At 37.3% G+C, this 144,179-nt stretch overlaps 1 pseudogene; it reads left to right on the top strand.

Moving 5' to 3' along the window:
• The first annotated feature begins 90,245 nt into the window (after positions 1-90,245).
• Positions 90,246-91,315, top strand: LOC149220338 (armadillo repeat-containing protein LFR pseudogene; annotated as a pseudogene).
• Positions 91,316-144,179: the final 52,864 nt, after the last annotated feature.

The following is a 144,179-nucleotide window of genomic DNA, read 5'->3' as shown; positions in this document are numbered from 1 at the left end:
GCCACAAACTCGATCCATGAGAAGATCAGTTCGAGAAAGAAAAAAACCAGAAAGGTATAGTCCATCTGCTTTCTACTTCAACTTTTCTTTATCTATTACTGATCATGATCCTAGAATTGTCAGGGAGGTAGTAGATTTAGAGGATGGTAAACTCTAGAAATAGGTCGTGGTTGATGAAATGATATCTCTGGACAAAATTTAGACTTAGGATCTAGTGGAGTTGTCGGCTGGAAGGAAACCCATTGGAAGCAGATGGGTGTTTAAGAAGAAGATGAATGCAGAAGGCAAGGTGGATAAATATAAATATTAGTTAGTAGAAAAAGGTTATTCTCGGGTACCAGGAATTGATTTTGGTGATATTTTTCTCTTGTTGCCAAGATAACTTCTATTAGGTTAGTTTTATCTGTTGCTACTACTTTTGATTTTGAGGTAGAACAGATGGATGTGAAGACAACATTTCTTCAAAGGGATCTGGAAGAATAGATCTACATGAAGCAACCCGAAGGATTTGTGGTGAAGGGAAAGAAAGAACTGGTATTTAGGTTAAAACGTCTTTGTATGGGTAAAAACAATCACCAAGGATGTGGTATCAGAAATTTGATACATTTATACAGGGACTGTGTTTCACCAGAAGCATAGAGGATCACGGTGTGTATTTTAAATTAATTGGTGGTTGTGTTATTTATCTAGTCTTGTATGTGGATGATATGTTGTTGATTGTAAATGATAAAGAAATTATCTAGGAATTGAAGGCCCAATTGTCCTACAAATTCGACATGAAAGATCTTGGTGTTGAAAACTATATTTTGGGCATGGAAATTAAACGAGATTGGGCAAAATGGAGACTCTGGTTAAACTATAGGAAGTATGTTGAGACAATGCTATAGAGGTTTAATATGCAGGATAGTAAACCAGTGAAGGTTCCTATTCCTGTAGGTGTAAATTTATCTACTGAATAGTGTCACAAGACACAAGATGAGGAAGAGGACATGTTCTGTGTTCCATACACTAGTGCAGTCCGTAGGCTGACGTATGCAATGGTCTGTACTAGACCAGACATCGCACATGTAGTGGGAGTATTGAGCGGGTTTATGTCAAAGCGAGGGAAGGAGAATTTGAAAAAAATGAAGTGGGTTTTCAAGTATTTGCGTGGCACTAGTTGTTATGGTCCGTGCTACCAAGGAATACTAGGATTGGACAAAGTTTTGGAGATTTGTGGCTTTGTTGATGCAAACTAGGCTGGATATCTGGATCAGAGAAGATCAACAAGTGGGTATGTGTTTAGCCTATTTGGAAGTTTAGTTAGTTGGATGAGTAAGAGACAGTCTATAGTGGCACTTTCAACTACAGAGGCAGAATACATGGCAACCACTCATGCAAGCAATGAAGCAGTTTGGTTGTAGAGATTGTGTTCAAATATGGGGTTAGTACAATGAGTTATAAGGATAGAATGTGACAACCAAAGTGAAATTTTCTTGGCAAAGAACCCTGCTTAGCATTTAAAGACAAAGCACATTGATGTTTAGTATCACTTTATGAGGGATATGGTTGAGGACAAAAAGGTGTTCCTAGTAAAGGTGGACACTTTGAAGAATATTGCATATGCATTGACGAAGTCTGTGAGTACTGAGAAGTTTTCTTGGTGTAGAGAAACAATAGGCATTGCAAGGCTGGACCAATGACTAAGCTCACTTGTGACCCCTTGTGTGGAAAAGAAAACAACAAGTGGGATAATGTTGGGTGTGTTTTATATTATTTCCATGACAAGTGGGTTTTATGTATGGGTTTCGCACATGGTTTTGGGCATGATGGTTTTCTTCCCATGGCATCTTTTAGATCCATTCAAGGAACTACGGTTATGTTATAATCCAGGTTTAATGGATTGGGGTTTATGGATGCTTCAACATGTATATATATTTATTGTAACACTGAAATGAATATAATGAAAAATCAATCTGGTAGTCTTGGTTTTGGGATCCAGGAGAAAATCTCTTTGTATATATGTTTTATGTTTTATGTGTTGGAAATAATACTGGGGGGGGGGGGCGGGGTGAATTAGTATTATCAAGTCAATTATTTTCTTTTTAAACCCAGATCATATACGCTACTTCTGTTAGATAAAACCGCGCATATACGCAACTATAAAGAAGGAAACCCGCGTATACAATGAAGACTTATAATTTAATTTATCTTACAGATGTTGGTCATTAATCTGTGTATCAGAATCAAATAAACAGTAACCAAAAATAGTAAAACAGAGCTGAAGACAATCACACACAACAACACAAGATATAAGGTGGAAACCCCATGTGGGTGAAAACCACCTGCTGTAATTCATCTTTATCTTCTTTTAATTAGAAACTTCTTCTTACAATGTACTGGTGCAGTCCTTTACCAGTACGCAGGCTGCAACCTGCAGAGAGCTACAACCCTCTTTCGTTCTCCAGCTTCTCCTGGAAGGGAGCTACAACCCCCTTTGCTCTTGCACTAACCAAGATACTAGTACGTAGGTGTTGGCCTACTGAAGGCTACAACCTTCTCTTTCTTCTAGGGACCACGTTTCATAAATTTTTAGACTGGATCCATCAACATCAATCAATCATCAAGAATTTCTGCATCAAACAATCTCCTTTTCACCAATTAGAACTGAATCAAGTAGATACTTCTCTGACAGCTGTACCCAGAACACAGTAACAGTAATCACACACCAAATTCTGAACCCAGAACACTGCACCAATCAAACAGAAGTAGCTAGAACACAACTCAAGAGATGTACACTAGTTCAATAACCAGAAACCTGTGTGCATATGCTTCTGTGTTTAGACCAACCTGCGTATACGCTGTTTTTACTCACAGAACCAGCGTGTATACACGCCTTCACTTCACTGAACCTGCGTACAGATCTATAAAGGATAATTTCAAATATTCAGACCTTAATTAACCTAGATTACCATATTTATAGATCAAGCATGCACCACATATAACAGATCAAAATCATACAAAGATACTATTATTCAAGCCTTAAGATTATGACCCATCAATAGAACTTATCCTTCTCTTTGCGCTCAGGTTCCTCCTTTATTCAGATCCAAATCTGCAGCATAACCCAATAACCAATATTCCAGATCTAGCCCTTTATCAAATATTCAATAATTCCAATGATGCTTTGCCAAATGATCTCCTTCCTCTTTTATAGACTTATGCCTTTCACAATACCACGGTCCAAAACCATAACAAAACAATACCATGGACCCAATACTTGGGATCAAGACTCTTGACGAGATACCATGGCCCAAAACCATAGGTTCAATTACCAAGGACTAAATACCACAGACCAAAAGTAAGTTCTCCAACATGTATGTGCTTTTCCTCGCGTGAAAGTGCGTGTATACGCATACGCGCCTTTGCAACGTCTAACCTGCGTGCATACGAGGCTTCGTCTAGATGAACCTGCGTATATGTCTTTTCCTTCATTCTAAAAGCCTAAACTGAGATATGTCACCAGAGAGAGTTGCCATCAAGGACAACACCTGTGCCATAGCTCCAAACCTGTGCCATAATGCCAACAATCTCCCCCTTTGGACTTGATGGCAACCCCAAGATCCTCAAAGTCATTCTCCCCCTTTTTCATCAAGGGCAAAGGGTTGTGCTCCCCCTGAGTACATGCTGAAATATCTGCCTTGCTGTGCTGACCATGCTCCCCCTCACTGTAGGCAAGATCTGCAAAAAGATGTTCTTCAAGAAGAAACATGACTTATACAACATAAAAGACCTTCCTATCACCAAAAGACTCAATACATATATCCATCACCCAACCAAGTGGGGATACAACATAAATTTACATATGATAACCAAGTACATTACATCTTCATCCCAGGCATAGTGGGGAAACCAAAATAGAACGTTACATGACCTTGACACCATTAAAGAGATACATGACATAGAGACGAAATATCTAGAGCAAGACTTATGAAAGTCAGCAATAACTGATATCAGCAGCATCTGTCAATCACCATTCAGATCAGCAACCATGTTTTCCTTTTGTTCTCCCTCTGCATTTGTTTCACCTGAAACCAACAACAGTTGTGAACTTGAACCAAAAGCTTCTAAGATAATGCCGACAATGTATCATTAGAAGTTTATCTGCACCCCCTGAACCTGTGCCAAATGGTCTCTGTCAGACCCATATCAGACTATCTTCAATCAGAGCCTGTCCCTACTGATATCCATCAAGCCTCCATATACGCGACTGTATCTGTATAAACCAGCGTATGTACGCGGATCCTCTTCAGCCAACTCGCGTACAACCACTTTTCTCTGAAACAGACAAGTTTCAACAGCAGGATGAAGCATCAACTACTCCCAGCTTCTGTCTGAGGTATTCAAATGTCTCCCTGGGTAGTGGTTTGGTGAGTATATCAGCAACTTGTTCCTTAGAGGGAACATATTCCAACTTGACCTTTTGTTCAAGCACTTGTTCCCGGAGGAAATGATATTTGATAGGTATGTGCTTGGTCTTTGAATGCATAACTGGGTTCTTTGAAATGCTGATTGCACTTGTATTATCACATAAGATGGAGATAGGTGGTGTACAAGTGATTTGAAAATTCTGTAAGGTTTGCATCATCCAAAGGATTTGAGTGCAACAAGATGCAGCAACCACATATTCTGCTTCAGCTGTAGATAGAGCAATTGAACTTTGTTTCTTGCTGAACCAAGATACTAATCTGGAACCCATAAAGAATGCACCACCACTTGTGCTCTTTCTTTCATCCATGCTTCCGGCCCAATCTGCATCTGTATACGCATGAAGAGTGAGATCTGTATCTCTCAGATACCATAAGCCATAGTTTTGAGTTCCTTGAAGATACATGAAGATTCTCTTCACTACCTGAAGATGAGTTTCCTTTGGATTTGTCTAAAATGTTCCAACCATTCCCACTGCATGCATGATGGTTGGTCGGGTACCTGTCAAATAAAGCAGACTTCCAATCATGGATCTATAGGTTGGTTGATGCACTGCTGCTGATTCATCATTTGCACTGAGGTTGCATCCTGTAACCATATGGATACATACTAGTTTTGAATCTTCCATGCCATATTTCTTCAAGATCTGCTTGAGATACTTGGTTTGAGACAAAAAGATACCGCCTTCATTTTGTTGGATTTGTAGACCAAGAAAATATGTCAGCTCTCCAAGTAATGACATTTCGAATTCTTTCTGCATCACCAAGGAAAAGTTTTGACTCATACCTTCTTCATTTCTGCCAAAGATAATATCATCTACATACACAACAAGTATTAGCAATTTGTCATTTTCAATTTTTATATAAAGATTGCTATCTGCTGATCCTTTTGAAAAACCTTGTTGATGAAAGTATTTGTCCAAATGGTAGTACCAAGCCCTTGGAGCCTATTTAAGACCATAGAGAGCTTTTTTTAGTCTGCATACAAGATTTGGATCATTCCCAAGAATGAAACCATCTGGTTGCTCAATGTACACTTCTTCTTCTAAGTCTCCATTCAGAAATGCTGATTTCACGTCCATTTGAAATACTTTGAACTTCTGAAAGCTAGAGAGAGCAAGGAACATTCTAATGGCCTCAAGTCTAGCAACGGGAGAAAAAGTTTCTTCAAATTCTATTCCTTCTTGTTGAGCATACCCTTTATAGACAAGTCTGGCCTTGTTTCTAATCACTTCCCCATTTTCATTCAACTTGTTTTTGAAGATCCATTTTGTCCCTATGACATTCTTATCTTTTGGTTTAGGAACCAACTCCCAAGTGTTATTCTTTTCGATCTACTCAAGTTCTTCATCCATTGCCTTGACCCAGCATTCATCTTTGCATGCCTCTTTTATATTTTGTGGTTCAGTGGAGGAGAGAAAAGCCAAATAGCTTGAGGCTTCTGCAATTGTTCTTCTTATTTGTATACCTGCCTCTTTCTGCCCCAAAATTTGAGATTCTGGATGATTCTTCTGAACGTACCTGGATGGAGTCTTATCTTCTATTCTTATCTATTCTTTTGGTGCCTCTTGAGCTTCTTCTTCATCATAAGTCTGATTTGATGTTGAAGGATAGTCCTCATCATCTTCGAAATCTTCAAAATTCACTTGCCTAGGAATGTTTCCCTCTTCATCAACCACTACATCAATGTTGTCAACAATTCTTCCAAGTCTTTTTTTGTAACACTTATATGCTTTGCTGTGGGGAGAATAACCAAGGAGAATGCCTTCATCTGCTCTAGTTTCAAACTTACCAAGATTTTCATCATTATTTTTAATATAGCATTTGCTTCCAAAAAATTTGAAATATTTTACCGAAGGAATCTCACCATACCAGAGCTCATGAGGAGTTTGAGTGTTGTTCACCCGGACATTTGTCTTGTTGAGAATAACAACTGCAGTAAATGCGGCTTCACCCCAGAAGGTTGCGGGAGTTCCAAACTCATCAAGCATTGCACGAGCCATTTGTTGAACCGTTATGTTCATCCTTTCCACTACTCCATTTTGCTGAGGAGTCCTAGCTGTAGAGAATTCCCTTCTTATTCCATGTTCTTCACAAAAATCAAAAAATTCATTCAAGGTAAATTCTCCTCCTCGATCAGACCTGAGGCATTTGATTCTGTGATCTGATTCGTTCTCCACCAAGGTTTTGAATGATTTGAACTTTTCAAAGGCTTCGTCTTTGTGCTTCATAAGTCCTATCCAACACATCCTGGAATAGTCATCAATGAATAATATAAAGTATTCTTCTCCTCGAGGTGACCTTTTCCTAGTTGGACCACATACATCAGTATGGACAAGTTCAAGTGGCCTGCTGGCTGATCCTTCCTTCTCAGGGAAGTTAGTTCTGGTTTGCTTACCAAACTGACATGATTTTCATATTGTATTGTCTAGGATTCTGATGTCTGGAAGACCACAAACTACCTGGTATTTGCATGCTTTCCTTATCTGTGAGAAACTAAGATGCCCCAATCTTCTGTGCCATAGCCAGTGTTCATCATTCTTGCTTAGATAGCATTGATGTTTTCCTTCTTTGAATATGTATAAATTATTTGGAGTCCTTACGCCTTTGATCACTGTTTTTCCTGTATCAAGATCACGAACACTACATCCATTTGATCGAAATATTACCTCAGTTCCTTGATCACACATCTGGTTGACACTTAATAGATTATGTTTTAAGCCATCAACATACATGACATTTCCAACTTTGACCCTTTCTTTCAACTGAAGAGAACCTTTACCTTTTATGAGAGCAGGAGTGTCATTTCCAAAACAAACCTTCTTCTCCTTCTCTAAGGCACTATATGACTGAAGTTTTTCTTTATCACCTGTCATATGTTTCGAACATCCACTGTTGATGTACCATTGATTTTCCTGCCCTTCCACATATAAGGCTATACCACATCTTTCTGGTTGGGCTTCTTCTATTCTCCATGATTTGGCACTTGAGGCTTGCTCCTTCTAAGTTGTCTGCCAAAACCTGCTCCTGCATTCAGAATCTTCATGACCGTAATTGTTACAAATAGAACATTCTATTTCATTTTCAAGAGCAGAGAAGTTGTTGTAATTTCTTTTCATGATCCCAGTCATACTCCTTTGTTTATGAGCTTCTCTAGTCATGATTGTCTTATAGGCAACACATTGAGCTGCTTTGTGACCAAAGTTATGACAAGAGAAACATTGGCCATTGAAGAAACTCCTGTGATTATCAAATCTACCAGCCAAATGATTGTAGTTCCTATTGACATCCATTCTTGAGGAAAATTGAGAAGGTTTTACCTGTGGCTGGTTGTTGCTTCTGGTTGTCCTTAAAGTAGATTGCCCCTGATTTACCTCGTGATTTCCATTGGGTCTTTGTTCACTTCTCCTTGCAGCATCAAGATAACTCTTGGAGGTAGATGGTTTCTGCGCTTGAGTTGTTTCTTCATTATATCCCAGACCTGTCTTGATTAGTGGAGAGCGCTGCACTTTGATAATCTCATCTAACATGTCAGATCCTTTAACAAATCTAAGATTAAGAGCTTTTGTTTTCTCAATCTCTTTTCTCAGTCCCACAATTTCACATTCTAACTTTTCATGATGTTTTTCCTTTTCAGCAAGTTGGAATTGTAGAGTATCTATGATCACATTCTTCTCTTCTAAACAAATTTTGAGTCTAGAAATCTCTTCATAAAGACTTTCTTCATCTATAGCATCCACAAAATCATCATCTTCAAAAGCCATTAAAAGTTTATATTTATTACCTTGTTCATCTTCGTCACTATTTGAAAGTCCATCACTATCTTCATTAGTGTAATAGCTTTTCTTATTTACATTCTGTTTCTTGTTCCATCTAGCAGGTTCCTTACCCTTGTCAATCTTATCCTTATGAGGACATTTGGTAGCATAGTGACCGACTCTTCCACAAGGAAAGCATTTGAAAGGTAACTTACCTCTGAATCTTCCAGCACCCTGTTGAAGGTTCTTGAAAAAATTTGATTCTTCCTCTTCTTCTGACACGTTTCCTGACTCATAGTAATCTCCTTTGCCTGAAGCCTTGAAAGCAGCTTCTCTCCTGTCTGATGGTCCTCCTTTCCTCATTTCATAAGTAGTCAAAATTTCGTGCAGCGGTGACATGGTAAGGCTTCGTAGATTCTCGTTTCCTTCTATTGCAGAAACTTTAGATTCAAACTTAGGGGACAAAGATCTTAGAACCTTTTCAACCACAACAGCCTCTTTTATTTCTTCACCCAAGTTTTTCATACAATTAACAATCTCATCTACACGAAGGAAATAGTTAGCCACACTTTCATCATTGTGCATTCTGAGATTTTCATACTGAATTCTGAGGGTTTGAAGTTTTTCTCGTTTTACCTGTTCATCTCCTTCATAGCTCAGAACAATCTTGTCCCATATTTCTTTTGCGGATTTATACTGCATAACCTTGATGAATTCTGATTGAGATAGACATCCTAATAGAGTATTGACAGCCTTTGCATTTGTTTCATATTGCTTCTTACCAGTCGGATCTGTAGGAGTTGCTGAAGGAAAAGTGTACCCTATATCTATGATATCCCAGACTTCTGTACCAAGAGATTGAAGATAGGTTGTAACTCTTACCTTCCAATAGACGAAGTTGGTCCCATCAAAAATTGGTGGCCTGATTGATGCTTCTCTCTCGTAGTTGCTCATGATGATGGATCTTCCTTCAAGCGATCAAGCTTCTTCAGAAGGACCTGCTCTGATACCAATTGTTGGAAATAATACTAAGAGGGGGGGTGAATCAGTATTATCAAGTCAATTATTTTCTTTTTAAAACCAGATCATATACGCTACTTCAGTTAGATAAAACCGTGTATATACGCAACTACAGAGAAGGAAACCCGCGTATACAATGCAAACTTATAATTTAATTTATCTTACAGATGTTGATCATTAATCTGTGTATCAGAATCAAATAAACAGTAACCAGAAACAGTAAAACAGAGCTGAAGACAATCACACACAAGAACACAAGATATAAGGTGGAAACCCAATGTGGGTGAAAACCACTTGCTGCAATTCGTCTCTATCTTCTTTTAATTAGAAACTTCTTCTTACAATGTACTGGTGCAGTCCTTTACCAGTACGCAGGTTGCAACCTGCAGAGAGCTACAAACCTCTTTCGTTCTCCAGCTTCTCCTGGAAGGGAGCTACAACCCCCTTTTCTCTTGCACTAGCCAAGATACTAGTACGTAGGTGCTAACCTACTGAAGGCTACAACCTTCTCTTTCTTCCAGGGACCACGTTTCATAAATTTTCAGACTAGATCCATGAACATCAATCAATCATCAAGAATTTCTACATCAAACAATCTCCTTTTCACCAATTAGAACTGAATCAAGTAGATACTTCTCTGACAGCTATACCCAGAACACAGTAACAGTAATCACACACCAAATTCTGAACCCAGAACACTGCACCAATCAAACAGAAGCAGCTAGAACACAACTCAAGAGATGTACACTAGTTCAATAACCAGAAACCTACGTGCATACGCTTCTATGTTTGGACCAACCTGCGTATACACTGTTTTTACTCACAGAACCATCGTGTATACGCGCCTTCACTTCACTGAACCTGCGTATAGATCTATAAAGGATAATTTCAAATATTCAGACCTTAATTAACCCAGATTACCATATTTATAGATCAAGCATGCACCACATATAACAGATCAAAATCATACAAAGATACTATTATTCAAGCCTTAAGATTATGACCCATCAATAGAACTTATCCTTCTCTTTGCGCTCAGGTTCCTCCTTTATTCAGATCCAGATCTGCAGCATAACCCAATAACCAATATTCCAGATCTAGCCCTTTATCAGATATTCAATAATTCCAATGATGCTTTGCCAAATGATCTCCTTCCTCTTTTATAGACTTAGGCCTTTCACAATACCACGGTCCAAAACCATAACAAAACAATACCATGGACCCAATACTTGGGATCAACACTCTTGACGAGATACCATGGCCCAAAACCATAGGTTCAATTACCAAGGACTAAATACCACGGACCAAAAGTAAGTTCTCCAACATGTATGCACTTTTCCTTGCGTGAAAGTGCGTGTATACGCATACGCGCCTTTGCAACGTCTAACCTGCGTGCATACGCGGCTTCATCTAGATGAACCTGCGTATATGTCTTTTCCTTCATTCTGAAAGCCTGAACTGAGATCTGTCACCAGAGAGAGTTGCCATCAAGGACAACACCTGTGCCATAGCTCCAAACCTGTGCCATAATGCCAACATTATGCTCTCACCATTGTTTATTTTCTGTTTTTAGAATCCGTATGTAGGTAATTTCTGTACAAGGTTAAAAACTATGCATAGAAGGTCCACAAAAACAATGGCTCAAATTTGAGCAAGGAAAAAGTACACATGCTCTGATACCATGTTAAACAACACAAAATAATAGACAAGATATGAAAGATCAAATTTTGAAGGCATTTACTATTCACAATGACATACATTTATACCATGTCTTTGATCCTTGGTTTTCATATACCAAGTAGTCTCTTGGACTCTACTGACTCTTCATATTCCACACCCAAAAAACTTAGCAGATTAGGTGCTTAACAAGGTGGATGATAAGGATTTAACCTCCAAGGAATATTTTAGTAGTTGTCTTTAAAATTGTCTCAACAACAAAAAACACTCTAAAAGACATTAAATGAGGATACAAAAATATCCCCGTACATCAAGTTGAAGGAATGACCTTCCTTAACCTCAGGGGGTATTCCTTGTGAACTTAGATATGCATATATTCTATGATAAGTTCTAGATTTGGTTAGATTATAAATAAGTGTCGATAACAATAAGTGATTAAGCTTTATATTCAAAGAAACTTATATTAAACGTGTGATTGATGAATGAGATGTAAAATTTAAGGATGCAATGATAAAAGATGTGCACATAAACTAATGAATGACATACATTACAATATGGAGAAAGAAGATAAGAATAAGACAATGTCTAATTACATTTCTCATGAAAAAAGTGAAAAAAACATCCAACATCGTGTATTGGTATGTTCAACCTACAACAAATAAATTAAATATCTTGACCCGAACACTTCAGATTATATATATATATATATATATATATATATATATATATATATAAGAAAACAAATCAAATAATATCTCAATGGTTTATAAATTGATTGTGTCAATCACACAAATAATTAACTTAAACTAGAATATGATGAAATAAAATTAAAAAAAAATGAATAAGACAAAAACGCTATATATCAAATTGCATATGATAAATTCAAAAACTCATCATGATCCACTTAACACAACATGTGCATTGAAACTTTTCAAACATAAGCTTCATCTCTCCAAAAATTCTTACCCCCTAAAAATGAATTTGAGGTCCTTTTAAACAAGAAAATATAACTCTCTAAATAGCAATCTTTTAACTATAAAATTACATTGCATAATTGAAAAATAAAAACTTCTCACGAAAATCATTTTTGTTTTTCGAATATTGTTTGAAAATGTTGGTCTTTCCCTTTGACGTGACATCACCAATTGGGACTTGAGGAATTTGGAAACTCTTATTCTTTAGATTCATAAAACCTCCCCTTCATCATCTAATTCTTCAATTTCTTCAATCATGGATTACAAAGGTGGAACTTCCTCAGCACCATATGTAGCAGAAGAAAGGATAGTCTTCTGAGCGAGGTTAATTTTTAACTTTAGAAATTTTCCCCATTTAGCTAAAGATACCCATTATACTTTCTTAAATCTAAGATAGGTCATGATAAGTTCAGATAAGATCTCATAAGAGGAAGAGGGAAATTGTTGAATCATCTTGTCCAAAAGGGACAACACATTAAAATATGTGAAGAGAGAATTTACCAATAATTGTCCCTAAACAAATTTTCATCAATATTAGGAAGACATCCATGGAAATTTTGACCCTTTTTAAGAGCAACTTGAAACTTTTCTTCTACTATTAACTAAGTAGAATTTTCCTAGACGAGTGGGATTTCAAACGTTTGTATATAACCCCACTCTTCCTTAAACTCAAAAATGGTATTCCTGGCTCTAGTGATCTCATTATTCATTTCTTCTATAGATTTCTACTTCTCTTTGACTAATAAGATTGATCATATACACTCATCTCTGCTACGGAGCTAAAGGAGCTTAATATTTTCTCATCTAGTGTATCTAGACAATTGATTACCTTATCAATATTGTCATTTTCCATGTCAACTATCTCAAAATAAAGGAGGAGATTCACATAAGGTCTTATCATGAGGATATTTTCATTTATCATGTCCGAAAAATAGTCTTTATCCTCAATAAGAGTGGCCCTTCCAAATGTGGTTATATATATATATATATATATATATATATATATATATATATATATATATATATATATATATATATCTATATATATATATATAGATAGATAGATAGATATAGATATAGATATCTACATATACATATACATACACACACACACACACACACATATAGGTCGTATTTCACTATCCATTTCTTCTAACACTAATAGCCTCAAGGGTTTAAAGCTCATTTAGTCAAGTTCCCACTCCTAAAGCACCTCATTAATGGGATGTCATAGGTTCAATTATCCTCGACACCCTTGGAGTTAGGCTCTGCTAATAAGTCGATGGGATGTGATCCTTTCAAGTGGATATGCCCATGTATTTCCTAAAAAAGACCCTGATTGTGCACCTTCAATAACTTTATCTTGGTCCTTTATCTCATTTTTCCACTTTTCTCTAATTGATTTCTCTCTTGTTGTTCATTTTCTATTTTTCCCTCAAGTTCAATAATTTTAATCTTAGATAAATTTACTTTGTCCGGATCCAAATTTACCGTTGCATCCTAGTGGAGGGATTCGTCAATGGTGGCCTTATATTCTTCTAGTCTACTCAGATATTTATTTTTTCTTCGAATTTTGGAATCTATTTGGAAATTTGTTCTTTTAATTCCTTTAACTGACCATCTTTCATACTGCATTTTCTTTGAAATTAATGGATCTTCTTTGCTTCTTCCTCTTTGTATTGAAAGTCTCAACTAAATTTGTGACTTCATAATCAAGAGTTTTTAGGGCCAACTTTAAATCTTTGATTTCTCTATCTTTGGTTTCCAACAAATTTTTTGTGACAATTCTATCCTTTAGAAAACTAGACAAATTGGTTATTTTATCTTCTAGATCATTAATATTCTTTTCTTTGGTTTATCTGCCACCTTGGCATTGTTTAGTTGTGATTCAACTCTAATCAAAATGGTTTGTAACTTCTTATTGCTAGTATATGACTCCATCTGTCAATAATATTTTTGCCACTGCCTCCCCTGTCTACTTGTGCCACTCAACTATATCTATATTAGTGACCTAGTTCAAATCAAGACTAATAAAGACAACCTAGAACCCACTCACTCTATTGTATAATTTGTGTACGGTTGGATAACAACTAGAATGAAATTATTCTAAGTAAAATCGGTTGTAGATAGGAATCTAGGACCTGTGTTTGAAGCTATTTCTCCACCTGTAATTCCTTTTTGTAACCTCAACCTTTTTCGGAATTTTCATTATCTCTTTGACTTTGGCCTTTGGAAGTTTCTTTACGTTTACAATAGTAGCAGTTGTTATTGATTGAATTCTAGAGATCTTGGGTCACATTTCCTTCAACACATTTTTCACCTTCTTAGATAACTTTTCACCGACCCTTTGGAAGGTAGTGTCTTCATAATCGTCACTTTTTCCTTTCACGATGTTATCTTCCTGATCAGGATTTGATTCACTTGCTTTTATCTTTAGTGAACTCAACTAAGAGCTTCTACCCATATTATCTATCATATGCCCAATACATTGACCTGCTTCTTTAGTTGCATGAGATGGTTTCTCTTCAACTGAGATAACTTCCATCTTTACTTCCTAAAGAATATATTCTTTGTATGCTTATACATTAATTAGATTTTCATTATTTTGAAGCCAAGTGTTAGTATTAGCTATATTTTCCATTTCAGGGTTTGACACATGTATATAGGTTGACAAACCGACTTCTTTCTTTAAATCAGATATTAAATGCAATGGATCACATTTCAAGGAGTTTCATTTTCTAATCCATATGACATCAAGTCATTTTTAAGGATCTCTAGCACAAACTTATGTATAATCATCAAAGATAATATTTCAAATGGCATTATGATTAGTTCATTTTCTACTTTTTGAAATAAAGTGAAGATCATTTAGATGCAATTTTTTTCTTGTAACTTCTAAGGAAAAGGGCTAGGGTGTAATAAATTTAGGAAGATGATAAGTTCTCCCTTGAAACCATATATCCTAATAACATAGTAGTCTTTATACAGATACCAGTATCCTATGTTGGTATATTTAGTCAGTTGTAAGAACCTTCTAAAATATCCCGATATTCTCTCAGGGTTATTTTTTAACAATTTAACTTGAAGGTAAAATGAAAAATAATATATATATTTAGTATAAACCTTTGAGATTTTTGCTAGGTATAATTTTTTGGTCCACCTATCAATTTCATTTTCATTCCCATTTTTATCCTTTACCCCTTCCAATAAGCTTGCACTGATAAAGTACTTAGGAAAATTGAACAAGATGAAATGTACCAGTTATGTACAATGTCTAAATAAATGGAAAGACAAAGTTGCATTGACGTCTAAATAAATACTTTTATCTAAGTAACCTAGAAAATTAATTCTAAGCTCCCTAGGGATTACCATTATTTTCTTAAGAACATAAATATAACCTCATCCATCTTGGAATCCTTAGGACTTCCAAAAATAACAACCATAAGTGAAATCACAGTAGGAAATATTGGTTTAAGTAACTTAGTTGACACTAGAAACTCTACCTTTGGTATCTGACTGAGTTTTTCAAGAAGACCTCATATGAAATTTAATTTTTTTCTTTGGCCCACACACTGAACTCCTCAGTTAATTCCTTGTCAGTAATATTATTTCCAGGTATGGATAATTTCAACATTGTTTCTATGGCTTCTTCAAATATTTATTAGAAGACTTTCTCATTTGCAGGACAAATAATATTTATGGTATATTTCTCAAATTGTTCAGAAAAAAGAAAGAATGTATTGGGGTCAAATTGTAAATCTCGTAAGAATATAGTTTTCAACAAGTAGGTATGTGGGCTAAAATTCTTAGTGCCAGGTTATAACTTAGTTCTAAGGGTATGTATATCAACATTCTCTATGTGGCTACTGAATTTGAGCTAGTATATTAATAAAAACTTCAATTGAGTCTTTGATGGCTATTTATACTCTGAAATCTTTCTAACACTATTAAAGATAAATATTTGAGTGTAGTAATAAGGATTGGAGAATTAATGTTTTCTTTAGACTTCACTCAATTTGTCTTTACCCTTGTCTTGAAATTGTGTGAGGCGCATGTAAAAATTGTGTTGCAATAATCAACTTTAAAGATGAAAATAAGGGTTTAAACTCATGAATTTCGTTAATAAAGGTTACCGTACTATATATCACTTTTATAGTATGCTAAATCAACCTAAAATTATCAGGTTAGGTGATGAATTAATGTGTAAGACATGCATTTAAATTGCATTAGCTAGTTGGGAATCATTTTTACCGTCAGATGCATCAGACCAATTTCCTCGCTTCGCTGCCACATTGATTAATTTTCGAAAGGATGTAAATAAATTTAATCTCATTGCAGCTTAGCTGCTAGATTATATCGAATCGCAAGAGGCTCGTTAATTCCCCTATATGTTTTCATCTAATATGACATAATGACCATTGGATACAAACATCCTTGACTAGCAGATCTCATCGGATCACAAAAGTTCCTCTAATTGTCATGCAAGTAGAAATCCAACATGTTTTATGATCATTAGATTGGAGAAATGTCAATTTTCCAATCATAACAAATCAAACAACATGGACTAACTTTTGTGCTTTTTGAAATCCAAAGGAAACACTCACTATTGGATTGAAAATGTTTTAACTATTTGATCATATTGGCCTGATGATTCTAAATTATCTGAACTGAAAATCATCATCTAATGCAAGGATTGCATTTCTTTGTTTTGAAACAATAATTTGTTTAAATTTGAAACATAACACAAGGTTTTAACATGGGATTCATAATATTGCTTATTTATTTTTAAATAGATTTCATACAAACTTTGTAAAAACCATGTATACTCAATAAACTTTCAAATAACATTAAGAATATACTTAAGCAAGGATTAATCTCATTTTTCAAAACTGAATACAACATTCAACTCCCATTGGGGATGTTTCTTCATTGTTAAATAACAAAAATAAAGGTCAGGTTACTTTGTTTGAACAATGAAGTCTTGGAGAAATCGGTGGCATTTAATTACATTGGGATGTCCAATCACCAATGTCGATTAAATGTGCCATACTAACCATTAATACAAATATGATTTGAAATGATTATATGAGTTAATCCACTATGATCATTGTGAGGGTGATTAGACTTATAAAATGAATGACCACGTCAATCAAAACTTCATTCACACTTCCTATTTTTAGCGTCAAACGTTATGAGTGGTGGCAAGTTCCCTAAGGTGGATGCAACAATGGAGGAGACTTCAAGAGAAAGGAATTTTTGAGTGAAACTCTTCATGCCAAACTGGACTCGATTCTCGAAGAAAAAGAGGAGCTTAAGATACAATTGACTCGGATCAAAGAGAAGTTGTCAATTCTCTTGGGAATTTTGTAACTTGTACAGAACTTACACCCCTTGACAGGTTTGGGTGATGGTGGTCAAACATATTCTAACAACCCTTCGCAAGTAATTGAAATATTAACTTAGGATGTCGTTAAGGATTAGTAAAGCATTTTGAATCTTGTAATTCTCATACAAGAGGTTTATTATGAGAATTTTTGTACATTCCATAAGCCATATATTTTTTAACTTTCTCTAAAACTCTAGTCCAACTAAGGGAGTTAGTTGAATAAGAGGGTTGAGAACCTTAGTAGAGGGGTTACCCTCTGAGGCAGGAGATGCCAAGGAAGGAAAAGAGGAAGTGAGGATATGTTTAGAGGGATAGGGGTAGTGTTGGAGGAAGGGGCCAAAGTCAAGGGCTCTAGGAGGGAATAGATCAAAGGAGTAGGGTAGGGAGGGGACACCAAAATAAATGTATATTCATAACATGGATTAGAATGATACTTATTATGGGAAGAAGGGGTAGTAAAGGGGAAAAGTAATCTAAATTATGACAATTAGTAGAAAGAGAAGGGGACATAATAGTGGGGAAACTAGTGATGTGCTGACAGTGATGGAAATCCCTCAACCAAGGGGGTCTCCCCAACGAAAATTCCCAATTAGACTTCACACCATTTGGTGTGGGCACCCTCTCGGAAATAAGACCAATAGCCATATGTTCTTACAAATTTTCCTTGGCTTTTCAGCACAAGCAAGTAATGCATAGGTACTTCAGATGAACAAGTGAGTATGCCTTGTAGAATTTCATTTGTTGAATGTATCAAGGTTCTTCTACCGAAAGGGGGGAGAAAAGCGAGCCTTTAAAATACAAGTAATAGTACTAACCTAGTAAAGACACACATGCATATACATATGAATGAATAGTTGAAAAACTACCAAAATAGTTCACATAGCAGCAACACTTGTTAAAACACATACAACACACCTTTAACAAGATAAGTACCAAACATGGAAAATTTTAGGGGCTAATGTTTGCCCAGTGGGCTAATTTTCCATGATTTTTCCAAAAAATGATTCGCCAATTTCCAATTTTTATAAAAGATGATTCACCCAAATTTTAGAATATAAAATTATTTTATCTTAAAAATCGCCAACATTATATAGAGACTATATATAAAATCATTATAAATTTGAATAATTTTGCAAATATATCATTAAAAAATTTATAGTTTGCATATTAGGGATTAGTGAGATTCGCCAATGTTTTTAAACTTCAAGAAAATTTTCCATCCTTAAAATTTTCCTTGGTACCAAATCCACCGAAATAGTTCAATTTCCTTAATACAGATGAAAACAACATGCATCATAAACATTCAAAGAATATTCTTACAATATTTACGACGTATGCATGAAATTTTGTTAGCGCAGCGAGCTTCAAAATTAAGCAAAAGTTCCAAGATACATCTACATAGTGAACACCACTAGCTCCAATATTGGATCATTAGAGCAACCACTTGCTCCTCCAAAATAAATCTCTTCCTAGCTAAAGCCTAGTAGAAGGATCCAAGGTAAAAATTCCTTTACATGAGCAATGAGGGTGTATATATAACAAATGGGGTGATCATTCACCTCCCTTTTGACTCTTGGTCTACCCTCATGCATGTTTGACTTCTCTATGACCTTTCGACTTCCTACATGACTTTTCACATTATATGGATGACTCTTGGAATTCGACTTTACATTACATTTCTCTAATATTGAATATACATAATCCAAAAAATGATGTGGCACATGATGACTCATGACATGACATGACATGATAATGATGACATGGTAATGTTAAGTCACTCTTTGCTACAACTTTATTTTTGTCTTCTTAAGAGATGGAACATGCCCTTCTTCTTCCTCCTCCACATGGCTTGAAGATAAGGAGTCTTTAATGTGATCTTGATATTTAGCTATTGTTGCACTTTGATGTCCCTTTGTCTTTCTTGATTGATTAATTTGTTTTCACAGCTTCAAAGGTGTCTTCTAGAAGGGTCTCCTTCATCATCATCCTGTCATAACATGATAGAATACCTGCAACTAAAATCCACTCATGTCAAGAAGACATCAGTCCGGTAAACCCCCAATCTAACATGATTCATGATAACCACAAACTGAGCTGGAACCGGGTGGCAAGATGGGAGACAAATGCAATGAATTGTGTAGTTGAGAATCTCAAGAGGTCAAGGGCTAGGACTAAGCCTTGAGACTCCGCAATGAGTAGTTCAGGCAAGCCAGGGAAAAATAACTACACAATTGAGGGGTTCAAGGGGTCATGCTTGAGGCTTGAGGCTTGAGGTTTCACATTGTAGAGTTTTGAAATGGCACAGGGCAAGGGATTGCACATTTGCCTAGTTCAATGGCTCAAGGCTGAGACTTGATGCTTGAGATTATGTAGTGCGTAGAGGAGATCGACTAAAGGTAGGGATTGCACAATTCTGGAGCTCAAGGGTTGGTATTGAAAACTAACGCTACGCACTGCGCAGTTATAGAAGGAAGGGACCACACATTTTTTAGTTCCAAGAGGCAAGACTAAAGATTAAGGACTGAGACTACGTAATGCATAGTTTAGGAAGGCTCAATGATGCTAGGTTGCTCGGTCGGGAAGTTTTCCATATTTGGCTGTGTGGGATCAGTGAGGCCAAATTGAACCTTGATAAAACTTGAGCATGATCACACACTTAGAATACTTGTGATCCGAACTTAAATAGGAATGAAAAAAATTACAAATATAATCATAAATACAAATATGCAACATAAATAACACTTCATTTTATTAATATCAAAATATGGAAATATGCTTTCAAACAGAATGAAAATAAACCAAGATTGGGTGATGGTAGCTTATCTATGAGAATATGTGTGGCAGTTACATTCCTTTGAACTATGTTAAAATGAGGCTTAAGGGAATATGTATTATTGAACAACAAGAGAAAACCCTAAACAACCAAAATCCTAACCTCAAGAGATGTAACAACAAGAGTTTGTGGGCACCATTGGGGTTAGTTGGGCAGTCAACTTCCTAGGGTCGTAACTTGGTTATATTATCTTTGTTTGACACGTACAATACCTTATTGGAAAGGTATCTTTGAGTACTACAGGATTTGTGGAAGGCCCTTGCCTATGACTATGGGCCTGTAGTGGACCTCAAAAAAATGTTATGCAACCAGCTCACAAAATAAAAGAAGAGATAAATCAACGAATTCAAAATTAGCCTTTTCAAGGGGGAAACCTACTTTACATTACAAAAATGAACAATTCCCGGATGATTGAAATGACAAAACCCCCTTTCTATAAATAATAGTCTAAGGGGTCATAATATAATTAGAGTTGACATAACAATAATAATGTAAGGGCACAACAATAACAATAGTGGGCTTCTATGGGGCACAACAATAACAATAGGGGGTTACACTGACAATAAAAATGAGATAATACACTAGTATTATAGGGACCTAACATGCCCATCTCCTTAAAAAAGGTGTTGTTCTCAACGCTTGACTAGTTTTGGATGCTTTTGTATAAAATTTCCATCCTCCCATGTGGAATCTTCAACATGTAAGTTCTTCCACATGATGAGATACTCTGAAATTGATTGATTTCGTAGCTATCGAGTTCTTTATTCCGTGATTTCTTCAAGTTCCAATATGATTTTTCCTTCGTCATCAAGTTCTGGCAATATTTTTTGAGCTAGGAGCTTGTCACCTATAACCTTATTTAAGTATGAAACATGGAAAATTGGGAGCACTCAGGAAGATGCAGGAAGCCCAAATTTGTATGCCATAGTACCAATCTTTCCAACCCCTTGTAAGGACCATAATAATTTGGTGATAATTTATTATCCTTATTAGATTTCTTGAGCGACATTTATTTGTATGGTTGTAGCCGTAAAAATACCCAGACACCTACATAAAAAACATCTTTCACTGTGATGTTGATCTGCATGTTGTTTCATTATATTACGTGCCAAAGTGAGGTTAACCTTTCGTAGAACTTGTTGTTTGATGCTTGATGTGATCTTCCACTGCTTGAACCTTAGAATGATTGTCCAAGACGTTTTGGAGATATGGAGAAATAGATGATTTCAATGTTTGAACATCTAGTGAACATAATTGTGTAATTATGGCCTGTTGTTCTTTCTTTAGAAGCTTTGTCATGCCATTAGAGTTGATTATATTTCTTAGTTTCCTTATGATACCCCTTAATTCAAATTCCTTTCCATCCCAAAAAAATTTCAAGAAAAGTTCTTGAAAATTAAAAGTTATCGTACCCAAAGATTGTAACCATTGGACTCATAGTACAACATTAGCACCACCCATTGGAATGGAAATCATTGGACTATTCAATACATATTATCCCATGGATAGCTTGACATTATGGCATTTTCCAGAGAAATGTATGGTTCCTCCATTTCCAATGATCACTTGACACTCTGGTGATAGATATAGGAAGCAATTAAATTCCTTGGCTATCTTACAGTGAATAAAATTATGGGTACTACCTGAATCAATAAACACTATTACCTTTTTCTTCTTGATATGTCCTTCTATCTTGAGAGTTTGAGGAGTGGTAATTCCTTCCAATTCATTACAAGATATGGTTGGATTCATTTCTTCTTTCTCTAGGGTTGGTTCCTGGTGTATATCCTCTTATTTTGATGTTTCTTGTTCCTTTTCTTCCTCCTCTTCACAATCTATGTAAATTAAGTTCTTCTCAACACACTTATGACCTTTCGTGTATTTATTATCAAAACTGTAACAAATCCCTTTTTCTCTTTTTTCTTCCAATTTTTGCGGTGTCAACCTCATAGGTTGTGGAAGGCTAGGAGCAACAACACTTCCATATTTATAGTTGTGAGTGGCAGGATTTCTTGTTTCCATAATTTTCTTTCAAATTTTCTTGCCAACTTGAATGCCTTCTCCAATGAATTAGGTTCCCAAAGGAAAACCTCATGTTGGATGTTATCCTTTAAAGTCCCTATGAAGACATCAATCCTATACTCTTCTAGAATATCATTTACCCTTATATTCAATTTTTGGAAGTCCTCAATGTGCTCCACAATTGAACCCTTTTGTTTGAGATTTAGCAATTGGCTAAAGAAGGTATTACTCTTTGTATCCCCGTAATGTGCTATCATTTCCTCCGTAAAAATTTACCAAGTGAAAATTTGTTTATGAGAGAAAAGCCATCGATCCCATACAAATTGATTGGGTTCTAAATATAAAGTTGAAATGCGTACCTTTTGTGTGTTTTTCACATTATGGAGATCAAAATATTGCTCCATCTGTAGTATCCATGTTACAGGATCCTTTCCATCAAACTTCCTCATATCTGTTTTTGGAATATGGTGGGTCTTCAATCCAACGTTAGAGTCTATGAAATCATGATTAACATTTCTTTTGTTCTCATCATGAGTTTCCTCTACTACCTTTTCGCCATTAGGAAGAATTTATTGTAGCAACTTTGTCAAGTATTTCTTCAAATATTCCATGTTTCCTTTCAATTTTGCTTCTATACTATAGATCTTAGCTTGTGTTACTTTTGTGAGAGCGAAATTTGTTTATTGGTCTCGCAATTTTGATATATCATGTTGCATTTCTTCCTCTTCTGCATGTGTCATAGTAGAGCTTTCAGGTTGCTTACTAGGTGTTTCCATTTTCTTTCTTCAAGGCATCAATTAATTATAATTATGCTTCACTATTCCCTTTGAATCACTTCAAACTATTTTTTCAAACAAAACTTATGCAAATTTTAAAAACTACACACCTTTTTTTTCGCTTTGTAGGAGATTGATATTGAATCTGTTGTAACTTTGTAATTTTGGATCTCCAAGGTATGAGATTCCTTCGTGTGGTAGCCCTCTAAGTCCTCTTTACAATCCCATAGGTCTAATATAGATTGGATTCTTCACGAAATAGTTATTCCCAATCTCCCATGATGCCATGATTATAGATTGGTTCAAGAGAACGAACTTGTATGGCGTTCCACATGTCACCGTTTCGACCTTCAGCCCTTAAAATGATACCCAACAAACTAAATTTCGTCCTCTATCTTTCACATTTTATGAATTTTGAATCTAAAACTCATAGAGAAAGTTATAAAAATGTTCCCACGATCACCTGTTTGAGATGAAATTCTGGATCATGTAGAAACCCCAACTTCATTTGATCATATCTCCGAACATATAGTGAGACAAGGTATGAAATTTTTACATGAATTTAATTAGGATTTTGGCTCCTTGTGATAAAAAATTCAGCATCTGAACCTTCCTAGAAACAAATTTATAGCGAAAAGGCCACGATGACTTGTTTTCAGCAGCGAAACCCTAGAATCCAAAGCTCTGATACCAAATGTTATGCAACTAGCTTACAAAATAGAAGAATAGATAGATGAACGACTTAAAAATTAGCCTCTTTGAGGGGGAAACCTATTTTACATTACACAAATTAAAAATTCTTGTATGATTCAAATGGAAAAACATCCTTTCTATATATAAGAGTCTAAGGGGTCACAATATAATCAGAGCCGACATAACAATAATAATGCAAGGGCACAACAATAACAATAGCGGCCTTCTATGGGGCACATTAATAAAAATATAGGGACTAAATGGGCACAGAAATAACAATAAGGGGGCTACAATGACAATAACATTATGGAATACACTAGTATTATAGGTACATAACAAGAAATCGTTGTTTAGGGGGTCAAAAATGCTCCAACAGTTCAAGACCCGAAAAACTGCTAAAAATAGTAAATGCTAAAATAAACAAGGAAATAGATGAAACCGACTGGACTTCTACGTGGAATAGGTGGGTGACCACCAATATCCACCTAGATCATTCCTCCCCCCTTAGTAAGCAATGGTCCCCATTATGTGCAGAGCCTCCATGAGGTGAGGAAAATTATGTTGAACCTATTCCCTGGGGAAGCACTTGCTCTGGTGAAGGAGTTGCTTGATTTGAAAACTTGATATAGATGGATCCTCTGTTGGCAAGTGTTCTTGACCTCTGTGTCCATGAGCTATTCAATTGTGGATGGCTCCATGTAGGTCGGGTTGAGCTCTGTTTGTGTGACTTTTTCTACAATGTCCAATGTGTCCAACAATGGTGGAAGGCATGGTCGAAGGCGATCTACATTGAACACTGGGTGAAGACCAAGGAACAATGGGATGCTAAGCTTGAAGGCATTGTCATTGAAAGCCTTGGTGATGGTGTATGGCCCATATCAGAGCAGGCAAAGCTTTCGTGGGGTCAAACGAGGTGCTCCTTTTGTAAATGTATCCAAACTTTGTCGCCCACCCAGAACTTGTGCGGCACTCGATGTTGATCATGGCGCTGCTTGTACTCAGCATTGGCTTTGTCCAATATATCATGGATCTACTAACAAATTTGTTCAATTCTCTTAATGAACATGTTATCCCTGTCGGCTTTGGACTGGACATGAGTTGCATCTTCCTAAGTGGATGAAAATGGTATGGCCACATCAATGGGACATAATTGTTGAAATCCCAGCCCTACCTGAAAGAAGTTGTGGTCTGTTGAGCTGTGAAGAGCACTGTTGTAGTTATGTTGGACATAGGGAAGCCTATCATCCCATGTGCATGGATTCTTTGAGTTGTACATGCGCAGAATGTGTACGATCATCGTCTTGACAACCTTTTTTTGGCCATCAGTTTGGGGATGGAAATCCGCAGACTTAGTAATTTTTGTATCCAACATCGACCAGAGACTTCACCAAAATGCACTCAGGAATTTTTTGTCGTGATTTGAGATAGTGGATTGTGGGATCCCAAAGTGTACCCACAATCGCTCAAAGAAGAGCTTAGCAATGGCCTCTACTGTGATACTCTCTTGCAGGCCTCCATGATGGCCATCTTAGAAGATTTGTCGATGACCATGAAAACGCAGTTGTTGTCGTGCTTAGTAGAAGGAAGGCCCGACATGTAATCCACGGAGATAGATTCCCAAGGTCGACTAGGAGTAGGTAGAGGAGTATATAGGCCTTTCTTCTTGGTGGTAGGTTTGGAAATGGCGAAGGCAGTGTAGGATCTAATGTAATTCCCAATGTATTGACGAAGTTTTGACCAATAAAAATACTTATGCAATAGAGCCAATGTTACTTCGAAATTTCTAGCAACCTGACTATAGTGTGCCTCCCAAATCATCTTGGCACACTTGGTTGAAAGAACACAATGTACTAGGTGGCATAAAAGTGCACCCTAAAGGTGGAAAATTGGAACTTTCTTCCCTTCTAGGAGTGTCTAATATGTGTTGCCAAATTCTAGATCGCTTTAGTAAAGATCCGGCCACCCCAAAGTCTCACTCCCACAGATGTAGAGCACAACGATCAACTCCATGATTGGTGGTCGACTGAGGCAGTCTGCAACATTATTGGTGCTTCCCTTCTTGTACTTAATGTTTAAATGGAATTGTTACAAGTAGGTGGACAATTTCTGATGGCGATCATTCTGCAACTTCTCTTGTGTCTATATGAAATGTAGGGATCAGTGGTATGTGTCGATGACTATTTCCTTCCCCAAAATCTAATGCTTCCATTGAAGCAAGGCATGCATAATGGAATACATTTCTTTGTCATAAGTGTCTCACTATGGTAAGCCACTGGATTCCCCTAATGAGTAATAATTGCACCAATAACATAATCAGAGGCGTCAAATGGTTGTTGCAGGTCTGGTAATGTGAGCACTAGTGCAGAGAAAAAGTGATGCTTAAACTCAACAAACGCCTTTTGTTGGGTTTCAGACCAAAAAAAATTCTTTCTCTGGCCCTTGGTGACTTTAATTAAAGGCCAACTGATATGAGAGAACCCCAACATGGACCTGCAGTAGAAATTGGCAAGACCCAAAAAGCTGCGGAGCTCTATTAGAGTGCTTGGGGATGGCCAATCCCAAATGACTTGTATCTTGGCTTGGTCCACATGCACAACCTTCTCATCAATGATGTACCCAAGATATTGAACCTAGGTCATGCCAAAAGTGCATTTCTCTAAATTGGAACACAACTAGTTTTGTCGCAGGGTCCGAAGGACCTATCAAATATGGTGGAGGTGCTCTTCCCAACTCTGGCTGAAGATCAAGATGTCATATAAACACACCACCACAAATTCATTGGTGAACAATCACAAGATGTCGTCCATAAATATCATGAAGGTTGTGGGGGCCTTCGTCAACCCGAAATACATGACCAACCATTCGAAAAGGCCCTCCTTGGATTTAAAGGCAATCTTCCACACATCGGAGGCTTCAATAGGCACTTAGTGGTAACCAGACTTCAAGTCAATCTTGGTGAAATATTTGGCCCCCTTGAGCTGGTCCAGAAGGTCATCAAACCATGGGATTGGGCACCTATTATTATGCAACAAGCTCACAAAATAGAAGAAAGAGATATATCAACGAGAGTCTAAACATGTGTCTGAATTAGAAGCCTTTATCTAGGCCATCAATGACTACATGGCCCAACACTCACTTGTTTTGTGAGTGGAGCTCTTATGGAACTCACACCATTTTTTTGTGTCTTTCTTTGTCCTCGTGGTGTTTTTCTTTTATTGTGGCTTTGGCGGGATGTCCTGGGTCACCCCACCTTTGCTTTGGCCTTTGATCTATGGTTTGGGGGTGTCATTTCGTTGCTTTGAACTCACAGATCCAAAGTCTCGCTTATTATGTTTAAACTTCTCCTCAATCTTGACAGTGTATCAGTATTACATGTCGAGCAAGGAGATGTCTAGGAACTCCATCTCATCCTAGATGTACTTGTGTATATAGCCAGGGTACTTGAGTACCAAATACCACTCATAATCCTTAATACCCAACTTTGTGCGAGGGTATGGAAACAATTTGTGAACTCCAACACATCTTGGTCCCTTCCCTGTCGTACCGTGGTCCAATTTATGTATTTATCTTTATAGTTCCTGATAGGGTAGTATTGTTCCTTGATGGAATATAAGAAAGAATCCCAAGTTGTTGCAACTGAAAAAAGTGAGGATTCCCTCTTTTCCTTTTGTTCACAGTAGGTTTCCCACCAATCCTTGATGTGTGGGGCGACTTTGAGAAGTGGAAAATTGATCTTTTCCCGATAGGAAAAGTCATGAACTAAAAAATATCCTTCCAACATATTCAACCATTTATCTATGGCATCTGCATCTATCTCGCCCTTAAATATGTGAATATCAAAGTTAACTTGTACCTTAAAAGGATTTGCACCTCTAGATTGGTTGTTGGATGAAGATGTGTCACCTATGGGTAGCCATCGGAGAATCTGGGCAAAGTTATCCATCATCGTGTTCCTCTATCACTCGAGAGCTTCCTCGAGAAATATTTTGAAAGAATCTCCTACCCCCTCATCTTTATTTTCTTTTGCCATGGGAGGCTATTAGGGTTTGCGATGTTGGTCTTGCAAAGGTTCAACCAGTTCGAGCCCTAAAGCCTATACCCTGACCTTGTTGGGGACATGCAAATAAAAACAGAGAAACCGCATACTGCTCTGATACCACTGATCTGAACATAAATAGAAACACAAAAAATTATAGATGTAACCATAAATACAGAGATGCAGTAGAAATAACACTTCATTTCATTAATATAAAAATACTGAAATATGCTTACAAATAGAATGGAAATAAACTAGCTCGGGCGATGGCATCTTATCTATGAGAAAAGATGTGGTGGCTACATGCCTCTAAACTATGTTAAAATGAGGCTGTAGGGAATATTTATTATTAAACAACAAGAGAAAACCCTAAACAAGTAAAACCCTAACCCTTGGAGATGTAACTCCAAGCGTTTGTCGGCCCCGTTGGTATTAATTGGGCAGCTAACTTCCTGAGGTCGTAACTTGGTCATATCATCTTCGTTTGACATGTACGATACCTTGTTGGAAAGGCCCCTCTGAGTATTACAATATTTGTAGTAGGTCCATGCCTCTGGCGAGGGCTTACAATGGGCCTAAAAAAATGTCATTTAGGGGGTCAAAACCGCTTCGGAAGTTCAAGACCCGAAAAACTACTAAAAATAGTAAATGTTGAAGTAAGCAAGGAAACTTATGAAACCGATTGGAGTTCTAGGTGGAATAGGTAGGTTGACACCAATATCCACCTGGATCAACTTGAATACACAACATAGATAACCTAGAACACATGAAAAACATACTTTCCTTAATGCAACGACATTGCGACATCTTACCCCAAGTGCGACACTCAAGGCACAATTTGCAATGACAGTGATGACACTTGTGCAACAACGCTTGAAACTTTGGGAATGAGTGTGATACATGTCTAGATGGTAATAATTAATCATTAACACCAAGGTTACCCCTTAAAAAAATCAAAAATACGTATGTGTGATGTGCGACACTTTCCAAGATAAACGATGACATTTTCAATAATAAGAGGAAAGTGCAAACGACACTTGCAAACTTTGAACAAAAATGAAAGTGACACATGTTATAATGAATGTAGCATGAAAATGACACTTATTAAAGTGAAAACAATAAAAAGTGATATTCGTAAACATGAAAGTGACACTTGCGAGAGTGAAGGTGTGCAAAAGTGACAATTGGAAAAACTCATGGAAATAGAAGAACAATCATAACCAAAAGCGAGAGACTATCAATGAAAGTGTGCACTAACTATCGACATAGGTTGAACATTGCACACGCACTGTTTTGATGGACTTGTGCTATGCATTTTTAAGTTTGCATAAAAGAGTGCGTTCATGAACTTACTATGGACAGAGGATGTGTGAGTAGGTGATTTTGACACTTACAATCTGACAAGGACTAGAATACTTAACAAAGAACTGATCGATCAGAAAGTAACTATGGAACAAAAAAATTCAAGATCCATAGTAAGCTCTAAAATTCAAGTGTAGGCCAAATTTTAGCGGGTGTTGTTGCAACAACAACACTTGGTGAGACACTGGTAAAACTCCAGCTTCTCTACCTTGGTCAAATATTTTGTGCAGGGTCTAGTTTCTCAGGAATTATTGATTCATCATTCATATTAATTTGGCTTCCCCACTTAGCCCATGTATAAACATAAACCCCTTCATCCTTTCTTGGTTGGACACAATCATAAATCTCGTTATATCGTAATGTTTCAAATTAGGATAAGGGTAATGTTATTTGTGAGCTTAAGATATTCAGATATAGTTTTTCATCTCTGGTGTTTCTCCACTCCCAGTAGGCCTGGATAGTAACCTAATAGAGTCACTTCAGGAACACAAACATTTGTTTGTTACCCTCAAGCCTGGATAGTACCATGGCGAAGTTTCTTGCTTCACCTCTCTGCACAGGAATCATTTCTCTTCTTTCACCCTTTATTTATTTATTTTATATAGGACTGTGCATCGACTCTTATTCATTTCATGGGGTCGAGGAGGGATCCTAACTTATTGAGAGCATAATAGGTTGTTGCTTCATAGAAGCATATAAATATAACTTATGATATGAGTTTTCTCATTTATATTTTCCCCTTATCCTTCTCTACTTGATTGGATCAGCATGGAAAACATAGAAACATAAAGAACTGACCATAGAAATGAGGCTCCTAAAATAGATGCGGGCATCATGTATTCATACAATGCTCTCCTTACATAAGGATCGTATTTACCATCAAAACATCATCGAACAAAAGGCATGAACCAAGACGAAGAATAAGGACTAAAGGTTAGCCAAATGTTGCAGTGTCACAGACCTATTTTCTATTTTTCCACGTTGTCTTTCGAGCCAAAGGGAACATCCTTCATGCAAATTATTATTAAACAAAACAAAAACAAAGACAAGCCAGAAGAAGGAAACAAAATACAAGAGAAAGCAAATGGAGGATAAACTGAAAATAGGATGTGAGACAAAAAAAACATAAGAAAAACCCGACAGAGAGTGAGTGTAGGATGAGTGTAAAAGGGAATAATAATATGCATCTAGACCGAATCCTAACCTAACCAACTACAAGGTCAAGGTAAAGTGTAACGAAATTTCCAATGTATCCATCATAATTTCTACCTACCTGCATACATAAATATGCACGCAATTAAAATAGATATAAAACAATGCACAACAAAAAAGATAAGCGCTTGAATAAATTGCATAAATAATTGAAGTTCTTTCCTCTCAACCGAAATACATGTCATAGCCACTAATTCTAACCAGCTCACACTCTTAACTTTTCGATGAAAACCATAATTACACAAACCTACAAAGATTCTTTTGAATGTACCTTCATTTCTACTATCTTCCTTAGCAAGCATGGGAAAAAATATTGAAACTTTTTATTTGTGATGGAGCTTGCCCAGTATGATTGCTCTAACCATTCAATGATTGGATTGTAAAATTTGAGACAATCCTCTTGAAAACCCTGAGTTACTGAAAAGATAAATTTTTAATTAAATGTAGGATATGATGATGATAATCTTGTGAGCGAAAATTAAATTGATCGTTTTCAAAGGGCACACCAAGATAGTGAGGGCCTGACATAACCATCAGCGAGAGCTGAAGTGCCTCAACTGCTTGACAAGACTTTGAATAGTGAGATGATAAATCATAGAGATCAAAGGACATAAGACAACTGTCATTGGATAGGCTGGTAAGAAAATGATAAGCTGAATGAAAACCATCAGGATCAAAATTATGATCAAAAAGACCAATCAAAGCATAAGATTCTCAATTATAAGAATATAAGGATAGGTCAGTTTGAACAGTTTTGCAAATGCTGTGAATAGTATAATCATATTCCTCACATGTTGAATGTAACAAACCATTTTGTTGTAACGGGTTACACACTGCACTAGCATTGTAATCATCAAAAGAAGTGAAAAGGAATGCAAATATAGAAAACAAGTGAAACAAGTTAGGATACATTGAATGAATAAGAATTTGACACTAAATAACTTATGCATTCACTAGCACTCACGAGGATTTCAGGTGCGATGAAGAAAAATATTAGAAATATAACATTCACAAGAAAAAATAGGAGCTGATTATTCTAAAATGCATCTGATAGACATGATTCCTTTGATCAAAGATAGTCTTTGAAATGATCAACTTTGCAGTTCCATGCTTTATTGAGATATGCACAATCCAAACCACAGTTAAGTACAAAAGTCTTGCATGGAGATGAATAAACTAAAATAGAATCTTGAATCCGATCAGAAATCGATTTTTTTAAGTTCGAAGGACTATATCCAAAATACCAAACATATTTTAAGAAGGAATTTACATCCACTAAAACCATGCAAAGAAAAGAAATTTGTGAGAAAAACTAGATCTGACATATTTTGGGGATATTACCAGAGTTGAAAAATCTTGACATAACCATCAATGGAAGTTGAAGTGCCTTGAATTCTTGGTAAGTCCTAGAACTTTCGAGGATCATAAAATAACTTTTTGAATATTGAATCAGATCATGAATGGTGTGTAGACAGTTGCTACCAATAATTTCAATAGGACCACTACTAATTGGATATCAACCATCTTTATTGTTGATTTGATTAGATTTTACAACTTCAACAACCAAATTACTCAAGTTGAAAGATTCTTCAAATCATGAATCTATAGATGTATGAATTGGAGAAATTTCACTAGCAAACTGATTTGAAGAGTATTCCTCATGCAAAACTCAAAACGACAAGGATTAGAGTGGATACTCAATTATTTGATTGTTTCCTTTACATCGTGGCTAACCTCACTACCTTGCATCAATTGGTATTTTAACTCATCAGATAGAGAACTTGAAGAGCATGGAGTATCTTCATTGCAAATAGTAGAGCACTAGGGATAGTGAGATGGAGAGGAGGTTTCCATAAGAAAGTCTTCTTTGGCTGGATCAAATTATAGATCTAATTCTTTCAAATCAAAATTTCCTCAATAAACTGAAAGATCAACTAGTGCACTTAGGTATTCATCATCGCATACATCAATATAGTCAACATCATCAAAATGAAAATTTCCTAAGACTACAGATCTGAACAAATTGATTTCATTTGATTCACTACCTATATTAGCATATTGAAAATCATTAAAGAATGGAAGAGAATCATCTTGACATGATGGAATTTGAAAGAGGGAAGAGAGATCAAAAGCCTCTTCACTTTCGTGCTCCTTTACCTATGTAGTGTGACTTCCTTGTACCTGATCATAAGTTGAACCAACAACTTAAAAATCAAGAGAGTGTGAAGAACTAGTTGGTGGAGTAGATTGATTAAGCAGATCATGGTACAAAGATTCATGGCATTTAGATGACAGAGGATGGCATTAAGGTTAAGAGTGCTAATGTCATCTTGAGGAATGAAAGGATTAGTCTTCACCATAGGCTCCATGAACCATTCCAAGGTTTCCTCCATTGGATTTAAATCATGAGAGGTGGATGAAGGTTGAAGAGGTGGATTGGTAATCTGATTTGTGGATTTCCCAACTTCATCATTAACTCATAGAGGTACCCCGATCTATACTAGAAAAGGAGGAGGAAAAGGAATAAAAGGAGTGATAGGTTCCTCCTCTAAAATTAGCGGTGTCTTATGATTTACAAAATTTAGGGGAGAAGAAATATCAGTGGTTTAAGATTCATCATGTAAAGATATATGAACCAAATGCTTAAACTTTTGTTTAAAGAAATCCCAATCTGTGCCTTCTTCAAGAAATTCATAACAAATATGAAGGAATTGATTCCAAAAATACTCAATTTATTCATTAGGCTTCATTCTTAGTTGATTAAATATTTTAAGAACATATTGGTAATCATACCTATCAATTGCTAAATTAATCTCCTTGATGAGGTGTTCAAAACAATGAATGGAAGCGAGTGGTAGGGCATGACACCATCAAATAACTTGACCTTCAATTGTGAGGTAGAAAAGTATATAAGCCACATATTCATAGTCAACTTCATAGTGTTCACAGAACTTAAGAAAAAGAGATGCATGCTCAATAATAGGTGTATTTCCCTCGGTATCAAACTTAAATTTCGACAATTCGTCAAGTTATTTCATGGAGATGAAAAGTTTGACAGGGGATAGGTTAGAGAAAAATACTGGGATTATGATTTGGGGTTGAGCCATTTAAGATAAGATATTCAAAATAGAATCAACGAGAACAACTTGTCATATGGCCCTCCTTCTAATGCCATATTTTATGGTGTTGGAAATTTGTCAACCAAGGGGGTATCCCCAATGAAAATTCCTAAATAGATTTCACATCATTTGGTGTGGGAGGACTTCTAAAAATAAGGCCCGACTTTCATATGTTGTCATAGATTTACCTTGGCTACAATGTTACAAGAGATTAATGCATAGGTACTTCAGATGAACAAGTGAGTGTTCCTTGTTGAATTTTTAGTTGTATAATGTATCAATTTTCTTCTACTGAAAGGGGGGAGAAAAGTGAGCCTTTAAAAGACAAATAATAGCACTAACCTATTAAAGAGACATGAGCATATACATATGAATGAATTGCTGGAAAACTAGCAATTTCACATAGAAGCAATGATTGCTAAAACAAAATCAACACACCTTCAACAAGATAAGCACCAAAGACACCACAATAGTTCAATTTCCTTAGTATAGATGAAAAAAACATACATTGTAAACATTCAAAGAATGGTCTTACAATATTTACGACATACGCATGAAAGCATGCTGGTTCAGCGAGCTTCGAAATTAAGTAAAAGTTCCAAGACACATCAAGACAATGAACACCACCAACTTCAATAGTGGAGCATTAGAGCAACCACTTTCTCCTCCAAAAGAATTATCTTCCTCTCTGATTCCTAGTAGGAGGAGCAAAGGTGAAAATTCCTTTACATGAGCAATGAGGGTGTATATATAACAAATCGGGTGATCATTCACCTCCCTTATGACTCTTGGACTACCCTCATGCCTAATTGACTTCTCTATGACCTTTCAAATTTATACATGACTTTTCACATTACATGGATAACTCTTGGAATTACACTTTACATTACACTTGTCCAATATTGAATGTGCATAATCCATAAAATGATGTGGCACATGATGACTCGTCACATGACATGCCATGACATTGATGACATGGTAATGTCAAGCCACTCTTTGCTACCACTTTCTTTATGTATTCTTTAGAGATGGAACATGCTCTTCTTCTTCCTCATCCACATGGATTGAAGATAACATGTCTTCAATGTGATCTTGATCTTCAATTATTGTCACAATCTAGTGTCGCTTTATCTCTCTTGATTGATCAATTTTTTTTCACATATTCAAAGGTGTCTTCTGGCAAGGTCTCCTTCTCCATCTCCTTCATCATCATCCTGTCATAACATGATAGAATACCTGCAAATGAAATCCACTCATGACAAGATGAATTCATTTTGATAAACCCCCAGTCTAACATTCTTCATGATAACCATTGATTGAGCTGGAACCGAGTGGTAGGCTAGGAGACAGACTCAAGGAATTGCACAATTTGGCAGCTCAGGGGGTCAAGGGCCAATACTGAGCCTTAAGCTTGTGCAATATGTAGTTTAGGAAGAACATGGAAAGATAATTGTGAACTTGAGGGGCTCAAGGGGTCAAGCTTGAGGCTTGAACCTTGAGGTTCCCCACTGTGCAGCTATAGAAGGAAAAAGGCCAAGGGATTACACATTTGCATAGTTTAAAGGTTCAAGGTTGAGGCTTGATGCTTGAGACTTCACAGTGCATAGAGGAGATTGACTAAAGGTAGGGATTTCATAGTTCTGGAGCTTAAGGGTTGGGACTGAGCACTGAGACTATACATTGCATAGTTCTGGAAGTCAGGGATTGCACATTTCAAAGTGCGAAAAGGGAAGGCAGAATCTTGAGGACTGAGACTACACAATCTGTAGTTCAGGAAGGCTGAATGATGTGAGGTTGCTCGGTCGGGAATTTTTCCATATTTTTCTAAGGGTGGGATCAGTGAGGCCAAATTGAACCACGATAAGACTTTAACATGATCACACACTTAGAATACTTGATGACACAACATAAATCACATGGAACACATGAACACCATACTTTCCTTGATGCAATGACTTACCCCAACTGTGACACTAAAGCTACACTTTGTGATGATAGTGACGACACTTGTGTGATAGTGCTTGAAGCTTTGGGAATGATTCTGATACATGTATTCATTGTAAGAATAACTCATTAACACCAATTTTACCCCTTAAAACAAACCAAAACTATGTATGTGCGATGTGCGATATTTGGCATGCTAAAAGACGATGCTTGCGACAACAAGAGGAAACTGAAAATGAAACTTGCAGAATGAGAATGACATTGAAAGTGACACATGCCATAATGAATACATCATGAAAATGACACTTATTAAAGTGATAATAATCAAAGGATACATTTGTAAACATGAAAGCGACACTTGGGATAGCAAAGGTGCAAAAAAGCGACAATTGGAAAAACTCAGAGAAATAGAAGAACAATCACAACCAAAAGTGAGAGACTATTGATGAAAGTGCACACTGACTGTCGATATAGGTTGAAAATGGCATAGGCACTATCTTGATGGAATTGTGTTATGCCTATTCAAGATTTCATAAAATAGTGTGCTCATGAACTAACTGTGGACTGAGAATGCATGAACGGGTGACTTTCTCACTTAAAAATTGAGAAGTAGTGGAATACTTAACAAAGCATCAATCAATCTTAAAGTGAATATGGAAAAAACAATCACAAGATCCACAGTAGGCTCCAAAATTCAAGTGTAGGCTAAATTTTGGAGGGTTTTTGTCCCAACAACAACACGATGGAAGACCCTTTGAATGGATTTATCTAAATTAGAGGATATATTGCTAGGTTGTCACCTCTATGGTTAGTTTCTTGGATATCTTATTCTCTAGAAAATGATGGAGCCAATCTGACTTTTTTCTTCCTTGTTTTGATATCAAATTTCGGCAGCAAACCAAACCTTCGGAATTGATATCTGAGGTGGCCTACAGAGTGACACTTGAAACATCAAAGCAGAAGGTGCCAACAATAAATCCTTCGGGTCTAAGAGAAGGAGTTGAAAATGAGATGTATTTCTCCCCAAAGGTGCTCGCTCATATCAACTTCAAACTACATCCATAACCAATAATGATCTAATCCAATATCCCAATAAACTTCTAGCTACAAAATACTCCATTTTTCCCTGGTGGCTTCCAGTATCTTTTTGAACCAGAAAACAATAAGGATATCTAAGAGAATCACCCATAATTTTTATTGTGAGATATATTCTCTATAGGGATCGAACTCTATGGTCCACTAGTTCAAAAATAGGCTTGATGGCCCTCAATTCCATTTGTGAGACAAAAACTTTCACACTAATCTTCTGCATTAAAGAAAAAATCTATCCATTATTTGACTAGGAGGTGATAAGTGGGGAAGTAGCCAAGGATGTGTTTCCACTGGAGCTCCATCCAACTCACGAGAACCTTTACTGAGGGATCTTTCCCACTAAACCTATAAATAATATTCTTTCCAAAATATTGTAGAATTCCCTCCAAATTTATGTCCTTCTTGACTTCCATGGAGATGTAAGAGGGCCATGATTTGATTTAATTTCTATATGGGTGTGGCTTAGACTAGCATAGAGAGTAAGAAGATGTTGAAATTGCAATATGAGTGAGAGTGCCAAATTATGAAGGGGGAGCTGGTCCTTTGGGCTAAGACTCTACCAGACTGAAAATTGCTTATTCAAAGAAACACACACACACAGCCATCTTTTTTACTTTTAAGCAAATTCTAATGTTTAGGGTACATACCTAAGGTCCTACGTTCGAGAAGACCGTTAGGGTGCAAACCCTTCTTGGAGTTCCCTTCTTCTTTCTTTGACCTGCAAGACAAACAAATCAAAGAACACAACAGTACATGTATAGAAGTTTATATATAAATCATCTTTATGCTATAAAGTTAGTTATAAAAAATCTTTAAGTAACCACTTTCATAAGAATTCAACACAAGAATCTCATAAGCATAAAGAAAGATTATTCGGGAACAAAGACGTGTTTCTTTATATATAAAGGCAAATAAAGTACATATATCGGAAAGATATCACCTGAACACCTTCAGCAGGCTCCAAGCAAGCTTCCTCCCGGATTCGTTCCAGCCTCAAGCCTCCAACAAGAGCTCCTTCCAAGTCTTACTCAATGATGATGTCAAGGATGAATGATCACCAATACACATGGAAACAAGGGTTTCCTATGCAAAATGGGGGAAGTGCAGAATGCACCAAGGACTTCAGACCTGGTCTAAGGGAAAAATCTCAGCATAATAATCTTGCTCTCCTTTCTCTCTCCCCTTGGCCTTCCCTTTGATGTCTTTTTATACCCTCTCCAAAGTAGTTTTTTAGTTAGGAGTTGGTTGGGAACAGTTGGGCCACGGGCACTAACAGGTGATCCAGCAGGTAAACCCACGATCACCGCCCGAAAAAGAGGAAATTATATTTTTTTAAGTGTTTTAATAGATACACGCGGTTTGGGTATGACAGACCCGCGTGTACACGCGCTTAACACAGGGCAAAGTCGCGTATAGGGAATAAAACACTGTTTTTTAAATTTTTGGACCAGGTCTGGAAGGAGGGGTTGCCCTAGGCCATAAGTGCAGCATCACAAACCATAAGAGTGAGATTTGGAGCTATAACAGATGCCCCCTAATGTATGAGGTCAGAAGGGGAACATGATGGCCGAAATATATTAAGTAAGTACAAGGAAAGGAACTCTGCCGAAAAACCGAGGAGGACTTCACCAGAATTCAGCCTGCCAAGCCACCGAAAGGAGATCAGAAAGAAACACTGTCTGAGGCGGGCATACCCATGCTCAGGAAAAGTAAAGCATGTCCGCATATCAAGTACAAGCGGATCCACTAAGTATACAAGTATAAATGACTGTAAAATACATAATGGATCATCTGATCATAATGAGTAAGTACATGTCTGAATATCACATATAAAACTGTCAATGATGCTGAAAGATGCAACGGATCACTGAAATCAAATACTAATCCCATAAGGTACCAACTGAACATGATGGAATAGGATGGTACTACACTGCAAACTCAGGTGCCAGCATATAGAATGTCGCTATGACTGACTGCAACATATAAGGTGGAGTGGTATCAACTAGCAGCAACAGGAGCAACTGTCAAGTGAACCAATGAATGCTGATACAACCTGAGGTCTTCACCGACCGCCGTGGTACATTTCTACACCATGGGAATAAATGATCTGAAGTCGACCATGTGAGAAATCGTTTGATTACCGGTCATTGATGTATACCATTAACAAACGCGAGACTACTCACCGATAATGATAATGAGCGTCAAGGTACCCAGTACAATCTAACAAGTGTGAATAGATGAGCTGAAGTCGAACACCTGTAAGAATCTATCAATCAGGAGACAATGATGGTTTCCCACTGTCGATAGCGAGGAATCTGCCACTAATGACTGCAAACCCCAAGGTACTGCCAAATAGACTCTAGATCTTTGCCCCAGAGCAATGAGTCGGAGTCGATAGGGAAAGATCCGCTAGAAGGAAGGCATTAAGGCATCCTCCATCAATCTAGCGCGAGTGTAACCCGTAGGCCAATAATGTGGAAGGAATCAGACGAAAAAGATGTAGTAACCCAACCGAAGTACGTTTCCGGCGTACACAAGATGTGGCTAGCGCACGACAGAAACCCTCTGAACCAACCAATAATGAAAGCTGACACAGAGGCGAGGTATCCACCAATAGGGTCAAATGGAAACCAAGGTACTGCACGAATCCCAATGTGTGATAATGTATGCTGATGTCGAACACAAGGGAAACCACTCAGTCAAAGACCCATGATACTGATCGATGCTGAGCACAAGGTGACCTATCAATAATGAAAATAGGGCCAGGGTGCGGTCTCTAGGTCTGCCCTCAGAGCAATGTGTCGTCGTCGATAAGGACAAGACCCGCCAGCAAGAAGTCAATGGGGACCTTCTCAAACCGGCACGAGTGAAGGACCAATATAACTGATGTGATAATAGACATGACACTGACAACCAGGGATGGCCAACTGAAAAAATGAGTCAAGAGACACCGCAGAAAGGCCGACTCAGGCTAACTTCCCTTGAACAAAAGCACGACTCAATGTGACTATGTGGTAGCATATAATGAATCTGTATAAGTTCGTCATGCAGGAGGCACGAACGAACCCTCCATATGATTGGAAGAGATAACCAATCGGGGGAGAACTGACTCGATAACAAGGTTATGGCTTACCTAAGTCAAACTAAATCCCACCCATGCGGAGGAGACTTTGTTTTGAGTGCTTTGTTCAAGGGCGACACGACTGACTCTAGCTGCCAACAATAAATGGAAATAATGTCCCTATTCCCGCTCTTTTTGGAATATTTAATTTTTTTGTCTTTTTCTGATAAGCCGGAAAAAGAATAAAAGAATGCTATGGTACAGTGGAAAGAACGAGTGTCGGTGAAACAGATGATCTAGTTCCTGGGAAAGGAACGTTCCTATGCTCAATGCAGGGAGGTGAAAAACTGGTCAGTGACACTCAGAGGTATGTCCCTTCCACGGGTCTGGGTATGTCAAGCTGCAGAGGTCAAGGGTATGCAAGGTTGATTTTTGCAGACGTCATGGTCAAAAGTGGGCTTAACACGAGTCCAAGTGAAGCCGGCTATAGGCCAAAAGGTGCAAATGGTCAACATGCAATGCAGAAGTACAACTCAACACACATAGGAGCCTCTAGGGTATAAGGCCAGAACGAAGCGAAGAAGCAAAAAAGAATGAGTCTTCAACGCATAAGTCATGGCGGGACTACAGAGGACTCCCGAGCCTACTCAAAACGAAGCAGCATGGGCAACAAATGTCAGTGAGGTGCTAACTAGGATGCCCATGTAAAAGGATGGCTCTACCATCATGTCATGATTTAAAGAATCGGCGAGTGAAAATGGCTTGCGAACCATAACATGATGGGGTCGACCCTACGGCAGATGTATCGGTCAAATGGAGGCTAGTATGCATAATGCAACGGAAAAATGGTGTCCCTAACCTATATGCCAGTGAGAACACGATACTTGCCATGACGGGTCAGCAGTCATGGAACCGTCTCGAACCGACGAAAAATGTCCAAAATGTCCTGAAAAACAACTCAATCTCGACATTCCAAGCTCCCAAGTTAAAAGTGACATGAAACCAAACAAAATAAAATTTTGAAAAAATTTTGGATTTTCAAAACTTATAAAAAGAAATTTTGGACTTACCATTTTCACCGTTTGACTTGGAGAGCAAATTGTGGAGCAAAAGGAGCAAACTTTCCCCGTGACTTATTCAACCGTTCAAACTTGCCGAAAACTTCCAGGTAAGCACTAAACTTGTCTTGCAATCAATTGTGATAATTTTTAGGAAGTTTAATTAGTGTTTCACCGTTAGATTTTTGCAAAAAATCGTTCTGCGGCGTACACGCGGGTTGGATGTATATAAATCGCGTATACGACGGCCCTACACGCGACTGTGTATAGGGTAAACCGCGTGTGCGCAGCGAAAAATTTTTATACATAAAACTAATGGATGAAAATGATTTTTTCTTCCAGGATGACTCTCACATGGCGTGAAAGAGAGCACTCAGCTGTAGATAATGAAGTCATGGACAATGATGAGGCATTAGATGCCTTACGGGGATGCGGATTGTTAAAATTCTTCAAGTTGCCGAATATGAAAGCAAATGTGCATCTGCTCGAGAGACTTATTGATTATTGGGATGTCGAGGAAGAGGCTTTTATGATTGATCAGATGCCACTCAGGATAGAAGTGGAAGATATATATTTCATCACGGGCCTTTCCCGAAGGGGAGAGGTAGTACACTCCCGGGGCAGGACCCGGAATAGTCTCAGTGTAGACGACTATGTACAACTTTACTGCCCAGGTCATCGGAAGGTCGGGAGTCAGATCTCGATCCCACACGTGGCGAGTTTGTCACTGCGGATAATCTTGTTCACCATAGCTCGAGTGAACGGATCATCTTCGCTACATCAGGCATCACGGGTAAACATGAGCGTAGCAGTGGACTGTCTCACCACGGTGTTTGACTGGTGTACTCCTCTACTTGCCAACATGAAGGAGCAGCTTGCTTCTATCAGGAGGGGACAGACCAAGAACTTTGGGTACGGAACCATTTTATGCACTTTTTTCTTCGAGAAGGTTCCTGCACTCCGCCCCAGGGTAGCAGTTCCCATCAGTAGTCCACGTGATCCACGTATGGGCCGGTGGGCTGACTTGATGAAACGTCTGGGGGGTGGGGAAGTGCCCAAGAATGCATTCGACGACGACTTTTTTGCTTGGTGGGAGCAATAGATCATCGCCATAGATGACTACCCATATGCTGGACTGGATTTCTGAGGAGATCCTGACCTAGTGTTGCCACCAGATGCAGCATGGGGCGAGATCGGTAAGATTTTTATTTTTTTTTATTTTTATGATTTTTAGGATTTTTCAAGTATAATGATGAACTTTGAAAAATATATATTTTTTTTTGATGAGATTCAAATGACTGATATGATGATCATGTTCCAGACATTGGGCCCGTGCGACCAGATGGATTCCCACGTCATGGACGGCGTGGCCGAGGAGCCGAAGAGGAGGCTGCGAATGCGGAAAGGACCCTCAACAACGTCCAGCGACACTTGGCGAGATTGAGCTACCAAGTACCGATGGCTGAGATAGAGGACCTTCCTCCAGATATGCAGCGTCATGTGGTTGGGATGCCACGTGACTGGGTTCGCGTTTTTCGGCGCGTGGCCAATGCTATAGTTAGTTATTTAGCTGCTCATCCAGAGCCGAGGCATTAGATATGCCTGACATGATTATGGGCATTTGAGTCCCAATTTTGTATATTTTGGACACACATATGTACACTCGAGACGCTTTGCGATATATATATATATATACAGTTTGACTTTTTGATGCATGATTTTATGATGATGAATGATTGATATGCCAGTCTAATGCTTGATTAGCAATAGAATCAGCTAACCAATTTTGAGATCTTGGAATGTGCAAATAATTAATGTAAGTAAATGATCTTTGCAACAACCTCACCCTTAAATATTGGCGATATAATGATGGATCTCTAACCCGATAAATGTTATTTAACTGAGACACTATCAATTGAGAATCAAGATACACTACCAACGAGTCGATCCCATAAGAGATTGCCTCGGATAGTAAATTGATAACAGCTGTATACTCGGCCATATTGTTTGAAGCAGGACCGATACACACGCCTCTCGATGTCATCAACTGACCAGTTGGGTAATAAAGTACCCAAGCTGCGGAAGCAAGATTCCGAGTGTGCCGACTAGCACCATCGGCGAATCCAAAATAAACCAAATCATCCATCAACACCTTCCAAAGCAGACCAAAAAGTACTGATATCAGAAAACGCTCAACAATATATGTATAAATATATACATAAAATACAAAGAAGCCATTGCCTGGCCAAAGCTAAGCAAAGCACTTCCTGAGGTAGAGCCCATCAGGGGGCTCCGCCAACTGACTCCTAGGGATGTTTATAGGTACGACGATCGAACCAATCAATATACTCTCTTCGGCAAATAAATGTGTCGGAGCCAAAGGGACCGTACAAACATCACTAGTCGAACTGGAGGACCGAGATTCTACTTCATGCACAGGGGAATGAAAGTATAACCGACGATGTAAATCTTCCAAAGGTCGATCTACGGCCGTCATTGCTTCGAATATCGCTTCATCCGATGGAAAAACAATATCCGAGCAATCCGATGCAGAGGTGGAATCAAGGGTCCGAAAATGAGCCACATCACCATCTATTTCTTTCCCAGAGGAAATAGTAGAATGGTTATCTACAGAGTTATCGATAGATTCACATCTAGGTTCTACTGTAGATATAAGAGATTCTATTCCACCCACCTTGTCGTCACCTGATGTGGTCGCAGATGAAGCTAAGGTTCCAGGATTTGAAGAATAAAGAGTTTGGACAAACTCTCTCCGTAAAGGATCCCTGGAGGATGAAATTGTATCTATACCAGCTGTAGGAGGGGGAAGGTTAAACGTACCCATCAATGAAGAGTACATCCCGACTCCTAGACTCTCAATAGGCGGACGGGGGTTACCCACTAAAGGAATGGTAGAGTCAGAGTTTGCTTGAGGATCAGCTGGACAATAGTCCAATTGGTCAACCTTAACGATTTTCCCCTCATGAGGAAAGCAAATGACACGAAACAGAGTCGAAACAACGGCATCCATCTCGTATACCCAGTTCCTTCCTAATAGGAGATTATAATCCAGGTTAGCGTCTATGACCTCTACTTCAATATTAACGACCTTTCCTCCAACACATATAGGAAAGGCCGGGATAATCCCGTATGGCCTATGAGAGTGACCATCAAATGTTGTCAATAGGGTAGGTGAAGGAACAACCGACGGTGATCCAATGGCCTTCCAGCATGACATAGACATGACACACGTGGAAGCTCCCTCATCTACAACCGTCCGGAAAATATTCGTTTTCTGGTAGGTAGACTTTATCTGGAAAGCCATGTGATGAGGAAGTCTCTTTTTGACATTACTCATATCAAAAGAGAGAGCTAAGGAATTACTTGGATCTACTGCCCCCATTGCCGATAGCAAGGCACTTCGTTGAGTAGGACATGTCTGGAGAACCTCTAACGCGGACATAGCACATGGACTCTGAGCCAGATCCTCGACAATGGAGTAATTCTGGGCTGCCCTAATATTAGGGTTGATAGTCGCGCGTTTAGCTGAACCTTTCGGCACCCGAGCTATAGTCTCAACAGAAGGTCGCTCAATATGAAGTGGGTTGTTAGTTTCGGGAACTGATTTACCCTTAGAATTTTCACCTTCACTATAATCGCGTGACCGTGTGGCCACATTAGCGTGAGCACCCATCATGAATACATTTGAAGACTTGTCCCCTTCCTGGTTGCCCCCTGCGGAGGTACCAGGGTTCGAACTTGCGCCAGCAAGAAGTTGCTGCCCTTGGGGAAACGAGTTAGTTAACACAGCTTGCGAACTAGAAGTCCCTTGTGTCCTAACAAGCGCTGAGCGTCTTCAATTCTAGGGCAGAGATGAGTTAGATGGTCTCCTTTGCATAACTTGCAAGGAAACTTAACTTTCTTTCTCGACTCATTTCCACCACCACCAGCGTTGTTGCCGGATTTATTTGCATCGGGATTCCCATCCTGATTCTTCTTCTTACCACGTCCTTTCTTTTTTCCATCGGAATTTTGATTTCCTTTGGGGTTATTGGATTGGACGGCATTAATGGAAGAATTTTGGGAAGCTTGAGGATTAGACATTGTGACTTGGTTGTTAGGAGCAGTTTGTAATGACAACTGCTGCAATTGATTCAACAAGTTCACTGTAGTCGAGTCTACTGACCCCACGATACCATCCGCGTGAGGACCTGGCTTTGGCTTAGCTAAATCAACCTTAGATCCAGGAGCATCTGGCAAGTACTTTTGGAGGATCCCAGACTGAGAGTAGATCAGTTCTAATTGCTGGGCCCTGAAAATGGCTTGCTCCTCAGAATAGACCCCAGACATGGAGACATCCTTGGAGATCTCAGGTTGCAAAGACTTCAAAAACCACTCTAGACGGTACTCCGGAGGGATTTCAGCTTTAATGAGCCTTTTTCTCCGTCTCCATTCCTGTATGTGATCAGAAATGTGGGTTGCCTTATCCTGACGAAAGGTAGCCAGAAGTTCAGTTCCGGCATCATAGCCGACAGGCAACTGGAAGTGATTCAAGAAGATATTGGCTAAGTCAGCGAACGATGTAAAGCTGCCCCCTGGCAACTCTATGTACCATTTAGCCGCATTACCAGTCAAGGTGCGCTGAAAAAGTCTCAACCTAACCGAATCTTCGATGAGGGAGTTAGATGAGCACCACAAATGGAATGTGGTTACATGATCGCCCGGATCTTCACCACTCTTCCCTTCGAATTTTGGGATGTCTGAAGGGAGTTTGGTTGGGACCGGAGGCCAGGCCGGATTGTATCTGATAGGGTCGTTCGTTAGCTTAGTGAGATCTGGCAAGTTTAACTTTGCCAGAAATGGAAGCCTAGGAGGACCTAGGGGATTCCACCCAGACTGGGCAGAACTCCCAAAGTTCTGAAAAGATTGTCCTGGGATTTGGGAGGCACCAGGCTGCCCTAAGTGACCAATAGAACCAGCTGAACCAAAAGGCAAGCCTTGTGGTCCAGCAAAATTCGGAGTTTGACCAACTCCTGCCGTATAAGCTCCATAGCCTGCAAAGTTTCCTCCTAAAGAATTGTAAGGAATCGATAACCCCTGATATGGGTTCCAAGCCGAAGCGAGGGGAGGAATACTTTGAAACATGCTAACCGTGGAATACGGCCTACTTCCTTGTTGGCCAATGAATGGATTCGCAGTTCCTGCGTTACTAACCCCAGGGTTATTCCAACCTTGGAAAGGATTGCTGCTTTGTCCTATTGAAGAAAAAGGCATGGATCCTACCGTTGGGTTGGAATGTGGGATATGACCACTTCCAAAAGGAAAACCCTGAAATGAAGCCGATCCGCCCATCATGGACGTAGCGGCCCTGAATGGAACTGACGGAATACCCTATGATTGGGTGCCAAAAAGGAAGGAACCAGTACTAAAAGCATTGGTTTGGGCATTTCCACTCGTGGACGGAATGGAGGTAGACCCAACCAAAGATGTGCTAGCAAACGATCCGAACAAGGAAGCGGAGGGGATGGAAATGGTTCCTCCCCCTTGCACCGATGTTGGGGTTTGCATAGTCGCAGCGCTCGTGGAAGCCATGCTTCCAGTAGTGATTATAAATGGTAAGCGCGTAGCGTAACCTGGACTCGCTAGTCTATATAATGGAGGCCCAACGTATTGCAATACGTCTGGATAACTAGATGGTAGTGGAGAATTTGGAATCACTAATGATTCTGAAAGTTCTTCTACCTCTACGTTATTCTCCGCTTGAAAGCGAACTTGAGAAAAGACTGGAGTGTCCCTCTCTTGTTCAAAAGTACCAGGCCTTGCTTGGCCGCTAATATCCCCGAGAGGAGGATCAATCCCCGATGCGTCAACCGGCGTGGGACGGACCCCACCGGTAGTATTCCCTCTGCGCCTTCTAGGAGAAGGCTCTAAACTAGGTGGCGAGAGACCACGAAGTCTTCGAGACCGTCTTGGAGACCGGTTAGCCACTTTGAATTTTTTGTTAAGATCTAACTAAAGACTCAAAAAATTAAAAGCTAAGCCGACTAGGAGCACAGAGCACACAGTATAAAGTTCCTAAAGATACAGCCAGTCAAACAACTTTCAAGTATTTCCGCTCCGGGTGATTGAGACCGGACACCAAAATACGAGAAAGTGAATCAAAGGGCCTTCCGAGGATAGTCTGGGATGATGAGGGCCCAGTCCTATCAGCGAAGGTATCAGAGGAAGTTACGCTGACCTCCTAACAACAGCCTGCGCCGGTGCAAGCCCCCAAGCTTCGCAAGGGTGCCCTCCGGAAGTACTGTCGAGAGTGATACAACGTCGACCTTAGGTGCCACGGGATTCCCCTCCGCAGCCACCTATGCAGATCCCTAGGAGAGGCAACTATAGGTACCAACTCGTCGCAGAAGCCAGGCGGAACAGTCGTGAGGTAAGTTCGGACAAGTAGGAGAGGGGGTATCTCTCTTCCCTGTCTTCACAGACCCTCGTGCTTAACTCCCAGATCCGGAGCTTTCCTGGTCTTCCTAACGCTATTGGATTTACTCTCTTTAATCAGACTCTTATGTTTGACGTTTTGTGTGGCCTTGGAGAGTTAACTCTCCACTCGCCTAATCCAAGGCCCTAAAATCCTAAACTTGTTGGTGTAATAACTAAAACAAAAAGTTCTAGTGGATTTTAATTAAGCGCTTGATTTTATTAGGCTGTTCTTTAAGTCAAAGGTAATGGAGGTGAAACTTGTGGTGTTTTTATGGACGCAAAAGAAATTAATAAAACTTAGCTACATGCATATGCACTTTTGTTTTCGATGAATAGCAATTTCTATGAGGTTCAGAGACACTTGTAATATAAACAAATTTTTTCCTTTTTCTTTTCAGACTCCACACTCACAAAAACTAACAAAACTAAATATGCCTAAAAAGAGATGCAAATCTTACCCTAATGCAAGAACTAAATGTGGATGCACGATTCAAAGACTACTCTAAAAACAAAGAAGGAAAGTTGCTGCTTTACCAAATTTTGTCTTGCCACTGAAATGCTTAGATAGAAGATGATTTGTTACTAATCATTTCGTCCAAACAATAAAAACAAGTTTTAAGATAAAAACAAAGCACTTTCACTTCGCAAAAAAGGAAATCAAATGAGAAGCAAGTTTAAGAAAGCGAAACTCAAAAGCTTTCAAAAGATTTTCTTTCAATCAAACCAAAAAGTCTTTTTCAAAGGAAAACTCTCAAAAATACTGACACTAATGATTGATAAACAAGCCACCAAACACTTTTGTGAATTGACACCTTTCAAATGATGAAAACTCAACAAAAATAAAATGTGTTCGAAAACGCTTTTGACAATCAAAAGCAGCAATGAAAGTCTAAAATATCAAAAGACAAGTTTCAAGAAACTGGTAACAAACAAATTTCCCGAAACAAAGGAGTAAATGGTCATAAAAATGATTTCGTTAAGCAAACACAAATGTCATGAAAACAAAATGGACACAAAGATTTGAAGACAATCTTCCCACTCTGCCGAAACAGAGCAATCAAGATTCTTAAACAGAAATCTTGTGTGTCAAAAATCAATGACGCTTGCAATCAACGAAAAACGAGACTAGCACTCCTTATAACTAGAGAGAGTTCGAAACAAGATGCCCCCTGTTAAACAGAGAACTGTCATTGGAAATTGACTGTTTTAAACTGACCCAAACCACCAGATAAACATTCAGCAAAAGAAAAATTATAAATCTTGAAAATTATGTGATATACGCGCCTGCAATTATTTGCAGAATGCGTGTATACGCGACTGTAACTAAGGAAACCTGCGTATACGCGGGTTTACTTAGTGCAACTTGCGTATATACACTTCTGTAATCCAGAAAAAGTGCGTATCTGAAGTCTTTCAAGAAAAATAAAAAAACACAAACTGAAAAACTGGAAAAGCTTGGAGTTCAAGAAAATATTAGACAGTCAGAACCAACAAACAGAGGGACTGAGCCTTGATTGGCTTGAGGACTACCCAAACTAGGAACAACAAGAGTGTTGTCCCCAGCGGAGTCGCCAATTCTGGTTGAAGGGAAAGTACCCCTAGGGTCCTTTGGGCTAAGACTCTACCAGACTGAAAATTGCTTATTCAAAGAAACACACACACACAGCCATCTTTTTTACTTTTAAGCAAATTCTAATGTTTAGGGTACATACCTAAGGTCCTACGTTTGAGAAGACCGTTAGGGTGCAAACCCTTCTTGGAGTTCCCTTCTTCTTTCTTTGACCTGCAAGACAAACAAATCAAAGAACACAACAGTACATGTATAGAAGTTTATATATAAATCATCTTTATGCTATAAAGTTAGTTATAAAAAATCTTTAAGTAACCACTTTCATAAGAATTCAACACAAGAATCTCATAAGCATAAAGAAAGATTATTCGGGAACAAAGACGTGTTTCTTTATATATAAAGGCAAATAAAGTACATATATCGGAAAGATATCACCTGAACACCTTCAGCAGGCTCCAAGCAAGCTTCCTCCCGGATTCGTTCCAGCCTCAAGCCTCCAACAAGAGCTCCTTCCAAGTCTTACTCAATGATGATGTCAAGGATGAATGATCACCAATACACATGGAAACAAGGGTTTCCTATGCAAAATGGGGGAAGTGCAGAATGCACCAAGGACTTCAGACCTGGTCTAAGGGAAAAATCTCAGCATAATAATCTTGCTCTCCTTTCTCTCTCCCCTTGGCCTTCCCTTTGATGTCTTTTTATACCCTCTCCAAAGTAGTTTTTTAGTTAGGAGTTGGTTGGGAACAGTTGGGCCACGGGCACTAACAGGTGATCCAGCAGGTAAACCCGCGATCACAGCCCGAAAAAGAGGAAATTATATTTTTTTAAGTGTTTTAATAGATACACGCGGTTTGGGTATGACAGACCCGCGTGTACACGCGTTTAACACAGGGCAAAGTCGCGTATAGGGAATAAAACACTGTTTTTTAAATTTTTGGACCAGGTCTGGAAGGAGGGGTTGCCCTAGGCCATAAGTGCAGCATCACAAACCATAAGAGTGAGATTTGGAGCTATAACAGGAGCATCATATAATGGGAGGTGAATATAAGTTTCAAGATACTCCCTGTGATGTGGGGAAGAAATCAATGAAGTTGAAAAAATACATGTCGGTCAAATTTAGGATCTCGATAAGAGATCCAACCATTAGATAGGAACTTTGTTGAAGGAGATATGCAACAAAGTTTTATAAATAGAAGGGTCTATCGAAATAGATATGTGAGGATGGGCCATATCAGATTCGACCTAAGTAAAAATTATCAGTGGGTGTAGAGGATTGTCATAGAAGTCCATGAGTTTGATATCCACATTAGAGTCAATTAATGTGGGAGGAACATGTCATATTTGTAGGATTTTTGTCGAAGACCGTGACATGAATAGTAGTGGAAAGGGATCTATCAGAGGATTCTGCTGGAAAAAAAGAAAAATCCAGAGCATTATAAAACAATGGTCCTCTCTCTCCCTCTCTCTCTCTGAAAGAAACTGATATAAAACATATGATTGATGAATCAAATGTATAATTTAAAGATGTAATGATAAAAACATGTACATAAATTGACAAATGACATACATTACAATATGGAGAAAGAAAATAAACATAAGACAAATAAAACATCAAAACACATACTATTGATGTATAATTGTATTTCTCATGAAAAGTGTGACAAAACCATCCAACATTGTGTATTGGTATGTTCCGACTACAACAAATCAATTAAATATCCTAACCCAAATACTTTAGATAACATGTATCTAAAATAAAATTAATCAAGTAATATTGCAACATTTTATCAATTGATCATGTCAATCACATAAATAATTGACATAAACCAAAACATGATGAAATAAAATTAACAAAACATGAATAAGACAAAAGAGCCATATATCAAATTGCATATGATAAATTCAAAAAGTCATAATAATTTGGTTAACACAGCGTGTGCATTGCAACTATTCAACCATAAGTTTCACCTCTCCAAAAAGGCCTACCACATGTCCTTATATAAAATAAAATTCAATAACTCTCTCGATAACTATATTTTAACTATAAAATTACATTTCATAATTGAATAATAAAAACTACTTGCAAATTTTTATTTTTTTTAATATTGTTTGAAAACCTTGGTCTTTCCCTTTGACACAACATCAACAAGTGGTACTTAAGGAATTTGGACACTCTTCTTCTCTGGATTAAAAAAAACTATGAAATTTTCCCCTTCATCCTCTAATTCGTCAATTTCTTCAATCACGAATTGTAATGGTGTAACTGCCTCAGTAACTTCTATAGATAGAGCAATGATAGTCTTTTGAGTGACACTCCTTTTTAAATTTAGAAATTTGTCCCATTTAGCGGGAGATACCACTTGTACCTTCTTAAATCTCAAATTGGTCATGCTTAGTTGATATTAGAGCTTGTAAGGGGAAGAGGGCAGCTATTGAATCATCTTGTCGAAGAAGGACAATACATTAAATTCTTTGAAGAGGGAGTTTTCAAACAACTATCCAAAAACAACCTTGTCATCAATAGTAGGAAGACATCCATGTTCTTTTTGAGCCTTTTTTAGAGCATATTGAAACTATTATTATGCTATTAGCCAAGGAGAATTTTCCTAGAGGGATGGGATTTTGAACCTTTGGATATAACCCCACTCTTCCTTAAACTCAAAATGATATTCCTAGCTTTGGAAATATCATTATTCATTTATTCTATAACTTTCTTATTCTCTTTACTAATAAGACGCATAGTATACAATATTCATCTCTATTTGGTAACTGAAGGAGCTTATATTTTCCTCATATAGTGTATTTAAACAATTGATTATCTAATCCACCTCCTTTACTCTTTCCTCCACTAAAGGATTTACGTTCATTGTTTCAATATTGGCATTTTCCATGACCACTATCTCACAATGAAGGAGGAGATTCACATAAAATCTTATCTTAAGGATTTTTCCATTTATCATATCCCAAAAATTGTCTGTAGCCTCAATAAGTGTGGCCCTTACCATTGTGATGTTCTATGTATATATTTCTTTAGAGATTGTATTTCTCTATCCTTTGCTTTTAACAATAATCGCATCGAGGGTTAGATCAATTGGTTAAGTTCCCATCGCTAAAGCCCCTCGCTAATGGGAGGCCATGAGGTCCATTCTCCTCCACACCCTCAAGCTTAGAGTCTATTAATAAGTTGGTTGGTTGTGATCCCTTCAAGTCGATCTCCCTAGATATTTCCTTGGAAAAAACACTGACTTCACACCTTGAATAACTTCATCTTTGTTCTTCATCTCACTATTCCACTTCAACTCGAGTCGATTTTTCTCTTGTTCTTAATTTTCTATTTTTCAGTCAAGTTCAATCATTTTAATCTCAAATAAGTTTAATTTGTCTGAATTAACATTTCATGTTGCATCCTGCTAGAGGGATTTGTCAACAATGGTCTTATATTCTTCTAGTTTTCTCAGATATTTCTTGTATTTTTCTTCAAATTTTGTAACCTAATTGGAAATTTGTTGTTTTAATTCCCTTAACTAAGAATTTTTCATACTTCATGTTCTTTGAAATTCTTAGAGCTTCTTTGTTGCTTCTTTCATGCATTGAAAGGTATCAACTAAATTTATGATTTCATAATGAGGAGTTTTCAAAGCCAACTTGAAATATTTGATTTCCTTATCTTTGGTTTCCAACAATTTTTTGGTGATAATTTCATCCTTTGGAAAACATGACAAAATGATAATTTATCTTCTAGATCCTTAATCTTATTTCCTTTGGTTTTAACTACCACCTTGCCATTGTTTAGTTGTTCTCCAACTCTAGTCAAAATAGTTTGTGACTTCTTATTGCTAGCAATTGAATCCAATAATATCGTTGCCATCACCTCCCCTGTCTTCTTATGCCACTCAACCATATATGTATTAGTGAGCTAGTTCAAATCAAGGCTAATAAAGTGGATCCAGAATCTATTAATTCTTTTGTAGAATTGGTTTCTAGCTCAATAAGAGCTAGATTGAAAGTCTACTAAGTGAAATCAATTATAGATAGAAAACTAGGACCTATGTATGAAGCTATTTCTCCACCTACAATTCCTTCTATAACCTCAACCTCTTCTGGAATTGTTATTATCTCTTTGACTTTGGTCTTTAGAAGTTTCTTTGCATTTGCACTAATAACAATTTTTACAACTTGACTTCCAGAGTTCTTGGGTCACATTTGCTTCAACACATTTTTCACCAACTTAGATTCCTCTTCGTTATCCATTTGGAGGGAAGTTTCTTCATCATCATCACTTTTTCCTTCCACATTGTGATCTACCTCATTAGGATTTACTTCACTTTTTTTCTCTTAAGTGAACTCAACCGAGAGTTGCTACCGATTGTATCTATCATATGCCCAATAAGTTTAAATATTCTTTAGTCGCATGAGAGGGTTTCTCTTCAACTGAGCTAACTTCCATTTGTACTTCCTCGATCATAGCTTCCTTGGATTCCTATATATTAACTAGATTTTCATTATTTTGAACCCAAGTGTCAGTATTATCCATTTTTTCCATTTTAGGGTTTAACACATGTGTATAGGTTAACAATCCTACTTGTTTCTTTAAATCAGATACTAAATGTAATGGATCATATTTCCAAGGAAAGTCTTTTTCTAATCCATATGACTTCAAGTCCTTTTTAATTATCTCCAACACATGCTTACCACTAATTATCAAAGATAATATTCAAAAGGCATACCTCTAATTATCAAAGATAATTATCCAACCAGTTGATCGCAACATAACGACCAATATTATATTTATAAGATGACGACCCTTCGATTTCATCCATTTACTACAAATTTTGTCCCTTTTTTCTCAAATTTTCTATTGGTGTGTTCTGTTTGTTAGTTTTTTCATATCTATTATTAAAATTTGATCCCCTTTAAAAGGAACTGTCTTTTCGATACTCAACCTTTACGAACTATTTGTGCATCTTTTCAATTTAGTCAAAACTGAGCACGTTACTTTCAAGATCTGTCACTCTTACTTACACCAAATTCGTAATGAATGGGTAATATTATTCCAAGAATTTTTGGCCACCACTTTTTGTCAAAATAGTCAGATTATCCGTGTATAACTAGAACATGTAATGATGGACGGTGGAGACTTGCTGAACGGCCTAGGCACCAAGGAAGCCCGCACCAATGCTTATAAATTTCTATCATCAATGAAGCCTGCACCAATATATAAAAAATAAGATCTTATAAAAAAGTGTCGTCTGGATTAGGGGAATTTTGAGGCCTGAAATGGGCCTCCTAAGGAAAACAATAGAATAATAATTAAAATAATAATAAGAACTATGAATTTTTAAAGAAAAAAAAAACTACTTCTTTATTGTATTTTTTTCTTGTCTCCCTTTAAGTTGTAAGTGTAGACACTCATTGTCTGCATTTTTAAATTCTATATCCAACGAGCACCAAATGTGCATACCTTTGAGTATTTACCCACGTCGATAAAAAATGAAAATACATGAAATTTGAAATCAAGTTTTTAGATTAATTTAAATTTTAATAATTATTAGGTGCGTTAAATAATACACAATAATAAACAAGATATGAAAGATAAAACTTTGAATTATTCTTTTTGGTCAAGTAAGAGTGGAGCCTTCAATTAACCTCAAAAATAATATTACATATGGTACATGTCTTTACAAGTGTAAAGACCAGCAAAAGATAGACCCATTGATGAAAACAAGCAACAAGGTCAACAAAACCCGAAACATCACACACAAAACAAATTTAGACGCTTATTCTCGGCTTATCACATTCTTGGCTTATCGCACATCACATTCTCGGCTTATCGCATCCTTGGCTTATCGCATTCTCGACTTATTGCATTCTTGGCTTATCGCACATCGCATTAACTGCAAGCCGCCAACACTTGAAACTACAAAATGCGAGAGTAAATCTCCACCGTTCGACCAACCTATTGATCTAATGGACCAAATTCCATCGCAACCTCGACTTATCACATTGTTATCAGTGTCATTACAGACCCCTGTTGCATTCTCGGCTTATCGCATCCTCGGCTTATCGCATTCTTGGCTTATTGCATTCTCAACTTATCGCACATCGCATTAACTACAAGTTGCCAACACTTGAAACTATGAAATGCAAGAGTAAACCTCTGCCGTTCAATCAACCTATTGATCTAATGGTCAAAATTCCATTGCAACCTCGTAAACCTCGGCCCATCGCAAAGTCGCAAAACTGAGTTTATCACTGGCCAGACTCTTTTACCGAAAGACAAATTGCGATTAAATCTCTGTTGTTGATCTGGTTCTTGATCCGATAGTTGTTGCAACATCGCTTCAGGAACTTGCGCGCCCCTTAACCGCTATCTAGACCCGATAAAGAAAAAGAACCTTTGATCTATAAAAATTCAGGTCCGCTCTTCAACTTAACCACCCACCAACTTCAAGCCCAATATCTATTCGATGACGGGGCACTTAGATCCAACAATCTGCGGTTAGTCAACTAGCACATGGGTTACCAGTGGCGAAACCCCCGTAATGGAATAAGATGTCAGCGTGTGGATATAAGATCGACAGTCAGGATTTACTGTGGCACTTCAACCAAGCTCAAGGACTTCTGCCCGCTCCTACTCCCACTAAACTTATCCACCAAATATTTCCATTGATCCTCCATGGTCTAACGACTCCTGTGCATTGTTACCTCACCTCTTAATCCTTCTCTTGACTTTGGGTTTATGCCATTCCTTCATCTTGTTGTGGGGAAAAGTATCCGACTCGGAATGACCCTATCCCTACTCTAAGGGTGATAGTTCCTTAGCAACAACTGAAAGTAAAGCTTTGATATTTTTCCTTTATGAAAGTACAGAGAAGGAAGAAAAGATTGACCAACCGATGTCTTTCGCTTTTGTCGATCCTGTCTTCTCTCTTTGCCTCTTGTTCCCAGCTCCTTGCTCCCTTTGCCGGCCCAGCTACACGAAGATCCTGCAAAAACAAGAGGGGGAAACTACAAGAAACATGTACTCATAACTGATGCATGGATTAGAATGGATCAAATATACAGATAAAAACAATACATCATTGCAATACAAGTATATAGGAGAACATCAAAAGCTTTATTGATAGAAGAAAAAGGTTCTGAGAAGGTTACAACCATAAATGGCTCCAATCCAGCAGCACCTCCCCAGCAGCAAGAAATCTCCTCTTCTCCTCTATAAAAGCAATCACCCAATAGCTCTAACTGTAAACCAACAGCACTTCCTTGCTTTGCACAAAATTCCAGCCCCCTTAGACCTCATGAGAGAGCTCTATATATAGGGTAGAAGGAGAAAGGATGAGTCAGCTTGAGACTGACATAAAGCTGCCTTGTGTCCTCTCCCTCTTCAGTTAAACTTCAGTTCTTGAGTCCACTTGGAGATCCTTGCTTCCACATGGAGATCAAGTACCTCTTACTCATTACAGGGCGAATTCCTTGAACCAAGTGTCAGTTTGGAAGCTTCCTGGGCAGTTGACACCTTGCAGAATGACTGTGCCACTTGGCCAATCTCGCCCAGCGCAGGTAGCCTTCATTGGTTTTGACTTTCAGCGCAGGTACAAGGAGGAGCAGTTGACATTCAGCGCAGATGCTCAGTGGAGCAGCTGACATGATCCAGAAAAAGCCTGTTTTTGAGTGTTTTCAGGTGGAGAACTGATGGGAATTGCTGTGGTTTGCTGACCTTGTTCTTCTAGGGGTAAGAACAACATGTTTAGGGACTGAGGATCCCTGTAATTATTGACATTTCATGCTCCATGCTGGGAGGCACAAAAATGTCTATAACAGTTGCCCCCTAAAGTATGAGGCCGTTTATCGGGTGAAATGCTTTATCCAGAGGGTCCGAAGTTCATTCAAGTGCTGAGAGGTGCCCTGTAATACAATACAATACAATACATTATTTTTCATTCTGATTTCATGATCTAGCTGAGGCGGGCATTCCCATGCTCAGCTTTATAAATACATTTTGGTACATAGAACAGACGATCGTCTGATGGTAGACTGATAATCCTCTCCTGAAATTATCATCCTTTGAATAGGATGATCCTCTGCTGCAATGATGTACATGACAAATGTTTTTATATTTCCTGAATATATATCGCAGCCCGGATGGATGAAACTAGATCCGGGGTCTTCAAAAACTCGTTCGATCTTCACTCTAAGTACAAGTCGATCCATGTGAGAATTGCGCTGAAGTCGAACATGGAAAGACATCGCTTGATTACCGGTCAATGATGAAAAACCGTTAACAAGCGCGAGAGGAATCACCGATAATGATAATGACCCTCAAGGTACTGCAGTACAATTCACGTGGCGTAAATAAAGGACTTGGCGTCGAACGCCACGCAAAATCTTCTGGTCGAAGGTCATTGATGTATACCTGTCGCCAGAAGTGAGAAACTTGCCATTGAGGCATGCAAGGTTCAAAGTACTGATGGGGTTGTTCCTAGATCAACTTCTTGGATAATGAGCTGAAGTCGACAAGAAGCGATCCGTCAAAGGAGGGCCTTAATGAATCCCACATCAATGACACGGAACGAAGCTAATGATTTTAGTGGAGGTGAAAACAAACTGTGACATATGATTCAGGGTGGCGATCATGAATGGATGAAGGATAATGTATGGCAGTGGATGGGACACGGTTGACACTTTCAGAATGACCTCTCTTGAACATATAACGACACTGATGCGATGGATCGGTAGCATTACCCCAAAATGTGGATGGTTTGGCGAAGACCATGGTGATGAGACCGGTGAATGAAACAACCCAACCCGATGTGGTACGGAAGAAAAGTGTCATGTTCAAGAGCGACTTGCTACCATTAAGCTTTGATGTTCTCCCAATTTTTCCCCAGTCATTTCTAACCAGTACCTCTTTATTTTTGTCAAGCTTGAGGAGGATAACATATTCTTGTTCTATAACCTGCCCTTCGGGCAAGCCCATCGCTATGATTTAACGAGCTTAGCGATAGGGAAACTCGTTCTCGTCTAAAGACAAGTTTGTCGCTATTTAATCATTTTAATGAGTCTAACGACAAGGAAAACTCGGTCCTTTTCATTTTTAGAGAGTCTGAAAAGGTACAGAAAGTTAACTCCAAAATTCCTTTTTCGTCATCTAATCCCTTAAGTCCGAAAAAGTATAAAACAATACAGAAGGGATGGGTGTTCAGTACTTTTAACGAGCCGAACAAAACAAGCGCTCGATCTTTTTGTGTAATAATCCCTCAGGTCCAAAAAGATTAAAGTCTAAATGAGGGATAGCTCTTCCATTCCTTTTAACGAGCTGGAAGGCCAAAACTCGGCAAACTTTTCATATTTTACGAGTCTGAAAAGAGCTCAAAGAGGACTCGTCTTTTGAGGAACGAGTGATAAACAGGGATAGCAACTGATTCCAGGTACAAGTTGGAATTTTCCAATCACGGCAGTGTCACAAGGATGGCTAGGTGAAATCACTCTTCGCAGATGTTCCTCAAAATGGGTAAACACACAAATGGAAGTGAATGATCGGCCAAATGACGGTGGTGGTGACGGTGCACAAACACGACCAAGGCTTTTATGGCTGATGAATTTACGATCTCAGAAGGTTGTTTACCGGGATAGGTTCTTTTTTTAGATAAAAATGAGCTTAAACTCTGGAGGGAACATTTCTCACTGCTTTTATTTATTTTTTAACGAGCATGAAGACCGCGTTAAAACTGCTCGGATCTTGCGTTTATTTTTTAACGAGCATGAACCATGTGCTAAAACTGCTCGATATACCAGTCATAAGATAAGAATGCCTCCTCTAAGGATCCATTTTTTATAGAGCTTGCGCCTTACCACAGCTATGCTCCAACTCATCCTTCCTTTATGTAAGTTCCGAAAACGGTTAATCTTAAAACCAGATAAATAACCGCCCCTAGCTTGCACTCCAAAAGGTTTGCATGCCCCCAGGTATAGGGTAGGATTTCGAGGCTGCCCCTCCTCTCCCCCACCTCTGCTTTTCTTTGGGTGTTCACAGCTACTTGTCATCTTGCCAATCTAATGTTAACGATACTAGTCTTCTCGTTATTTTAAGGGGTCTTACGCGGTACTTGTCTTCCCGTCGGCCCAACTTTTAACGAACAGCTATTCGTGACAAGAGAAGAACACTACTCAAAGACAAAACATTGGTATTATTGAGGGAGGCTTGCCTCTTTCTTATTATCCGAAGACGGTTCTATTTGCTGCCGCAAATCAATCTCTTTCTTCGGCGATGTCTATCATTAGGTTACTCAAAGATGGTTACCCTATGTCACAACAATAGAATCTCTTTCTTTGGAGGCTGCCCCTACTTATCCTTCAAAACATTTGTTTTAATGGGTGAGGCTTGCTTTTCCCCAAAGATGGTTACTGCTTGTTGTAATAAGGGAATTCCTACTTGGGCATTGCCCACTTATTTAGACAAAGGTGAATGACTCTTTTGCCAAACACATAACTTTAACAAAAGAATATTATTCCAGAACAACCCCTCTTCCATCCACGGACGGGGTACGGACTAGTCATATTCTTCTGCGGAAATTCTACCTTATACCCAGGGTTTCTTCTGCCCGAAGCAGACCAGGGTGCATGCCCCCTGGGTTCCAGTCTTTCTTTCCGAATCACTCGCACTCATCGGGAAGGAGGACTGGGGGTGGAGGCATATCTTGAGTGAACAGACCATTTAGGATTGGTATTTAACTATTTGCGATGCGAGATCCCGGAAATGAAAGTTGGTCTACAAGCTTGACCACCCTTCCTTCGTGTGGAAAACACATTACTCTAAAGAGTGAGGAGACTATCGCTCCCATGCAATAAATATAGTCACGTCCAAGGAGTAGGTTATAATCCAAGGGTCCTTGGACAACCATCATGTTCATATTAACGGTCTTCCCTTTCAATGTAACAGCCACATTGGGGAGGATCCCTAATGGTCGACTGGTTCCTTTATCAAAACCTGAGAGATTTCTTAACTCAGGTAAAAGCGCCGGGGAACCCAGTGCTTTCCAAGCAACAGAGGAAAGGATACTCACAGACGCCCCTTCATCAATGATAGTACCAGCCATAATCATTCTATAGATCTGGACAATGATTCTGAACGGTATACTGGCTGGTAACCGGGGTCTGCCTAGTTGATTCCAATCAAAGGATACAACCAGGTTGCTTGGTGGTGGGACCGAATATACGGCCGGATATGACCCTGATGATGTTCCTTCCTGCGATAAAGGAATGGGCGCATTGCCCTGACGCTCATCAGAGTCGGTGCTGATGAAAAGAACCTGGATGGTGTCATCCTTATTCTCTTCAGTGAGGGTGTCGCATGAAGATGACTCTTCGGCGACGGTGTCATTTGAAGATGAAACTTCTGAAGGTAGAACCGGGTCAACTGCCGTATCGACCTTTGGACTTTCGTCCGGTCTGGATTCAGTAGGTTCATTTTCAGTGACTGACGCTTCAGCCGACCACTTAAGCGGGCCAGCTGTATTTTCAACCAACGAAGGACTTGGCACGAGTTTTTTGTATCCAGGAGGAAGTTTTACCGGTGAAACCGGACGATCTTCCAAAACTCTCTTCGCTTCGCCTAAGAAGGGACAACGGTGGATGGCATGACTGCCTTCACACAATTTACAGGGGAATTTTACTCCCCCTTTTTGCCTTGATCCTTCACTTTCGCTGGTTGACGGAAAGCAATCAACCTGACTGTCAGAGGTTGATGCCCCCGAATTGTGCAGACGAGGGGACCAGTCCCTTAGTATCCGGGGAATACAGGGACAATCTCTATGGAAATGGTCTCCTCTACATATGACACATGGCGATTTAGGCCCGGTCTGTGCAGTGTGTGGGTTTTTGTCAGATGCCTTTTGCTTGCCCCCAGTCACCTTAGGCTCCTTCTTCTTCTTCTCTTTCTTCTTCTTCTCCTTCTTCTCCTTGGGAGGCTGACTTTTGCCGGCTCTACCTTGCGAAGATGAAGGATTGGAGGAAGAGTTATCAGAAGTAGAAGGCTGGTGGGCAGCTCTAGACTGATCTAACAGTTGACTCGATTGATCAGGAACCATGGTGGCCTGAACTACATTGGTCGAGAACAGCCAAACTGGCAGGCCTATTGTCAGTCCTGGAAGCGACAATGTGGCCATCTGGGGTGCACCAACTTCTCCCCAAGAGGAGAAAGGACTAGGACTTCCATCTTGTGGACTTCCTTGGTAGGGGCGTTCCATGTTCTCAACTTACAGATCAATGCGGGAATAAGAGGTGATTATGTTCCGTTTAAAATGAATTTTATAACGACGCTTTATTAGACACAACTTTGCTTTTTCATGTTTTAAGAGTCGAGAAAAAGCTAAAGATGACTCTAGTCGCCTTCGATGTATTAACGAGCCCGAAGTGACAAATGCTCGGTTGGACTTTTTCAGTTATAGAGTTTGAAAAAGGCCAAAAGAAACTGCTCTGGAGATCTAGGCAGAGGGTGTGCCAAACCTTTCGCGAAACCACAGAATACGTTTTACGGTACGGGTGGTCGATCTTCGTGAATGTTGTGTTCAATGCATCGCGATCAGTAGGGCGGCCGACACGGCTTCCTAAGGATAAAGGCTTTATTCCTATAGGGGTCTCCCAATATACTCGACGGTACACGGGAGCACAAGTCCGTATTGATACTTATCGCTTCACCGTGGAGGAATCACCCAACCACTCAACGCTAAGATATCACGTTTAACGACGCCGGAACACGTCTCTAGCTTAGACCTCTATGTGTTTGCGTTATGTTTCAATGCGTTGTTATGTAAATTCAATTCATTTTAATGTTGATCTTGCTTAGCAGTTTGCCTTTAAGGATCACCACGAGATGTATATATACAACTTCCTAAATGCAATCTAAGATGAGAAGCAAAACTTTTCAATCTTTCAACTTTGAAAACCTTAATCTACTGAGGGAAAAGAAAGACATCAACTTTTCACACAGATCATATAACACACACTAAATGCATTTTTTCCTAAATCAACATGCAAACTGTCAATAATGCACATGCACAATGTAGATATTTCTTTTCTTTATCCTTAATGTTGATGTAAGACAAAAAGGAAACTGTTGTATAACTTTGAATCTAATTTCAAGCGAAAGTAAACAAGCTTGTCCAAAATCAAAAGACACCTTAAGATCGACTTGTTTAGACACTGGAAATGTATAGATTCAAACCACAAAATGAAAAACAAACAAACTCAAACAGCCATGAACAGTATTAAAACTAGCTCTTAAGATCACAAAGACACTTTTACAGTTTAGGATCTAAGAGGCCACAGCTATACTGGTTTGCTTTTCACAATGGGAAACTGTAACTGAAACAAGAAATACTGAAAGAACAATCACAGTTTCATCACACAACTGAGGCGGAATAATGTCAAGGAAAGTTGGTTTACAGCAAGTACAAATGACAAGCAATCAACAGCAAAACAACAGTGAAAACAGGGCCAAGACTCAGTAGGAAACCTCAGCAAGACACTGGCTAACTGGTCCAGCGCAGGCTCTGGTCTGTCAAACTGACTTTCAGCGCAGTTCCCGAAGGGAGTACCTACGCTGAAATGCAGACTGCCTTTGGGCAGCCTGCACTGAGACACGAGAGTTGCGTTTACAAGGATTTTCGGGTCATAAAAAGCTCAAAAATTCACTGTTTTTGCTTAAATAAAAAGCTATAGGTCAAGTACAAGCTAAGGGATCATCAAGAGGATGAAAAGCTATCACAAAGAGCACAAGAGTCCTTGTGGATCAGCTCTTCAAATCATAAACTTGCTCAGAAACTGAGCCAGAGCAGCTGCCCTCTACTTTGCAATTGAAGGACTCAATTGCAGTTCGATTTGGTGCTCTCCTTGTTTATGAGATGAATAGCAAGAAACACAATAAACCAACAAGATACTAGGTCCCCAGCGGAGTCGCCAGTTTGTTGTGGGGAAAAGTATCCGACTCGGAATGACCCTATCCCTACTCTAAGGGTGATAGTTCCTTAGCAACAACTGAAAGTAAAGCTTTGATATTTTTCCTTTATGAAAGTACAGAGAAGGAAGAAAAGATTGACCAACCGATGTCTTTCGCTTTTGTCGATCCTGTCTTTTCTCTTTGCCTCTTGTTCCCAGCTCCTTGCTCCCTTTGCCGGCCCAGCTACACGAAGATCCTGCAAAAACAAGAGGGGGAAACTACAAGAAACATGTGCTCATAACTGATGCATGGATTAGAATGGATCAAATATACAGATAAAAACAATACATCATTGCAATACAAGTATATAGGAGAACATCAAAAGCTTTATTAATAGAAGAAAAAGGTTCTGAGAAGGTTACAACCATAAATGGCTCCAATCCAGCAGCACCTCCCCAGCAGCAAGAAATCTCCTCTTCTCCTCTATAAAAGCAATCACCCAATAGCTCTAACTGTAAACCAACAGCACTTCCTTGCTTTGCACAAAATTCCAGCCCCCTTAGACCTCATGAGAGAGCTCTATATATAGGGTAGAAGGAGAAAGGATGAGTCAGCTTGAGACTGACATAAAGCTGCCTTGTGTCCTCTCCCTCTTCAGTTAAACTTCAGTTCTTGAGTCCACTTGGAGATCCTTGCTTCCACATGGAGATCAAGTACCTCTTACTCATTACAGGGCGAATTCCTTGAACCAAGTGTCAGTTTGGAAGCTTCCTGGGCAGTTGACACCTTGCAGAATGACTGTGCCACTTGGCCAATCTCGCCCAGCGCAGGTAGCCTTCATTGGTTTTGACTTTCAGCGCAGGTACAAGGAGGAGCAGTTGACATTCAGCGCAGATGCTCAGTGGAGCAGCTGACATGATCCAGAAAAAGCCTGTTTTTGAGTGTTTTCAGGTGGAGAACTGATGGGAATTGCTGTGGTTTGCTGACCTTGTCCTTCTAGGGGTAAGAACAACATGTTTAGGGACTGAGGATCCCTGTAATTATTGACATTTCATGCTCCATGCTGCGAGGCACAAAAATGTCTATAACACATCTCCTATTGGTCTTCCTCCTGCTCCTTCTTCATTGGTCTGGAGATTCACAATGTCTCTGGCTGCCTGTCGTTGACAATCATCACATAGTTTACCAAAGGGTATAGACTCCCAGTCATACCGAATATAGCTTTCCTTACATAGCACCCCTTCATTTGCCAGATGATCAGCTAGCATATTGGCTTTTCTCCGCACATGAACAAAGCTTACGATTCTCAGGGTTCACAAGTGGGAATGAATACGCTAAAAGACCTGCGAGAGCCTCCAGTGTTTCGACACTTTTCCAGGTGTCGTTCCATTACACATCTTCTTGGCCACATTAATGACCAATTTAGAGTCAGCTTCAATAATGGCATTGTGTACATTTGCCTCCATCAGGATTTCCAAACACTGCTCTAAGGTCATAAGATCTACCATGTTGTTTGTGGCAGTCCCCAAATGACTATGGAAGATATTCTTTATGCACCCCTGCTCATCTCTTATGACACCGCCATATCCAGCCATCCCTAGGTTCCCCTTAGAGGCCCCATCTATTTTGATTTTCAAAAAACCAGGAGGAGGAGGTTACCAGATATCTTTACCAGTAATTGTTTTGCTCACACCCTTGCCAGCGCCTTGGGGAACCAGAGAAGGGAGAGCCAACTGCATCAGTATGCGAGCATCCTGGGGTGAATGGGGGTCCTCAGGAATTTTCCACATAAGGGCTCCTACTGTATCTATAAGCTATCGTAAAATTTGGATAATGATATTCTAGGTCGAGCCTATTTTTCTCTTGAAAATCCTACCATTGCGTTCTTTCCATACATCCTAGATAATAAAGCCTGGAACCAAAGTCCAAGCCTTGTTAATGATTTCATTACCTGAGAAGTCTTTCCTCTAATTCTTCAAAGTGTTTGTGATGTTGAGTCTGTCCCTATCTGTTTGCCTGAAGACTGAGGCCACCCAATCCCACACTGTAGAGCTGAAGGGGCATAGGTTTTGTAAATGCTCCATCGTCTCCTCTTGTGAGCCACATAGATGGAATTTAGATGAGCCAACAAATCTCCTTTTCAGAAGATTCTCCCATGTGAGAATTTTCTTTTGGTGAACCAACCACATAAACAATTTGATTTTCAAACATTGCGGGTTCTTCCAAAGGTCATTCCAAACCTGATCAGGGTTTGGATAATCAAAACCTAGGGCCATGCATTTAGCTTCTTTGAGGTTAAAAGTGCCTTCGGTGTTTCGACCCCATCTCAGTTGGTCAGACGATGAAGACAACAAAATCTTCCTCTGCTCCCAGTCAAGAGCAAGGGAATCTGCCTAGGCCCTCAAAGGACTCTCTTCACTGTAGCCAAGATTCTTCCACATTCTCCATTTACCATTGTCCCTTACCTGATCCCAGATGTCACTTACCATAAGTAAACCTTTGTTATCAGTGTCATTTTTTAGAGCAGTTAATTCTTCTCTAAACAAATTTGGTTCCTGATCCTCCCAAAATCGTGCAAGGTTCCCATCTCGAATCTCCCAGAAACTATGGTGCTGGACAATGGCTCTATTTTCCCAAGCAAGGTTCCAAATGTGGGAGCCCTTGATGAGTCTTGACATTCTGATATGATCCCTCTCCTACCAGTTATTTCATATTTCTACTTCCAAAGCTTAGCCCAAGGGGTAGCCGATTTCTTGAGCCACCTCCACCATAGTTTGGCTCCTTGATACTCTGATGAGGATTTCAGGATCATGAAGCCCCAAACCACCATGAGCCTTAGGTTTGTAGAGCTTGTCCCAAGCTTCCAAAGTCCACTTCTTTTTCTCTTCCCCTTTGCCCCAAAGAAAATCTCTTTAAATATTCCTAATCTATTGTATAACTCTTTTAGGAGTAGGAAGAGCTGACAACATGAAAATGGGTATGTCCTGCAGGGCAGCCTTTGTAAGCATAAGATGCCCTGCCAAATTTAAAGACCTGCAAGTCCATTCCCTGATCTTGTCCTGAAGTTTGTTAATTACTGGCTCCCACACTCCCTTGCTTAGAGGTTTGTCCGTAAGAGGCATTCCAAGGTACTTAGAAGGTAACTGATCCCTTTGAAACTCGAGAATTCTAGTGATGTTCCTTTGAATAGCAATGTCAATGTTAAAAAAGAAAACCTTTGATTTGTCAAGGCTTACCTCTATACCAGCAACCATAGCAAAGTTGTTCAAGATTTGTTTGAAAGCTTTGGCGTCCTTAACCGTGGGAATACCTTGCAGCATAGTGTCATCCACAAATTGTTGATGAGTCGAAGTAGCACCATCTACGGTAGGTTTCAGTCCCTGGATTCTTCCTTCAGCATTTTCCATTTTGATCACTCTACCTAGCCCTTCCATCATGAGCACAAAGAGGAAGGGGGAGAGCGGATCTCCTTGTCTGAGACCCCTAGAAGGCATAAAGGTTCTAGAGGGTGAGCCATTAAGCAGGATTGAAAAATTAGCCTTGGATACAAAGGCCATAACCCATCTAATCCAGTTGTGGTCGAAACCATAAGCTTTTAGCATTGCCCTGATGTAAGACCAGCTGAGCTTATCATAAGCTTTCGCTAGGTCAAGCTGTATGATCATACCAACTTGTTTATTGCTCTTGAGAGAGTGTACCACCTCGTGAGCTTGTATGATGTTGTTGAGAATTTATCTTCCTTCCACATAACCAGTTTTCTCCTCTGAGACAAGAGCTAGAAGAAGGGCCTTGAGTCTGTTAGTGATCACTTTGGAATAATTTTGTACACCACATTACATAAAGCTATGGGTCTGAATCTATCCGGTGTCATTGCTTTTTCCTGCTTTGGAATCAAAGCTATGAAAGAAGCATTGAGAGGCTTCAAAACTGTTTTGGATCTTCTTGATTCTTACACAACATCAAGGATGTCTTGTTTGACTGTTTTCCAGCACACTTTGAAGAAGTCTACATTGAACCCATCCAGACCAGGAGCTTTCCCATTTTTCATCTCATTGATAACTTCATTGACCTCAACTTCAGACACTGGCCTGTTATGATTGTGATTGTCTTCCTTGGTTACAAGCTTGGGAATGTACTTTGTGAAATTGTTAATGAACTGTGATCTATCGAAGAGAGGCTCCTCTCCTATGCTAAGCAAGTGTTGAACTAGGATAGATTCCATTTGTTTGTGGGAGATGAGCTCTTTCCCTTGAACATCTCTAAGTTTTGAAATTCTTTTATGTGACCTATGATTCAATGTTGATTTATGAAAAACCTTTGTGTTTCTTTTCCCTTCTCTAATCCACTGCACTTTCAATTTCTGTCTCCTGAAAATCTCCTCTTGCATGCATCTATCTTCCCATTCCTTCTTAAGAGAATAGGCTTGAGTTTTCATTTCCTTGGTAAAACCATCTGTGATGATGCTTTGATTAATCCCCTGGAGTTTATGTTCAACTTCTCTTTTAGCTTTGAAAATATTACCAAACTCTTTTTTGTTCCAATCTCTAAGTCTAGATTTGATGTGTTTAAGTCTTTGTTGCAACATGAACATTTTAGTGCCTTGAACAAAAATATCTTCCATCCACCATTTGTCAATATTGCTGGTGAAGTCAGGATGAGAGAGCTAGACATTTTCAAACCTAAACAGTATGTTCCTTGGTGTACCCATAAAAGTGGCTTCAAGTTGGATAGTCCAGTGGTCCAAGCCTCCAAAGGGAAGGATTAAAGCTGACATGTCAAGGCCTGTGAGAAGGAGGTCCTCTAAGATTATGAATCTATCTAGTTTAGAGGCAACTTGAGAAGCCCCTCCTCTCTTGTTGTTCTAGGTGAAAGTGCCATTTATTGTTTCAGCATCCACTAGTCTCATGTTATTTATGAAGTTCTGGAAGGCAATGAAGTCTCTGCCTAGTGTTCTGGTGCCACCTTTTTTCTCTGTAAGAGATTTGATCATATTGAAATCCCCTGCCAGAATCCAGGGCATATCAGGATATCTCTCTCTCAACTCCTCAAGGGAGGTGTGAAGCTTGAGTTTTTCTTCTAGTTTTTTAGGACCATAGACATTTTTAATCATGTAAATCTCCCTATCACCCAAAGATTGAATCACCAACGATAGATAGTTCCTGGACGCTTCTGCATCCAGGATTCCAAGTTTCTGGGGATCCCAAAGTGTAAGAATCCCCCCTGCTGAGTTATCTGCCTTAACCTCTAGATACTCATACTTTCTTAACCATTTGCTATGTATTTCTCTGATCTTGTCCATCAAACACTTTGTTTCCTGAATAAAAACCATATCTGGTTTTTCTTCTTTTATTCTACTACTAAGATTTCTTTGTTTCCTTTTACTTCCTAGGCCCCTAATGTTCCAGGTTGTAAGCTTCATTAAGAAAGGTTTGTAAAGGAGTAACTGGTGAGATCTCTCATCTTACTTGATTTTATCATGAGTTTTCCACATTCGGTAAGTAGCTTATTCTGTCTTTTCTTTCCTCTTTTCCTACTCGGGTTCTTGGAAGAGTTCCCTAGTGTTTCCTCCATTGTTTTCATCCCCCTATTCTCCTGACTGTCATGGTTTCTTTTGACTCCAGAACCCTTCGATTGGGATCTCCAGAGGAAGAGCTGTTGAACCCTGTCAAACTCCTCTTTTGGTAGGGAGTCAACCCCTTTGGCAATACCCTGCTCCAGAAACTTTTCTAGATCTAAGTTCTCCCTCTCTAGAATCTCCTACAGTTCATGGTCCTCCATTCCTGCCTCACTTGGGGTCATATCATGGTCCCTATTGAGCTCCACAATGCTCAGTAGATCATCCTTTTGCTTGCTGTTCTCTGGTATATCCTCCATGCCAGCATCCCTGTAGAAATTCTCACTGTAGATTAAACTGATTATGCAATGTACTAAAGCAAAATACTTAATTTACTTCTACAATCAAACTTGCAGAAGCTTAATCGATTTTGAGCAAGATCAAATAGAACACATATAACAGAGAAGAAGAAACATTCACACAGGAAACATAGAAGAATACTCTGGAGAAAGCCTCAGCTAAAAACCCCGCTATCTGTATTATCATACAAGTGGAAATATCTCAGGATTACACAAAGCTTTAGCTCTCAAGCTATCCAGCTCTCAGTGCAATCCCTCACTGCTACTCATAGACAGAATAGACAACACATATGCCTTCCTTTAGTCCTCCAAGCCTCTTATTTCCTTGCACAGTTTCTCCTGGGTCCTCCAACTGCAACTTGTGTGATTCTCACCTCACACACAACACTGACCTCTGAAATAACTGCGCAATCCTGAAGGAGATAATTCCTTCTGCATGGATGAGTTTCCTTTATAGGAAAATTTATCCAACTGATAGTACAATGTTCCTGTCTTTAATCTCAACTGGGTCTTTCTCTGAACTGACATGCATGAGTTATTTATGAGAGAATATTCAGTTATCTGGAGAACACTAGTTGCATGCATGCATGCATTAACTTACTGAACTCACAATTAGTTCCTCAAATTGTTTGGAACTAATTTAACTAGACTTAATTCCATTAATTGTGCTAACTAATTATAACTCAATTACATCTCATCCTTATCTCCTTAATTAAGGGATAACTATTGCATGTCTTCACATAGACTTCATGTTTGATTTTCTCCAACTAATTAACTCAAGATGAATTAATTAATTATTTTTCAAACAGCTAATGAGACTAAATTTGAATTTTAATTCTCAATTTTAATTGAGGGACTAATTAAAATTGGAATCTATCTCGAAATTCTATTTATAGCAATTCTATTTTTAGCATTTCTATTTTTTGCTATTTCCAACAGAGTTGGAGTATATCCTAAAATGTTATTTTTAGCATTTCTTGTTGTTATTTCAACATTAGTCTCTGATTCCTAGTTTGCCCCATTGTTTCCAACTTCTTCTTCTAAGATATTGAAACTATTGTGGCTCGGTTTCCCGTCCTCATTGATTTTCTTTTGGTACCGCTTTCCTCCTTTCCATTTACCCTCAACCTTAGTGAAACCCTCGGGATCTTTGCCTGTGGTGGTTTTTGTGTTGCTCTCTAGTTTGTTTGATGGGAAGTCTCTGTATAGGTTCCCGTGTTCATGGCACTTACGACACCTAAATGGGACATGTTCATAGTCCACCGCCTGCACCCATTCTTCATCATACACTTCTAAAATAATCTCATCTGGAAGTTCCCCAGATAAGTCCATTTCCACACAAATCCGAGTGAAGGAAGTGTATTTACCTCTTAGAGTCGCATATGATATCTTTATAAAATGCCCTAGTTTGTTGCTGATAGCCTTTAGAGACTCCAACAACCAATAATCTAAAGGAAGGGTGTATAGTCTTATCCATACTGGTACCGAAGTGAACGTTTCTCATTCTGGGACAAAATTCATCACCCATGGTCGCATATACAGGCCTGTAGTAGCGTAAAAATAGGGTCCTCCCTCGAACACTCTGTCTTTATCTTCTAAGCTCATGAACACCACTGTAAAGAAGCCCTCGAATCCAAGGTGAAGGTTTATTTCCCCCTTTGGCTTCTAGTGGTTCTTATCCATGTGTGCAAGGCGTTCTCTATCAGCCAAATCCCCATAAATTTGCATATAACGGCGTGTTCCGCCATGTGATCTCTGTGTACCTGTAGTGCTGGGTCACTTAAAATGACCCGAGCAATAATGGTCGACTTGGGTTTACAGACCCCTATTGCACTCATAGGTGCAACTTTATGACTGCTACCCTCTTTCCTCTTCTCCCTGCTATCTTCCTCATGATTTTCTTTTTGTCCGTGAGGTTTGATATTTCCTATGTTAATATCCTCAATTATCACCTCCATTGGTTTCTTGAGGCGATGCAGACCAGCTCCCTTGCTTTTGTTCGTGGCTGCTTAACTGTAGGAGGGAGAATAACTTCCTCCTCCACAACCTGCCATGGTTACCAGTAGCCAAACCCTAACTCAAACCCTATTTCATATTGCAGAGCCCACAATTCTAGTATCATCTCGGAGCAAAAATCTAAAATGTTAAATTCATTTACTATTCATAATGACATATGTTTATACAGTGTGTATGACCCTCGATTTTTATATACCAACTAGTCTCTTGGACTCCAATCACTCTTCACATTCCACACCCAAAACCCTTTTTGGATTAGGCATCCAACATTTCCCCCCTTAATCTGAAGGGGTATATATGAGTTAAAGAATAGAGCTATAATACAAATATACAACAATGTATGATAGAAATAGATTGAATGTGCTCTCGGAGATGATGGTATAAGGTGGGAGAACTCGAGGTCTCAACTAGTGGTGGTTCAAGGATGACCACCAACACTGGAATGCTTAGTGCACTTCCTGGAACAATTCCAAATCCAGATAGAAGGGATACCTTTGGGTATCAACCTAGAATGTTTGATGTAGTTCCTCTAACAATTCCAAATTTGGCTAGAAGTTGAAGTCTTCTGCTAGAGGAATGTTCTAAAAAATGGAAACCATTGAGGTATCAACTTAGAACTCTTCCAAATCTAGGTAGAAGCTAAAGTATTCTTCTAGAGGAAGTCTTCTGAAAAGGGAGACCATTGAGGTCTCAACCTATGGTGGTCTAAGTAAGGAAACCACCAAAGGCATGTTCATGGGTTTCTTTGTCTCTAGATACAACCCTAAGTCTAGGTATGGTTGACTCTAGCTCTAGGATTAGGCAATAGGTTTAGGGTGTGGCTCAAACTCGCTTGATTATCTTTGAAGCTTGTAGATGACCATCAATTCCCCCCTTGTCAGATATAAGGTGAGAAGATAAATAAATCTCAGCTACAAGACATGTCCATACTTGAGAACAAATTTTATTGTATGAGAAAAATATATTCTTGGTTGTTGAAACCCATTTCCAAGAAGTGATCAATCCAAGGTGAATCTTGTTCTTGTAGGAGGCTTGTTTCTAAAGCATATTTTTGAATGATGAGTGTGATGACCACAATGCTCACATGGATGAAGATAAAAAAAAAAATTGATCTTTCACATGGCCAAATTTTTCACAATGTTGGCATTTGCCAATCTATTATGAATGTGGATGAGGAGCAAGATCTGGAACAGTTGAAGATGAACCGCCTTTAAGAAACCCAACACTTTGAAATTGAATGGGCTCGGAGTAGTCTAGAATATGAAAGGACACCTCCTTGTCATATCCAATACCAATTTTGTTCCTATTGTTAACAAGCTCTTCCTAAGGCCTGGTGATGAGCTTTGGAAGTGGAACCCAAAATTTTGTATCTTTATGCAAAATTACTCTCGAAATTGGCACTTGAGGGGATCAACCTCAACTTTACTGACTTTATCACTTGTTGGTTGCTGATGGGAGTTTGTTTAAACCTAAAATAGAGGATTTCTCTTAACAAAAACAAGTTCAAAATATTTTGAATTATTTTTTGTTGTATCTCATCTCATTGTAGCTGTGGCTCAAGCTACAAAAAATCAATATTTTCTTCTGCATTTTGCAAACACGTTCTAATGTTAGAAAGTGTTTCCTTATTGACTCTGACTATATTGTCAACAAAATATACTATAATATTATTAAGTAATTCTAATACTCCATCAACCATTTTCCAACGGTTCAAATTATTGAATTCAGATACACTCCCAAAATCAAATGAAAGAGTTCTCTCTTTGCTAAAGGAAGTTGTAATTGAACCAAATGTTACACCTAGGCCAAATGAAGGTGCAATGATGGAACTAGATTGAAGATTGTATGTTTATTGAGGATGTTCTTTCTCTTATAAATTGATGCTCTTAATTAATAGAAGGATTGGACCACTTTTTACATGCAAAGCATTATGATAGAAAGAAGTGCCAAACAATATCTAGATGCCAACAATTCAAGAATGCCAAAGGAATCTTAACAATAGATGTAGTTAGAAGAATACATAGTAGCCATATTCATATATAGGCAATGTTATCAACTATATTGCAACACACAAAGTTCACCGAGATCTCTAATTCCACCAATATTTTCCATGCCTTAAACCAGACTTATTACCAAGATGAGGGCCCGCCAAGTGAGAATACAAAGTTGTTCAAAAATGTTAGGGGATAATTAGAGAACTGAGAAAATCTTCAGAATGCATCCAACACCAAATTTTAAATCCTCCATGGCACTGCAAGGTACCAAAATGTTGGACATTGGATAAACCAACTCTCCCCGTATGTTTAGTGACATGGACTAACTGCCTCTTGTGGATCCTTATATCTAGTGATTCGATCGTTGACTAACACCTGCGAGTTTTGGTCTAACAACAATCGTGATTCACAACAGTAGGTATCAGAGCGTAGTCCATGATTTCGATACACACTGACACGCATTGGGGGGAGATCATTGGACATTGGGTAAACCAATGCTCCCCGTGTGTTTTGTGACATGGACTAACAACCTCTTGTGGATCCTTATCTCTGGTGATGCGATCATTGACTAACACCTGCAAGTTTTGATCTAATGACAATCGTGATTCCCAACACAAAAAACATCGAAATACAATAGGAAACCCATAAACAATGTTGTGGCCTCTTTGCATTTCATTGTAAACCAATTTAAAAAACAAATCCCGCAGTTCGAGGGGATAGAAAAAATGTCCAATTCTTCACAATCATCCCATGATAAAATAAACGAATCAAGGTGAAACTTGAATGGATACTTACAACACATGGAGATTTCTCCAACCAAAACTCATGACATATGTAATTCATTGCGTACAATTCATGACATTCTACACAACATAACTCACATATTACTTTAATCAGTGCACTGAATATATATATATATATATATATATATATATATATATATATATATATATATATATATATATATATATATATATATATAGATATATAGATATGTATATGTGTGTGTGGCCATTACATATCTATATATATATATATATATATATATATGTATATATGTAACGGCCACACACACACACACACATATATATATATATATATACCATGACTCCACCACATATGACAACCATTCAATGCACATACCAGGAGTGTTAATGCATAGAGACTGCACACATAAATGAACAATGAATCAAAGTTATCCTTTGACATGGGTTTTAAATATTCTTCATATAGTTCCAAACTACATGTTTCAATGCAGAGCGACCAATGTACACACTACTTAAATGCAATAGCAGTCAACAGACCAATGAACTAGCGTTTCGATATCCAATATAGTGCACGCATTCAACACAGAGAGAAAATATTAACCAACCCACAATATTTGTAATTCAACATTTCACCAACATATATAAGCCAACACAATGCATGAATCAAAGGGACCGACAAATGCAGAGAATTGCATGGGATTCAATAAAACTCAACACACAGAGATGCAATTCCACAATGAAACAAGAAAGCAATTTGTGGATTGGAATGGAGGTTTGATGACATTCTATGATAAATTGATACAGTGCAAGGTTATATTTCCAGTTAAACGTCGAATTGTGGTATCTAACTGATCCAGTGGATCGACATAGCTTATCAATATTCAAACGGTACATCTTTCTAAAAAATCAAATCTTAAGCTCAAGTGTTACGACAACATACTACCATGGAGACATTATGGTAAGCTCATGCATATACATTATGGTAGGGATTTCAAAGATGGTGTTACATTGACAAATAGGTAAGGCATGCACAGAGAGACCATCAACGTATCAACAGAACATCAACCTTTTAAACAGAGCATATGACAGACCTTGGTAATGTAGGTTGATTGAAAACATTGAATTTACAAACCCAGGACACCAGTTTTTTCTATTTCAATATTATGGGTAGAGTTTTAGGATTGATGTGCATGGAAGGGCCAAAAAATCTAGTGGCTCAAATTTGGGCAAGGCAGGAGTATGCCTACTCTGATACCATGTTAAACATCACAAAATAATAGACAAGATATAAAAGTTAAGATTTGAATGCATTTACTATTCACAATGGTATACATTTATACAATGTGTACGACCCTTGGTTTTCATAGACCTAGTGGTCTCTTGGACTCTAATGACACTTCATATTCCACACCCACAACCCTTAGAGGATTATGTGTCCAACATTCCCCTCCTTAATCTGAAGGGGTATATACGAGTCAAAGAAGAGATTTATAATACAAAAATACAACAATGCATGATAACAATAGGTTGAATGTGCTCTCAAAGATGATGGTATAAGATAGGAGAACTTGAGGTCTCAACCGGAGGTGGTTTAAGGATGACCGCAAACATTGGAATACTTGATGTATTTCCTCAAAAAATTCCAAATATGGTTAGAATCGAAGTCTTCTATTAGAGGAATGTTCTTAAAAACATAGACCATTGAGGTATCAACATGGAACTCTTCCAAATACAGCTAGAAGTTGAAGTATTCTACTAGAGAAAGTTTTTATAAAAAGGGATACCATTGAGGTCTCAACCTGCAGTGGTTTAAGGAATGTCACCCACCAAAGGCATGCTCATGGGCTTCTCTGTCTCTGGATACAACTCTGAGTCTGGGTATGGTTGATTCTATCTCTAGGATTAGGTAATAGGTTCAGGTTGTGGCTCAAACTCACTTGATTATATTTGATCTTGTATATGACCATTAATTCCCCTCCTATAAGATATAAGGAGAGAAGATGAAGAAATATAAACTACAAGACATGTCAAAACTCAAGAACAAATTTTGTGGTATGAGAAAAATATATTCTTGGTTATTGAAGCCCATTTCCAAGAAGTGATCCATCCAAGGTGAATCTTTGTTCTTGTAGGAGGCTTGTTTCTAAAGCATCATTTTAAATGATGAGTATGTTGACCATAATTCTCATAGGGATGAAGATCAAAATAATGATATTTCACATCCTTACCATCCACCCAGATGCCTTCATCAAAACTTCTTTCGCTGCGATGTTGATATGCTTGTTGTTTCATTCGATTATGCATGAGAGTGAAGTTATCCTTTAAGATTTGGAGAACTTGTTGTTGATTCTTGATGTGATCTTCCACTACTTAAACCTTAGAATTTTCTCTTAAAGATGATGTGATGGACAATAGATGATATCCATAGAGTTCCATAAATGGGGTCATTTTTGCTGTAGTACAGAACGAAGTGTTATACCAAGATTCAACATGAGGTAACCACTTAACCCATTCTGTTTGTCTATCATATACAATGAAACGAGATATAATTCCAAACATTTGTTCACTATCTCATTTTTCCAGTCAAATTGAGGATGATAAGATGAGCTATGAGTTAATTGAGAACCAAGACAAGAAAACAATTCCGTCTAAAAATTTCCGGTGAAAATGGGATCTTTGTCACTTACAAAAATCTTTGGGTTTCCATGTCGCTTTCGAATCGCTTACATAAATGCAGTAGCAACTGTGCTGGATTTAAAAGGATGATATAATGCACAAAAGTGTGCATACTTGGTAATTCTATCAACTACCACCATGATGAAACTCTTTCCTTCAGACTTGTGTAAACCTATGATAAAATCAATTGAGACTTCCTCCCAACGCTGACATGGAATGGCTAAAGGTTGTAGCAGACCTCGGGTCTTAATTTTCTCAACTTTGTTTTGCCGACAAACCAAACATTCAACCACTAAATTTTGAATATCATATTTAAGGGCATCCCCAAAAAAATCCTTCTTGACCTTGTGGTAAGTTTTTAAAAATATTGAGTTCCCTCCTAAGGGGAAGGTGTGCAATTCCAAAAGAATATTTTGTTTGAGTTGGGAATTATTACAGAGATATAAGTGATCTTTGTACCATAATGAATCATTTTTCTAGATAAATGTATGAGATGTACTGGGATATTGCTACAACTTTTGAATGAGTCTGCACACCTCTTCATCATTCTTCCATTCATCCCTTGCTTCGGTTATCCAATCAAGTTGGATAATACAAATGGCACAAAGCAATGCTTCCATATCATCATCCTTTCTCGAGAGTCCATCTGTAACAACATTTTTCTTCCCCTTTTTGTATATGATTTCAAAGTCATACCCCGACATATTTGTGACCCATTTTTGTTGCTCTTCTGAAGATAATCTTTGTTGCAAAAAGTATTTAAGACTATCGTGATCCTTTTTTACCTTGAAGTGTCTTCACATTAAGCAAGTTCACCATTTCTTTAGTGCATGTAGTATTTCCAACATTTCCTTCTCATAAATAGGTTTCTGTAAATAATTTCCATTTATTGGATGACTTTCAAAGAAAATGGATCTTCTTTTTTGAATTAAAACAACACCAATTCCATTTGCTGAGGCATCACATTCCACCATAAAGGTTTTTGTGAATTTTGGTGTAGCTAAGACTTGTGCTTGGCACATTGCCTCTTTAAGATGTTCAAAGGCCTTATTTTCTTCTGGAGTCTAAGATCATGCATCTTTCTTCAGTAATGTTGTGAGAGGTGTTATTATTCTCCCATAATTATTAACAAACTTGCGATAATACCCCATCAACCTGAGAAATTCTCGAAGATGCTTTAAGGTTTTGGGGATTTTCCATTCCTTGATGACTTTAATTTTGTCCAGGTTCTACCTTAACACCCCCATGAGATACAATATGACCCAAATATTACACCTCCTATACTCCAAAGAAACATGTGGAGATTTGTTCATATAATTGTTTCTCCTCCAATAGTTTTAGCACCTCGTCCAAGACTCGCTTTAGATTAATATATCATCAAAAAATAATAACAAAAAATTTCCAAGGGTTTGAAAATGGAATTCATCAAACCTTGAAATGTGGAAGGTGCATTAGTAAGGTCAAAAGGCATGACCAAAAATTCATAATGACCTTCATCAGTTCCTGAATGTTATTTTCGAAATGTCTTCAGTCTTCAGTCTAATTTGATGATATCCTGAATGAAGATCCAACTTGGTGAAGTAAATTTCTCCATGTAATTCATCTAACAATTCATCAACGACATGAATGGGAAATTTATCTCTAATAGTGAGTTTTTTGAGCCCAATAATCTAGACACATACGCCATCATCCATCCTTCTTGTGTACCAATACTACTAGAGCAGAGAAAGAACTTTGACTAGGTTGAATAATATGAGCCTCTAACATTTCTGCAACCATGCATTCAATTTCACTCTTTTGGGCATAGGGATATCTGTAGGGCCTAATGTTTGGAGGGACACTTCCTGGAATCAAGTGAATAGTATGATCATAACCTTGAATAGGTGGGAGGCCTTTGGGAGTCTCAAATACCTTATAATTATTGTCCAAGACCTTTTGGAGATTTGGAGAAATAGATGATTTCGATGTTTGAACCTCTAGTGAGCATAATTGTGAAATTACACCATGTTATTCTTTCTTCAAAAAAATTCATGCCATTAGAGCTGATTATTTTCCCTGGTTTCCCTGTAATACCCCTAATTCAGTTTCCTTTCCTTCCCGAAAAAAATTCAAGAAAAACTCTTGAAAATTAAAATATATCGTCCCCAAAGATTGTAACCATTGGACTCCTAGTACAACATCAGTGCCACCCATTGGAATGAAAAGCATTGGCCTATTCAATAATATTCCCACATGGTTAGCTTGATATTATGGAACTTTTCAGAGCAATATATAGTGCCTCCATTTGCAACCATCAATTGACACTCTGGAACTCAAAATAGAAATCAATTCAATTCCTTTGCTATGTTACAATGAATAAAATTATGGGTACTACCCGAATTAATCAAAACTATTACATTTTTATTCTTGATATATCCTTCTATCCTGAGAGTTTGAGTGGTAATTCATTCCAATTCATTACAAGATATGGTTGGATTCATTTCTTCTTTTTCTAGGGTTGGTTCCTAATGTATATCCTCTTCCTTTGATGTTTCTTGTTCTTTTTTTTCCTCCTCTTCACAATCGATATCAAATAATTTCTTCTCAGCACACTTATGACCTTTAGTGTATTTTCTATCACAATTGTAACAAAGCCCTTTTTCTCTTTTTTCCTCCAATTTTTGTGGTGCCAACCTTGTAGGTTTTGGAAGGCTAGGAGCAACAACACTTCCATATTTATAGTTATGATTGGTAGACTTCCTTGTTTCCATAATTTTTATTTCAAATTTTCTTGCCATCTTGAGTGCCTTCTCTAATGAATCAGTTTCCCAAAGGAAAACCTCATGTTGGATGTTATCCTTTAAAGTCCCTATGAATATATCAATATTATGCTCCTTTGGAATATCATTTACCTTGATATTCAATCTTTGGAAGTCCTCAATGTGCTCTTCCATTGAACCCTTTTGTTTGAGATTTATCAATTGGATAAAGAAATTATTTCTCTTTATATCCTCATAATGTGCTACCAATTCTTCCACAAATTTTTTCCAAGTGACAATTAATTTACGAGAACAAATGCATCGATACCACACAAACTAATTTTGTTCTAAATATAAATATGTAATGCGTACTTTTTGTGTGTGAGGCACACCATGTAAATTAAAGAATTGATCCATCTATAATATCCATGTTACCGAATCCTTGCCATAAAATTTCCTCATATCGATCTTTGGAATTTGGTTAGTCTTCAACTCACCATTGGAGTCTCTAAAATCATAATTTGTATTCCTTTTGTCATCATCATGATTTTCATGGAGTACCTTGTCAAACCTTCCTTCAAACCTTCTATCTTGGTATTCATCATTACTTCCATGTCGTATTTTAAACCATCCTTCAAACCATCCATCTTATCTTCCAATACATTTTTGGTTACTCTTTCCGAGAGTGAAATTTGTTGCACTTGGTCTCATAATTTTGATATATCATGTTGTATTTCTTCCTCTTCTTCATGCGTCATCGTAGATATTTCTAGTTTCTTACTAGGTGTGTCCATTTTTTTTGAGCCATTTTGGAATCAAACAATGATATCTATGCTTCACTATGCCCTTTGAATCACTTCAAACTGATTTTTCAAACAAAAGTTATGGAAAATGTTAACAAATACACACATTTTTCTTTCTTTTTAGGAGCTCAATATTGAAATCGCATATATGTAATTTTAGATCTCCAAGGTCTCAAATTTCGTCCTATGGTATCCCTCTGAGTCTTCTTTCCAATGCCATAATTCTAACCAAGATTGGATTCTTCAAGAAAATCTTATGTCCAATATCCCACGTTGACCTAATTATAGACTTGTTCAGTAGAGCGAACTTGTACGGAGTGCCACATATCACTTTTTTGACCTTCAGCCTTCAAAAGGATATATGAAAACCCAAATTTTATGTAATTTGAGCCACATTTTATGAAATTAAAATCCGATGCTCAGCGTAGAAGTTATAATTATTTTCCCTAGGTCATTTTTTTGAGATTGAATTCTGGAGCTTGAAAACACCCTAAATGCTTTGGACAATATCTTAGAAAATATAGTGAACCAAGATCTGAAATTTTTACACAAACTTCACCAATATTTTAGATCCATTCAGTTGAAATTTCAGCCTCTGAGGCCTTGTAGAAAACAATTTATAGCAAAAATACCAAGATGACCGTTTGAAGCAATGAACCCTAAAATCCAAAGCTCTCATACAAATGTTATGCAACCAGCTCACAAAATAGAAGAAAAGATAGATCAATGACTTGAGAAATAGCCTCTTTGAAGGGTAAACCTCCTTCACATCACATAAATGAAAAATTATTGGATGATACAAATGAAAAGACTTCCTTTGTATAAATAGGACTCTAAGGGGTCACAATATAATTAGAGGCTACATAACAATAATAATGTAAGGGCACAACAATAACACTAGTGGGCTTCTATAGGGCACAACAATAAAAATAGGGGGGCTACATGGGCACAATAATAATGATAAGCGAGCTACATTAACAATAAAAATAATGGGATACACTAGTATTATAGGGACCTAACATTGGAAAACCTAAAAAATTGATTCTTTTATCTTCTAGATCCTTAATATTGTTTTCTTTGGTTTATCTGCCACCTTAGAATTGTTTAGTTGTGCTTCAACTCTAGTCAAAATGGTTTTTAACGTCTTATTTCTAGTAGTTGACTCAACCTATCAATAATCTCTTGCCACCACCTCCCACGTGTGCTTCTGCCACTCAACTATATCTATATCAATGACTTAGTTCAAATAAAGGTTAGTAAAGTAGATCTAGAACCAATTAACTCTATTGTAGCATTGGTTTATGGCTGGATAACAACTAGAATGAAAGTCTTCTAAGAATCATTAGTTGTATATAGAAATATAGGAACTATGTATGAAGCTATTTCTCTACCTCCAATTCCTTTTGTAACCTCAGCCTTTTTGGGAATTTTCATTATCTCTTTAACTTTACCCTTTGGAAGTTTCTCTACATTTACACTAGTAGCAATTGTTATTGCTTGACTTCTAGAGTTCTTGGGTCACATTTCCTTCAACACATTTTGCACATGCTTAGATAATTTTTCACTGTCCCTTTGGAAGGTAGTATCTTCATCATCATCCCTTTTTCCTTACACGATGTTATTTTCCTCATCAGGGTTTACTTCACTTGATTTTCTCTTCAGTGAACTCAATTGAGATATTCCACCCATATTATCTGTTATATGCCCAATAAGTTGACATGTTTCTTAAGTTGCATGAGATGGATTCTCTTCAACTAAGCTAACTTCCATTTGTACTTCCTCAAGCATAGCTTCCTTGGATGCCTATACATTAACTGTATTTTCATTATTTTTAAGCCAAGTGTTAATATTAGCCAGTTTTTCCATTTCAGGGTTTAACACATGTGTATAGGTTCACAAACCTATCTGTTTCTTTAAATCATATATTAAATGTAATGGATCATATTTCAAGGATATTCCTTTTCTAATCCATATGACATCAAGTCCCTTTTAATGATATCCAACACAAATTTATGTATAATCATCAAAGATAATATGTCAAAAGGTATTATGATTAGTTCATTTTTTACTTTTTGAAAGAAAGTGAAGAGCATTTAGATGCAACATTTTTCTTGTAACTTCTAAGGAAAAGGGCTAAGGTGTAATAAGTTTAGGAAGATGATAAGTTCTCCCTTGAAACCATATATCCTAATAACAATGTAGTCTTTAAACAGATACCAATCTCCTATGTTGGTCTCTTTAGTCAGCTATAAGAACCTTATAAAATCTCTTGATATTCTCTGAGGGTTATTTTTTAACATTTTAACTTGAAGGTAAAATGAAAAATAATCTATATATTTAGAATAACCCTTTGATATTTTTCCTAGGTATAACGTTTCGGTCCACCTATTAATTTCGTTTTCGTTCCCATTTTTATCCTTTAGCGATTCTAATAATCTTGCACTGATAAAGTAATCAAGATAATTAAACAATACTAAATGTACTAGATATGTACAGTGTCTAAATAAATGGAAATACAAAGTTTCATTGAGTTCTAAGTAAATACTTCGATCTAAGTAACCTAGGAAATTAATTCTAATGTCCTTAGTGCTTACTATTTATTTTTGTAAGCACATAAATATAACCTCATTCATCTTGGAATTGTCACGACATCCAAAAATAACTACCATAAGTGAAATCACAGTCCGAAATAGTGGTTTAAGTTAGTTGACATTAGAAACTATACCTTGGATATATGACTGGGGTTTTCAAACAGACCTCATAGGAAATTTATATTTTTTCTTTGGCGTCCATAATGAACTCCTCATTAAATTTATTATCTGTAATATTCTTTCCAAATAAGGGCAATTTCAACATTTTAGCTATAGCTTCTTTAGATATTTCTTAGAAGACTTTCCATTTGCAAGACAAATAATATTTATGGTATATTGGTCAAATTATTTAGGAAAACGCATGATTGTATTGGGGTCAAATTGTACATCTGGTAAATCTACTCAGAGTAATCTAGTTTTCAACAAGTAGGTGTTTGGGCTAAAATTCCTAGTGTCAGGTCCTAAATTAGTTCTAAGGTTATATATATCAACATTCTCTATGTGGGTCTCCTAAATTTGAGCCAGCATATTAACAAAAACTTCATTTGAGTTTTTGACGACCATTTCTACTTTGAAATCTTTGTAACATTATTAAAGATAACTATTTGAATGTAATAATAAGGCTTGGAGACTTAGTATTTTCTTTACACTTCACTCAATTTATCTTTACCCTTGTCTTGAAATTGTGTGAGGCGCAAGTAAAATTTGTGTTGCAATAATCAAGTTTAAAGATGAAAATAAGGGTTTAAACTCATGAATTTAGTTAATAAAGGTTGGAATACTGTAAATCACTTCTATAGTATGCTAAATCAATCTTTAGCATTGGTGCATGTGTCAACAACTGCTTAGCTTTCTTTAGTTGTTCTTCAACTCTAGTCAAAATGGTTTGTGACTTCTTATTGATAGAAATTGAATCCAATAATATCATTTCCACCACCCCCCTGCCTTCTTGTGCCACTCAACCATATATGTATTAGTGTGCTAGTTCAAATCAAGGTTAATGAAGTAGATCTGAAACCTATTAATTCTTTTGTAGCATTGGATTCTGGCTTGATAAGAGCAAGATTGAGAGTCTTCTAAGTTAAATCAATTGTAGATAGAAATCTAGGACCTATATATGAATCTATTTCTCCACCTACAATTACTTCTATAACCTCAACCTCTTTTGGAATTGTTATTATCTCTTTGACTTTGGCCTTTAGAAGTTTCTCCGCATTTACACTAGTAACAATTGTTACCACTTGACTTCTAGAGTTCTTGGGTCGTATTTCCTTCAACACAATTTTCACCTGCTTAGATAACTCTTCATTATCCATTTGAAAGGAATTTTCTTCATCATCATCACTTTTTCCTTTCACGATGTGATCTACCTCATTAGGGTTTACTTCAATTTTTTTCTCTTCAGTGAACTCAATCGAGAATTGCTACCCATAGTATCTATCATATGCCCAATAAGTTGACATATTTCTTTAGTCATACGAGAGGGTTTCTCTTCACCTGAGCTAACTTCCATTTGTACTTCCTCAATCATAGCTTCCTTCGATTCCCATACATTAACTAGATTTTCATTACTTTGAACCTAAGTGTCAGTGTTAGCCATTTTTTTCATTTCAGGGTTTGACACATTTGTATAGGTTGACAAACCTACTTGCTTCTTTAAATTATATATTACATGCAATGAATCAGTTTTCCAAGGAAATTCATTTTCTAATCCATATGACATCAAGTCCTTTTCAATGATCTCCAACACAACTTACCTCTAATCATCAAAGATAATATTTCAAAAGGAATTATGATTATTTCCTTTTTAACTTTTTGAAAGAAAGTGAGGATCACTTACATGCAACATTTTTCTTGCATCTTCTAAGAAAAAGGGCTATGGTGTAATACTTTTTAGATTTCAAATTTTTAATTAATATTCACAATTATATTTATTAAGAAATGATTACTTAATATTTGATATGTAATGAAATTAGCTATGTATTTTTACAACTAAATGTAAATCATCCATTTAACACAAGAATTATGGTAATATTAAATAAATTTATAACTAAATGTAAATTATCCATTTAACTATTGAATCATCCTTGCACTTCTATCGTCATGAAAGAAATATATTTGGACATCTCCAGCAATACATTTGGTTGAGGAAACCTCACCCCATAGTGGACGCCCGACAGAATTCTTATAAATCCAAATTTGACAGAAAGGATAATAAAATTTGATCTATGTTTTAAGAATTTTAATTTAATTATTAATAATTTTGAAAATATTTAAAATAAGTTAAAATTTGACATAGGGTTTAAGAATTTTAATTTAATTAATAATTATTAAAGGATGATAAAGATTTAATTTCCATGGAGTATTTTAATAGTATTTACAAATTATTGTTAAAATTTACTTTCTTCTTTTTTAATTAAATTGATTAATTTTTAAAAAATGTCATATAAACCAGTTTCCTATAAATGATCGGAATTTTGACTTTTAAAATAGACCTTCTCATGAAAATAATAAAATAAGATATTTTCAATTTTAAAATAAATACAAAGAAAACTAGTTCTTATTGTAAATTTTTTTTTTCGCTTATTTCCATTTATGTTTACTGAAATGTCAAGTTTGGACACGCATTGGATGGGGAATTAAATTTCAGATCCAACGAGTACTCCTAATTAAACCCACATCGGCAAAAAATGAAAATACATGGAAAATACGCGTTGAATTTTGAAATAGTGTTTTGAGAATTTTAATTTAATTATTAATAATTATTAGTTGGATGATAAGGATTTAACCTCAATGCAATATTTTAATAGCATTCACAAATTAATGTTAATATTTATCTTCAAAGAAATAATGCCCTTTTTGCCTTCTAGATAAACCTATTAATTTAAGAAAATGTCTTATAAATAAGTGTCATATGGATTAGGGGAATTTTGATATCTAAGATGGGCCACCTAAGGAAAATAATAAAATAACAACAACAATAATAATAGAAAAGAGTTATGTCCACAGAGTGTAGAGCGGACGGTGATAGGGAGTTCCATTAAGGGACCTGTGGTGTAAAGATCACTGGTTCAAAACTCTGTGGGTAAAAAATCCATCCATGCTAAGGGCTGGTGTCACCCAAGCCAGATGCGATCCCCAAGTGATTTTGTGGCTTAGATGCCCCTAGGTCATGGTTACTCAAGCCACAAGTTAGTTGTGCCTGTCATATGAGGACTCACAAAACCTAGCAAAAAAATTTTTAAAAAATATAAGTGTTATAAATTTTTAAATAAAAACATATACAACTGCTTTTTTAGTGTATTTTTTGGTTATCTCCCTCTAGATTTACTCAAATGTCCAGGACAGAGACTCACTGGATGCAGAAGAGACTCGTTGGATGCAGAATTAAATTCCACATCCAACGAGTATATACTCTGCATATTTCTTGGTATATGAGAATTTTAAATTAATTATTAATAATTATTAGGTGGGTGATAGGGATTTAACCTCCATGGAATATTTTAGTGGCATTCAAAAATCAAGGTTAAGATTTATCTTCAAAGTAGTTGAGCTATTTTTTCATTTTTAATCAAAATCATTAATTTAAAAAAATATGTCTTATAAACAAGTGTCGTATGGATTAGGGGAATCTTGAGGTCCGAAATGGGCCTCCTAAGAAAAACAATGGAATAATAATTAAAATAACAAAATAAGAGCTATGAATTTTTAATGAGAAAAATAAAACTACTTCTTTATTGTATTTTTTTCTTATCTCTCTCCAGTTTTATTCAAATGTCAAGTATAGACACTGATTGTCTGCATAATTAAATTCCACATCCAACGAGCACCCACTATGCATACCTCCGAGTATTTACCCACATCGAGAAAAAATGAAAATACATGAAATCTGAAATAAGGTTTTGAGATTAATTTAATTTTTAATCATTATTACATGTGTTAAACCATACAAAATAATAAACAAGATATGAAAGATAAAAAGTTGAATGCTTTTACTATTCATAATGATATACATTTATACAATGTGCATGACCCTCGATTCTCATATATCAACTGGTCTCTTGGACTCCAATCACTCTTCATATTCCACATCCGAAATCCTTAGTGGATTAGGTGTCCGACATTTCCCCCCTTAATATGAAGTGGTGTATACGAGTAAAAGAAGAGAGATACAATACAAATATACAACAATGCACAATAGCAATACGCTAAATGTCCTCTCTGAGATGATGGTATAAGGTAGCAGAATTCGAGGTCTCAACTAGTGGTGGTTTAAGGATGACCACCAACACTGGAACGCTTAGTGCGGTTCCTGGAACAATTCCAAATCCGTCTAGAAGGAAGACCTCTAGGTATCAACCTAGAACGTTTGATGCAGTTCCTCGAACAATTCCAAATGTGGCTAGAAGTTCAAGTCTTTTGCTAGGGGAATGTTCTAAAAATGGGAAACCATTGAGGTCTCAACGTAGAACTCTTCCAAATCTAGATAGAAGTTGAAGTATTATTCTAAATGGATTCTTCTTAAAAGGGAGACCATTGAGGTCTCAAACTGTGGTGGTTTAAGGAAGGAAACCAACCAAAGGCATGCTCATGGCTTTCTTTGTCTCTAGCTACAACCCTAAATCTAGGTATTGTTGACTCTAGCTCTAGGATCAGACAGCAGGTTTAGGTTGTGGCTCAAACTCACTTGATTATCTTTGATGCTTGTAGATGACCAACAATCCCCCCCATTAGATATAAGCTGAGAAGGTGAATAAATCTCAACTGCAAGACGTGTCAAAACTCGAGAACAAATTTTGTGGTATGAGAAAAATATAATCTTGGTTGTTGAAGCCTATTTCCAAGAAGTGAACCATCCAAAGTGAATATTTGTTCTTGCAAGAGGCTTTTTTCTAAAGCATCTTTTTGAATGATGAGTGTGTTGACCACAATGATCACATGTATGAATATAAAAACAATTATCTTTCACATGGCTAACTCTGTCATAATGCTGGCATTTGGTGTAGAAAGCTAAATCAAATAATACACACTCACACTTATAAAATAAATATCAGACATAGAAAAACCAGACATGGCAGAAAAGGCCTCAGCGTTACAAAATTCCTCACATTCTCATTATTAATCAATCCAATGTACAAAGAATGATAATAGTACAAATAAATACATGAGGGAGTTGGTCTCAAGATAATACGTCTATCTTGGACACTATGGTTAAGAAATTTTCTCAACGAAACACAAATCTAGGAGAACTAGTTGGAGAGAATCTCTCATCCTAACTAAACTCCCTAGTTTAAGGAACTAACTCCTAATTCTCAAGATTTGATTTATTTAATTATAATTTTGGATTTATAATTGTTTTAGTATGAGAGTGATGCTAACATTCGTGCCCCCCCCCCCCCCACAATGATAAATCCAAAATAAGAACAAGGAACCCTCTTCAAAGTTCTCAAGTTGATCCTCAAAAAACATTTTCTTGAAAAGCCGCCAAAGCTAGATGTTGAAAAAATCAAATCTGAAGAGAACATGAATTAGCTGCATGTTTGATTCATCTCTGAATGTCGCTTGACAACTCCATCACGTGCCAAGCTGCAAAAGGATCCAACTATCCTTTTCTTGAAATCAGCATCCTATGTCCACTGACAAAATATTGAGAACGCCAACTAGCTGATGACGTTGAAAAACAACTCACCGTTGCTTTTGCTGTGTTTGAAAACTGCTCACGGCTGACTTTGTTGTCGATCGCCCACTAGAAAATTTGTGAATGCTCACTCGTTGATGAAAATGCCCACTAGCTGCTTCACTGATGTTGTCAAGACTTTCAGTCTCACAACCACTGTCAATTTCATTGACATTTTCCCCCCTTTGCTAGCTAAAAGGAGAGACAACCTTCTTCAAATTATTGTTGAACTCCCCCCCTCCAGGTGTAGGAGTGTTTCACTGGTGTACTCCCCCATTCAACTGCACAAGAGTACCATCTTCATTTTTACTATTGGCTGCAATATGTGTGAGTGAATTCAATTGTAAAACTTATACAATCTTCTAACTGTGGATGACCATCCCTAGGGATCAATCCATGAATAATTGATCTTCAATATGCTTGATTTTTGTTGTTTGCTGCATTGTGCTGATGAATGATTTGACTTGCCACAATGGTGACAAGGATGGAGATAAAAAAACTGATCTTCCAAATGATCGATTCTTTGACAATGAAGGCATTTTGGTTTGACTACAACTTCAGTTTGCGTACATGTCTGTTTGTCTGCAACTTTCTCAGAACTAGTCGATGTGATTTGTGCAAGAAACCCTGCACTGAAAAACTTAATGGGCCTTGAATAATCTGGGATATGCAATTTGGCATCATCTTTGACATATCCTAAGCCTCGTCGATTTCTGTTACTTTGGATTTCTTCCCATGGCTTGATGATTGGTTTGGAAGAAAGTTGAACTAGATCAGGGACCACTTCGACACTTGAAGTTGGTTGGATCAGTGACTTGGAATCATCAGCTGTATTTGTATTGTTCAAATACTTGGAAGCATCACTCTTCTCTAGCAACTTAGTTCTTTGTAGTTACGACTCGAGTTGAAGGAACTCAATCATTTCATGTGCATGTTGAAGATGCACTTGAATATCAACAAGAGTGGTTTTTTCTAATGTTCACCATGTCGCCAGCTGACGATAAAATCAAATTGTTAAGAATTTGGGACAGTTGAATGTGTGTCTCCATGTTAGCTTGGTCACTTTGAATTCAGGCTCGCTTGTACTGTTGCTTTGCTGATTTGTACCATACCTTCATTAGTTGAGAGGATCAAATTGTTAAGAATCTTTAACAATTGAATGCTTGTTGCCATGTGAACTTGTTGGAACTCACGCTAGCTTGCTTTTAATACTTGCAAGATTTTTAAAACTCACTTGCTTAAATCCTTGATCTTGCTTGCTTGAACTCGCGCTCACTTGTTGTAGATATGAACAGGCTTGATGGTTGTTTGAATATCACACTTGCTTTCTTTAGAGTTGAACTCACTCGCTTGATGATTGGTTGATTGTTGCACGCTCGCTTGAACTTGTTGTAACAATTGATTGTTTGAACTCACACTTGTTTGATGATGATTGCTTGCTTGATGGCTTGCTTGAACTTGCTCGATTGAATACTGACACTTTTTGCTTACTTGAATGTACTCACTGAATATGCTGGTTTTTTTTTTTTTAAAGGGTGTCGAACACTGTCAAAAATGCACCCAAGAGACAAATGATAAGTTCAATCTTGATGACTGAGTTGAAGAATTACTTGACTTAATGTATTCACCTTAACAATTAAAATTAGGGTGTCGATTACAACCAAGAATGCACCCGTACAATTCAGTTAAAAAATGTTTATCTACAAGTGATACAAAAAGTGTTGATGATGTTGATGTCGTCTTGACTTGAAATGCTTGATTTTGTAGCATCCTTAACTTGACTGCTTTGATTACATGATGTGAAGTGTGCTTTCTTGGAATATCATCTTATCAAGTTGATGATGTGACGCTTTGTTCTTGTGTACTTAAGCTTGATTAAGCGTTCTTATACTTAAGCTCGCTTATGTGCATGTAGTTGTTTAAGCATAATACAAAGAGAGTGTTTTGATAATCTGAACACAAATCATGCACACTCATTCATTACACACGGTGTACCTAAGATCTCCTTATTCAATTTTAGGCAAATCTAGGACACAAGCACCACAAAAATTATGATTTTATTAATTATTGAAGTACATCATTCTTCAATGTCACAACATTGTCGTGGAAACTTCTCAAAGAGAATGTCACACTTGCAAACTTTGGAAGCAAATTGTCTTCAAAAAACTGCCTGCACTGACTCAATTGCTCTCAAAGTAAAACATTACTTTGGATTACAATAATGACTTTCACTCAAACAAATTCACTTATGACTTCAAATATGACTAAATGAAGTTCATCTTTTCATTCCACAAATCATAAACCTTATTCAAAATTAATCCCAATATTCACCCTTATGACTCCCAAAATAAAAATATTTGATCGACTCCAAAAATCACTCAAAATTTTAAAAAAAGACACCTTACCTTAGCAACGATGCAATTTCCTGTCTTTATAGGCCCGTTTTGCAACTATAACAACAACAACAGAAGAGGCTCTTTATGATGTTATAATAGCTAAATCCTTAAAGAAGAAGGGGCCACTTCATAGCAGGCTATTTTCCACTTCCTGTCTAGAGGGTTTGAGCATCATCATCATCGAATCATTGAATCGGAAATGGATCAGAATAGTAAAAGAATTGTCATGGCACTACATAGTGGGTTAAAAAGTGAGATGACATGGGCCTTAAATGCTCTTACAGTGTTGTCCTTCAAAGAAAAGGAGGATCTTCAAAAAGATTCTACTCCTCTTGCAAAGCTACTTTGAGTTTTGGATGCTCTTTTGTAAGTTGTTGATGATTGGCGTGATATCGCACACTCAAGGGAGTCTGCAAAACTGGCCAGGCCAAGGGTTTTGGGAGAAAATTGTGTCTTCACAGGTTTTGGATCTGAATATGAAATAACAAGCCCAAATGATCCACTTTCACGCATCAGGTCAGTATCTGATGCTTTAACTTCAGAGGAGAAAGGAGATGGTACTAAAAATAGGGGTTCTGATTGGTGGTATGATGAAGAGGGATTGTTCGAGGGCCAAGCAGAAAGATAGCAATGTGTTGTCACTGCTTCAAATGTTATATGCAATTTTTCCTTTATGTTAGATAATGAGTCAGTAATGGCTCAACATCGGCATTGCCTTGAGACAATTGTTCAGTGCATGGAAGACCATGATACTGAGGACGAGTAACTTGTTACAAATGCAATTGAGACAATTGTCAACCTGGTACCCTTTCTGAATTTGCGAATCTTCAGTTCGTCAAATGCATCACATGCTCCCACAACTCAAAAGATGGAAGTTGAAGCAATCGTGGGTATGCTAGGGTCACCTGTTAAAGCTTGGCACTGTGTTCATGCAGAGTTGGTTGGACGACTGATTGTCAATCCAGATAATGAACCATTTGTTCTTCCTTTTGCACCTCAGGTGTATAAGTGCTTAGTTGATCTACTGAGTTTTCCTAGGGTAGATGCGCAGGCATCAGCTGTAGCCGCCCTTTACAATCTTGCAGAGGTCAATATGGACTACCGATTGAGGCTCCTAATGAACGCTGGGCAACAGGAATACTTCTAAAGATAATTCGATCATCTCATCCTCTATCATCGCCTCGCTCAGCATGGGCTACACATCTTTCTGCATTCAAAAACAATTCGGCCCAGAGAAAATGTCTTCACTGCAATCGCGAGATCCATTAGCAGTGCCTCAATTCGTATAGTCCTTGAGAGTGGATATTATGCTAAGGCAAGTTTTCATAAGCCATAGGGGACCTGACGCCAAGCTCACTCATGCCAGCCTGATCTACCATAATCTCAAGTAGTGTGGTTTGCACGTCTTTATTGATCTGAAGGAACTTCGCATGGGAGATGGCCTCGAAGGAGCCATTCGCAGTGCCTCTGTTAACGTCATCATTTTTCTAAGAAATATGTTGAATCACCTTGGTGCTTGAATGAGCTGAATTGGATTTTGAAAGCAGTTCATGATGAGTGCTCTGCTACCATTCTACCCATTTTTTATGACGTTGAGCCTTTTCACCTTCATGACATTATGAGGGGACCTTATGCTGAAGGCTTTAAAAAACACAAACTGAAGCGCAAAGACACCACGGAATGGGAGAAATCACTGAAAGAAGCCGCAGATATTTCTAGCGTGATGGTAAAAAATGATCAAAGTGACTATGGGATATATTTAGAACATATAGTGAGAACTGTATTCAAAGACGTAAAACAATGGGAGCCGTTGGAGGTGGCTACACACCAGGTTGGGCTGCCAAGAAGTGGCCAAGGATTTCGAAAATATAACTGGGGATCTAAAGATTCTAAATGACACAAAGATAGTGGGAATTGCGGGAATGAGCGGTATCCAAGGAGTGTTTCATTTCTTAGAAAAGATGTCGTGGTTCCCTACGTCCATGCTCTGATAATTGTCTTCATTCATATGCTACGATTGATAACACTAAAGCAGCAGAAGAAACTTTTCGGTCAACCATAGAGCTCCATACTCGTCACACGCAAAAAAATCTTCTTCACGACTTCTCGCGATTTCTCTGATACCACATGTAGAAAACTAAATCAACTAATACACACTCACACTTATAAAATAAATATCAAACATATAGAAAAACCAAACATAGTGGAAAAAGCCTCAGCCTTACAGCATTCCTCACATTCTCATTATTAATCAATCCAATGTACAAAGAATGATAATAGTACAAATAAATACATGAGGAAGTTGGTCTCAAGATAGTACGTCTATCTTGGACACTATGGTTGAGAATTTTTCTCAACAAAACACTAATCTAGGAGAACTAATTAGAGAGAATCTCTTATCCTAACTAAACTCCCTAGTTTGAGGAACTAACTCCTAATTCTCAAGATTTGATTTATTTAATTATAATTTTTGATTTATAATTGTTTTATTATGGCAGTGAGGCTAAAATTTGGCAATCCATTGTGAATGTGGATGAGGAGCCAGATCCAGAATAGTTGAAGATGAACCACCTTTAAGAAATCCAACACTTTGAAACTGACAAGTGTGTTTTGTGCATGGGTTTTGCACATGGTTTTGGGCATGATGGTTTTGTGCCCATGGTACCTTGTAGATCTGGTTAATGGAACTACGGTTATGTTCTAATCAAGGGTTAATGGATTGGGGATTATGGATGCTTTGACATGTATATATATATATATATATATATATATATATATATATATATATATATATATATATATATATATATATATATATATATATATATATATATATATAGTAACATTGAAAGGAATATAATGAAAAATCAATCTGGTAGTCCTTGTTTTGGAATCCAGGAGAAAATCTCTCTATATATATATTTTTTGTTTTATGCTCTCGCCATTGTTTATTTTCTATTTTTAGAATTCGTATGTAAGTAATTTATGTACATAATTAAAACCTATATTTGGTATGAAAGTTATTTCGGCTTCAAGGGGACACCATTGTTGCTGAGGGGTTTTTCTCGGGCCTGTGGTAGACCCGGTTCATTGGGAGATCTGCGGGATCGATTCTTGTAGTGAAAGAAGATGGCAAGCAGTGGAAAGATAGAGATCAAGAAATTTAATGGTCAAAGTTTTGAGTTGTGGAAACTCGAGATAGTGGATCTACTGGTGGATAACAATTAGTGGATTGCGATAGATCTAGGTACTAAACCAACAGAAATGTAAGATGAAGACTGGGGGAAGTTGGATCGGAAATCAAAGACCACAATATGGTTGTGTATCTCAGATTCAGTATTGTTGAATGTATCAGGGGAAGCTATGACGAAGGCTTTGTTGGACAGGTTAGGGACTTTGTATCAATCTAAGTCTCTGGTGAACAGACTGTTCCTATGTAAAAAGTTGTATAACCTGAGGATTTAGGATCGAGACTTGGTGACAGAGAATTTGAACACCTTTAATACTATGGTAAGTAAGTTGTTACTTGTTGATATTAAAATTTAAGATGAAGATAAGTGCATAAGTTTGTAGTGTTCTCTACCACATTCATGGGATAGTCTAGTCATTGCAATAGGTAGCAATACAACTACCTTGAAGTTTGATGAAATAGTCTCATCCTTGTTGTCAGAGGAGATGAGACAGAAAAATATGGAGGGACATAATGGATATGCCTTGTCTATATGAAGATGGTCCTAGAACAGAAATAAAAATAAGTCGTCGAGTGAGAGATCTAAATCTAGAGGGAGATCTAAATCTCCAGGAAAACCTATAAAGGTGTGCTAGAAATGTGGAAAGGAAGGGCACTTCAAAGAGGATTGTAGATCTAAGGCTCTGGAGAAAGTAAAGGGATCTAATGATGCTCCTTTTGCAAAGGTGCAAACCACCTTAGATGAAGGTGGGGATGTGTACTTGGCTTCTTCTTCAAGTACATAGGTAGATCATGAGGTATGGTTGATATACTCAGGTGCATCCTTTCAATTCACTCCCCATAGGGAGTGGTTCTGTGAGTATGAGAAATATGATGGTGGTGATGTCTTCTTAAGGGATGAAAGGAAGGATAGAATCTTCAGATGCAGAAAAGTCAAGCTGAAGTTGCAAGGTGGAAGGATTAAAACACTTCCGGGTGTTCTGCATATTCTTGCATTGGCCAGAAATCTGATTTTTGTAAGCAAGATGGATGATGCGGGTGTAAACATAGTGTTCAAGAAAGATACTTGCAATATGGTTCGGGGAGCATTGATATTGATGCGGGGAGTTTGGATTGGAACTTTGTACAAGCTTCTGGGTAGCATTATTATTGATGGGTGCAACAGTTTTGTGGTTCTCTGAAGTGGAGCAGAAAACCTTGTGGTCTTTGGAGAAAAGACAATATTATGGCATCAAAGGCTTGGACATATTGGAGAGAAGGGCCTTCGAATACTTCATGGTAATGGTATGGTAGAAGGTATATCTAATTTCTCTCTGGATTTCGATTTCTGTGAACATTGTGTATGTGGGAAGCAGAATCGAGTGAGTTTCCCCTCTGGTGCTAAGAGGGCGAAAGGGATATTAGAGCTTATGCACAGTGATGTGTTTAGACCTATTTCGATTCCATCATTGGGTATGTTTGTGTACTATGTATCATTTATAGATGAATTCTCAAGGAATACATGGATATATTTCCTCAAGAAGAAATATGAAGTCTTTGATAGGTTTAAAGAATTTAAGGCTCTGGCAGAAAACGAGACAGAGAAGAAGATAAAGTCATTGAGGATACATAATGGTGGAGAGTTCTGCAAGAAGGAATATGAAGAGTTCTGTAAGAAGTGCAGTATAGCACAGAAAAAGACTACTCCATACACACCTCAGCAAAATGAAGTTGTAGAAATAATGAATAGGATGTTGATGGAAAAGGAAAGAAGCATGCTCAGTGGTGCAACATTGGGACAGGAATTCTAGGTAGAGGTGGTGGAGACTGCATGTTACATGGTCAATAGATCACCTTCATCAGCGTTGGAGGATAAGTCTCCACATGAGGTTTGGACTGGTAAAAAACCCTCTCTTTTGCATCTGAGGGTATTTAGCTGTGATGCATGTGTACATGTTCCAAAAGAGAAAATAACCAAGTTGGATAGTAAATTTGAAAAGTGCATCTTTATTGGGTATAATGGTGGTTTAAAAAGTTATAAGCTTTAGAAGCTAGATACAAGGAAGGTTGTGTACAACCAAGATGTGGTGTTTAGAGAGGTGAAATATGTTATTAAACATGAATTCATACCAAAGGACTTGAGAAGATAGAGTTTGAGCTAAAGGAGGAAGAATCAAACTCTACAATAGAAGAGGAATCAAAAGATGAAGAGACACAAACTACAGCCATGAGAAGACCAATTCGAGAAAGAAGGTAGCCAGAAAGTTATAGTCCATCTTCTTTCTATTCAAATTTTTCTTTATCTATTATTGATAATGATCTTAGAAATGTCTGGGAGGCAGTAGATTCAGAGGATGGAAAACTCTAGAAAGAGGCCATGGTTGATGAAATGGAATATTTGGAAAAAAATGAGGCTTAGGATCTATTGGAGTTATTGGCTGGAAGGAAACCCGTTGGAAGAAAATGGATGTTTAAAAAGAAGATGAATGTAGAAGGCAAGGTGGAGAAATATAAAGACGGTTTTTAGCAAAAAGTTATTCCCAAGTGACGGGAATTGATTTTGGTGATATTTTTTCTTTTTAGAGAGAGAATCTTCGGCGAAAATCACATGGAAAATCATTTGTCGATGCGTTTCGAACCAACAAGTGTGGTTCATCATCAGGACAGGTTGAAGAAACAGATCCAGCTGAGCAAGTTAAATAGGCAGAGCAGAGACTCCTGACTAACGGCTAGTTTGACTCAAGGATCGGGGTCAAAAATATTTTATTAGTTTGGTTAGCAGAATTAGGACTAAAATATAAATTGAAGGGTAATTTAGTTTACAAATAAAAATTAGTTAAATAATGGACCCTAAAAGCAATATATATAACATAATATTATTTAAAATATTAAAATTATAAATTAATAAAAGATCTAACAAAGGTCAAAAGGGGGCCATAAATAATTAAATAAAAATAAAATAATCAAATCAGAAGTAAAAACCTATAAATATTATTAAATAAATAAATATCAAATAAATAAATTTAGAATAAATATTTATTATTTTTATGTTAAAACCTATAAATATTATTAAATAAATAAATATTAAATAAATAAATAAAATAATCAAATCAGAAGTAAAAACCTATAAATATTATTAAATAAAAAATAAATTTAGAATAAATATTTATTATTTTTATGTTAAAACCTATAAATATTATTAAATAAATAAATAAATTCAGAATAAAATTAGTTAAAAGATAAAAATAATAATAGTAAATAAAATAATAAAGATAAAATAAAATAAAATAAACAAATCAAAATTAAAAAAAAAATTAAAAAATTATGGAAAAATTAATGGAAGAAAATCACAGAGGATAGAAAAATAAGTAACGAAGAAATAAGAATAAAATAAATAGGTTAGTTAGAAAAACTGGTTAAAAAGTATGAATAAATAAATAAAATAAAGACAAATAAAATATAGGAGGGTAGGTTAGTTAAATAAATAAATAAATTCAGAATAAAATTAGTTAAAAGGACAAAAATCAGTTAAAATAATATTAATAATAATAATAATAATAGTAAATAAAATAAAAAATATTTTTGATGATTTTGGTGATATTTTTTCTCCTATTGTGAAGGTAGGTTCTATTAGATTACTTTTATCTATTGTTGTTGCTTTTGATTTTGAGGTCGAATAGATCGATCTGAAGACAACATTTCTTCACAGGGATTTGGAAGAAGATATTTACATGAGGCAACCTGAAAGCTTTGCGGTGAAGGAAAAAAAAGAACTGGTATGCAGGTTAAAAAAGTCTCTCTATGGGTTAAAACAATCACCAAGGATGTGGTATCAGAAATTCTATACATTTATACGGGGACTTGGCTTCACCAAAAGTAAAGTGGATCACTGTTTGTATTTTAAATTAATTAGCGACCATTTTATTTATATGGTCTCATATGTGGATGATATGTTGCTGATTGGAAATGACAAATAAATTATCCAGGAATTGAAGGCCCAATTGTCCTCCAAATTCGACATGAAAGATCTTGGTGCTACAAACTATATTTGGGGACGGAAATTAAATGATATCGAGAAAAGAGGAAACTTGGTTAAACCAAAGGAAGTATGTCGAGATAATATTGCAGAGGTTTAATACGCAAGATAGTAAACCGGTGAAGGTTCTGTTGGCCCTCAATTTTGACCATTTTTCACCATGCATAATCCATCTATCTATCATCCCTTACCATCATACCATGGTCATATTTTCCATATATTTTCCTCTTTTTTCACATTAAGGTAAAATAATTACGTCTTTTAATTTTTAGAATTGCTAGTAAAAATTGGGTATTAAAAATTATTTTTGACTAGAACAAAATTTCCCGTAATGGTTCCATTGAAGTCGTATGTGCAGGACACCTAGGTGGAAATTGAAGATATATTCAAGAAGTATGGGAACTAAGTATCGACATACTCCTATTGGCACAACCCAAATGAGTCGGAACATGCCCGGTCAAAGCTGGTCAAACTTGACCAGTCACCCAGAAAATCCCCTAATTTAAGGGGCAGTTTTGTGATTTTGTGGAATCCTACCATATTTTTTGTAGAAAAATGGATGATTTCAACCTGATTAGATGGATTGGGGCTCTTATAGGTTGTTACAGATATTTTATTTAAGTTTGTTATACTTTTGGCTTATTTAAGCATAATTATTCAGCAACTATGAACATGTATTATGACTATTGAGACTTCTCTATTTCTGAATATAATTTGAAGAAATTGTCTTCTATTTTCTTGTTGTTCTTATTGTGGAATGTGATTTCTGATCTACTGTAGCTGATAGTTTCAAGTGTACCAAGCAAGGGTGGAGGGCCCCCATTTTGAGCTAAGTACACTGCAGTGTAATTTTGTGTATAATTGTGAATATTTTAGATTGTTGTTTCCTTTATAGATTCTTGTGAATATTTTATGAATAGATTCATTATATGCCATGTTCATTTATGTCTTTTGAATGATTTCCTTTCAGTAATTGGTTTAAGCAGGGAAGGTCAACCAAGGCATCTAATTTAGATTCTCTTCCTTCTAGATTAGGCACTGAAATGGAAAATTTGCATTTAATTTTTACTGCTTTCTTGAATTAGTTATCATTTATGCTTTTGGAATGATTTATTTTTAGTAATTGGTTTAAGGAGGGAAGGTCAACCAAGGCATCTAAGTTAGATCCACCTCTTCCTTCTCGATTAAGAACTGAACTAAAAATTGTGTTTATGAATTTAATCTTTACTAATTTCTTGATTTGGTTATGTTATTCTTTATGGTGGAACTAATCTTGTTGGAATAAGGATAATGAGGAAGGACAACCAAGACCTCTAACTTAGAGCCTCTTCCTCATTGGCTATGCTCCACAAAGACTCATTTCACTCTTGGTTCTAGATTAAAATTTCAATGCTTTCTTTTTAGTTTTATATTTGTAATATGCATTTCCATTATTTTCATCTAAACAACTACTTCCTACACTAGTTTAATCTAATATTCCATGTACTTTGGTTTTCTTTTAAGATTACCAACCTAGATTTATAATTAAAATAGATGCTCTAATTCAACTCCATAAATTAGACTGACATTTTTGGTGTCATTGTCGGGGAAGCACACTTAGATAGAGTTGGTTAGGAAGATTGTTTAGAAAATATAAAAAAAAGCAAAAACAACAATAAAACATAAAAACAAAAAAACTTTTCTTTATGGTTATTCATGCTTAGACATAGAAATTAGAAAGGTAGATCCTCAAAACAAAACCCCCAACCATTAAAAAAAACTCATTAACTACAAAATTCATTTTCAAAACAAAAATATACAAAACATGATGTTAAATAAGTCATTTAGAGAAGGAGGGTATGCCACCACAAGGATCTTCTCAAATCTTTGTCCACAATTTAAAATGGTCACTAGGGATGAATCTTCATTTCAAAAGATAGAAGAGGAACAAAGAATCCATGAAGAGGATCCATAAGAAGAGAATCTAGAAGCTTCTTCTAGTTATCTTTGTAAGGAGATCAATGAATTATGGATCACATGTAATGAAATTCAAACAATAGAGCTATAAATTGAAGGAAATATAGAATATGTATCACAAGATCCCTTGTGAATTCATGATTTTGAACAAGTTCCACAAGAAGAACTTTGTGTTATGACAGTTGAAGAGAATCAAAGACTTAAAGATCAAACTCAAACTTGCTTTCAACTAGTTACTAGGACACAACACCACTCCATTTTTCAACCTTATTTAGCATCAAATCTTTATGATCAAGTAACTTTTTATGTCTAAGCATTCATTAAGGTATATTTCTCAAACTTGGATATGAGTCTACTTATGATATTATTACACAAATGGATGCATTGGAAATTCTCTTATACTTAAGAGAATGATTTGTTTTTCTACAATAGAGTAGGATAGAATAAATAAATAAATAAATATGTAAAATCAATTCACAATAAGAATTTTGGTTCAAGCTCCCATGAATAATTCTTCAAATCATTGTTCAATACTCATTTGGAAGGATTTTATGGAAAAATGCAGCAAGGACAATCCTATTTTGGGTGACCATATAGGATCATTTTCAAAGCATGTTTTTAAACATGGTATCTCTTGAAATCTAGTTTTTAAATCCATTTTGAAATTTTCAATTTGGATCACAAATAAATAATATGATCAAAATAAATACTAGGTCTCAAGTGAAATTTTGAGAATAGAGTTAGTACAACATTGATTAAAAGGGTCCAATGGAAACATTTTTACACGATATGCATAGGAAAAATAGCCCTTCAAATCTATTTTCCAAATCAATTTGACTCACCTCAATCCGGCATCATATGAAAATGTTATGCTCAAAATACTATCTGCTTGTCGAAAAATCTGCATGGTGACAATTTTAGGTCTTGACTGTTCATTGGAAAATTTCACATATCAAATTATCTTCCTTTCAAAACCTATTTATATGGGAGATATATATTCAATTATATTTCATGACACAATTTGAATAATTCCATTTCAAGGCTAGGTGAAAACGTTATGCTACATTTAGTGCCAGCATGTCTTAAAATCAACATAGTGAAATTATACCTCCTAGGTCTATTCATCAACAATTTTGTGATATCAAACATAACAATTTTAAAAATATGTTTCTAGTGGATATAAAAAAATTAATATACTTTAATCTCCAAGTAGAATGACACCAATCTGATTTTTAACGAAAATGTTACACTACAAATAGTGAATGTCAGTCTAGTAAAACATTCACAAGAAGCTCTATCAAACATGGTACTTCTCATCATTTTTAACATATCATTTTAAACCATTTTGATTTTTATAATGGAAGTATCCATATGAATTCACTTCAAATTTTCTTTTGAATCACTCTAGGTGGACATAAAACAAAGATTTTGTGAACAACATATGGCTAGGAGGTCTAGGTTGGCCACCATCATCAAGGGGTAAAACAAATGTGTTTTCTTTGTATATCATCTTTGGAATTGTTTTTAAGAATTTCTTGTAGTTATTTATATATTAATTGGAAGAAGAGAGACTGTACACCTCTCTTCCTCCATCATCTAATATTATATTGCAGGCAAATGCTATGTTTTTGCAAGTCATAAGAAGATTTAAGGAGTAATCTCCATGGACGAAGGACTTTTCAAAGTCAATATTTAACAATTCATATATGAGAATATGAAATGCCAATATTCAAGTCAAAGCAAAGTTAAATTCACAGGATGTTTAGTTCATCCAAAGAAACTCAAACTCGTGGAGCTTGCTTTCAGTTGCTGACCAACAACACCAACAAACCTACAAGATGGATCGAGATCGAGGAAAAAGACATGAAACTAATCATCAAATCAAGAACTAAAGTTGTGTACCATGACAAGTCACATCCATTTCCAAAGAATCCTTTCATAAGCCATATTGTTCATGATTTCATTCATCTACCATATTGTATGCTAAGCTTCACAATCATTTAGATCTACCATGTTGAAGTCCAGATCTATTATCTATCTATCCATCTACTCCTAGATCATGATTTCAACCTATCTTACTTTCATAACCTTTCCATACTTCCCGACTCCATTATACCCTACCTCTATCTAGAAAAGAAAAGAATAAAAAAAATAGAAAAAGATAAAAAAATAATAAAGAGTTTTGGCTGTGAAAATCTAGATTCCTAGCACGGTACAAACCTCAACTCATAATAGAAAACCAATTTATTTGGCTAATATGAATTCTATAAAAAAAATGTGTTTTTTTCAAGTCATTATTTCGAAGATATCATGTTGCAAGTGTCAACTTTTGCAACTTTCTTCATTTGTGATGGTGACGATAACGAAAAAGTACCCATTAGGGAAGGATCTTTGAAGATACCTACTCCAATGTTATGAAGAGATATAGGGGGTCTGTGAACTAATGGAATGCTTCCAATAGCCCGTGAACTAGAGGCAAAGAAGACAACTTGATCAATTACTGTGATTCCACCTTTATGAGGGAAAGCGATCATACGAAAGTATGTCGAAACCATAGCATCCATAGCATAAACCCAAGGTCTTCCTAGAAAAAGGTTGTAGTTTCATATCGGATGGGTAACTGGAAGTGGGTTAAAAACATGGTGGCTAAGGATGTAAATTTATCAAATGAAGCTTGTGGAAATTCAATATACCACTTTGCAGTCAGACCAGTAAGTTTTCGCTGGAAAATACGTAGTCTAACTGAATCATCATTCAAGGAGTTTGATGAACACCATAAATGAAAAGTCATAACATGGTTGGACAGGTCTTCTCTAGGGTTTCCATTGAATTTCATAATATTGGAAGGCAATTTATGTGGAATCACCGGCCACCAAGGTACATAAAGAATTGGATCATTGGTAAGCCGATTTAAATCTAGTAATTCAAGTGTTGCAACAAAAGGAAACTATCTATTAAGGTCAAGTTGAGCGTAACCAAGGTAAGATGGAATTTCCTTGGAAATAGGCCTTTACATACCAACATAAGGAATATGTTGTTGGTAACCTTGATAGGGGTAAGTTTGTTGAGCAAATCCGATATAAGGTGGTTGTTGGGCACTAGGATAAATTTGCTGTTGTCCAAACCCACCATAGGCTTGTTGACCAGGACCTAGGTAAACTTGTTATTGACCAAACCCAGCATAGGCTTTTTGACCAAGTCTAGGATAAGTTTGGTATTGTTGGAATTGTTGTTGTTGATAATGTGGCTGCCATGGTTGTTGATTTAACGATTGTTGCCCACCAATGTAAGTTTGAATAGGTTGTGAATATATTACACCAGTATAAGTCTGAATCATTCTAGTAAATGGTAAACTAGCCTGAGCCTGTTGGATTCTAGGCACAAACGGTTGTTGTAAAAAGGCCTAAGAAGACTAAATCTGTAAAACTGAAACTTGGGGGACAGAGGTTGAAGGACCAGCTTGCAAAGGTTGAGATACAACTAACTGAGCTTGCGACTGTGGTAAAGTTGTAACGACAGTCACAGTAGGTATGGATGAAATAGATTGCATTGGTTGTGATGGATACATAAGCCTTGGTTGAATGGGCATTGTTTGTTGCCACTTACAAACAGTCATTCCAGGCTGACCTAAAGACAACGACATACTGCCATGTGGTTGCCACCTAAAAAATGGAGGATAAGGAGATTTTGCATATTGTTCTCCATATGGGGGTAATCCAATGTAAAGCAAATACATTGGATAGTAACCAAATGAACCAGCTTGATATTGACTTGATGGATCAAACTGTTCAATATCCATAAGTGAAGAACCAGGTAAAATTCATATGGAGGACATGGGTGAAGACCATGGGCTGGAAGCAACACCTAAGTGGGTTCCAGATAAAGATTGGTAACCTGGCAGGACAGACGAAAGACCATACAAATATGATTCAAGTGTTGTGGTAAACATCGAAGAAGTAGCGACAGAGGATTCTGCCACAACTGTAACAGATGGTACAATCTGGGATGTTGATTCTGTGATAGTCAAATGTCCTAATAAATGTCCTAACGAATAAATGGGAGTCTGAAAGTAAGTAGGATCAAAAGGAGCAGTAAAATGAGGAGCATGAGGATAAAGATAAAGTTCAGGTCCAAAGAGAATTGGAGTTCTGGGTGTTTCTTCTTCAGGTTCCTATTCAATCAAAATCAAACCAGGTGGAAGGATTTCACCATCAGGTCTGTAATAGATTTTTGGTATTTGACTCTACAATAAAGGGGAAGGCTCAATAGTTACAAATGTCTGAGGATAAACTGGTCGATTTTCTTCCAGTATCATAACAACTTTGGATTGTTCAACTTTAAGATCCAAGTGTTCTAGTAAAAGAACAATAGGTTCAGGTAGGGATTCTTGAACAACTTCAGGTTCAAAGGTAACTTTTGGTTCAGAAGTAACTTTTGGTTGAACTATGATAGGTTTAGGATCAACTTCTGGTTGAACAGATTCAAGTTTAGAAGTAATTTCTTGTTGAACAACTTTGGGTTGAGAATCAACTTCTTGTTGGACAACTTGGGTTACCATTTCACTAAGTTCATTTTTAGTGTCCTAAGTTAATTGTGGAGATTCCACTTCAGTAACAGATGTACCAGTAATTGTAGGAGTAACAGGGGTCACAGTACTTACCGGTATAGGTGACTTTGATAATTTAGATGAAGAACCAGGAGTTTGTGATGTATTGGATTTAGTCAAACGATACCGCTTTTTCCGACTAAGTGTAGCTTCAGGGGGTAAAAGCAGTTTACTCATTGTTCTCTACGAATGATGGGGTAAGGTTGATGTTCCTCCACAATTTTTGATTGATTTTATTACAAAAAGAAATAAACAAAAAGAGGGTAATCTAGGAAAAAGGATTACCAAGAAACTGTGAACTGCAATATACTGTCTTAATAAACCAAGGACTTAACATACATGTAGGAAATCTCCCTGAATGTTGTGTTCGATGTATCACTGTGTACAAGGTGACCGAGTCGGTTACCTAATAATGGATAGCAACCTAATTTAGTCCTCCCATATATACCCGAAAGTACGTGGAGGCCCAATCCATGTTAGCACTGTCTAATGCAAAACTACACAGTGAGATAATTCCTTTATACTTTTCATACTATAACACCGCCCTATATACCTGAATGTACCTGAACGAGCTACGATATACTTACATACGTGGAATGAGGTATCACACTCGGAATGTATCATAGATAATTCATGACAGCTGCTATGTTTTACGATGTCGGAACACGTCTCTAGCCTAGAACCTCTAAATGTTATTCTTTAGGTGACAATGCTCCATTAGGTTAATTGAGATAACTTTTAAGTTAATCTTGATTAAGAGTTTTTCTTTCAAGTTCACCGCATGATGTCTTTGAAATTCCCAGAATGAAACTATGATTAGAAACATTCTTTCCATTTGATTTTGAACAATGAAAACCTTAACTGCAAGGGATATATCAATCAGAATGTTTAATCAAAGAGCAAAGAGCACATCTAATGCAATTTCCCTATACTATTCCTACAAGCACACACAAACCTCTAGATGCATAATGCAAGTTTTTCTTTTCAATTACCTTAATGTTTATATGAACAAAAGGAAACTAATGCACATACAATCAATCAATCTTTTTGCAAGAAACGAAGACTTTACGACAGTTCCTTTTCAGAAAATATTAATCGACTATAAGTTAAATTTGACAAAAATTGATAATGATAAAGAAATCATTTAAGAAACACTAAACAATCAAGGCAAAAGTAGGGCTAGGAGGAGAAATACAACTTGATTTCAGAACCACAAGAATCATTGATCTTTTAGCAAGCAAAAACAGAAGCAACTTTGGAAAAAATCAAGCCAAAGGTGGGTTTTTTAGCCTAAAAGGAATCAGTGCAGGCTAGAGAGGGAGACAATGTGCTACAATGTACTGTCTCTAAGGAAGGGGTTGTTGTGTAGCGTACTGTGTCAAGGCCAACACTACACTGGTGCCAGAGAGTCAAATCAAGAGACAGTCAAGCACAATTTTTTACTAAAAACACTTCAAAAAGACTAAAATAAGATCAATAAAGTCAAGAAAAGTCTACTAGGGTGTAATATGATGAGAGTAAGTCACCAAGAATGACAATCGTCCCTAGTATGTGTTATCACTCAAGTTGTTCCCAAAAGTTGTAAGAAAGGGAATGCGGCCAAGGTAACCATAGACCAATATTTTAGACACAGATTCTAGCCAATCTGCATCCAGAGAGGGCTCTCTCTTTATAATTTAGCTTTGTTTTGAAGTATATTAGGTTAGCTATGAAGTGCAAGGTTTTGTTTTGAGTTTTGGTTGGAGAGATGGAAATTCAACAGAACTGTGAGGTAACACTAAAGACTTTCAGTCCATTGGGCATGATGGGGTCAAATGAGGACAGCTTCTTGGAACAGGTTTCTTAACAGAGGAGGTATCACAGAGCAAGGTAATCAAACATGGAACAATTCATAAGCTGGAATCAGGTGGAATGGAGTCAATGGGTGAAGGGCAATTAAGAATCCTTCATCATGTTGACAGAGGGAAAATGGATGAGTACTGCTAAGGAACGGTTAAGAATTCCTTAGCAAATATTCAAGGTGAAAGAATCAGGGGAAACAGGAACAATCAAGAATTCACTGTTTATGCTAATTCTGAAGAAAACATTAATAATAACAAAGACTGAACACATAGTGCAATTAAGCAAGTTCTAAGTTATTCTTTTTCCCTGTTATTTAGATAATGGAACATAGATGATATATTAAACACAGAAATTATAAAACACAAGTTAGAAAGACTTATTGATCCATGAGATGATTCAAGAATTCTATAACATGGTCCTTGGCATCAATTCCTATTCCAGTAGACCAGACATAATTGGTTCCAACAGCTTTTATTCCAAAAACTTCTTCAGTATTACAGTCAAAACTCTGAACATTCAGCACCACCCAACCCCAAATACTCAGTTTGGAGGGGTATTTATACAAAAATTCCAAGATATTATACAAAATATCTGATACAAATAATATCTGCTGATAATTAATGCTTCTTTTACATAGATAGAGACAGACAGTCTCGAAAATAGGGAGACAATAAATAGATGCAATAAATTCATGGTGCGCTGGTTGTTCTGTCTTTATCAGAAGTATTGAAGGTAGGTGCTGCAAGTCGGTTCCCAGCTGTCTTCTACTGATCCTTTGTGCTAATTATTCTGCCCAGGCCAGACTTCCTTTAACTCTAAAGTGATGTGCTTGACCCTCGTGACTACGATTTATCGTTGTTCTGCGCATTATATTAGATGGTCCAAAATTTTGCATTGACCAAAGACAGATTTACAAGATCTCCAAAATGCTTTGCCACCACTCTGGTCCTGGTATTTATGTCTCTGCATCTTCCTTAAAGTCTCATCAGCGTCTGTGTACCTGAAGAAGTTAGGAGGGATGGTGAATAGATGCTTCACCTCGTGCTCTATGTAGAATAGATTTTCTAGGCTATCATAAAGGGACTGGCCAGATGGAAGTGCTTTTTCTGCTGAAGTACTTGGAGATGCATTAGCTTGATTGACAGAAAATGTATTTAATTTATGTACATAGTCCTTGTGCTTCATCAAACGATCATTATCTCCCAAAGGACTCGGCAAACCCTTTTGATTCAGGACTTTAAATTTTTCTGTGAAAGAATCAATTTCTACCTGCATGTCCTGGCATATTTTGTCCAAGTTTTGCATTAGAGTTCTCATGGTTAGAACTCTCTTGATGTCCAAAATGGTACCTGTTATGTCTCTAATATCCAGTGCTTCCAGTTCTTCACTAGTCTTGGTATTCAAAAAATGTATTAACCTGTTAGCTTGCTCAGGCATTTGTCCCAATAAGGTTTTGGTATTCTGAACTTCCACTTGGGCAACTTTTATCAAATCACTCTGTTCATAAATGGTCTGAATAGACCTCCATACATCACTAAGTGACCGAATGATGTTTTTCCATAGGATTCCCCTGATTTCTGCCAGAGGCTTATGTAGAGAGAGATCATTTTCTAAGGCTCTTACCTTGTTCTCCAATGCTTTGACTTCTCTTGTTTTCTCTGCCACAGTCATCTTGGATTTATCATAACTTTTCTCAATCTTTGCTAGTTTTTCTTTGACTTGCTTCAATTCAGATACTTGGAGTTTCAATTCCTCCATGGCTTTTATTAGTTGCTCTGTAGTCATAGTTGTACTGCTGCCTGGTGCTATTGTTGAGGTACTTGTGGTGATTTCTGTTGTTGATGCTAGGACAGTGGGAGGCACTGCTGTTATAACTGTGGGAGGGGTAGCTATGACTGTTGGAGCTACTTCAGGTGGCTGGGAGGTTGACTCTCCCTGCTTTTCTTGTAGTGCTTTCTCCAATGTCTGCTCTATCTCACTCAATCTTTCATTCAACCTCATGAGCAGGTCCATCATGTCCTCCTTGGATTTCTGTTGTACAACATCTACTGTCTGTGGATGCATAGAAGGTGGCATTTTGAGCTGTTTTCTGAGGGCAGCAATGTCCTCTTACTTTTTCTTCATTAGTGCTCTTATGCCTTTGGCATCTTTGGGATCATGTCCCAGTTCAATGGTAATATCCTCCAAGGATTTGATCCTGTTGTCCTTTGCTAGAGAGGAAGCTTTCTCTAAATCTAGCTAAGCTGATGTGTTCTCCAATGAGTTTTGCAGTTTGTAAGCCAACATAGCTTTATCAGCTAGTGTGAATACACCATCTCTCCAGTTTGTTTGTGCAGCTCAATCTGGTCTATTAGATGAATGTCTTTGGCCAAGACCTTTAGATTTGTCCTGATATAATCAGCTGCCGATTGCGGTTGCTGCACCTTGGGCTTAAAATAGATCATGATCATTTTTCCCTCCTTTATGTCATAGGCAGACATCAATCTTTGCTGTTTTGTGGGGGCCATCTTAAGATATTGGTCATAAATTTGCAGCCTCAAGGGATCATTTCTGGCCTTTATCTCTATGAATGTTCTTTTGACATCATAGGTCTGCTTACTTGATGGTCTAGTGGATGAAACTTCCACACTATGCTACCTTTCTGGCTCCTGCTTCTGTGAGCTGGTTAATGTGTCTATCACTGGGGAGGTCTGTGGGCTAGTTGCCCTCTCACCTCTTAGGCTTTCTATTGTTTCTTCAATGATTTCCTCTTCAGATAGAGGATTCAGTCTTTGCCTTTTAGCACCTGGCTGTTCTGCAAGCCCACTGATGGGTGTGGCCTCTTCTCTGTCCCTTTTCTTGCCTTTTTCCTCATTTAGAGGAGTCTGTAATGCTGGTATCTCTGGTGCTTTGATCTGTACTGGAGGAATTTTCCCCTGCTGATCAGTCATGGCTTGCTGCTCTATACCTGCTACCTCCTTACCTTTAGAAGAGCCTGAAACTGGTGTGCTGGTTTCTTGTACTGGTTGTTGTGAAGTTCCAGCAGAAGATGTACCCACTCTGGTTTGCTGAGGCAGCTTGAAAGATACCTGTCCAAAAGAGTCCAGTTCAAGGGTCTTTTCAAGATTTTTCATAGCTTTTTCCATCTGTTCTTGCTCAGTGAGTTCTTCTATTAATGTACCCTCAACCCACTCATCTTGATTATCAAATTGCTCTACTTCAGGGATCCTATGATGTATGTAAGTTGACAGCTAGTTTCTTACTCTTATGTCACTTATGAAGCTATTTGGGTCATATGGCACCCACCAGAAGCTTTTCTTTAATTTAAGTTCTTCCCCTAATATCTTATCAGCTTCTTCCCATGCCTCCCTCTTGTTAATAATAAAAGGGCCTAACTGGTTTCTTATTTTCAGCTGAGCCTTTTTCTTCACATTGCAAAAGTGAGTTAAATCTGAATTGATAAGTTGCCTGAAATACTCTAGTGCAAACAATCTCATAGGCACATATTTGGGCAGCTTATAAGGGCATAGCTCACAGCCATATATCCTGATTTTAGTGTGATTCTCGTAGAAGTACCAGTCACCTGTTCTGTAGCCTTTGGAGAGCTGTAAAATCTTCTTTATATCCCTAGAGAGCCTAGGAGGAGGAGCCCCTATCAATAAAGTGGATGTTGGATGTATAAATCAGTCAATGAATTCACAATAGGTATAAGGGGATTCAGAGACATTGTGGAAGACTGAGGTCCAAAAGATCACAGACCTCCTCTCTCCTTTGGAATCCAATTTTCTGATAGGAAATGAAAAGCTGTCTGTCTGATAATATAGCAGAAGGTGATATATGAATGAAGTGTACTTGAAAACTCCTTCTCTTTCCATATTTATGAATTGCTCATTGATTTTATTGGAAATGAAAGAGGCATAATCATATTTGACAGTAGGGGGCTGTCCTGGAGTAAACATTGACAACATAACAAAGATGGTCTCATCAACAAATTCACTGGTTTTGAATCCCAATATAAAGGATATCATGTCAAGAATAAGCTTGCCAGTTTTAGTGAACCAGGAATGTACATAGGGAGGTGGGCCTTGGGGCTGGCAATCTGGCTTCATGAATAACTTATCAATATGGGTTATCTCTGCACTGGGCAATTGAGAGCCTTGCTCAAGCAAAAATCCCATGGAAAGAGGAGCAAGAGGCTGAGCTGGATGGAAGTGTAACATTTCATTGATAGACTCAGCAGTTATATAGAAAAGAATAGTTTGTGATGAAGTCATAACTGCTTTACTGACAGGGTCATAGTTTGCACAGCAATGGTGGATAAGATCTGGGAACACACTAACTGAGGGAAGGTAATATCTGGGAGATTGGATTCCCATATTCCATAGATATCAGAGATGTTGAGATGACTATTTCTGATTAGGCAGAAAGCCTGGAGATGGTTCATATCACCAGATAACTCTTTAATTTGAAAATCTCTATCAGCCAAGGGCAACCAGTTCTGGTCTTTGTGAGGTGCATTGAGGGGTGCGACATTGAGTGCCACAAGGGGCTTCCATTTTTGGTTTTTGTATCTTTAAATTGAATGTCAAGCTCCTGTAGGAAAATGGGCAACAGCAGTGGTTCTGGTGTCCTTGTATGGCAACTATGAACTGTTTTTTAGCTTGAATGTGGCTTTTACAGGTAAATTCACAGAGGAAAACGAAATGACAGGTTTGAGAGGCAAATTGGGGTAAATACGTGTATTTGGAGGCGAACCAGTGTAATTCGCAGGTTGGACGATGATTTGCAGAGCGGGATGGTGGATTTTGCTTGGCCGGGTGGCAGACTGGAGCTTCTGCAGTTGCTTGGACGTAATTCGCATGCAATAGTCTCATGAAAACAATGAATGAAAATGAGTGAAAATAACACTTTCACGGGTTTTTTAACAAAATTTTGGCTTTGGCGGGCCTTTGGCGCTTTTTGGTCGGATGACGTCAGCATGACAAGATAGTTTGTCGCGTAGCGGAGGGTACGGAAGGGTAACGTGGCAATGACGTGGTTGTGACGTCAGCGGGGGGGCAGAAGGAGGGCGGTAAGCGGTATTGGACCGCACTGCTTATCGGCTCAAGCGGTTTCGGGCGGAGGGGCCATGAGCATGGCGGGAGGGCACCGCGTGTCCCCGGTATGGCAGTAATACCACCGGCTCCCCAGGCGGTAAACATTGGCAAGGAAAGGCCTCACGATATGATCGTGAGCCATCCGATCAGCGGGCTCGGATCAAATGGGCTGGCGCTCTTTGGAGGCGACGAAGGGTTACGGCGCGGGGCCCAATCACATAATAACGTTGATTTAAATATATCAGGCAGTTTGATTGGCTACGGGGTTTAAACTGTTAATTGACCAGATGTCAATTAACCTTTGAACATTTGCAGGCGGGGAGGGTTATTATATGGTTCCAGATGAACCTATAATCCATGTTTTATATAGTGCTATGGTTATAGATTAACCAGGGGCAGGATATTAAATTTTTCGGGGATTTTTCATATATTTATATAATACGGGGGGGGAACAAATTATATAGGAATTATATAATAAGGTTAAGGTTAATATGAAAATTGATATATGTAAAAGAATAAGCGCTAAGTTATAATGTTTTAACAACTTAGGCTTAGGAGAAAACAGGGATTTTTACACAAGAAATGTGGCTTCTTTTCCTTAGTAAAATAGAGTTTTACTCAGGATTTTTCATGAAATGGGGTGATCTAGGAGTTATTGAACATATTTCAATATCCTTGGGGGGAGGTTAATAAGTGATTTTTGGAGAAATGTGAAGGGAAATTAGTCAAGCATCACTTGAATTGTAATCAAACAGTTGCCATGGTACTTATGATATCAATAAGATGATCCTCTTTGAAAGACAGAATTAATCATAAGCCTGCTTCTGCAACACCAAAACTGCCTACCCAGCCTATTATACCTAACATTTTTTCTTCCTTTTCCATGGGTGCACTTGGACTAGCAAACCCTTACAAATTTTCTTTTCTTTTCATGGGAATCCTATCTAAGTGTGCCCTTATTTCTTCCAAGGGCTCAGATTTAACAGTTGAGATCCTTTGCTTCTCTACCTAACTACTTATCTGCCAAGATTGAACAGTTTGAACAGATTTATCTCTATCTCTAAAACAAGAAATTCAAACAAGAACTGGCCAAGATTAAGCTGTTTGGCCATCCATCAACTATGACAAGAGTCAACCAACTGTACACAATGAGATTCTTTGCAAAGATAGAATAGTAGTGGCATTTTGAACTAGCACACTTTCCTGGTCCTTTTCTTTGGTGTTCATTTCTTTCATTTTTTCTCTTGACCATTTCATTCTTTTTTGCCCTTTGATCTTTCTTTTAGGGCATACCCTCTTTAAATTTTTTAATTTTTTAATTTTTTCAGAATATGGAAACCTTTGCAGCAGGGAAAAGATGAACATATTAGGGACTTTTACCAGTCAATCATGAAATATGACACCTATTGGTATAGGAGCATAACACTGGCTCCACTTGGGGATGGCTTTTTTTGGCAAAAAGCCAAGAACAGCAGGTCAGATGGCCTTATGTATAATTCTTGTTGCATTCTGAAATTTTCCTTTGCTGTAAACAAACAAAACTGTACAAAGGACGATCTAAAATATACACATCTCTTATGAGCTGACCTCAACACTTACACCTCTATTTTGGATAGTTATCTAAATGTTTGTTCTTATGTTTTTAGCTCGCAAGTCTTTCTCTAGAATTTCTAATGAACTAAAAATGAGGCAACACAAAACATGGTAAAGTTTCTTCACTGCTCCTCAAAATTTCTATACATTCCTTCCCATTCTTATTGCTATAATAAACTGCATAAACTAAGCATCGTTATGTACAAGTTAAAGTCCTGATATATCAACAAACTGGATCAAAATAATGTTTCAGCATCCGACCATTAACTGGTCCATCTTCTGCTTCTATACCATCCAGACTTTTCAAAAAGTATGTATTATTTCCCTGTGAGGCTTGAATAATAAAAGGTCCTTTCCATAGGAAGTCAAACTTCCCATGTTTTCCTTTGTCTTCTCTTCTGGAATCCCATTTCAGAACTTTGTCTCCTATGAAAAAATCCTCTGCCTTGGTCCTTTTATCAAATATCTTCTTGAGTTTTTCTTGTAGTACTTGAGATCTTTGATATACCTCTTCTCTAGTCTGCTGCAAATGTATAGTCTGATTTATCCTTCTTTGAATGTCATTGGGCTGTACTTGAACTTCTTGCAACAATTTCATTACAGGTATTCCCAAGGATGAGGGAAATACAACCTCCATACCATAGACAAGCTCATAGGGACTAGTTCCAATGGATCTCTTGGTAGTCAATCTGTCTGCCCATAATGCATTTATAAGCTTCTTATGCCATTTTTTCTTGTTTTCTTCCAATACTTTCTTAATGATATTCATCAGGCTTTTATTGGATGACTCAGCTAAACCATTACCTTGAGGGTAATAGGCTATGGAGTGGCCTAAGGTAATTTGGTATTTGCGACAGAAATTGATCATTATTTTGGATTTAAAAGCAGCAGCATTGTCAGTTATAATCTTTTCAGGACAGCCAAATCTAGACAAGATGTTGGTTTCTAAGAATTGCATGATCACTGAATCATTGGCCTGTCTACAAGGGATGGCTTCCATCCACTTGGTGAAGTAGGCTGTGGCAATCAAAATCCATTTATGCTGGCCAGAAGAGGGAGGGTGAATCTCCCCATTTCACTAGTTTCAATCCCACTTCTTCACCCCTGTGAGCATCACCCGACGCAATGAGTGCTAAGTGAACTATTCAAAAATCATGAGAAATTAGTCAGTTACGACTACCTCTCATGGAAATGGTCATACGTTTGAATGACTTACTTAACGCAGTTGAATCCCAAAAATGATATCTAATATAATGCACTGCGTAAATCCCCCATACCTAAACCTCATTGTTGAAATGGTCTTTCAGTGGAAATTGGTCTAAGGGGTAGAGGCAGAAGTTTCCTCTTGCCTTCAAAGATTTGACATTTATGGCAAGCAGTAACAAATTTTTTGACATCAGCAAACAAGGTGGGCCAATAAAATCCAACCCTTAGGATTTTATCAGTAGTTGATTTCCAGTACAAATGTCCACCACAGTTCCCTGCATGAAATTCTTTGAGCACCTTATCAGTTTCATCTTTTATTAGGCAATTTAACAGAACACCTTCATGATTTTTCCAAAATAGAGCACCATCTAAAATACAAAACTTTGAAGCTTTCATTTTTATAAACCTTTTCTTTGTTCTGGATAACCCTGGAGGAGCCTGCAGGTTTAATAATACATAGCATATATCAGCATACCAAGGTGATTCTAGGAAGGCCTAGCTGATTTGTGGAGTCGCCATCTCCTGTTCATTATCCAGTTCATTAATATCAAGGGCTTGGCAATTGGTTTCAGCCATGAGTTTAGCCAATCCCTGTCCTTTTATCAGCTTTGTAGGTTTTATTTCAATATCATACTCTAATATAGTAGCAATCCATTTACCTCTTTTGCCTTCAATCCCCTCTTGGGTCAGGATATCTTTGACAACAGTGCTTGGGACATAAGCTATTATATGAGAGTCTAGTATGTAAACTCTGAAATTTTTAATAGCTTTGACAAGTGCATAAGCCTCTTTTTCCATGATTGGGTATTTTAGGGGTGTATCGCTTAGTGCTTTGATGAAAAAGGCTATGGGTTTTTCACATCCTTGATCATCTTTCTGTAGCAAAACAACAGCAATAGTGTGTTCTGATGCAAATGAAAAGATTATGAAGTCTCTGTCAAATTTTGGGCCTATAAGGACTGGTGTTTTGGTCAAGGCTATTTTGATTTCTTCAAATGCTTGCTTAGCTTCTACTGTCCATTTAACCTTGGAATACTTTTTCAACATATTATTCAGCAGTCTGATTAGTTCAGCCATATTTGGTATGAATCTTCTTAAAAAGTTAATTTTCCCCAGGAAGGCTTGAAGTTCTTTGATATTTTTAGGGTGAGGTATTTGTAAAATGGATTCTATTCTGTCAGGGTCAATTTTGATGCCATCTCTTGAGATTATGTGACCTAACAGTTTGCCCTCTTCTAGGCCAAATAATGACTTCTTTGGATTTAGTGATATACCATATTTTCTGCATGTTAAAAACACATGTCTTAAATGTTCTAAATGCTGTTGATCTGATTTGGAAAATACAGTGAGATCATCTAAGTATATGACTAGAAAATCATGAATTTCTTTAGCAAAAGCTATGTCCATTGCACATTGGAAGGTTGCTCCTGCATTTTTGAGTCCAAATGGCATTTTCACATATTTGAAAGTTCCCCATGGAGTTGTAAAAGCAGTTTTTTCTTGATCATCAAGGTGAACTAAAATCTGGTTGAAGCCTAAAAACCCATCTAGCAATGAAATTCGAGGGGCACCTACTACTCTTTGTAAAATGTGGTACATCTTAGGTAAGGGGTAGTGGTCCTTTAAAGAGACTTTGTTTAGATTCCTCAAATCAACAAATAGTCTGATTCCTCCTGTTTTCTTCCTAGTGGGCACTAAATTAGAGACCCATTCTGGAAACCTAATGGGTGCAATTATCCCAGCTTCGTACATTCTTTTGACTTCTTTTTCAATTAGGGGGAGGAGTATGGGGTTGACCCTTCTAAGTTTTTGCTTGAATGGTTTCTGATTTTCTTTAAGGGGTATTGTATGTTGAATCACAAAAGTATCATAAGATTTGAGATCTTCATAGCTCCATGCAAAAATGTCTTGAAATTCTTTGAACATTTCAACATATTTAAGCTTTTGGTCAGGAGGCAAAGTTTTGGATAGTTTTATCATTTTAGGATTTTCTGCAGTTCCTATATTACAGTCCTCAATGTCTGTGCTTAGAGGCTGCATTTTGGGTTTCCTCGGGATATCATTAGAATCAAAAATGTCTTCCAAAGGAGTTAATCCTGTGGGAAAATAATTGTCCTTTAACTCAATCACTTCAGATTCTCCTCCAATAGTCTCATCAATGTCTATTTCTTTAAGCTCTTGCAACTCTTTGCTGGTAAATTTCGTTGGATGTAGTATTTGAGTTGTTGTTTCTGCTGAAATGTGTGTTTTAATTTTATCTATTTGATTAACTTCTCCAACAGTGCCTATGTCTATATTAGTGCTAGAAAATTCTTCCTTTAAGGTCAAGAAATTATTAATCTCAGTGTCATTGTCAAACACTTTCCAATTTTTTACGTTATCAGGTACAGTTGGCCCATGTTTAATTTCGGATGTAAAATGATGATTAGGCTCAAATGGTAGTTTACAAGTGTTGGCAAATGTTGTCAGACTGTGAGCATGTAAATTGTGTTTCCTCGAAATTTTGGCAAGTTGTGTTTCAAGAAATGTGTTGAGTATTTCAATTGCTGCCCCTCTATAGGATCTTAGTCTGAAGTCATTTGTGAGGAAGTTACCTTTTATTTGTTGAATAACCAAATCAGAGTCTCCCAAAACTAATATCCTGACTGCCCCTAGATTTTTTACCAATTTAAGTCCTAGCAAGAGGGCTTCATATTCAGCCATGTTATTTGTGCATCTAAATTTCAACCTGTATGCATGCCCTTCAGCATGATCATTTTCCATATTATGTATCCAAATCCCTGCCCCTGCCCCTAGTTTATTGACTGAACCATCAAATTCCAAATACCATAGGATTTCCTGATTATAGGCCGTATCAAGGGTCTTAGAAATTTGCTTACTAGGGATATTTGGATTTTCTGTTTCATCTAGTTTCCCTTGTGTGTTTCTTATATCAATTATTTCAGAGGAGCACTAGGTTTTTCATTTATGCTTTTTTCTTGTTCAAGTGCTAAAACCTTATTATCAGTTGGGGGATAAATTTCAACATTGTACAGAATGAAGGAATCCATATCAGAATGCATGGAATAAATGGGAAAATTTTGGGGTTTCTCCTGGCTGCTGACCACATACTTCATTAGAGTTTCTCGGTACAATCTCTTTGGCTGGCCAAATACTGAAATGGTAGCATAGGACATGTCCAACTGTAAAGATCCTTGGAGCTTTGCACCCCAAGCTTTGGACAGCAACATGCCATATTTTGGTGCAATATCAGCTACCACTACATCCATTAAAATTGTCTTGGTAGGGTATTGAACTAGTGATACACATAAATGTTTGATTAATCCTATACATCTGACCTGGCTAGAATAAAAAGAGAACAAGACTTTGTATGGCCTGGTGATATCTAGGTCCAACTTTTCCATCACAGATTTGGGCATTAAATTATGGGAAGCTCCAGAATCAAACATTGCATTGTGAAGTACTTTGTCATGAATATTCAGACTTACATAGAAAGGAGGAACCCCTCCATCTACTGATTTACCATTTGCTTCAGAGCCAAAAATTAATTCTAGTTGGTCATCAAGGACATTTACTGCATCTCTGTTTTCTGAAATTTGCAGTGATCTGCTGATTTGTTCTCTATAGACATTATGCTTGGCCAATTCCGACAATGGAATGGTTATATTTAATTTGCCTATTTCGGTCTCAAGGTTGAAAGGTTTTTCCGTTTGAATTTTTGTATTTCGGGCAGCAAGATTTTCTTTTTCTGGAGTGTTGTTATGAGCTGGATTTGTTTCCAAGTCCATTTCTGGAGGCTCTTCCACAGTTCCTTTGAGAGGAATCAAAGTGGAAGGTTTTTTGCTAGGTTGTTGATTGTCTGATATATCTTCAACTATTGGATGATTTGGATTATGAATTGTTTTAAGAAAAGTTTGTACAAGAGGGTTCTTAGCCTTAGCTTTGGTAGGTTGTTTGGTTTCTTTCTGCTTACTGGTTTCAGGGACATCTATCCTTCTGCCTCTCAGATTGTATTTCTTGTGAACCTCATAGATGGCTGTATCATATCCCTCCCTAAAATCGAATGACTCACCTGATTGGGTTTGGAATTGATTAAAAGTATGAGCTTGTTGGTCATCCTGGGTCAAAAAAATTTGTTGTTCACTATTGAGACCCATTAAGTTAATTTGAGGGTCTTCTGTTGGCTCACTAGAAATTGAAGCTTCAGCATAGTTTTCCTGGAATGGAGGTCTAATATTTTGGTCAGGGCTAGCATTTCCAGTGTTAGGGTTCTGATTTTTTCTGAAATTTGGGTTTCTTCCAGTGTTGCTCGATTGACCATCCCAAGAGGACTTCCTCTCAATTGTTTCTACTCTGTCACCAAGTCTATCCATTCATTTAATGATAGCATCTAATTTTTGTTCAAATGCAAAAGGTTATTCTTTGAAAGGTGTTCTTCTTTCAGCTCTAGCTCGAGCTCGTTTAAAAATCAGATTGGCCTCTACACTAACAACTATACTTTGCATGTCTTCTAAGCTTGGAGGAGCTCTTTCCCTAAGCTGGTAAGCCATGTGAGAGTCAAATGCATCAGGGAATTTGATCAAGGCCAAATCTGGAAGAGGTCTGAGATTCTGAGGAATAGCATTGTATACATTATTAAATCTGGTACAGTAATCTTGAACAGTTTCTTGTGGGCCTCTTTTCAAGTTTTCATACTCTGATAGGATGTGTAGAGGATCTTTCTTCTTTTCCCATCTGTTCAAGAAGGTTTGATAAAGGGCATCTGGGTCAGCAATAGTGTTTACAGGGAGTGCCCTAAATTAGGTCCTAACATCCCCAGTTAAAATTTGAACAAAGATCTTCATTCTCACATCATCAGCATCAATCTCATAGTTTTTAAAATAATCTGTCATTTTCTTGATATGTTGTTGTGTTGTATAAGTGCCAGTACCATCAAAATAGGTAATTTTTCTTTGATAATCTTGAGGCATAGCCCCTGGATTTGTAGGTAATTCTAGGGGAGCATATCGGTTTGCCATATTTTCAGAGATAAGTGTAACAGCTGGAAGAGCAGGGATAACAGTGGAAATATATGTTGTGGATGGGGCGGAAAAGATGGCTTGAAGTGTTGATAGTGAACTAGGAGAAGCTACATTAATAGCAGAATGGATTTGTGCTTTTCCAGAAGTAAGCTCAGTTTGGATAGGATTCTGCTGAGGTGTGTCAAGGTGTGAATCAGCAAAATGTTCTTGACCTTCTTGGCTTCTAAGGTTCTTAGGGATCAGATTAGGATTTTCAAAAATAGGTGGGGGATTTGGATCTGGATTTGATCTGGTATAACAGATCTTCTTCTTTGGAGCCAGCTTCTAAATATATTTTTTGGTTTTTCTTGAAATATTTGAAGGATACAACTTTTAATAGTGTCTTTCTAGGAAGTTTTTAAATATGGGAGTTTTGAACTTTCCTAAGAACTGATTGAAAAAGAGCAACTGATCAAGTATTTGGACTAGATGTCCAGAACATAAACTAGACTGGAGATAGACTGAAGCAGCATTTATTTACTCCTGCAATTTCAAAACAAAAGTAGTTTCAAAGGCTACCTGGCTGACTTCAGCCTCCATCTGTAACTTATGAAATAAACAGCAGTAGCAAACAATTATTCGGTTCCCCAGTGGAGTTGCCAATGATGTTATCACTCAGGTTGTTCCCAAAAGTTGTAAGAAAGGGAATATGGCCAAGGTAACCATAGACCAATCTTTTAGACACAGATTCTAACCAATCCGCATCCAGAGAGGGCTCTCTCTTTATAATTTAGCTTTGTTTTGAAGTATATTAGGCTAGCTATGAAGTGCAAGGTTTTGTTTTGAGTTTTGGTTGGAGAGATGGAAATTCAACAGAACTGTGAGGTAACACTGAGGACTTTCAGTCCATTGGGCATGATGGGGTCAAATAAGGACAGCTTCTTGGAACAGGTTTCTTAACGGAGGAGGTATCACAGAGCAAGGTAATCAAACATGGAACAATTCATAAGCTGGAATCAAGTGGAATGGAGTCAATGGGTGAAGGGCAATTAAGAATCCTTCATCATGTTGACAGAGGGAAAATAGTTGAGTACTGCTAAGGAATAGTTAAGAATTCCTTAGAAAATATTCAAGGTGAAAGCATTAGGGGAAACAGGAGCAATCAAAAATTCGTTGTTTATGCTAATCTTGAAGAAAACATTAATAATAACAAAGATTGAACACAGAGTGCAATTAAGCAAGTTCTGAGTTATTATTTTCCCTGTCATTTAGATAATGGAACATAGATGATATATTAAACACAGAAATTATAAAACACAAGTTAGAAAGACTAATTGATCCATGAGATGATTCAAGAATTCTATAACATGGTCCTTGGCATCAATTCCTATTCCAGTAGACCAGACATAATTGGTTCCAACAGCTTTTATTCCAAAAAATTCTTCAGTATTACAGTCAAAACTCTGAACATTCAACACCACCCAACCCCAAATACTCAGTCTGGAGGGGTATTTATACAAAAATTCCAAGATATTATACAAAATATCTGATACAAATAATATATGTTGATAATTAATGCTTCTTTTACATAGATAGACACAGATAGTCTCGAAAATAGGGAGACAATAAATAGATGCAATAAATTCATGCTGCGCTGGTTGTTCTGTCTTTATGAGAAGTACTGGAGGTAGGTGCTGCAAGTCGGTTCCCAGCTGTCTTCTACTGATCCTCTGTGCTGATTATTCTGCCTAGGCCGGACTTCCTTTAACTCTGAAGTGATGCGCTTTGACCCGCGTGACTGCGATTTATTGCTGTTCTGCGCATTATAGTAGATGGTCCAAAATTTTGCATTGACCAAAGATAAATTTACAGGATCTCTAACATGTTTTGCCACCACTCTGGTCCTGGTATTTTATGTCTCTGCAGCTTCCTTAAAGTCTCGTCAGTCTCTGTGTACCTGAAGAAGTTAGGAGGGATGGTGAACAGATGCTTCACCTCATGCTCTATGTAGAATAGATTTTCCAGGCTATCATAAAGGGACTGGCTAGATGGAAGTGCTTTTTCTGTTGAAGTACTTGGAGATGCATTAGCTTGATTGACAGAAAATGTATTTAATTTATGTACATAGTCATTGTGCTTCATCAAATGATCATTATCTCCCAAAGGACTCAGCAAACCCTTTTGATTCAGGACTGTAAATTTGTCTGTGAAAGAATCAATTTCTACCTGCATGTCCTAGCATCTTCTATCCAAGTTTTGCATTAGAGTTCTCATGGTTAGAACTCTCTTGATGTCCAAAATGGTACCTGTTCTGTCTCTAATATCCATTGCTTCCAGTTCTTCACTAGTCTTGGTATTCAAAAAATGTATTAGCCTGTTAGCTTGCTCAGGCATTTGTCCCAATAAGGCTCTGGTATTCTGAACTTCCACTTGGGCTACTTTTATCAAATCAATCTATTCATAAATGGTCTGAATAGATCTCCATACATCACTAAGTGACCAAATGATGTTGTTCCATAGGATTCCCCTGATTTCTGCCAGAGGCTTATGCAAAGAAAGATCCTTTTCTAAAGCTCTTACCTTGTTCTCCAATGCTTTGACTTCTCTTGTTTTCTCTGCCACAGTCATCTTGGATTTATCATAACTTTGTTCAATCTTTGCCAGTTTTTCTTTGACTTGCTTCAATTCAGATACTTGGAGTTTCAATTCCTCCATGGCTTTTATTAGTTGCTCTGTAGTCATAGCTGTACTGCTTCATGGTGCTATTGCTGAGGTACTTGTGGTGATTTCTGCTGTTGATGCTGGGACAATGGGAGGCACTACTTTTATAACTGTGGGAGGAGTAGTTGTGGTTGTTGGAGCTACTTCAGGTGGCTGGGAGGTTGACTCTCCCTGCTTTTCTTATAGTGCTTTCTCCAATGCCTACTCTGTCTCACTCAATCTTTCATTCAAACCTCATGACTAGGTCCATCATGTCCTCCTCAGATTTCTGCTGTACAACATCTGTTGTCTGTGGATGCATAGAAGGTGGAATTTTGAGCTGTTTTCTGAGGGCAGTAATGTCCTCTTACTTTTTCTTCATTAGTGCTCTTATGCCTTTGGCATCTTTGGGATCATGTCCAAGTTCAATGATAATATCCTCCAAGGATTTGATCCTGTTGTCCTTTGCTAGAGAGGAGGCTTTCTCTAAATCTAGCTGAGCTGATGTGTTCTCCAATGACTTTTGCAGTTTGTGAGCCAACATAGCTTTATCAGTTAGTGTGAATACACCATCTCTCCAGTTTGTTTGTGCAGCTCAATCTGATCTATTGAATGAATGTCCTTGGCCAAGACCTCCAGATTTGTCCTGATATAATCAGCTGCTGATTGCGGTTGCTGCACCTTGGGCTTAAAATAGCTCATGATCATTTTGCCCTCCTTTATGTCATAGGCAAACATCAATCTTTGCTGTTTTGAGGGGGCCATCTTAAGATATTGGTCATAAATTTGCAGCCTCAAGGGATCATTTCTAGCCTTTATCTCTGTGAATGTTCTTTTGACATTAGAGGTCTGCTTACTTGATGGTCTAGTGGATCAAACTTCCACACTATGCTGCCTTTCTAGCTCCTGCCTGTGTGAGCTGGTTGATGTGTCTATCAGTGGGGAGGTCTGTGGGCTAGTTGCCCTCTCACCTCTTAGGCTTTCTATTGTTTCTTCAATGATTTCCTCTTCAGATAGAGGATTTAGTCTTTTCCTTTTAACACCTGGCTGTTCTGCAGGTCCACTGATGGGTGTGGCCTCTTCTCTGTCCCTTTTCTTGCCTTTTTCCTCTTTTAGAGGAGTCTGTAATGCTGGTACCTCTGGTGCTTTGGTCTGTACTGGAGGAGTTTGCCCCTGCTGATCAGTCGTGGCTTGTTGCTCTGTACCTGCTACCTCCTTACCTTTAGAAGAGCCTGAAACTGGTCTGCTGGTTTCTTGTACTGGTTGTTGTGAATTTCCAGCAGAAGATGTACCCACTTCGGTTTGCTGAGGCAGCTTGAAAGATACCTGTCCAAAAGAGTCCAGGTCAAGGGTCTTTTCAAGATTTTTCATAGCTTGTTCCATCTTTTCTTGCTCAGTGAGTTCTTCTATTAATGTACCCTCAACCCACTCATCCTGATTAGCAAATTGCTCTACTTCAGGGATCCTATGATGTATGTAAGTTGACAGCCGGTTTCTTACTCTTCTGTCACTTATGAAGTTATTTGGGTCATATGGCACCCACCAGAAGCTTTTCTTTAGTTTAAGTTCTTCCCCTAATATCTTATCAGCATCTTTCCATGCCTCCCTCTTGTTAATGATAAAAGGGCCTAACTGGTTTCTTATTTTCAGCTGAGCCTTTTTCTTCACATTGCAAAAGTGAGTTAAATCTGAATTGATAATTTGCATGAAATACTCTAGTGCAAACAATCTCATAGGCACATATTTGGGCAGCTTATAAGGGCATAGCTCACAGCCATATATCCTGATTTTAGTGTGATTCTGGTAGAAGTACCAGTCACCTATTCTGTAGCTTTTCGAGAGCTGTAAAATCTTCTTTATATCCCCAGAGAGCCTAGGAAGAGGATCCCCTATCAATAAAGTGGAGGTTGGATGTATAAACCAATCAATGAATTCACAATAGGTATAAGGGGATTCAGAGACATTGTGGAAGACTGAGGTCCAAAAGATCACAGACCTCCTCTCTCCTTTGGAATCCAATTTTCTGATAGGAAATGAAAAGCTGTCTATCTGATAATATAGCAGAAGGTGATATATGAATGAAGTATACTTGAAAACTTCTTCTCTTTCCATATTTATGAATTGCTCATTGATTTTATTGGCAATGAAAGAGGCATAATCATATTTGACAGCAGGGGGCTATCCTGGAGTAAACATTGACAACATAACAAAGATGGTCTCATCAACAAATTCACTGGTTTTGAATCCCAATATAAAGGATATCATGTCAAGAATAAGCTTGCCAGTTTCAGTGAACCAGGCATGTACATAGGGAGGTGGGCCTTGGGGCTGGCAATCTGGCTTCATGAATAACTTAGCAATATGGGTTATCTCTGCACTGGGCAATTGAGAGCCTTGCTCAAGCAAAAATCCCATGGAAAGAGGAGCAAGAGGCTGAGCTGAATGGAAGTGTAACATTTCATTGATAGACTCAACAGTTATATAGAAAAGAACAGTTTGTGATGAAGTCATAACTGCTTTACTGACAGGGTCATAGTTTGCACAGCAATGGCGGATAAGATCTGGGAACACATTAACTGAGGGAAGGTAATATCTGGGGAGATTCGATTCCCATATTCCATATATATCAGAGTCGTTGAGATGACTATTTCTGATTAGGCAGAAAGCCTGGAGATGGTACATATCACCAAATAACTCTTTAATTTGAAAATCTTTGTCAGCCAAGGGCAACCAATTCTGGTCTTTGTGAGGTGCATTGAGGTGTGCGACATTGAGGGCCACAGGGGCTTCCATTTTTGGTTTTTGTATCTTTAAAGTGAATGCCGAGCTCCTGTAGGAAAATGGGCAACAACAATTGTTCTGGTGTCCTTGTATGGCAACTATGAACTGTTTTTTAGCTTGAATGTGGCTTTTACAGGTAAACTCATAGAGGAAAATGAAATGACAGGTTTGAGAGGAAAATTGAGGTAAATACCAATATTTGGAGGCGAACCAGTGTAATTCGCAGGTTGGACGATGAGTTGCAGAGCGGGATGCTGGATTTTGCTTAGCCGGGCGGCGAACTGGAGCTGCTGCAGTTGCTTGGACGTAATTCGTATGCAATAGTCTCGTGAAAACAACGAATGAAAATGAGTGAAAATGACACTTTCACGGGTTTTTTTAACAAAATTTTGGCTTTGGCGGGCTTTTGGCGCTTTTTGGTCAGATGACGTCAGCATGACGGGATAGTTTATCGCGTAACAGAGGGTACGGAAGGGTGAGGTGGTGATGACGTGGTTGTGACATTAGCGGGGGGGTCAACGGGAGGGCGGTAAGCGGTATTGGACCGCACCGCTTATCGGCTCAAGCGGTTTCAGGAGGAGGGGCCGTGAGCATGGCGGGTGGGCGCCGCGTGTCCCCGGTACAGCAGTAATACCGCCGGCTCACCGGGTGGTAAACGTCAGCAGGGAAAGGCCTCGCGATATGATCATGACCCGTCCGATCAGTGGGCCCAGATCCAACGGGCTAACGCTCTTTGGAGGCGACGAAGGGTTACAGCACGAGGCCCAATCACATAATAACGTTGATTTAAATATATCAAGCAGTTTGATTGGCTATGGGGTTTAAACTGTTAATTGACCAGATGCCAATTAACCTTTAAACATTTGCGCACGGGGAGGGTTATTATATGGTTCCAGATGAACCTATCATCCATGTTTTATATAGTGCTATGGTTATAGATTAACCAGGGGCGGGATATTAAATTTTTTGGGTGTTTTTTATATATTTATATAATACGAGGGGGAACAAATTATATAGGAATTATATAATAAGGTTAAGGTTAATATGAAAATTGATATATGTAAAAGAATAAGCGCTAAGTTATAATGTTTTAACAACTTAGGCTTAGGAGAAAAGAGGGATTTTTACACAAGACATGTGACTTCTTTTCCTTAGTAAAATAGAGTTTTACTCAGGCTTTTTCATGAAATGGGGTGATCTAGGAGTTATTGAACAGATTTCAATATCCTTGGGGGGAGGTTAATAAGTGATTTTGGGAGAAATGTGAAGGGAAATTAGTCATCCATCACTTGAATTGTAATCAAACAGTTGCCATGGTACTTATGATATCAATAAGATGATCCTCTTTGAAAGACAAAATTAATCATAAGCCTGCTTCTGCAACATCAAAACTGCCTACCCAGCCTATTATACCTAACATTTTTTCTTCCTTTTCCATGGGTGCACTTGGACTAGAAAACCCTTACAAATTTTCTTTTCTTTTCATGGGAATCCTATCTAAGTGTGCCCTTATTTCTTCCAAGGGCTCAGATTTAACAGTTTAGCTCCTTTGCTTCTCTACCTAACTACTTATCTGCCAAGATTGAACAGATTTATCTCTATCTCTAAAACAAGAAATTCAAATAGGAATTGGCCAAGATTAAGTTGTTTTGCCATCCATCAACTGTGACAAGAGTCAACCAACTATACACAATGAGATTATTTGCAAAGATAGAATAGTAGTGGCATTTTGGACTAGCACACTTTCCTGGTCCTTTTCTTTGGGGTTCATTTCTTTCATTTTTTCTCTTGACCATTTCATTCTTTTTTGCCCTTTGATCTTTCTTTTAAGGCATACCCTCTTTACATTTTTTTATTTTTTTATTTTTTCAAAATATGGAAACCTTTGCAATAGGGAAAGGATGAACATATTAGGGACTTTTACCAGTCAATCATGAAATATGACACCTATTGGTATAGGAGCATAACAGTGTGGTCGCCAATTTGTTATATGGAATTTGCATCTACAGATAAACACATTTTCCCTAGGTGGGTGACTACACCTAGAACAACATAAAGAAAGTAGTTTAGCCTTTTCTTATAGGAGATAGATGATATGAAGGAACTTACTTGTAATCTTTCACTTCCTTGATCTCTTTTGAATCGCTCCCGTCGCTCCCACTTGAACTAAATCCGCTCAAAAAGTACCGGCATCAAGAGAAACAGAAACAAGAAACGATCAAAGCATACATGATCTATCTACTATAAAACAAAGGAATCAAAGACATTGAAACACATAATCATCACAAATATGAACAATCATATGAGAAAAGGAATAAGCCCTTTATTAATGTAGAAGGAAGAGTATCACCCAATACAGTTCAATCATGTGCTACTCCTCCAGCTTCAGTCCAACCCTCGCCACATCAAAAGCACACTACTCCAGTAGCATAACATTGCTCAACATGAACTCAATTCTCAAACCAACAGAATTTCCTTACAAACTTCAAATTCTAGCCCCCTGATCACTATAATGAGTGCTCAATTTATAGGAAATGGAGGTGGTTTTGTCATAAATGAGGGTATTGAATGGCCTTCCAAACTTGGAGTTAATTTCCATGGACCAAGGGATGAGAGGATAGGAGGTTAATGGATCCTTTGCCTATCCAATTTTGAGCTCATAGGAGGAGATAAGAGATGGGATCCTTCTAGAATCATCTATAATCAAGGAATATTCCCAAAATCCTATGCAAATTTCACTCAATCTCACTGTTGGGCCTAAGAATTATCCTTAAAATACATCCACTTTCACTCCATTCAACATCCACTTTCTCTCCATTCACACATTTTCCCACCTCTATTCCACCACCATGAGCTTCGCCTTCATCATTAAATGGGTTACCATTGTGTTTTCCAAAATATTATTAATTCTTAGTATTTTTAAGAGAATTTATGGTTAAACTTTAGAAAATAATATGCTTATACTTATACCTAACAATTGGAATGAGTTTGTTGACATGTGTTGGTACAAAGGAAGCTTCTAAGGCACCCTTATGTGGCACTCTATGTTCAAATTCGAATTTGAGAAGATCATGAACCTCATGGATAAGATCATGGACCTCATGGAGAAGATCATGGAGGATAGGGCTATGTGTCACCATTGGTTGAAAGATATCTAGATTTGAAGAGGGAATAGTGGATCATAATTATGAGTTTGTTATCATAACTTTTGTATAAATAGGAGTGTTATCTCCTTCATTTGTAACTTTAGAATTTAGAATTGAGAAGTTAGAATTTATAACCTTAGGATCTTATAAGTTGTAATGGGAAGTTAGAATTTGGAATCATTGTAATGGAGATATTAGAGCCTCTTGGGATGTAGAACTTGTAATTGCAAGCTGTAATTGAAGATAGATAAAAAGGAGCTTCTTTGATCTTCTATATTTGGCTTCTCTTTTGATGTGCTTGTGAATCCTTGGAAGGGCCCCCATTGTCTAGCAAGTACACTTTTGTTTTGGTAAGCTTTCATTTTATGTTTGTTTGTAAATTTCATTAGGTTCATATGTTTGAAATATTAACAAATGACCTTTCTTAAGTAAGTATTAATGTTTCTTTCAATGAATCTGATTGTTATTTAATGTTTGATTTCATTAGTTTAAATAGTTTGTTGATTAAGATGATTAGAAATATTAATGAACAATCTCCTGTAAGGGAGCTTTGGCATTTCTTCACCTAGATTAGTTTAGTTTGTCTCTAAGTCCATATATATTGGATGATCCTCAAAGTTTACTTACCCAAATTGATAGTAAATGAAACTCTAATTTGCATCCACATTTTAGACCAAACACTCACCTAGCGCAGGTCAAAGAGGGCCTAAGTGCACTGCAGTGCAGGCCACAATGGGCCTGCCTACTCTGTAGCGCACTGTCTCAAGGCTTGGGCTGCGCTGGTGTCCCAAGGAGGCATTTCAGGAAACTTTCATGGAAGGAGGCATTCAATGAGTTGACTTGTCTAGGGCATGTAACAACTGAATTAGGATTTGATGAGCCCTAAAAGTATTGATCTAAATGTCAGGAGTGATGTGCCCAAATAGACCTGTAACATGATTAAGATCATTGATAGCAAAGCCAGTGATAGTTGAAGACCAGTTGATCTCGAGTTTGGGAGCCAAGCCTCCATAAATTTAAGGAAGTTGTTGGTAACTTCAATTGTATAAATAAGAAGGCCTAGAGCCTCATTAAGATTTGACTTTTTTTTATTGTAGCTAAGAGGCATTTTCGAGCTAAGACATTGTGACTGATGAATCTTATGTATTTGTGATATTTTAATGAAAATGAGAAGCATTCCCGTGATCCAGCACTGAGTTGACTCAGAGGGATGAAGATCTTGGGTTAGGGCCTAACCCTAGCAGTAGAGGTTCCTCTTTTTGTACATGTATGCTTATATTACATTCATAGTTAGTTGCTGAAGTAATTTAGGTTTTCTTAATTTGCAAGTATTTGGATGATTAATTAGTTTTCTTCCATTTGGGGATAGTTAGATTAGTGGTATCATGGTGACATAAGGCACTCCATAAAAGCTGGTGATAGTGGCTTTCATCTCATCTCCCTTATTGGATCATAACTGGAGGGTTCTATTCATCCAGACAATTGTCACTTTTGATCTCTTAATTGTTGAATTAGTTTCAAAGCACTTCCATTCATGAACTGAGCCACTAGATGGTAATAACTCTGTTTTCTTCCATTTAATAAATATTTCCCATGTATAGATGAATTTGGGCATAAATTCAGACAAGAATGTATGTTGTTGCAGGAGCTTCTAAATTGTAGGGAGACCTCATCTCATTTGCCTCATCCAAGCCTTATCCACCCATGTTGTCAAAGTCCACTAAACCCTAAATCTGAATTCTTGTTTTGTAAGCAAAATTTCCATTTCCATTGAGAAAATCCAACCATCTTGAAGCATTTGATTGAACACTGGATAGTGTTCACCTCCTCCATGACTTATTCCCTCATCATATACCTTTCCCACACTTCATTTCACCTCCCCTGCCACTTCCTAATCTTTCAGCCTATTTCGTATAATAAAATAGGGCATCCTATAGTAGAACTAAGACATCCTATAGTAGTACTACAGGAAACACTATAGCATCCTGTTTTGAACCTGAATTTAGAAAAATTGTCATTTAAGCTTGGATTAGACCTTGGCTTCCATACTCTTAAGACCAGTCTAGACCTCTTTCTCCATACCTGTCTCCCCTACCAAAGAACAAGTAAATATTAGCATTTGCATTCATAAATGAAAACATCAAAAACAAACTTTCTCTACAATTTCTAAATTAGCACATGCATGCAACAATTATAATACTCCCTAGATCAGATTCCATGCTCAGTTAGTTTATATCATCACATGTTATAAATAAGGATAAGCTAGATTTCTTTTGCAAGCAAAATGTGTCAATGAGTAGCGAAAGTATTTCATGTCACTTTACAAGCATCTTCCAATTCAATCTTTCATTCCTTAAAGTAGGCAACATTCCTTTTCTTTCATTAAGGATAATTTTCCCTTCTACATTTGGTAGTGAGACTTCTTCTAGTCAATAGAAGACTGGTCTGAGAAACTAGTGGTCTATTGCCCCAATTGAAAAGTGACAAGAGTAGACCATTACATCTATTTGTGTATACAACACTCTCACCTCCAAATCTGTACGAACCCCGAGTTGATGAAGTAAAGTTGGTAGCCCCAGGAGTTGCAGCATTCTTGCTGCAATACTGGCACTCATCGAAGGGATATTAGAGATTGTGCACAGTGATGTGTTTGTAACTGTGTCGATTTCATCCCTGGGTAAGTATGTGTACTATGTATCATTTATACATGAATTCTCAAGGAATACATGGATATATTTTCTCAGGAAGAAATCTAAAGTCTTTGATAGGTTTAAAGAATTTAAGGCTCTAGTGGAAAAACCAGACAGAGAAGAAGATAAAGGTGTTGAGGACAGATAATGGTGGAGAGTTCTGCAAGAAGGAATTTGAAGAGTTCTGTAAGAAGTGTGGTATGGCATGGCAAAAGAATACTCCATACACACCTCAACAAAATGGAGTTTCAGAAATAATGAATAGGGCATTGATGGAAAAGGCAAGAAGCATGCTCATTGGTGTCAGGTTAGGACATGAATTCTAGGTAGAAGCAGTGGAGACTGCATGTCACCTGGTTAATAGATAACCTTCATTAGCATTGGAGGATAAGTCTCCACATGAGGTGTGGATTGGTAAAAAACCATCTCTTTCACATCTAAGGGTATTTGGCTGTGATGCATATTTACATGTTCTAAAGGAGAAAAAAACCAAGTTGGATAGTAAATCTGAAAGGTGCATCTTTATTGGGTATAAGGATGGTTTCAAAGGTTATAAGGTTTAGAACCTAGAAATAAGGAAGGTTGTGTACAACTAAGATGTGGTGTTTAGAGAGGTGAAATATGTTATTAAACATGAAGTCCTACCAAAGGAGCCTAAGAAGATAGAGTTTGAGCTAAAGGAGGAAGAATCAGACTATAAAACATAATAGGAATCAAAAGATGAAGAGCCACAAACTCGATCCATGAGAAGATCAGTTCGAGAAAGAAGACAACCAAAAAGGTATAGTCCATCTGCTTTCTACTTAAATTTTTCTTTATCTATTACTGATCATGATCCTAGAATTGTCAGGGAGGTAGTAGATTTAGAGGATGGTAAACTCTAGAAAGAGGCCATGGTTGATGAAACGACATCTCTGGACAAAAATTAGACTTAGGATCTAGTGGAGTTGTCGGTTGGAAGGAAACCCATTGGAAGCAGATGGGTGTTTAATAAGAAGATGAATGCAGAAGGCAAGGTGGATAAATATAAATATTAGTTAGTAGCAAAAGGTTATTCTCAGGTGCTAGGAATTGATTTTGGTGATATTTTTCTCCTATTGCCAAGATAACTTCTATTAGGTTACTTTTATCTGTTGCTGCTGCTTTTGATTTTGAGGTAGAACAAATGGATGTGAAGACAACATTTCTTCACAGGGATATGGAAGAAGAGATCTACATGAAGCAACCTAAAGGATTTGTGGTGAAGGGAAAGAAAGAACTGGTATGTAGTCTAAAATGTCTTTGTATGGGTAAAAACAATCACCAAGGATGTGGTATCAGAAATTTGATACATTTATACGGCGACTTTGTTTCACCAGAAGCATAGAGGATCACGGTGTGTATTTTAAATTAATTGGTGGTTGTGTTATTTATCTAGTCTTGTATGTGGATGATATGTTGTTGATTGGAAACGATAAAGAAATTATCTAGGAATTGAAGGCCCAATTGTCCTACAAATTCGACATGAAATATCTTGGTGTTGAAAACTATATTTTGGGCATGGAAATTAAACGAGATTGGGCAAAATGGAAGCTCTGGTTAAACTAAAGGAAGTATGTTGAGACAATGCTATAGAGGTTTACTATGCAAGATAGTAAACCAGTGAAAGTTCCTATTCCTATAGGTGTAAATTTATCTGTTGAACAGTCTCACAAGACACAAGATGAGGAAGAGGACATGTTCGGTGTTCCATACACTAGTGTAGTCGGTAGGCTGACGTATGCAATGGTCTGTACTAGACCAAACATCACACATGTAGTGGGAGTATTGAGCGGGTTTATGTCAAAGTGAGGGAAGGAGCATTTGACAAAAATGAGGTGGGTTTTCAAGTACTTGCATGGCACTAGTTGTTATGGTCCGTGCTACCAAGGAATACTAGGATTGGACAAAGTTTTGGAGATTTGTGGCTTTGTTGATGCAAACTGGGCTGGATATCTGGATCAGAGAAGATCTACAAGTGGGTATGTGTTTAGCCTATTTGGAAGTACAGTTAGTTGGATGAGTAATAGATAGTCTATAGTGGCACTTTCAACTACAGAGGCAGAATACATGGCAAACACTCATGCAAGCAAGGAAGCAGTTTGGTTGTAGAGATTGTGTTCAAGTATGGGGTTAGTACAATGAGCTATAAGGATAGAATGTGACAACCAAAGTGAAATTTTCTTGGCAAAGAACCCTGCTTATCATTTAAAGACAAAGCACATTGATGTTTAGTATCACTTTATGAGGGATATGGTTGAGGACAAAAAGGTGTTGCTAGTAAAGGTGGACACTTTGAAGAATATTGTATATGCATTGACGAAGTCTGTGAGTACTGAGAAGTTTTCTTGGTGTAGAGAAACAATGGGCATTGCAAGGCTGGACCAATGACTAAGCTCTCTTGTGACCCCCTGTGTGGAAAAGAAAACAACAAGTGGGATAATGTTGGGTGTGTTTTATATTATTTCCATGACAAGTGGGTTTTATGTATGGGTTTCGCACATGGTTTTGGGCAAGATGGTTTTCTTCCCATGGCATCTTTTAGATCCATTCAGGGGAACTACGGTTATGTTATAATCCAGGTTTAATGGATTGGGGTTTATGGATACTTCAACATGTATATATATTTATTGTAACACTGAAATGAATATAATGAAAAATCAATCTGGTAGTCTTGGTTTTGGGATCCAGGAGAAAATCTCTGTGTATATTTGTTTTATGCTTTATGCTCTCACCATTGTTTATTTTCTGTTTTTAGAATTCGTATGTAGGTAATTTATGTACAAGGTTAAAAACTATACATAGAAGGTCCACAAAAACAATGGCTCAAATTTGATCGTGTCAATCACATAAATAATTAACTTAAACTAGAATATGATGAAATAAAATTAAAAAAAAATGAATAAGACAAAAACACTATATATAAAATTGCATATGATAAATTCAAAAACTCATCATGATCCACTTAACACAACATGTGCATTGAAACTGTTCAAACATAAGCTTCATCTCTCCAAAAATTCCTACCCCCTAAAAATGAATTTAAGGTCCTTTTAAACAAGAAAATATAACTCTCTAAATAGAAATCTTTTAATATAAAATTACATTGCATAATTGAAAAATAAAAACTTCCTGCGAAAATCATTTTTGTTTTTCGAATATTGTTTGAAAATGTTGGTTTTTCCCTTTGACGTGACATCACCGATTGGTACTTGAGGAATTTGGAAACTCTTATTCTTTAGATTCATAAAACCTATTCAATTTTCCGCTTCATAATCTAATTCTTCAATTTCTTCAATTATGGATTACAAAGGTGGAACTTCCTCAGCACCTTATGTAGCGGAAGCAAGGATAGTCTTCTGAGTGAGGTTAATTTTTAACTTTAGAAATTTGTCCCATTTAGCTGAAGATACCCATTGTACTTTCTTAAATCTAAGAAGGTCATGATAAGTTTGGATAAGATCTCATAAGAGGAAGAGGGAAATTGTTGAATCATCTTGTCCAAAAGGGACAACACATTAAAATATCTGAAGAGAGAATTTACTAGTAATTGTCCCAAAACAAATTTTCATCAATATTAGGAAGACATCCATGGAAATTTTGACCCTTTTTAAGAGCAACTTGAAACTTTTCTTCTACTATTAACTAAGTAGAATTTTCCTAGACAAGTGGGATTTCAAATGTTTGTATATAACCCCACTCTTCCTTAAACTCAAAAATGGTATTCCTGGCTCTGGTGATCTCATTATTCATTTCTTCTATAGATTTCTACTTCTCTTTGACTAATAAGATTGATCATATACACTCATCTCTGCTACGGAGCTAAAGGAGCTTAATATTTTCTCATCTAGTGTATCTAGACAATTGATTACTTGATCAATATTGTCATTTTCCTTGTCCACTATCTCAAAATAAAGGAGGAGATTCACATAAGGTCTTATCATGAGGATATTTTCATTTATCATGTCCGAAAAATAGTCTTTATCCTCAATAAGAGTGGCCCTTCCAAATGTGGTTATATATATATATATATATAGATATATATAGCTACATATACATACACACACACACACACATATATAGGTCATATTTCACTATCCATTGCTTCTAACACTAATAGCCTCAAGGGTTTAAAACTCATTTAGTCAAGTTCCCATTCCTAAAGCACCTCATTAATGGAATGTCATAGGTTTAATTATCCTCGACACCCTTGGAGTTATGCTCTGCTAATAAGTCGATGGGATGTGATCCTTTCAAGTGGATATGCCCATGTATTTCCTAAAAAAACCCTGATTGTGCACCTTCAATAACTTTATCTTGGTCCTTTATCTCATTTTTCCACTTTTCTCTAATTGATTTCTCTCTTGTTGTTCATTTTCTACTTTTCCCTCAAGTTCAATAATTTTAATCTTAGATAAATTTTCTTTGTCCAGATCCAAATTTACCGTTGCATCCTAGTGGAGGGATTTGTCAATGGTGGCCTTATATTCTTCTAGTCTACTCAGATATTTCTTTTTTTCTTCGAATTTTGGAATCTATTTGGAAATTTGTTCTTTTAATTCCTTTAACTGACCATCTTTCATACTGCATTTTATTTGAAATTAATGGATCTTCTTTGCTTCTTCCTCTTTGTATTGAAAGTCTCAACTAAATTTGTGACTTCATAATCAAGAGTTTTTAGGGCCAACTTTAAATCTTTGATTTCTTTATCTTTGGTTTCCAACAAATTTTTTGTGACAATTCTATCCTTTAGAAAACCAGACAAATTGGTTATTTTATCTTGTAGATCATTAATATTCTTTTCTTTGGTTTATCTGCCACCTTGGCATTGTTTAGTTGTGATTCAACTCTAGTCAAAATGGTTTGTAACTTCTTATTGCTAGTATATGACTCCGTCTGTCAATAATCATTTTCCCACTACCTCCCCTGTCTACTTGTGCCACTCAACTATATCTATATTAGTGACCTAGTTCAAATAAAGTAAAGAGAACCTAGAACCCACTCACTCTATTGCATAATTTGTGTATGGTTGGATAACAACTAGAATGAAATTATTCTAAGTAAAATCGGTTGTAGATAGGAATCTAGGACTTGTGTTTGAAGCTATTTCTCCATCTGTAATTTCTTTTTGTAACCTAAACCTTTTTTGGAATTTTCATTATCTCTTTGACTTTGGCCTTTAGAATTTTCTTTACGTTTACAATAGTAGTAGTTGTTATTGCTTGAATTCTAGAGATCTTGGGTCACGTTTCCTTCAACACATTTTTCACCTTCTTAGATAACTTTTCACCAACCCTTTGGAAGGCAGTGTCTTCATAATCATCACTTTTTCCTTTCACGATGTTATCTTCCTGATCAGCATTTAATTCACTTGCTTTTATCTTTATTGAACTCAACTAAGAGCTTCTACCCATATTATCTGTCATATGCCCAATACATTGACCTGCTTCTTTAGTTGCATGAGATGGATTCTCTTCGACTGAGATAACTTCCATTTTTACTTCCTAAAGAATATATTCTTTGTATGCTTATACATTAATTATATTTTCATTATTTTGAAGCCAAGTGTTAGTATTAGCTATATTTTCCATTTCAGGGTTTGACACATGTATATAGGTTGACAAACCGACTTCTTTCTTTAAATCAGATATTAAATGCAATGGATCACATTTCAAGGAGTTTCATTTTCTAATCCATATGACATCAAGTCATTTTTAAGGATCTCTAGCACAAACTTATGTATAATCATCAAAGGTAATATTTCAAAAGGCATTATGATTAGTTCATTTTCTACTTTTTGAAATAAAGTGAAGATCATTTAGATGCAATTTTTTTCTTGTAACTTCTAAGGAAAAGGGCTAGGGTGTAATAAATTTAGGAAGATGATAAGTTCTCCCTTGAAACCATATATCCTAATAACATAGTAGTCTTTAAACAGATACCAGTATCCTATGTTGGTATATTTAGTCAGTTGTAAGAACCTTCTAAAATATCCTGATATTCTCTCAGGGTTATTTTTTAACAATTTAACTTGAAGGTAAAATGAAAAATAATATATATATTTAGTATAAACCTTTGAGATTTTTGCTAGGTATAATGTTTTGGTCCACCTATCAATTTCATTTTCATTCCCATTTTTATCCTTTACCCCTTCCAATAAGCTTGCACTGATAAAGTACTTAGGAAAATTGAACAAGATGAAATGTACCAATTATGTACAATGTCTAAATAAATGGAAAGACAAAGTTGCATTGATGTCTAAATAAATACTTTTATCTAAGTAGCTTAGAAAATTAATTCTAAGCTCCCTATGGATTACCATTATTTTCTTAAGAACATAAATATAACCTCATCCATCTTGGAATCCTTAGGACATCCAAAAATAACAACCATAAGTGAAATCACAGTAGGAAATATTGGTTTAAGTAACTCAGTTGACACTAGAAACTCTACCTTTGGTATCTAACTGGGTTTTTCAAGAAGACCTCATATAAAATTTAATTTTTGTCTTTGGCCCGCATACTGAACTCCTCAGTTAATTCCTTGTCAATAATATTATTTCCAGGTATGGGTAATTTCAACATTGTTTCTATATCTTCTTCAAATATTTATTAGAAGACTTTCCCATTTGCAGGACAAATAATATTTATGGTATATTTCTCAAATTGTTCAGAAAAAAGAAAGATTGTATTAGGGTCAAATTGTAAATCTCGTAAGAATACTTAGAGTAATATAGTTTTCAACAGGTAGGTGTGTGGGCTAAAATTCTTAGTGCCAGGTTATAACTTAGTTCTAAGGGTATGTATATCAACATTCTCTATGTGGGTACTGAATTTGAGCCAGTATATTAATAAAAACTTCAATTGAGTCTTTGATGGCCATTTATACTCTGAAATCTTTCTAAGACTATTAAAGAGAAATATTTGAGTGTAGTAATAAGGCTTGGAGACTTAATGTTTTGTTTAGACTTCACTCAATTTGTCTTTATTCTTGTCTTGAAATTGTGTGAGGCGCATGTAAAAATTGTGTTGCAATAATCAACTTTAAAGATGAAAATAAGGGTTTAAACTCATGAATTTCGTTAATAAAGGTTAGCGTACTGTATATCACTTTTATAGTATGCTAAATCAACCTAAAATTATCAGGTTAGGTGATGAATTAATGTGTAAGACATGCATTTAAATTGCATTAGCTAGTTGGGAATCATTTTTACCGTTAGATGCATCAGACCAATTTCCTCGCTTAGCTGCCACATTGATTAATTTTCGAAAGGATGTAAATAAATTTATTCTCATTGCAACTTAGCTGCTAGATTATATCGAATCGCAAGAGGCTCTTTAATTCCCCTACAAGTTTTCATCTAATATGACATAACGATCGTTGGATACAAACATCCTTGACTAGCAGATCTCATCGGATCGCAAAAGTTCCTTTAATTGTCATGCAAGTAGAAATCCAACATGTTTTATGATCGTTAGATTGGAGAAATGTCAATTTTCCAATCATAACAAATCAAACAACATGGACTAACTTTTGTGCTTTTCGAAATCCAAAGGAAACACTCACTATTGGATTGAAAATGTTTTAACTATTTGATCATATTGGCCTGATGATTCTAAACTATCTGAACCGAAAACCATCATCTAATGCAAGGATTTCATTTCTTTGTTTTGAAACAATAATTTGTTTAAATTTGAAACATAACACAAGGTTTTAACATGGGATTCATAATATTGCTTATTTATTTTTAAATAGATTTCATACAAACTTTGTAAAAGCCATGTATACTCAATCAACTTTCAATTAACATTAAGAATATACTTAAGCAAGGATTAATCTCATTTTTCAAAACTGAATACAACATTCAAATCCCATTGGGGATGTTTCTTCATTGTTAAATAACAAAAATTAAGGTCAGGTTCCTTTGTTTTAACAATGAAGTCTTGGAGAAATCGGTGGCATTTAATTACATTGGGATGTCCAATCACTAGTGTCGATTAAATGTGCCATACTAACCATTAATACAAATATGATTTGAAATGATTATATGAGTTAATCCACTATGATCATTGTGAGGGTGATTAGACTTATAAAATGAATGACCACGTCAATCAAAACTTCATTCACACTTCCTATTTTTAGTGTCAAATGTTATGAGTGGTGGCAAGTTCCCTAAGGTGGATGCAACAATGGAGGAGACTTCAAGAGCAAGGAATTTTTGAGTGAAACTCTTCATGCCAAACTGGACTCGATTCTCGAAGGAAAAGAGGAGCTTAAGATACAATTGACTCGGATCAACGAGAAGTTGTCAATTCTCTTGGGAATTTTGTAACTTGTATAGAACTTACACCCCTTAACAGGTTTGGGTGATGGTGGTCAAACAGATTCTAACAACCCTTCACAAGTAATTGAAATATTAAATTAGGATGTCGTTAAGGATTAGTAAAGAATTTTGAATCTTGTAATTCTCATACAAGAGGTTTATTATGAGAATTTTTGTACATTTCATAAGCCATATATTTTTTAACTTTCTCTAAAACTCTAGTCCAACTAAGGGAGTTAGTTGAATAAGAGGGTTGAGAACCTTAGTAGAGGGGTTACCCTCTGAGGCAGGAGATGCCAAGGAAGGAAAAGAGGAAGTGAGGATATGTTTAGAGGGATAGGGGTAGTGTTGGAGGAAGGGGCCAAAGTCAAGGGCGCTAGGAGGGAATAGATCAAAGGAGGGGGGTAGGGAGGGGACACCAAAATAGATGTATATTCATAACATGGATTAGAATGATACTTATTATGGGAAGAAGGGGTAGTAAAGGGGAAAAGTAATCTAAATTATGACAATTAGTAGAAAGAGAAGGGGACATAATAGTGGGGAAACTAGTGATGTGCTAACAGTGATGGAAATCCCTCAACCAAGGGGGTCTCCCCAACGAAAATTCCCAATTAGACTTCGCACCATTTGGTGTGGGCACCCTCCCGGAAATAAGACCAATAGCCATATGTTCTTACAAATTTTCCTTGGCTTTTCAACACAAGCAAGTAATGCACAGGTACTTCAGATGAACAAGTGAGTATGCCTTGTAGAATGTTCATCTATTGAATGTATCAAGGTTCTTCTACTGAAAGGGGGGAGAAAAGTGAGCCTTTAAAATACAAGTAATAGTACCAACCTAGTAAAGACACACATGCATATACATATGAATGAATAGTTGAAAAACTACCAAAATAGTTCACATAGCAGCAACACTTGTTAAAACACATACAACACACCTTTAACAAGATAAGTACCAAATCCACTGAAATAGTTCAATTTCCTTAATACAGATGAAAACAACATGCATCATAAACATTCAAAGAATATTCTTACAATATTTACGACATATGCATGAAGTTTGTTGGTGCAGCGAGCTTCAAAATTAAGCAAAAGTTCCAAGATACATCTAGATAGTGAACACCATTAGCTCCAATATTGGATCATTAGAGCAACCACTTGCTCCTCCAAAATAAGTCTCTTCCTCTCTAAAGCCTAGTAGAAGGAGCCAAGGTAAAAATTCCTTTACATGAGCGATGAGGGTGTATATAAAACAAATGGGGTGATCATTCACCTCCCTTTTGACTCTTGGTCTACCCTCATGCATGTTTGACTTCTCTATGACCTTTCGACTTCCTACATGAGTTTTCACATTACATGGATGACTCTTGGAATTCCACTTTACATTACATTTCTCTAATATTGAATATACATAATCCAAAAAATGATGTGGCACATGATGACTCATGACATGACATGACATGATAATGATGACATGGTAATGTTAAGTCACTCTTTGCTACAACTTTATTTTTGTCTTCTTAAGAGATGGAACATGCCCTTCTTCTTCCTCCTCCACATGGCTTGAAGATAAGGAGTCTTTAATGTGATCTTTATATTTAGCTATTGTTGCACTCTGATGTCCCTTTGTCTTTCTTGATTGATTAATTTGTTTTCGCAACTTCAAAGGTGTCTTCTAGAAGGGTCTCCTTATCATCATCCTGTCATAACATGATAGAATACCTGCAACTAAAATCCACTCATGTCAAGAAGACATCAGCCCGGTAAACCCCCAATCTAACATGATTCATGATAACCACAAACTGAGCTGGAACCTGGTGGCAGGCTGGGAGACAAATGCAATGAATTGCGTAGTTGAGAATCTCAAGAGGTCAAGGGCTAGGACTAAGCCTTGAGACTCTGCAATGAGCAGTTCAGGCAAGCCAGGGAAAAATAACTACACAATTGAGGGGTTCAAGGGGTCATGCTTGAGGCTTGAGGCTTAAGGTTTCACATTACAGAGTTTTGAAATGGCACAGGTCAAGGGATTGCACATTTGCCTAGTTCAATGGCTCAAGGCTAAGAGTTGATGCTTGAGATTATGTAGTGCATAAAGGAGATCGACTGAAGGAAAGGATTGCACAATTCTGGAGCTCAAGGGTTGGTATTGAAAACTAAGGCTACGCACTGCGCAGTTATAGAAGGAAGGGACCACACATTTTTTAGTTCCAAGAGGCAAGACTGAAGATTAAGGACTGAGCCTACATAGTGCATAGTTTAGGAAGGCTCAATGATGCTAGGTTGCTCGGTCGGGAAGTTTTCCATATTTGGCTATGTGGGATCAGTGAGGCCAAATTGAACCTTGATAAAACTTGAGCATGATCACACACTTAGAATACTTGTGATCCGAACATAAATAGGAATGAAAAAAATTACAAATATAATCATAATATAGAGATGCAACATAAATAACACTTCATTTTATTAATATCAAAATATGGAAATATGCTTTCAAACAGAATGAAAATAAACCAATATTGGGTGATGGTAGCTTATCTATGAGAATATGTGTGGTAGTTACATGCCTTTGAACTATGTTAAAATGAGGCTTAAGGGAATATGTTTTATTGAACAACAAGAGAAAACCCTAAACAACCAAAATCCTAACCTCAAGAGATGTAACACCAAGAGTTTGTGGGCACCGTTGGGGTTAGTTGGGCAGTCAACTTCCCAGGGTCGTAACTTGGTTATATTATCTTTGTTTGACACGTACAATACCTTATTGGAAAGGTATCTCTGTGTACTACAGGATTTGTGGAAGGCCCTTGCCAATGACTATGGGCCTGTAGTGGACCTCAAAAAATGTTATGCAACCATCTCACAAAATAAAAGAAGAGATAAATCAATGACTTCAAAATTAGCCTTTTCGAGGGGGAAACCTCCTTTACATTACAAAAATGAACAATTCCCGGATGATTGAAATGACAAAACCCCCTTTCTATAAATAAGAGTCTAAGGGGTCATAATATAATTAGAGCTGACATAACAATAATAATGTAAGGGCACAACAATAACAATAGTGGGCTTCTATGGGGCACAATAATAACAATATGGGGACTACATGGGCACAACAATAACAATAGGGGGTTATACTGACAATAAAAATGAGAGAATACACTAGTATTATAGGGACCTAACATGCCCCTCTCCTTAAAAAAGGTGTTGTTCTCAACGCTTGAGTAGTTTTGGATGCTTTTGTATAAAATTTCCATCCTCCCATGTGGAATCTTCAACATGTAAGTTCTTCCACATGATGAGATACTATGAAATTGATTGATTTCGTAGCTATCGAGTTCTTTATTCCATGATTGCTTCAAGTTCCAATATGATTTTTCCTTCCTCATCAAGTTCTGGCAATATTTTTTGAGCTAGGAGCTTGTCACCTATAACCTTATTTAAGTATGAAACATGGAAAATTGGGAGCACTCAGGAAGATGCAGGAAGCTCAAATTTGTATGCCATAGTACCAATCTTTCCAACCCCTTGTAAGGACCATAATAATTTGGTGATAATTTATTATCCTTATTAGATTGCTTGAGGGACATTTATTTGTATGGTTGTAGCCGTAAAAATACCCAGACACCTACATCAAAACATCTTTCACTGCGATGTTGATCTGCATGTTGTTTCATTATATTACGCGCCAAAGTGAGGTTAACCTTTTGTAGAACTTGTTGTTTGATGCTTGATGTGATCTTCCACTGCTTGAACCTTAGAATGATTGTCCAAGACGTTTTGGAGATATGGAGAAATAGATGATTTCAATGTTTGAACCTCTAGTGAACATAATTATGTAATTACGGCCTGTTGTTCTTTCTTTAGAAGCTTTGTCATCCCATTAGAGTTGATTATATTTCTTAGTTTCCTTGTGATACCCCTTAATTCAAATTCCTTTCCATCCCAAAAAAAAATTCAAGAAAAGTTCTTGAAAATTCAAAGTTATTGTACCCAAAGATTGTAACCATTGGACTAATAGTACAACATTAGCACGACCCATTGGAATGGAAATCATTGGACTATTCAATACATATTCTCCCATGGATAGCTTGACATTATGGAATTTTCCAAAGAAATGTATGGCTCCTCCATTTCTAATGATCACTTGACACTTTGGTGCTAGATATAGGAAGCAATTAAATTCCTTGGCTATCTTACAGTGAATAAAATTATGGGTACCACCTGAATCAATCAACACTATTACCTTTTTCTTCTTGATATGTCATTCTATCTTGAGAGTTTGAGGAGTGGTAATTCCTTCCAATTCATTACAAGATATGGTTGGATTCATTTCTTCTTTCTCTAGGGTTGGTTCCTGGTGTATATCCTCTTATTTTGATGTTTCTTGTTCCTTTTCTTCCTCCTCTTCACAATCTATGTAAATTAAGTTCTTCTCAACACACTTATGACCTTTCGTGTATTTGTTATCAAAACTGTAACAAATCCCTTTTTCTCTTTTTTCTTCCAATTTTTGTGGTGTCAACCTGATAGGTTGTCGAAGGCTAGGAGCAACAACACTTCCATATTTATAGTTGTGAGTGGCAGGATTTCTTGTTTCCATAATTTTCTTTCAAATTTTCTTGCCAACTTGAATGCCTTCTCCAATGAATTAGGTTCCCAAAGGCAAACCTCATGTTGGATGTTATCCTTTAAAGTCCCTATGAAGACATCAATCCTATACTCTTCTAGAATATCATTTATCCTTATATTCAATTTTTTGAAGTCCTCAATGTGCTCCACCATTGAACCCTTTTGTTTGAGATTTAGCAATTGGCTAAAGAAGGTATTACTCTTTGTATCCCCATAATGTGCTATCATTTCCTCCGTAAAAATTTACCAAGTGACAATTTGTTTATGAGAGAAAAGCCATCGATGCCATACAAACCGATTGGGTTCTAAATACCATAGATCTTAGCTTGTGTTACTTTTGTGAGAGCGAAATTTGTTTATTGGTCTCGCAATTTTGATATATCATGTTGCATTTCTTCCTCTTCTGCATGTGTCATAGTAGAGCTTTCAGGTTGCTTACTAGGTGTTTCCATTTTCTTTCTTCAGGGCATCAATTAATTATAATTATGCTTCACTCTTCCCTTCGAATCACTTCAAACTATTTTTTCAAACAAATCTTATGCAAATTTTAAAAACTAGGCACCTTTTTTTCGCATTGTAGGAGATTGATATTGAATCTGTTGTAACTCTATAATTTTGGATCTCCAAGGTATGAGATTCCTTCCTGTGGTAGCCCTCTAAGTCCTCTTTACAATCCCACAAGTCTAATATAGATTGGATTCTTCAAGAAATAGTTATTCCCAATATCCCACGATGCCATGATTATAGATTGGTTCAAGAGAACGAACTTGTATGGCGTTCCACATGTCACCATTTCGACCTTCAGCCCTGAAAATGATACCCAACAAACTAAATTTCGTCCTCTATCTTTCACATTTTATGAATTTTGAATCTAATACTCATAGAGAAAGTTATAAAAATGTTCCCAAGGTCACCTATTTTGAGACGAAATTCTGGATCATGTAGAAACCCCAACTTCATTTGATCATATCTCCGAACATATAGTGAGACAAGGTATGAAATTTTTACATGAATTTAATTAGGATTTTGGCTCCTTGTGATAAAAAAATTCAGCATCTGAACCTTCCTAGAAACAAATTTATAGCTCAAATGCGACGATGACCTGTTTGTAGCAGCGAAACCATAGAATCCAAAGCTCTGATACCAAATGTTATACAACTAGCTTACAAAATAGAAGAAGAGATAGATCAATGACTTAAAAATTAGCCTCTTTGAGGGGGAAACCTATTTTACATTACACAAATTAAAAATTCTTGTATGATTCAAATGGAAAAACATCCTTTCTATATATAAGAGTCTAAGGGGTCACAATATAATCAGAGTCGACATAACAATAATAATGCAAGGGCACAACAATAACAAT

This window comes from Pinus tabuliformis, chromosome Q, assembly GCF_031772625.1.
Source record: "Pinus tabuliformis cultivar Carrire ecotype Pingquan chromosome Q, CPIR1, whole genome shotgun sequence".
Classification (NCBI taxonomy): domain Eukaryota; kingdom Viridiplantae; phylum Streptophyta; class Pinopsida; order Pinales; family Pinaceae; genus Pinus; species Pinus tabuliformis.
This window is presented reverse-complemented; position numbering and strand designations above follow the sequence as displayed.